Raw genomic sequence first — 144,179 nt, forward strand, 5'->3', positions numbered from 1 at the left:
TTGTATGTAAGTTTATTTATAGTCGCCATCGGTAATCCTTACGGGCGATCCCTCCAGAAGACTGTAAGTAATGTTAGTGGGAGGATAGTGCAAGATACAGAAGCTGCTCCGATTCCAGAAGCTTCCCTGGTTTTTTAGCGTGCCAGGTATGAAGCACTCATACACGGGACTCTTATCCCAATGTTAGTAATCTTAGTTGGAGGAACGGGGGCTAGAACTCACGACACCTGGTTTCGTAGTCAGACAGTGTTACCACTGGACCACTGCGCCCGCTCTCTGGTCTATATTGACAGTTTTTCCTATAGTTATATATGTATATCAATGTCAGGAAGTATTAAACTATTAAGTATGATCATAAATACAACTTAGTAAGGCCTAAACTATTTTTTTTTTTTGCAATACCTAAATTAGCCCTTCAGCATACCATTTTCTGTAGAACGGGCGAAGTTGCATTTGTCGCATTTTTTACTGCACTTTAGAATACATACATAACAAAAGTACATTTTTAAACATTATAACTAACATCTCTGGAAACGAGGATCTTGGTGTATTTTTTTAAAAAATATTAATATGTAGTTTTGATTTGTGTACATTTTAAAAGTCTTACATTAGCTGATCTATACGGAATGTTTATCTATAGTTAAATAGGTACATCAATATCTCTTGAATATACAGGGAGTATAAAGCTATAAAACATGATAATACATACAACAAACTACAGCCTAAAACATTCATATTTTCAGTATGTAAATCATAGCCCAATTACCTGATTAGTTAAAGCGTATGTATGCTACATATGTACCAATAAGACGGTATATATTTGCCAACTTTTGTCCTGTAACACGCCTTCTTGATTGCAGTTAGCGATTTCTTAAATAGAAGTGTATATTTATGATAACTACACAAATCTAAAAGAATTCCAACGTTAAAACATCCAATTAGGTACCCTTTTTAAAACTTTTCATGTCGTCGTTTGGAATACATTTGCATTTTACCTGATTTCCTCAACTAAACGTGAGGTTAGAACAATCACCATTACTGGACAATCTGGTCCTTATAGAGGTCTGTAACTTCTAAAATGTGCAACACAGGATAAGTTGGATCAAATAAATTCATGTAAATAAAAGGGAAACAAACCTGTAAATGTTCGATATGAATCGCATTTTGGGTAATGTTCATAAAGGAATGAAATATACGCGCCTCATGACACATTAAATAAACCTGTATGCGTTAGGCTATGAATCACGGTCTGAGTAATGTTTAAGGTATGAAATCTGTTGACTGTAAAATTTAAATACACGCCTCACGACACATTAAACAAAACTGTAAATACATGTTAGACTATGAATCACGTTCTGAGTAATGTTCATTAAGGTAAAAAATCTTTTGGTTGTAGTATTTAAATGAAAACAGTATTTTGAAATTGACATTGTCAAAGATAAATCCATTAAACAATGCAGATATATTACCCATGAAACGGATAGCAGCGCATTTAATTTCTTATACAATCATATCACAACCGTTGTAGATCGTTATATAAAGCTGTTGAAAATTAAATATTGTTAGTGGATATACTGTTAAATTACAAATAATTATCTTGAATAACAACCTACCACGAATTGTGGAAAAAAAATGATTCAAGTAGATATGTCCGTGGCTTTAGAACAACCACTACCTCATAAACAACAGTATTGTTCAACTCAATAGACTTTGAAATTTGACTAAAATCAGTAAGTGTAGAGAAAGCTACTTATTTCTACATGTACAATAATAAAAGCATTAACATTGGTATCTCTGTTCAACTGTTCATGCCATACACAGTAACAAGGAGTATTCTGAATTTGATATTCTTTAATCAAAGTTCCTCCGTACAAGAACTAAATCAAATCATTGTCGACTGACGTTCATTTACAACCCCAGCTTGTCTGTTACTGTATATGGCATGGCCTTGTCCAGCTTGGATATGAGCAGGTGGCGTGTATACCGTGTGTGCCATCGGATGGCCTTCTCTTCTTCTTCCTCGACCATAAGCATATTGCGATTCTAAACTTTGACCTGTTTGTCGTGTCTGTCGTGTATTACCCACGTTAAATGTCGCGACATGCCTCGCATTCGTACCGTAATTTCGGCTATATACGGGTGCTTGCTTCGGTTGCGCTTGGTGTCTTGTCAATTGTATCTTATTGTCTGCAATGCCTGTTGTAATCACTGTATTGTTCTCTGGTTGATTGTCACAACCTTGTGCAACACCTTTAGACAACAGAGGTCCGCCTTCATGTAGGTATAAAGCAGGCCAGACTACGAACTGAACGTAGCGACCACGGCTTGTGTAGTCTTTGAACAAAATAGTATCAAACTTACTTGACGAAGATACACTCAATACTAGTGGAGGATCCTGGACGGCACAATACCATCCGATCCATACACAGTGTGATATGTACGTTTGTACCGCATTTAAATGACTGTAAGGTATCTGAAGTTTTGGTGTAATTACCTGTATGTAAAAAGCTTGAATATATGCATAGTGTTAATTTTTAGCTTTACAGTTCAAATATTCATATCAAAGATTATTCCAGTTAATGAAAAGTTTAAACAGATCGGAATTTCATACATGCAAGAAACAACATTTATAGAAATAAAAAAATATGACCATAAATAATTTTCTAAGAAAGATCGATATTAATTCTTATTTTCTCCGGAATGCAAGAAAAATGTAACAAAATCCTTGTGATAGGAATTATAGTTTTCAAGTTACCCTTTCTATGTCTTTGATAACAATTGCAGCTCGGGTCTTGCGAAATTCTTTAATTTGTTGTTTCAGCTGTTCAGATAAGACCACTGTCGTAGGTCGTTTGCTCCTCGGCTAAAAATACATCACATTTGTATAACCATATGCACAAAGACAGCATTAAATCAAAATTATCAATGCTCACATGTGTTAATTGTATATAGAGTAAAGCAAAACGCTGGAGTGTTGCTTTATTATCAGGCGATTTTACTTTGAAAATGAATTAATCCCTTTTTTCTCATTGATCGCGGCCGATGATCATTTTGAATAGGACAAGTATATGTGTGCTGGGGAAAATATTTCATGATGGACCTGTGAATTCTTTACTTGTGGGTGAAACAGGTCTCATAAGCGTAAATACGACACGCTTCTACTGATTATAAAACATACCGTACGATTTGTTGTGAATTAACTGTTGTTGTACTTTTAGTAGTTCAACCGCCACCCTTGTTTAAGAGCAACATTTAAAAAACACATTTTTTTCATCCTCAAGTAATAAGTAAGTAGAATAGCACAGTTTAATCAATCCAGACGCATACATAGAGCACTTACTTCACCCGATTTACATTCGGAACATTTTCACGCGTTTCGGGCTTTATCGTATGTTTAACATGGGATTTTTGAACCGTCCAAAGATGTTGGCAATGTTTGTCTCATTGTTTATTTTTTTTAATGAAAATGTTACTGCTTTCATTTTCTACCACTTTTTTCCACCCTTGCCTGAAAAAACAGTAATGAGTTTGTACACTGTTCAGACAATTGTGCTCTGTTGAAGTTTAACCAAAGACAAGTTTATCTGCATAAACAGAAAGCATGATATGTCACCATGCGCGGATCCAGAGGGTGTGGGGTGGGGGGGGGGGACCGGGGGTCCGGACCCCTTCTGGAAAATCTTTAAAAAAGGAAAGAAGACAAGAAGGAAAGAAAATGTTTTTCGAAAAAGGCAACATTAGGACCGCATGTAAAGTATATGCGGCTGCTGCTACATACGACCCCGACATAATTCATATTATTTATCTAAAAGAAACTAAGAATTTTACCTTTAAGAAAGCTTGATTTTATCATTTTACCCAAATTTAACAGGTTAGTCCATAAAACTGCCCCAGAATGCAAAAAATGAAGTGCTAAATTTCATAATTTCCAGGGTGGGGGGGGGGTGGCAGGGGATCGGACCCCCTCTGAGAAAATTGGCTGTGTCTGTGCATGGTCACTATACCTGTCCAGTACTGGACATTATGGTAAACGCTTCTTTCCTGCACAAATGACAATTTCGCAACTTCTGTCCGGTTTGTACAAATTTCTGGCCGCGATAAACCATTTGACTTGTTCTCCCTATGTATTATGACCAAGCGTGAGGAGATAAATAGTGAATGCGGTCAAGTCTATTAATGTTGTCGCTAACAAAGAACCTGCCAATTTGTGAGAAAGTGTGCAAACATTAAGTCCGTTAAGTCCCTACTTAGCAACAGTCCAGATATCTAATGTAGAATATTAAATGATTACTTCATAATTATATTATGCAACTATAAATGGTGAGTAATGTACTGTAAATAATTCTAATCATTTTATTACTAATTGGCTGCTGCTTTTTTCTTGTCGTTTATCATACTGATTTCATTAACAAAAGGACGGACGGGCAGGCGAGGAGCTATGTATACACAATGACGTTTCAAATCTGTGATATTTGCAAGACTCACTTTTACAGTGACTGAACTCTTGACCTTGGATAAATAAAGATATTTCTTTAAACTTGAAGTTTGGTCATATATTATGAACTTTGGAATATGACGTTTTTAAACTATCTTGAAAAAAGCGAAATCAAGAAAAAAAGACATAGCCGAATTGAATCTGGGCCGCCTCAGTAATAAAAACTTTTCTTCCTTCTTGACCAGTACACCACGGAGGAAATCGTACTTAACAACCGTTAATTATAAAGGGCAGTTTACCTCCGGTACCCGGTTACAAACGCTTTTCTATTCTAAAAGGAAAAAATAGTAAAACAACTAATTCTCATGTGTTTCTAAAGCATATAATCTGTCTGTAACTACGATGCAAAGCCTTCTTAAGAAATACAGTAATAACTTCCTGATATCAAAATTTGTTGTTGTTTTTTTGTCATCGTACCATCTGGGGGTCAGTGTCTGAATCTAAATCTACGACGAATCATGCTTCTATGTTCATTACAAGGGTGGCCAACCCAAGTGACGTTTGGATACCGTACACACGGAAATAACGTGCTGATTTAGGTAATATTTGCCTATATTTTCCTTATTACTTGACTAATTTTCATTAGATAAAGTACGTCAAAGACGGCAAAATGTGTGCTTTCCTCCGCACAAAGCGCCTGCCATCAGATCTTAGTACTTTTCTCAAATACTTCACACAACTAATGTTTCGTGATTGATAACGTCCACACTTCCGCAGTTGGGCGAAGTATTGGAGTAAAATACTGAGAATTGATGGTAAACGTGTACCATCAATTCTCAGTATTTTACTCCAATATTTCCAATACTTCGCGTAAAAGTAGGGAATGGGTGGAAAGAAAAGTAAAACCACTATAACCCAGACATATAATACGAAACAAACAAAAAGCAAGTTGAAAATAAGGACACCGCCTTGAAACGGTCAGTAACCATTTAAAGCAAACTGGAGGTTTTAACGCGTTTAGGGCATTACCCTATTTTCAATAAGTTAGACGAAACGTCGCAAAATAAGAGAATTCCCTGCTGAGAAATGACAAAATTCCAGAATGTATAATTAAAAGTAAAACATAATATAGGGTAGATATGAGGTCAATCTGATTAAAATCATCTCCAATTAATGCTACGCACCTTGGATCTGAGGACAGGCTATTGAGACAGTCCTTCACTAATCAGAGCTTTGCTTTCAACATTTTGAAAGTGAAAGTAGAAGTATAGAAAAATCTATATTTAACCTGGGATTCCAGTCAGACTGAATATGAGGTGTAGGTACTGTAACACCAATATACCCAACAACTTGTCTGAAGTCAGACCTCCTAGAGACTAACTTTTAAGGGTACAACTATGCAAGTTGCAAGACAAAATTCCATCCCCTCCGTCCGTTTCTGTAGGATTTAGGAGAAAAGCATCACGGAGATTTACAATTCATAAGTCATCGTAGCATCCTCATATAGGAAAGCATATCGACTAACTGTAGAGGGGTCAATCACCCAACATACACTGTGCTTACGATTTTTGCATTGTATCCTTTTTGATAAATTTACTAATACATTTTACAATTATTTGATTAAAATAAGTATTATTTTTTATTTTTCCTTAGTTTATAAACTACATCCTCATAGTATACGGGTTATGGAAGATCAAACTTTAGAAAATTTAACGGTTTTTGTATATTTCTTAAAAAGTTTATACAATCTGTAATACAATTTAGTAAAAGCTTTCCCTAGTTTATAATATTTACTGGTAAAATGGAACCCGTTGTAATAACGTTTTGGTAATATGAAGATTTTAATCTTCAAACTTCGAGCAAGCTTTTGCAAAACGAAAGAGTTGTGATATACAGACAACGTATCGTATCGCTCGAGGGACATCCTCGTCCGGTTGGGGAATAATTTTAATCTTAACATACCTCAAGTGGAGATTCAATGCAGTTCTGGATCCTCTCGTAAAAATTTTCACTCGAAAGTTTGCAACATTCTTCATACACTTTCTGCAGAGAAATTATAAAAGTGAGAAGTAGTGTGAGCGTGAAACTGAATATTTTATCGCTGACAAAACCGTTTTACGAAAGCAAATTATATGATATTACATTGTATTAATGTGGCATTGATTTCACACGTCATTTATATACTTATATACTAAAAATTTAAGTATGGTGTTCATTTAAATCCTATTTTGTGGATACAAGTATAGGAATGAAATACTCTTAGACAGGGATCACGAATCCAAACTTTGGAAAGCAGTGACCCAATCTTTGGTGATTAAACCGTATACTTTTGGTGAGTTGACTATTGTCCTATCTTATAAAGTGACATCCTTAATGGAATACTGGTAGTACTGCGGGTATATTTATGCTATGATACCCCAGGCTGACTCAACATTTTTGTTTCATATCACTGTCACCAGCATTAAAATGTAGCTCATTTGGAAATAATTTTATTTATATTTTCCCTCCGTCAACTTGAAGTCAGGAGAAGTGTAAATTGAACAGTCGAAAACATTTTCATATATTTCCGTTTACTGGCCATTCTGTGTCAGTAATCTACTTTCATATTACACTATGTCTTTATATTTTGATGTGTTTGTAACATTGTGATATCTTCTTGTATATTACCCTTTAATATTATAATGCAATTTCTCAAACATGTATTTTGACGACGAACATATCAAATATTCTGTCTGCTAAAGTTTCTTATTATATCCCAAGTGTGGTTTACCGTTCATCTGTGCCACTTTTATTAAATACTTCCTGTGGTGTTTACTTTACTTTTCGTTAACCTATTTTGTAGATGAAAATTGCAATATTTTTTGTATTTCTGTTTTTTTTTCCACTTTACCAGTAATATGTCCAGCAGAGTCTGTATTATCTGTCTTTCTGGCATAGAACCCTCTAACGCATCAAATGCATCCGTCCACTGATTGTCGTACAACTCTGACAAACGCTCTGCTATTTTAGTAGGTCTGTTCTGGTCACTTAGGTCAGTGATGTTTGGATTGTTGTCACGCAGTTTGCTGGAAGCCATTGAACTTAACCTGAATTAAGTAAAATTACAGGCATACTGAATTAAAGGTCATCGGAAATACAGTACCGATTTAAGTATTTCAGTTTTCCGTTTAAGTTATTCTTATCGAAAGTACAAACAAAAACCAACTATAAAAACCTTTTTAGGGCTTCCTCCTTCGCTTCAACTTCTTTCTGCAGTTGACTATGAAGCCTTTCATTTTCGTATTGGATTCTTCTTCGGCTATAATAGAATTTTGTGTTTACAACCGCTCTGACACAAGTTTGGTCATATGGCGATTTTACTAGCTTTTGATGATAGGGAACGACCCTGGGTACCCATCTGGGCATTTTCCCGTATACATCAGTGATCTTACTGCATTAATTTCCGTTACAGGTTATCTTAGCGTTCTCTGTGAATCACTGAATAATCCAAGTATGGTCCATGAAACGTTCATAAAATTTGTTTCGCAATGGAAAAAGGTTTTGAAAAGTGCCTGCCAACAAAATAATTATAAGCATAATAAAATTAGCAGTATGAGACAATGTTATGTTTCAATCGTTCTTCTATTTTTTATACTTGCGACATGCTTTGACCTTCCGTTTTTCGAGATATTTAGATGATTCAAAGTAGGTCTGTTTGCCACTCAGCATTTACAGTTTGTAAAATTTAGTGGCAGTATGAACTTTGCTGGAACATTGAAGGTTTAAGACGTTTAGATTAAAGACTTAAGTTTTGAACACAAACCTTATTTCATCTGTATGAATGAAAAGTGACAGCGTGGCTTTAAACTTGAAGGATACGAATCTATTTCGGTTCCTAGGCCCAAATCTTTTCAACGTACTTGTAAACGAGCACTCGAGTGAGTTTGTCTGTTATTTAATAACATTACAGATTTTAGATACAAAAATGTATTGACAGTAATGGAGTTATCTTGAACTTTCTTTGGAAATAACGACGATATTTATCTTTGCTATATGTAAATTCTCAGTTTATTTTCATTCTCATGAAATAGGCCTTTTGTGAACTTCTTGAAACAAATCTCAGAACATGCCCTAGTAAAGATTTGTTTGAAATAATGGGATACTTGAACCACAGGCACGAGTATCGGACCTGGGACAAAAAAGTTATGACCAGACTGTTAAAAACCCCTGTTTTCATCCTAAAAGTGTCAAAATTTGTAGTCCTGTTTGGCGCCATATAACCTATACTGTATTGGTGCGTCGTAAAACCCAAATAAATAAATAAATACCAACTTGAAAAATATATAAAGAAATATGAGCCCCCTTCACGATATATTTATCATTATCACATTGAAAATTAGGTACTCATTATCACAGCTAAAATGGAAGTTAATCATTTATATGTGTGATAAATGTTGGACAATGTTTTCTTCATCGTGGTTAGTTATGACAACAAACTTATTGTAAAATAGCACTTTTAAAAGATGGCTTTTTAAGTTAGTATTATACTTGGACTATGAAACATCAATATAATATTATGAAAATGTGCTGTTTTTTAACAGTACTTAGTTGTGAAGATGGAAATATATGAACAACAGCGCTACCACCTTAATGAAACAAAACAAATTCAGGAAAGTTTTCACATTTAACAATGTATTTAGCATTTATCTCATATCAGGCTTTAACTGATTTTTTTCTGTATTTCTTATGTCGAAAATTTGACAGTAGCAATTTACCTTTCTTTATACTCAGCTTCTTTTCTTTTCATGTCGTCTTTCATTCTGTAATCAAAAATGGAATCGTCAAATTCTCGCATGCGCTTCCTTCTATCTATGATTGACAGTAATTTGTTACAGCCATCAGTCGAGTACACAAACGATAACCACAATCGCGGTTTTGACTTTGCAGTGTTTCAATATAGTAGTTTGACATTTTGGTTTCAGTTTTTTCATTGTCGTTTTGTTCGATTTCTACCATCAGAGTTTCGTTTTTTCAACCTGGTATTATTTACTCGAAATTACGAAAATATTATACTACCATGTTGCAGTCAAAACGTCGACATTACGTTGTATAAAAGACACAACTAGGATGAGAAAAAGCCAATACTACGATCGATAAAGAAGTCAAATCCATGATGAGTCAAATTACTAAGTTGAAACACTGAAAACTCGAAACCGCGATGTTAAAAAGCCGATACTACGATAGAAAAGTCAAATGATGAGAAAAAAGTCAAATTACTATGTTGAAACAATGAAAAGTCGAAACCGCGTTTTCGGCTGTCAAAACAACTTAGCTACGATGATGAAATTTTAAAGTGAAAAAAAAAACGGTGAATAAAATGCTACCTAATTTCGAGTTTTGGACCATCGTACATTTTCGGGACCATCGTGCATTTTCGGGACCATCGTACATTTTCGGGATATCATCATCATGGTTTCAACTGTTATTGTTCCGACTTATTAAAATAGTAATATCGGGCTCTCACTGTTTTCAGTTATAGATATGAGGCGAAGGCCTTCTCATACTCATATGCTTTACATTTGTTGTTTAAAAACGTCTCTCTTATTTTGGTTGTTGGCTATAAGCCTATCTGATAAAGACTAACCGGGGTATTTACCTTTCCAGATCTGCCTGAAGCTTCATGATTTCAGCTGTTTTTCTGTAACAAAGGTTGCATTCTGGCTGATCACCAAATGAAGATGTATTCCTGTTCTTGCCTCCTCTACCGTCATATGTTGAACGTCTGTCAATCAGAGGTACGTTAGGTGTTTTGTTATCCACAATCTACAGAAAAATGTTTTTTGAATAGCCAACAACTTAAGAAAAATTTTTCACGTCCCATGTAAAAGAAGTAAAATGCACAAAACGTAACAGAACTTTATATATTGATGGTGATATACTTAAAATCAGTCAGTGCAATAAACAATTATGTAATGAGATAGCAGGAATATACAAGCCAAAATGCTGCAGTTCTGTGATACTGAACAAAATTATGTAGCTAACCTTTTTTCATTATTCATTGTAAAATTGACAATTTTCCAAGGGCGGCAACATCCACAAGGATTTTTTTTGAAATTATCTTTGACATATTTTCGTGAAGAACAAAGTCAGCGCTTAAGGAATATTTAAAGAAAAGTGGTGATTTATCATCATACATAATGCAGGAAATATTTTCAAGATGTATTTCAAGAAGGGAAATATCTCTGCAGGTCGTACTGGTACATTATATCGTCTAGCTTGTCTTTATTTAAATGTTGTACTTTAATTTCTACGTAGTTCATACATTATTAAATAGTTAAATTGCCTTGACCACATACCCCAGATATCTTCTCACATGCTTTCTGCACGCTCGAAATACTATCTTGATACTTGTCAATACACCCATGAAGCTCTTTGCTTCTCCCTTTCTTAGATTTTCTTTCTATATTATCTTGTTCTTTCGACAATTTATCCACTTCCTTCAAAATGGTTTTTGCTTGCAGCTTCATAGTATCAATATCGTGTTTGAAAGATGTTATATGTTCTCTTGCCCATTGTGTTACCTCTCTGAAGTGAAAACAATGGATGACACCATATTATGATATATGAAATTATTATATCAGTCTGATTTTATTGAATATAAAATGTGTCGTGATTTTAATTTATATACTTATACGGGTTACATCAATTTCTCATAAACTTCAATGTATTTGAAGACATTTTAACTTTCAGTTACCTCCTCAGTTTTACAAAAGACAAATATCAGTTGATGTAGAGAGACATATCTTTATGATAAAGTGTCTTATAATTTAAAGATTAAAAGGTACTTTATGTGTAGCAGACTTTAAATACTTCAGCCCTGACCGGATATCGAACCCGGGACCTCTTACATATAAGACGGACACTTTATAAAAGTTAGCTCAATAGCAAGTAAGTATAAGTGCATCCTTATACTCTATCCCGCTACATACATACATACATACATACACCACCTTCGTTAAGAATTCGTCTCCGAATTTTTGGAGTTTGAACCTCTGTCGGGCGTATAGATGTGTCCATACATATCTACTCATGAGTTTTCTACGTTGGGCGTTAAATCGTAACAGACGGAAAAACTTCACCCCTGACCGGGAATCGAACCCGAGGCCTCTTACACCTAAGGCGGTCACTGTACTACGTCAGTATAAAAGCTAGCTCAACAGTAAAGAAACTATTGTATGTTTATTACACACAATAATGAGAAGTAAATAAATAATAAATTTGCATAAGTATTCTATGCCACAACATTTCTGATTTACATGTTACGATATTAAACGTGATCAATTTATCACGTATAAAACTTTATTACTATCAATTACCATCTACTTTCGGTTTTCATTATCACTGAATTGAATTTTTCTCAACTTTCGTTTTCAATCAAGGGTATTTTGCACAACAAAATTTTTTAATAATTCTTGTATCTATATACTTTCAGATTAAAGGTAGTACAGTTATGTGTCCCATATCCTACTATTAAAACACATTTTCTATTCAATATTTCTAAAACATATTCAGGATGAATAACTTCAACATTTCTGACTTAGTCTAACAATACAGAATAAAAGATAAATGTATAAATAAATAAACGAACAAACCTTTCCGAATCAGGAATCTGTTGACTTATTTCCTGAAACGGCGGCATTTCCTCCCAAAGTTCTTTAGAATAACAACTATTATGTTGTTATTTCTTTGTAGTGTAAACCAGGAAGGTATTCAGTTATATAAGGGAGGCAATCGTTTTACAAGATATACTCTGTTTGGTATACGGTGTCACCCCGGTATAGAAGTACTTCCGGGTCGTTGTACCTACCTAGAAAGTAGTTCTTTGAAATTTTGAAGTTCCCAATTTAACGCTATCCCTACTTTGACATGTTATATTTCAAATGTATTTATTGATACTGTGTACATTTTTTTGTCATTTCTGATGTCTTTAACAGTTGTTTTATGTGTGTTTTTCAGGATTACATTTCTGTGCGGAAGGATTAAAAAACTACACCAGACTGGTGGCCATGACAGATGTCAGTGGGAAATTTAAACATGGACTAGATACTTTTATGTGTAGCAAAAAAGTTCATCGTTGATGATGGTGTTTTTCTGTGATATATTGAATGGGATAGTATTACTTTTCAGAAATACAGAGCTGTCAATGGTGCAATTTTGTTGTGAAATTCACAATCCATGTCCAAAAGTGCTTGTTTTATTATACAGCAAAGAAGGAGAAATTGTTCTGGGCCGACACCTATATGGCAAATTCAGAAAGTGGAATATCTCAGCAACCATAGGGTTTACAGTCATGAAACTTCACACACCAGTAGCTGATAACAATACAAATCAGTAGCTAAAAGGATATTTCCAAGGTTTGTGAAATTTTAATTTTATTCAAATTTTAAAAATTCAGTAGTTGAATTTTCTTTGAAATTTGAGTAAAAGTTGTCTCCTCTTGATTTGTCAGTCTTCTACTATAGTGCAAAGACACTGAACAAGCAGGAAGCTTTAAAAAGGCTATATAAAAAGAAGACACATAGATTTTCACTTTGATTTTAAGAAAAAAAATTATAAATTTAAATTTCTTAAATTTTAAAAAAAAATTCTATTTCGCATAGGGTCTCTTTTCCGAAGAATTTATAAGTATATATATGTGAACATGTTACATAGTGCCGTAATAGACCGTGGATGAACAGTGTCGTATGTATGGAAGCTGTACATTTTGGACCGGATGCGTTAATTGAGGCTATAGTCGGTTTCGTAACAAGAGTCGGAGAGACTCAGAAATGCTTGTCGGGCCTGGATCTCGAACCAGTCATGGTGTTATTACACTGATGTTAAAGCCAGTCAGCAGGCGTCTCATATATGATATAAAGAAATTGCGTGAATGTTCGTTCCCTTGCGTATGAGACGCATAACTAATATTACACGAAATAATTATTTTTCTCATTTCAGTCAAATTCAATGTGCTACCGGCATTTTGGCATTGAAGGACATTGCTTACCGGTGTGCCGAGTGCATTTGTCGGCATTATTAATGTATAACAAGTTTTCTTTACACTGACAGGACATTGGTTGTAACACAAAGGAAATCCATGGAGGTTGCTTCAGTGTGATAAAATAGTTGTTGTTGTTGTTGTTGTTGTTTGTGTATTATTTTATTTATTCATTTCTTTTTTCAGTTTAGAACATATTCCGAGCTTTCAGCTTCAGCCCGCATCAGGTCGTCGTCAGATACATTCTGCCTTGAATGGGATGCTTCTATTCTGATTTGCTTTTCAGGTTTACAACGCAGGTCTGTGTTACTAAGAAACTATTTAACCGGGCTGATTTCCTGGGTCGGCCTCGTGCAGTTTCCTTAATATGTATTTGTCTTGGTACCGACTGGAAACATAACTTGACGGTATTTGTATTCCAGTTTTGCTCGATTCATTCTACTTCATTCTTTAGATAGGACTTTTCCTGTTGGGACTTTTATTCATGTTTTTCTGTATGTTGTTTTTTCATAGCATTTATGTGTTTCAATTCTTTAAATGTGCATTTCAGATACTTTGTTGTTTGTGCTGAAAGAGGTTGTCTGGTAATACTTATTTTAATATTCTTTTCACTATTTCAGCTAACATATATGTAGAAAATTATTCAGTTGCAGTGTTTTTATGACAGACTTCCTGTAAAGTTCCTGAACCAGTTTATATCAGAATGATAAAGACATGATAGATGGTACCAATCTGTGAATATTATGTCACTTTTTTTCTACAGGTGTTCCTGATCACACTTAGAACTATACACACACACTCAGTTGTTTCTCAAGAAAGGCCGACACCGCTTCACGATCTTTCTTTTGTCATTTGCAGGCGATGAATTCCATACGTCAGTAGGAATTTCGAATCATACACCCAGTCAGCAGCTACCCATAAACCAGACCAACCTATTAAGTCGAGCGGGCAGAAGCTGTGATTCCCAGTGTAACACCGCAGAATGAAGGCTAGTTTTCGGTAAGCGATTTACATTTTCCACCGGTGCATTTCCCTCTGGTCCTAATGTCTTTAGTTAGAACTGTAGCCTTGTCAGTAACTGCTTGACAGTTTAAGGGGTACCCTGAGCTGTGTCTGGCTCCAGTTGGAGTTCTTGAACTTCCGCACTTGCCTGCTTCCAAGATGGTGCGGATCGGCTTTGCATTTGACGTTTCAGCCATTGCCTGGCTTAGTCGAAGAAATAATTCACTTTAAGATAGTCTGTGATGTATTGATCTGTTTTTCTTCCAGTAATTGTCATAAATATAATCACATATTGGTGTTTGCTTGTGGGTTCTGGTCTTTCAATCATTAAAAGTTTCATTTTTCTGCAATTGTAGTGGGTAAATTATGCATTTTTTACTAAAAAATGCATATTTTTAAAGTAAATACTCATTTTGATACATCATATTTCAAAATAAATAAGCTTAAAGTTACATAAAACATACTATAAGCATTAACTAGTGATATCACAGTTGATTTCATGAAAATCTGATTGAAATTTTCAGAAGGAAGGCAAATTTTGTAATGTGCCTTTTTTCTTCAAAATTCCGGTTTCCGAGCCAATTTCTCCGCAAAGTAGGTCTAATGTTTCAAATGTTTCTGCGGTACAAAATTTTCTTTGCGATGACAATGTCTTGTGTAACTCTTCTCGCAAAACCCTAAGTTACAAGATTTTGTGGGAAAAATTTGGCTAAATTAAAAATTTGATAAGATTTAGGTGTCACCCCGGTATAGAAGTACTTCCGGGTCGTTGTATCCTAGAAAGTAGTTCGTTGAAATTTTGAAGTTCCCAATTTAACGCTATCCCTACTTTGACATGTTATATTCCAAATGTATTTATTGATACTGTGTTCATTTTTTTGTCATTTCTGATGTCTTTAACAGTTGTTTTATGTGTGTTTTTCAGGATTACATTTCTGTGCGGAAGGATTAAAAAACTACACCAGACTGGTGGCCATGTCAGATGTCAGTGGGAAATTTAAACATGGACTAGATACTTTTATGTGTAGCAAAAAAGTTCATCGTTGATGATGGTGTTTTTCTGTGATATATTGACTGGGATAGTATTACTCTTCAGAAATACAGAGCTGTCAATGGTGCAGTTTTGTTGTGAAATTCACAATCCATGTCCAAAAGTGCTTGTTTTACTATACAGCAAAGAAGGAGAAAATGTACTGGGCCGACACCATACGATCAATTAAATAAGTACATTCGATAAGCAAAGGCACGTTTTTTCTCAAATTGATGCGGGCATGTTCGTCCTCAATATGTAAGCTTTGTATGTTTTAGAAAGTCCTATGAAATGAAAGATCGGAGATATAATATCTTGTATCCAGCTAGTGTGAATTATATTTTGAGTATAGGTATATTTAAAACGACGATCGGAAGTACAGCTTACTCAAAAATGGAAGGCACCCTTTAAAACACCCTAGAAAGGCATTTATACATCCCTTGAATAAATGAGACGAAGAGGCGTTTTAGTTCACTTAATGTTGCAAAATCTTTAAAAAGCTGATTGTCTCATTTATAAAATACGCATTACAGGAGCGTGCCGAGATACCAAAAGTATTAGGTTAAAATCTTGCAGAGTTAAAATGAATGAGAGATAGAGATTTGTTCCGTAATGCCGAATAATAACTGGACAACAATCTAAAAGAAATAGTTACGCCCAAATAGTTTAGCCCACTCAAAATGAAACCCCATATCATTGTATGTAAGTAGTGTACATATGAGATGTGTGGACAAATAAAAAAATTGACAACGTGGATGAATGAAAAATAAGTAAACATTATGGGCACCGCCTTGGGACATAGCATAAATAATTATAACGTTAACATGGTCACTTTGGTCACTTTTACGCCAGAGAAAACTATGATACTCCAAGCGGACAAGTGTGCATTATTAATTTTATCTAATTAACTCAAGCTAAAGACCACGATTTAACTGTAATCTTACTAGATTGGTTTAAACATATTTTATTGCATATCAATATACATAATATCTACATCTCAAATACAAAACTTAACAATATTATATGCAAAAGGGTTGGGTAACAAGTTCTCACAACATTATTACATACCCTCCCCTTAATAAAATTCACTTACATGAGATTTGGCTACAAAATGTGTATTGAAAAGGCTATGCAAAATTTTATATAATTGAAGTTAAAAGAAGAGGGAAAGAGGGAAGAAAGAATAGTAAGAGAAAGTCAAGTTAGATCAAGTACAACATGATGTTTATATTTCGCTTAAAACTAATATTTTAGTTTTTGCTTTCTAGATTTTTATTGTTGATCTTGTTGTTGCAAAACTAAATCTAGATAAATTTGGACACAAAAGTCACTGTAGTATTTCAATTCTCAAATCGTTTTGTATCTTTAATAAATTTTTGAACACTTCTGAAAATAGTGATATTATCGTTTACTGATAAAGAAGGGTTTCCAAAAAGTAATGTATCTGTACTTAAAGGATGATAGTCCTTGGTTGACTGGAACATAACTATTCTTTGATTTATAAAGTTAGGACACTGAAGATAGTGCTCACAATCTTCAATATAATATCCACAACTACAACTAAATTCGGTTGCTAAATGATTATTAAAAAGATCAAAACACAAGTTGCTGCATTTGTTTCTTAGTCGAGAATGATAAATTGAATATTTTCGATCTCCAAAGGAATATATCTCCGGTACTTCTGGCGCTTTAAACCGTGTGGTCAATAATAACTTTTTGAAAGCTGATAGGCTTTCTAGGTGTCTTGTTTCAATGGGTAGTTCATTCCACAATGAGATAGAAGATGGAATAAATGAACTAGAAAATATTTCGGTACGTCTTCTTAAGATTTCATAATCTTCATTATTTCTTAAGTTATAGGGTTATTGTCATCGACTACATTAGGGAATAAATTACTTAAATATTCTGGGACCATATTATATTTTATTTTATACATTAATATTAATTTTTGATATACCCGTCTTTCGGACAGAGATATCCATCCTATTTCCTATAGAGATTTTCTAACGATACTGATCGCGTTGTACCAGTTACAATTCTTGCAGCTTCGTTCTGTAGTTTTTCAAGATTATCTTTTTCAAAATTTGTACAATTATCCCATACGACAGCTGCATATTCTAGCAATGGTCGGAGAAACGATATATAAATTTGATTCAAAGATTTCCTGCGCAATGAAAATTTCAGTTTGCGCATAATGCCTAAATTTTTGATGCGGACAGAATATATTTTCAATGTGTTTATGCCATTTACCATTGCTACTTAAAGTCACACCAAGATGTTTGTGATCACTAACAAATTTAACTGGAACATTATCAAAAGTAAGATTAACATTGTGTGGCATTACGTTTGAAAAAAGAATTGCCTCTGTTTTATTTGGATTAAAATCTACTAGCCACTGATGAGCCCATTGTATATAATTAACAGGTCATGGTTTAAAATACCTTCTAAATCTGCAATATTTGCTGCTGTACATGCCAAAGATGTATCATCGGCAAATAGACGGGAAATACTCAATAAATTGTCGACAATATCATTTACATAAATGAGAAATAACAAGGGACCTAACACTGACCCCTGTGGAACTCCAGCCATCACAGTCTTGAAATCTGATTGAGACGTCCCTACAAAGACATTCTGACAGCGATTTGATAAATAATTTTCAATCCAGTTAAGAACGTTTCCGATTATTCCATTTTCTTGTAATTTGAATAATAAACCTTTGTGCCAGACGCGGTCGAATGCCTTAGAAATATCACAAAATACTATGCAAGTATTCGTTTTCGAGTCTAGTGATTGAGTAATTTGGTGATATATGTCGATTAATTGATAAACTGTTGAATGACCTTTCAAAAAACCTGACTGATACGAATAAAGTAGCTTATTTTCGTGGAGATAATTGTATACGTATTTATACACCGTTCTTTCCATCAATTTACCTACACAACTTAAGAGAGAGATAGGTCTATAGTTGCTAACCGAATGAATATCGCCTTTCTTAAAGAGTGGCATTACCATGGCTTTTTTCCAAATGTTGGGAAAAATACCTTCGTTTAAAGACCTATTAAACAGTAAACATAAAGGTTTGGCTATCGAATATTTAGTATTTTTCAAAACTTTATGACTAATTAAATCTAAACCTACTGCTTTATTAACCTCAAGATTACATATTATATCTATAATATCATTTTCTGTAATAATTATATTGGATAACGAATTTTCTGTTCTTTTTCACATTTCTGGAAGGTTAACATTTCTATCATCAATACTCGAAATAGATACAAAGTAATCATTAAGACATGTCACTTTACCAACATCAGTAAAGTAAAATTGTTCCGAATTGTCATCATTAACCTTTTTCAGTGGGGGTATTATTTCCGATTTTTTAACTGTTTTTACTAAATAGCGTAAGTGTTTCCAGTATTCTTTTTGATTATTTATCCTGGCCTCAGCAATATTTTCTTCAATATTACTAAAAAACTTTTCCATTGCAGACTTTTTGAGATTATTAACTTTATTTCTAAGCGATTTGAATTTAGTCCAATCTGTATTTTTTTGACTTTTTATTGCTTTAGATATATGTCGATCTCTGAGTTTAGAGTACTTTCTTATTTCTGAGTCATACCACGGTTTATCACGTGGACGAATCACTATTTCTTTGGATGGAATACAACGTGACATTAGTGAAAGAAAAACCTCATTAAAACAAGAACATGCATCATGAACAGATACCGTATTTGACTGTATAAAATCCCAGTTTTCTAAATTTATCAAGTTGTTTAATAACTCGAAATTTGCTCTTTTATAATACCAGATTTTTCTACGAGTACATGTTATATTTTCATCGCATATTTTTATATATAAAAACGTTAGTTTATGATCACTTATCTCACTCTCTACGTCAATTACCCCGCTGTAAACATGTTCAATTCCATTAGATATTAATATGGGATCATTAAGAGTTGACGAACTGTCAGTAACCCTAGTCGGTTCTTGGATAACATTTTCAAGACTATTAACTATAGCCAGTTGTTTTAAATTGTTTAGATTAGCATTTAATAGGTCCTCATTCAAGTCCCCGACTATTGTTAAATTAGACATAACGTTGTATGCATTTTCTATACAAATATTAAAATCATTCCAGAAAATAACTGGAGTACCAGGCGGGCGGTATACACTACAAAGTATACCTTTAAAAGATTTATAGCGAATTTCTAGCCAAATCGCCTGAATTGATGGCTTTTCTAAATCATAACGACGTTTCGACCACAGATTAATTGAGACATATGTAAGAATTCCACCTGAGTGTGCAGACATATCGCATCTGTAACATGTGAAATGCTCCAAACTAATCACTTCATTTGGTACAATTTCATTTAAGTGTGTTTCTGTAAAACAGAGAATGTCAAAATCTAAAAGACTGTCATTTACATAATTCATTTTATTTCTAATACTCCTAATATTTAAATGGCAAATCGAAAGTGAATTTGACTGCTCCGGGATACTATTGGATTAAGAACTGTCTGGTCCTGGATTTGTTTCTACATCTCCGGCCATTATCACTAGCATTAATACAATCACACCAAAGTTGACAAAATTAAAATTAAGAAACTTAAATGCTAAGAGGCATATTTCAAATGACCTTAGTACACAGTAAACAAGAAAATGGCCAATGTTCATTCGGTAATATTTAAAATATTGCTTCACTTGTGTCCTGTGGGTTTTATTATAAAATAGTCCAATGGACACCCTGTGTGATACTATGTCATTACCCATTAGGTTAGAAAATTCATTAAATCAATACTATAGTTTTGGGTGCATTGGCTATGCAACAAATTTAAATCGCGGAATGCGCAAAAAGCTAACTCTGACGTATACTGTTGTACTATAATGCTAGAATAATTAATATGAGTGATAAGAGAAAGGATAGACAGAGAAAGAAATAACATCTTATTGAAGTAATAGTAGTAAATTGAGATATTATGGTTTGTAGACAATGAACTGCATTAATTAAAACAGAAATAGTGAAATCGCTGACTTAAAAATAACATTCTTAACACATGTGACAATAATATAAAACTTATCATGTCAATTTTGTATATTATGAACAAATGATATATGTTGATGTAATGCATATATTAGATATTACATAAGGAAAATCAGAAAAATTGAAATAACTGTAGCAGATATCACACAAGACGTTACTTGAAGAAATCCAAATAAAGTAAACTGCTTATAATAAATATTGCGATAAACGTTTCTTGAAGAAAATCCAAACAGAGTAAACTAACTGTAGTAGATATCACATTAGACGTTACCTGAAAAAAATCCAAACAGAGTAACACTAACTGTAGTAGATATCACATTAGACGTTACTTGAAAAAAAAGAAGTTTTAATTCAAACAAAATAAACTAACTGTAGTAGATGTTACATTAGACGTTACTTGAAGAAAATCCAAACAAAATAAACTAACTATAGGAGATATCACATTAGACATTACTTGAGAAAAAATCCAACCAAAGTAAACCACGAAGTTTTACTACTACTACGAAATCTAACACATATCAAAAACATGTGAAAAGATTAAATTAACGCATATAATAATAATAATAATAATACTTATACTAATAATAAAAAACCCTGATCTATGAAAACATGTGGAAGTATATAGATTTCACACAAAAATCTACATTATGAAGGTTATATGTTACCTTTCATGTCTACGTGTAGTTTTGCCGAATGTATCATACTAATTTTCATTTGTATTTTAAAAGAAAAAGCAAATTCTGTGACCTGTCACAGCATTAATACATAAATACGTTTTTGACTTAATATGATATCTAACCGACAAAATAAGAAACAGAAAAAGAAACGCCAAAAAAAAAAAAAAATAATAATTCGTATATATACACATATTTACACAACTTGTTTGATTACTACCAACTCAGAGATAAAACTCGTGAGTTTCTTTTTCTCTGAGTTTTTATCCAGTAGAACAAGTTAAACCGTATTACTCAATTACACTGATTTGTCTATAGCGTTATTCTATACTTAAATATTATTGAAAAATATGCTGAAGAAAGACATGTTACTAGTGAACTTTAATTAAAATTCACGACATAATGAAATAGGTTTCGTTTTGACTTTGAATCAAACAAAGCATACTTATAGAGCTTTTGGTCGCAATAGGTAACGACAGTGAAATACGTTTTAACTGACACTTGAAACTTATTAAATTAAAGAAACAAAATGAACAGTACTAGACACGATGTTAAAAAAGTACACATAAATAAATAATAAAAATAACAAGATATAGTGAGATGTCTTTTTTGTAATGGCCTTGTATCTACGACGCAGTTGCATAGAATTTCCGCATTTACAAATTTATGTAATAAACAATATAATAAAAAGTTTTCACATATGAGCTCATTTGCTGCGTATTTTATTCTTACAAGTAAATATACGAGCCATATGTAATCACGTGATTACTAACTCAGGTAAGACGATTTTGGAGCTTTCATTGGCTACCTGTAAGATATTATTGACGAGGTTTTACTACAACTACGTAAACACGCGCATATAAAAAATAATCAATGCAGTCGTGTGAAAATTATTATCTATATCTCCGTGTAGTGAATTATATAAAATGATCTATGAAATCTACGACGTATTTGCATAGAATTTCAAGCACAGTGTCATATTTACAAATTTATGTTAATACAAAATAATAATAAGTTTAAACATAATAACTTTAACCTCATTCGCCGCGTGTTTAATTCATACAGGTAAGTAATCGAGTCATGTGATCACGTGACGGCTAACTCAGGTAATACTATTTTCGAGATTTGATTGGCTACCTGAAATATATTTCCCACGAAGTTTTACTACTGTACTATTAAATCTAGCGCATATCAAAAATATGTGAAAAGATTATAGTACCGCATACATGATAATAATATAAAGGAAAAAAAAATAAAGATCTATGAAAACATGTGGAAGTATATAGATTTCACACAATAATCTACATGAAGGTAATATATATTACTTTTCATGTCTACATGTAGTTTTGTCGAATGCATCATACTAATTTTCTTTTGTATTTTAAAAGAAAAGCAAATACTACGGCCTGTCACAGCATTAAAATTAATGTTTGTTAAAACATGGTAATATGATCATTAATACAACCTGGAAATTACGTTGAGCATTCTAAACAACATCAATAGAAAAGTATTTCAAAACATGGAAATATGTTTTGAACCCTATGGAAACTATGTACGCATTAAATACGTCTTAACTGCGTTAAGGAAACAATTACATGAGTTTTATCGTCACGGTCTTTCACTAGCATCCTCCCATCATAAGTCCATGCTGATTTAAAGCAGTTTGTCTTCACCATCTGTCTGGCCTCCTTCATAATGTTTGCATGCCTCTTGGTCAGATCTTCGTTAATGTAGACATTTCTAAATGGATGACTATTTCTTAACTTTTTCCTACTTTGGAGAAATTTTCTGCGGTAACGGTAACTGGAAAATTTTACCAGAATATCCGTTCTCCCATCGCTTTTTTTTCCGACTCGATGTGATCTGTCAATGTCTTCAATGTCGAGCTCAACAGCCATTTCTTTTGCCATCTGCAATACTATATCATCAGTATTTTCACCTGGTACGACAGGAAAGCCAGAAATTCTGATGTTATTCCGTCTACTGTATTGTTCGGACTCATCCATTTGAGCCTCTAGCTCCCCAACTCGTTCCGTTACCTCGTCTAGCTCAGTTCTCAAAGTACGATTTTCAGCCTCTAGAGTTTTAACCCTGTCCTCGTACACTTTTGAAACAGATGCAACAACAGACTTTGTAGCTTCCGTTATAGATTCTTTGATAAAGTTCTTAAGATCATCTTTGAGCGCATCTTTTACAATATTTGCAATTACCATCATATCGTTTGTATTCAATTTCAATTCCAGTTCACTGTGTTTGGAAGGATCAACAATAATTGATGTACTCACAGCTTCATCGTCACATGTGCTTTTGTTTAAGTTCAGTTTCTTTTCTGGATTTCGAGAATCCTCCGGCGTTGTCGGTGAATTTGGGGAGGATCTGTTCCTGTCTTCTACTAATTGCGTTTTATGTTCACTCATTTTTATATTGTTTATATACAGCGATATACTGCGATAGATATAGATGTAAAATCTTTTGTTATGTGTATATAAGGCTGATATAAATACTACTGACCTGTGGTCACCTTATTGTTCAGTATACTCCATTGTCCGATATGGCGCGCTCGTGATTTATAATACACACGTGTACATAAAACTGATATAACACTGATATAGCACATCCAGTGAATTAATTTGATTAATTACTTGTCCAATATTGTTCCAAACTTGCGTGATTCCATTCAACTTATAAAATTTCACTTTTACTATTCCTGAATCATCGAAAACATAAAAAATAACCACAATTATCTCAGAGCTAAATTTTTACGTGGTAGCCGTTATTAGCCTCGTTTCAGTCGAATCTTACTAGATTGGTGCTACTCATTCAACTTGTTATATATATATATATATATATATATATATATATATATATATATATATATAGAGAGAGAGAGAGAGAGAGAGAGAGAGAGAGAGAGAGAGAGAGATATATATATATATATATATCCATATAGAAAATATATATATTTACAGTGTATTTAAGTGTCGTTCATTAAACATGTTACAATTTTCAAAATGCTCTTAATATAGACGCAATCACCGGGAAGATTATTATCTGTGTAATAAAAAAGATCTGATCACCGCTAGTCCCCTTAGGCTAATAAAAAGGTGTTGATACGCAATAAACTTGCAAAAAGCTGTTAACTGGTAATAAACAACTATCAAAAAGTGCTTTAATATGGCTGTTTCAGAGGCTCCGACCTTCCGTTAGCCAGCTAAAGACTGACTACATACATTACCGTGACGTTTCAATAGTATAAGAAAAGAACTATTTGTCTATAAAAGAAACACGGTGTCGGCGGCATTCTTGATAATGTTGACGTATATAAATCTTATACGTTTAATAGGGCGGAATGTAAACTTAAACAATGTAAACTATAGATTTTATCTATTTAATATATATTTCACTAGATGATAAATAACTATCGCAGAGTATGCAGTAAAAATAAGTCAAAACCATGTTATTACTTGCACTTTAGTTTAAAATGGAATTTATTGTGCTTTGATATGCTGTGATATCCTAACCAATATACATAAGCAATCAATATTATGCCACCAAAATTTAATCACTAAAACTACTGATGATATGATGCTAAAATTGTTACAAATGATCAAACCGGAAGTGTGACCCAGTTTGGTAAAATAAGAAATTCCTAATGATCATTTTATTATAAACATGTAACTTAATTAGCTAAGTTGTTTTTTTTCTATAAAATAAAACCTACCGCTGAAGACATTTCGTTCTTTTTGTGGGCGTTTGACGCATCGTTTTTGATCGAAAATGTAATGAAATGTTTAAAATGAATATGGAAAGATGTCATTGTTACGGTGGCACAGAGGTGACATAGATGTTTTTTTATTTTAATACGTACGTATAAAAAACATCTTCGTACGTATATAGTAATACGTGCGCACGTATTAGTTAAAAAAACATATCCGTACGTATTGATATAAAACATCTTCGTACGTATAAAGTAATACGTGCGCACGTATTACTATAAACGTACGAAGATGTTTTTATACTAGTACGTGCGCACGTACTAGTATGTGCGATGATGTTTTTGTACTAGTACGTGCGCACGTATTAGTTATTACGTGCGCCTTTATACGTACGACGATGTTTTTATAGTATGTGCGATGATGTTTTTTGTACTAGTACGTGCGCACGTATTAGTTATTACGTGCGCACATATTAAAATAAAAACATCTATGTCACTTCTGTGCCACCGTACATCGTAAGTTTTTTGCAATTTTATTTTAGAAAAGTGGTGATGGCTCGCCTTTGAAAAATCACGTGCAAATGTACGATGCATTAACAAAATGTCAGTTAAGTAATACTCTATTGAAGTTATATTGTGTTTAACAGGGCGTTCAGAACCTGATGGCACAATCCGCTGAGGATGACAAAAAGCTCTGGCACTAATACACTAAGCTATCCTAAAAGGTGACGAATATATTATGAGTAGACCCCACTTGTGAGTCAGCGAATAACTGAAGTAAGAATGTTTGGTACATAAATAGAGCTATCGAATTAACATGCATAAACTTTTGGTCTGTTTCTACATAAAAATATGATTTAAACATATTACAAAATGTATATCTTCTACAATCATGTTCAAGTTATGTTGTTGTAAGTAATAAAGTTGCACATAACACACATGATCCGCTGGCAGCCAACAAAAACAAAAAAGTAAATTTACATGTTTTACTTTACCCCTATGTATACTATAAGAAGCATGGTCATGAACGTCTTTTCTGAAAAATACCCATTTCAATCACGAAATTTCGCACCTTTAACGTTTGGTAATGAATTCTATGTATAAACAAGATTGTAATTTATCTTCCGTCGTGCATCGGTCACATTGCCTCAATATTGTTTATTGCAGAGACACTTTTTCATCAACAGTTCAGAAATAAACTTGGGATAACTTACCTTATGAAGTTCCTGTTTAGATAACAAATTTATTCTGATTGGCTGATGTGGAATATGCATGTCAATCGCCTTTTAGTTAGAAAGTGTATAAATGAATGTGCAATGGGAATTAAATGAGCAATACAAATGTGTACCATTGAATGATTTCAAATTCAAAATAATTTCTAAGATGACTTTCATTCATCAAATCGAATGTATTTGTACCATTGTGAATTGTAAATGTAATACATTCTGCTTTTGTTTGTTTACGTTCCACCTAACATGTGTACACGGCCGTTCCGTCTAGACCGGAAGTTCATTAGGGAAGTTCGTCCAAGTTTATTTTTTTTGTAACGTCGACGAAAGAGTGTTTCCGCGATATAAAAGACTGAGATAAAGTGACTGGTGCATGATGGAAGATAAATTAGCACATGTTCAATATGCATAGTATCTAGTTACCAAACTTTGGGATTGAAGAGAGAAATGTACGATTGAAATGGGTTAGTATAGTTTCCTGTTCATGACCACAGTTCTTATATTACACGTAGGTGTAGGGTACAGCAGCATTTTCTTTCTGCTCTGGTGCCAGTGGCCTGATCAGTGATTTGTCCAGAAACACATACAGACGAGAATGGTTAGGATCTAATCGGAATTTAAACATAAGACGGCACGTATGCCCATCTATTATATACCTATATAAATTCTGTCAAAGTTACAGTTTGCATTTAACAAGGAAATACGAGCAGGCTGAAAACTATCACGTATTGTACTTTCTAAAAATCCCGTATTGTACCTTCCTTATTGTATGTTGCCGGACTACTTCCATTAATATGCATGAGCTGACACAGTTATATAAATAGCGCACACAAAAAAAAATAACTCATTTGATTTAAACATCTACAAACATTTAAGATTTCGTTCGACTGTAGGGATAACGCATGTTTTTTCGTGTTATAACATCTGCAGAATCCCGATGGATTGGTTGGTACCCGAGCCCGTTAGGGCGAGGGTACCAAAGATTCCCGAGGGATTCTGAAAATGTTATAACACGAAAAGGACATGCGCTAACGCTATTCTAGCAGAAAACGCGTAAAAAACCAGGTGAATTAATATACTGTCCCTCAACGTCATTGGATTTCCAGGAAATGCGCAGTAAAGTGTACGTTGTTTTGTCACGTCGACGTCATTTCATTTTGAATTATCCGTTTTGGGGCCGTAATGCGTTTACGCTTTGCCACGGAACAGCCATATACAAAAAGGTGTTATAACAACACGTGAGCGCGAGAATCTCTCTGTTAACACACGTTTTCTCACCTGTTAAAACACCCCCGAAAAGTGACAATAACAGCAGTTTTATGATAGAATACAAATAAACAAACAAAAAGGTGGAGGTATATACTTAAAAGAGTCATTACAACAGTAGCTTGATCTGGAATTTTGTATTCGGCTCTCGTGGATTTTGCAAGGACGGACCACACTCAGCGCATGCGCGCTTCATGAGATCAGATCTGGCAAAATCCACACAAGCAGAATTCAGCATCCCAGAAGGAGCTAATAACAACCCTATTATATGTGCCTGTTAAATAATAACACATCTTAAAGTACGTAGTCTACGAGAAAACACTATTTTCATATAAAAAAAGACACAAACGTATATAACAATGCTTGATATTCTTCCGCTAGTTTTATGCATGGAAAATGAAAATAGTGAAGTTCAAAAAACGTTGCTCTTGACAGAATAGACAGTGTTTGTGAAAAAAATTAACAACACAAATCGATGTTGTTTTGATTACAATTCATGTTGTAGTAAAGTTCATTTTGCCGTAATGAAGATTGATTTGTATTGATTATTTAAGATTTCAATTCTATTTCCTAAACCTTTTCTCAAACGTGTGGATTTACAGTGGTCAAATTCGATAGATTGTGTTTATGAAATGGATTGGGTTTGCATGGTTCAGTCTCCGAAAAACTATTTTTCGTTGTTTAATGTTAAAGTTATTTTGCCGTAATGAAACCATGCAAAAGTACATAAAAAATTCTAGCCAGAGAAACCACTCGTAACTGTTGATTCGTGAAAAATATTGCACGAGATAATGTTTTATCCTTATCCTGAATGGAATAAGTATCACCAGACTGTACAGTCGGCGTTTAACATGTTAAGATTTACGTGCTATTGTTTCACTAAAATTCTTAAAAAAATGTTTCATCAAGACATTATTTCTTCTAAAATGATAAATATTTTGAATGCGTATTTGTATACGATATGTGAAGAGTTACGCATAAACTTTAATGCATTTGATTGTAACACCTACATTACAACATATAAATATACTAAACTCGGTCTGTGAATCCGTAATTGGATGTATAATTGTGGTTTTCTGTGATCCAAACTTGGACATTGTCAGTAAGACCATTATATTCCAGTGAGCGATATAGAGTTGTTATAAAATGCATTTACAAACCCAATCTTGTTAAAATGTGTCTTCTGTATTTCGCAACGCCATTCCACGGATAAACATCAAATCGGTATGCCTTGGCTACTTGGAAAATCTTATGAAACACAAGCTTTGATCTATATCGTATCTACTAAAATGTGCGGATATGTATAGGATGTCACTTCATTGCGTACAAAGCTTATACATTTGTTGATGATCGTGCATTTTCTTGAACAGGTGCTTGAAAGAACCGCTCGTCGACAACTGGTCTCTTGGGACTAGTCTGCAGAATGCATGACTCTAACATTCTGTTATTCTGACCTACTGTTTTCTTGCCCACTGCTCTTCCAAGGCTTCGTGTTTGATCTGGCTTAACGTCACAACCCTGGGCAACTCCCTTTCCTAAAAGGGGACCTTTCTCGTGCAGATAAAGAGCCGGCCAAACAACGTACTGTATATAGCGACCACGTTTCGTGTAGTCCTTGAATGTGTTTGTGTCAAAGCCGAAAGTGGATTTATCTACAAGTACTAATGGCGGGTCTTGAACAACCATAAGCCAACCAATCTCAACACACTTTGACAGATAGCTATTGACCTCTTGAGACCGATTGCTGGCGAGTGGGATTCTTGGCTTTACAATCTGTGAAAAGATATCGTTTAGACTGTTAATAACAAGAGGAAAGTTTCTATAATTAAGCCTCCCTCAAAGGTCATATTAAAGCAGAGCATGTATAAATAAAATTACAAAGACAAAGACAAAACAAGTGAATGGAGTATTCCAATGACATACAATATATACGACTGGATGGTGACTATATTTATCTCAACTGCAGTATAACCTAATGATCTGATATCTGTCAATGATGCAATATAATATTGTGCTATTTATACAATATATTGTAACACACAATGTTTGGATTAAAAAGTACACATATATAAATATACAGTAACTGTTATTGACTGCTTAAACATCTATAAATTAAAAAAAGAAGATATTTAAAAATATTTCATTTTTAAATTGAGGGGAACCTAAGAGAACAAATGTAATGAAATATTTCACCATATTAAAGGGAAGTAATTCTGAAGAACATACACCAAAAATTCTTTTTTGATTGGGTTCATATGACACATAAGCTTGATATGAGCCGCGCCATGAGAAAACCAACATAGTGCATTTACGACTAGCATGGATCCAGACCAGCCTGAGCATCCGCGCAGTCTGGTCAGGATCCATGCTGTTCGCTAACGGTTTCTCTAATTACAATAGGCTTTGAAAGCGACCAGACTGGTCTGGATCCATGCTGGTCGCATATTCACTATGTTGGTTTTCTAATGGTGCAGCTTAAAAATCCATGCATGGGTAAAAAACGGCAGACAGGACAAAAAAGACCAAGGTATATTACATACATAACAAGGAAAGGTAAATGTTGACTTTTGACCTGAGGCTCCAAATGTGACTTTAGCCTTTGAGCTAGGGATCTTGATACTGAACATGACACATCATCACATTATGGGAAACATTCGTACCAAGTAATAGACCAATCCCGTTGATGGATGACAAAGTTATAGATAGTGTGGGATGCAAAATGGCAAATTAACCACATCATTTTGTTAGACAGTAAAAATGCTAAAAATCTAAAACAACATTTTCTTAAAAACAAATTCTTTCTGGAAATACTATTTGTAAAATAAAATAAAATTGCGTTTGATAATTTCATTCCTTTAATTTATACTGTTTTTTTTTTCTCATGAAAAAAAATGGCGGATAAACAAAGACAATATATCCATGGCCTTTCATTGAAAGTAATTTTTCAAGTGAAAAACATGTTTACATGACAAAATATGAATGATGATATAACAAGAGGGTCATGTAGGCCCTGTTTCGCCCGCTAGACTGCTTATAGTTAAATTACTTGACTGTTTCAATATTTCTATTATTAAAAAGGTGTTGGTGGCCCCAGGTTTAGGCTGATGGAAATTGAAATGTTCATAGTTAAAGAAAATAATCTTGGAACTGAAAATATTAAGAATTACTCAAATGATATAAAAGAGGTTAAAACGGAATCAAATCCAACCTCTATCATCACTGTCAAGTGTGTATGCAATTTATCTTCATTTTGAGAAGTTTAACCGTTAATCGGCACTTTGGGTACAAATATTTTCTAAAATGTTGAATAATAAAGATCGAGTAAACACTTTTGCAGTAAGAGATTACAAGTTTATTTTGCATTTATCAGCAGTTGTTTGGCTTCAGTTATGTAAATACAGATATTTATCTTGGAAAGTAAATTATTTGGGAATAATGTGAAGACGAAACAGGTACTTGTTTATCATCGCATAGTTTTCATGGGAGATTAAAATTTGAAATTAAATTAAATCTCTTAATTAATCTTTTGATTAAATCTGTTATAAGATTACTTGCTACAGATTGCCGTGTTAGAAAGGCAATCATTAATATCATCGCTGCAGCTAGGTTTATATACGGTCCATTTTCACGAAACTAAAAATTGATAAAATTCAGTAGTTCTTTCTGGGACTGGCTCGGTCAAAGCGAACCTGTACCATTTTTACTTTTGCCATTTCGGGCGACCTGTGGGTGTCCAATTTTTCAACGTTATTAGGGGCAGTACTATAGTATGAACCGATGATAAAGAACAACCACAAGCTGAATATTATCGCTCCAGTTCAGGTGACATGAGGTCATCTTTTGTTTACGTGATATTGATAGTCATACATTTTGATATTTTAATTAAAACGTAGAATTCAGTTTATGTTGCTTTTAGTTGCCGAATTTACTCTAAAATAGTTTTATGGCATACCTGGTAGCATTGTACGTTGTGGAAATAATTATTCTCTGGAAAGCCTATAACTATTTTAGTGTTGTTGTTATTATGGTCTTAAGAATTTGCAGGTTTCTCAAAATTAGTATACATTTTGACTCTGGTAGCAGCAGCAACCAAACATGATAACTCAGCATATGACAACTGAGGTTAGAAATCGTATAAGAAATCAGTAACTATCAAAACTTTCAGTGTTTTTTTTATCTTTTAAATGGTAATTAAAATCCTGTATTGTTACAACAAGAGTGTCATAATGACCCTGGATCGCTCACCTGAGTAATATGAGCTACATGTATCAAATGTCAAACTGATGCTAAGATATTAAGAAAGTAGGTCAGCAGGTTACATTCATGGTCACTGAAAGTCAGTTTTTAGATCAGTGTGCAAATATGTACATGACACCCAAAGTTCAAGGCTGTATCTTAAAAAAAACAGAAACTAGATCGGGGCGAGGCCTCTTTTTACCCCAGGGGCATATTCGAAAAATCTTGTTAGAAATCAACTAATGATACATACCAAATAGCAAAAGCCTAGGTCTTAAACTTTCAGGCAAAATTTTTTTTTCTATGTACGTCTATGTAAAACTTGGGGCACCCTGGCCTCTTTTTAACAAAGGGGCATAATTTGAATAATCTTATTAGAGGACCATTAGGCAATGCAACCTACCAAATATCAAAGCCTATGATTTCCAATTTCAAACAAGATTTTTTTTTAATTTTCCTATATAAGTATATGTAAAACTATGGACCCAAGGGGAGGGCTTCTTTTCACTCCAGGGTAATACTTTGAACAATCTTGGTAGAGGACCATAAGGCTACATACAAAACATCAAAGGCCTAGGTCTTGTGGTTTTAGAATAGAGGATGTTTTAAGATTTTTCCTATACAAGCCTATATATACCATGTGACCCGGGCCTGGGCGCGGCAACATTAGGGGGACAAATTGAATAAACTTGGTAAAGGACCAATAGATGATGCTACATACCAAATATCAAAGCCCTATGCCCTCGGGTTTTGGACAAGAAGATTTTCAAAGGTTTTCCCTATATAAGTCTATATTCACCATGTGATCCCTGAGGCGGGACCATATTTGAACCTAGGGTGATACTTTGAACAAACTTGGTAGAGGACTATTTGATGATGCTACATACCAAATGTAAAAGCCCTAGGCCCTGTGGTTTTGGACAAGAAGATTTTCAAAGTTTTTCCCGATATAAGTCTATATATTTATTAAACCATGTGACCCCCACGGGCGGGAAATATTTAACCCTAGGGGGATAATTTGAACAATCTTAGTAAAGGACCACTAGATGCTGTTACATACAAAATATCAAAGCCCTAAGCCCTGTGGATTTGGACGAGAAGATTTTCAAAGTGTTTCCTAAATAAGTCTATGTAAATCATATGACCCCCAGGGCAGGGCCATAATTACCCTAGAAGGATAATTTGAACTAACTTGGTAGAGGACCATTAGATGATGCCACATAGCAAATATCAAAGCCCTAGCTACTGTGGTTTTGGACAAGAAGATTTTTAAAGTTTTTCCTTTCGGTTGCCACGGCAACCAGAGTTCTGCATGGATTTCAATTCTTGGGCAATTTTGATAGGGTGAACCCAAGAATCATTTCTGTGAATTTTAGTTTAAATCTGTTCAGTGGTTTTGAAGAAGATTTTTGAAATTTACAAAATAGCCATATAGGGAAAATAATCCCCGCCACCTGGCGGCCATTTTTTTAACGAAACATAATGGCATAGGCAATTTTGGTAGAGGGTCACCTACAGATCATTTCTAGAAAATATTTTTGAAATCCGGCTAACAGTTTCTGACAAGATTTTCAAAGATTTACTTTCGGTTGCCATGGCAACCAGAGTTCTGCATAGAATTAAATTCTTTGGGCAATTGTGAAAGGAGGCTACCCAAGGATCATTCCTGTGAAGATTGGTGTAAATCTGCTCAGTGGTTCTGAAGAAGAAGTTTTTTTTACAAATTGTTGACATGACGAACGACGCACGACGGACGACGGACATCGAGCGGTCTCAAAAGCTCACCTTGAGCATTTGGCTCAGATAAGCTAAAAATGATTGCATTACAGTTTGTATAAATATGAAGTATGAAAAGCCTATCAAAATTTTTCAAATTTAACTGCCTATCGGCAGCTTTGAAACTGCCATATGTGATAAAATCAGTAACAATCGGAGGGAGTGCAGGGATAAGGGTAATTCACAGATGTTTTGTATGAAAAAAAAAATTATTGATTTTCATAACGGTCACTACGTACAGAATCTATACATATATCCCGGGTGGTTTTAAAACTACAGTCACATCATGGACATATTTTTTTCTTTTATCACTGGATCTGCCCATGTATTAACGGGAGAAAAATTGTGCACGAACAAGGCAGTTGGCGTGCTGTTTACAAATACATGATACAGGAACGTATAAATGCCAGTTGTCAGTCTGCACAGAGACATATATATACGTATCACGTACTAACACTCTAATCAGTTTTGACTAGAATTTTTATTTCCACAGAGTAAACAATGATTTTTCATGATTTGAACTTTATGATCCGGCTCCAAACTAATCATGGATTTTATACAGCTAAACAATGTTACTATGTTGCTCTTAGAGTGTTAAATCTAATTTTAGTGATGTCGAGACCTTGTTGTACACAATGAATAATCCTGTTCCAAACGACTTAGAATTTATGAGAATCATTTCATTTTCATGTACAAATGCGAGACATAGAGTGCTAACAAGATTATATGACCAACTCACCAAGTTTAAATCAAAGATATCTCAATTTCGAACACAAACTAGAATTTTGGGAGAGAGTCGTTCTGGCTAAGTTTCATTCAGATAAAAAAATGAAACAGGAGGGTCATGATGACCCTGGATCGCTCACCTGAGTAATATGAGCTACATGTTTCAAAGATCAAACTGATGATAATATATTAAGAAAGTCAGTAGGTCACACTCATGGTCAATGATATTCAGTTTTACGATTGGTGTGCAAAACTGTGTATGTCATCAAAATTTTAAGGCTGTATCTTAAAAAACAAGAAAGTAGGTCAGTAGGTCAAGGTCACAGTTAAGTGACATCATATTATTTCGAGTTATCAGGTAATTATTATTAAACAGTCTTGGAAATAGGATCAATTGATTTTTTAAGCATTTTTTCCTATATAACTCACATAGTAACTAAGTGACCCCAGGGCGGGGCCTCTTTTAATCCCAGGGGCATAATTTGAACAATTTTGGTAGAGGACTACTAGACAATGCATCATACCAAATATCAAAAGCCTAGGTCGTATGGTTTCAGACAAGAAGATTTTTAAAGTTGTTTTCCTATATAAGTCTACATAAAAGTTTGGACCCCCAGGGCAGGGTCTCTTTTCACCCCAGGGGTACAATTTGAACAATTTTGGTTGAGGACCATAAGACAATGCTACAAACCAAATATCAAAGGTCTAAGTGTTGTGGTTTCAGACAAGAAGACTTTAAACTTTTTTTCATATTTAAGTCTATGTAAAACTTGGGACCCCCGGGGCGGGGCCATATTTGACCATAGAGGGATAATTTGAACAGTCTTGTAGAGGACCACTAGATGATGCTACATACCAAATATCAAATCCCTAGGCCGTGTGGTTTTGTACCAGAAGATTTTCAAAGTTTACCCTATATAAGTCTATATAAACCATGTGACCCCCGGGGTGGGACCATATTTGACCCTAGGGGGATAATTTGAATAATTTTGGTAGAGGACCACTAGATGATGCTACATACCAAATATCAAATCCCTAGACCATGTGGTTTTGTACAAGAAGATTTTCAAAGTTTTCCCTATATAAGTCTATATAGACCATGTGACACCCGGGGCGGGGCCATATTTGACCCTAGGGGGGTAATTTGAACAATTTTTGTAGAGGACCACTAGATGATGCTACATACCAGATATCAAAGCCCTAGGCCCTGTGGTTTTGGACAAGAAGATTTTTTGTTTTTCCTTTCGGTTACCATTGCAACCAGAGTTCTGCATGGAATTCAATTATTTGAACAATTTTGAAAGGGGGCCACCCAAGGATCATTCCTGTGAAGTTTTGTGTAATTCTGTCCAGTGGTTTTCAAGAAGAAGATTTTTTTAGAAAATGTTGACGGACACACGACGCACGACTCACGACGCACACCGCACGACGCACGACGGAGAACGGACATTGAGCGGTCACAATAGCTCACCATGAGCCTTTGGCTCAGGTGAGCTAAAAAAAAAACACTGTGCAAAATAAACATGCAAAACAACAAATGGAAGAAACTGACAATGTGACAAATATAGCTAAATATTTAAGTTCATTTGTTTAAAAGTTCTCCTTCTTTCCACTAATATACTGCCCGTCTTCACATTGGTCTATTGCATGTACATCTCAGACCTGTTAAGAACAAAAGCGGTCAACCACACCCTATGACTTTGGAAATTACTATTGTTTATCATGAATTGATATATGATTAATGCATATATGTTTATCGAAGACGATTCATTTGGAATCATATAACAATAACTAATCTAATCTGATAATCAAACTGACCTTTTCTATTTCTTCTATTACTTTTGGTGCCCGAATTTTTCTGAATTCCTTGATTTGCTGTTTCAGCTGATCCGTCATCACCACCTGATAGCGCGATGGCTGTAAACCCTATTATGTATATTGAACTTTGATAAAAGCAAAAAGTAAAAGAACTAAGAAATTCAATTTAGTAACAAGAGGGCCAAGATGGCCCTAGGTCGCTCACCTGAGAAACATACCATAAAAGTGTAAACATGTTTGACCTAGTAATTTCATGGAAACAAATATTCTGGCCAATTTTCATTAAGATTGGACCAAAAATGTGGTCTCTTGAGTTTAAACAAGTATTTTCTTAGATATGACCTAGTGACCTACTTTTTGACCCCTGATGACCCATATTCAAACTTGACCTAGATTTTATCAAGGCAATCATTCCGACCAAATTTCATGAAGATCAATTGAAAAAAAAAACAGTCTCTATCGCATACACAATGTTTTTCTTTGATTTGACCTAGTGACCTACTTTTTGACCCCAGATGACCCATATTCAAAGTCGACCTAGATTTCAACAAAGCAATCATTCTGACCTAAGTTTATGAATATCAATTGAAAAATACAGCCTCTATCGCATACACAAGGTTTATCTTTGATTTGACCTAGTGACCTAGTTTTTACGCCAGATGGCCCATATTTGAACCTGACCTAGATTTTATCAAGGCAATCATTCCAACCAAATTTTATGAAGATCCATGAAAAAAAAACTAGTGACCTAGTTTTTGATCCCAGATAACCCATATTCGATATTGTCCTAGAAATTTTATCAAGGCAATCATTCTGATCAAATTTTTTATGAAGATTAGTTGAAAAATACAGCCTCTATCGCATACACAAAGTTTTTCTTTGATTTGACCTAGTGACCTATTTTTTGACCCCAGATGACCCATATTCAAACTCGACCTAAATTTTATCAAGGCAATCATTCCGACTAATTTTTTTTGAAAATCAATTGAAAAATACAGTCTCCATCGCATACACATTATTTTTCTATAATTTGACCTAGTGACCTAGTTTTAACCTCAGATGACCCATACTAAACTCAACCTAGATTTTATCAAGGCAATCATTCCGACCAAATTTCATGAAGTTAAAATGAAAAATACAGGTTCTAACGCATACATAAGGTTTTCCTTTATTTTGACCTAGTGACCTAGTTTTTGACCCCAGATAACCCATTTTCAAACTTGGCCTAGATTTTATCTAGGTAATCATTCTGACGAAAATTCATGAAGATCAATTGAAAAATACAACCTCTATCGCATACATAAGGCTTTTCTTTGATTTGACCTAGTGACCCAGATAATCGATTTTCAAACTTGGCCTACATTTCATCAAGGCAATCATTCTGACAAAATTTCATGAACATCAGTTGAAAAAAACAACCTCTATCGCACAAGCACAGACAGACGACAGACAGACGACGGACGCCGGACATCGAGCGATCACAAAAACATGCAATGCTCAGGTGAGCTAAAAATAACCTAACGATTTTAAATAGTTAAGTTTGAAATATTTTAACAGCATATTACCGATTGCGCAGCGAAAAGTTAGCAAAGAATTGAACTTATTTTCAATTCTACTTTTATCATTATACACCGTTACTTGCTGCAGACATATTTTGTATACTAAGAACAGTGAATCAATAAGCCTACTATCTGTGCAAAAGAAATCAGTACAGATGTACTCGTCTCAAGTACAAACGGTCTTCAGTAACAAACTCGAACACCTGATGAGTAAATGGTCATCATGGTGATTTGTTGCACAAATGTTAGTAGAAATAACTGTCTTACCTGTCTTGGACATTCTATTGCAGCTTGAACCGTTTCAAAGAAATGTTCATTTGCCAGTCTGTGACATTCATGGTACGCAGTCTGTAAAGTTTTTATTTTATCTTGACAAAATATATTTATCTTTTCATGATCTATGCATATGGGAAAATTAGACCCATCGATTTTTCACACGAGTGAAAATATTTTATATAGCGCAAAGAAGGAGCCCTTTACTTTATTTAAGTTCATGGAAAAAGTATTACAGATATTTTAGCTTTGCAAAAGATGTGATAATATTCAATAGATTGTCTTTCTTATGAACATTTTATTTTAAAAATGAATTTAAAAGAAAATGGTCTTTTTTGCGTATACTTTATGTCTGTCTATCTACAATTAGAAATATAGTAAAATATGGATAATTTGCTGAAATTTCTTCTGTTTAACAAAGAATAAATAGATTCTTATGTGTGCTTAAAGACCTTTGCAAACGACTTAGTAATCTGTATTCATTTAGCTATTGTTTCATACTAATTTCAGTTTTCTAGGTGAAGAAGAAAATGGTCTTTTTTAAGCATTTTGCAGATGAGTATAGGTTTTTTTTATTCCTTATCGGAAAGACTCGAACATTCTCGTATGTTTCCATCAATTCTTACGGAATTTAAGCTCATAAACGGTAAAGGCTGATATCTTCTCACCCGCTTAACCAGCACACATGTACGGATTTATAAATTAGTGGACGCTCCATAATATGATTTGTTTACAGCTAATAGTCAATTTTAAACAGCTTGAGGATCGAAGTTCAAAATTTAAAAAAGAAACGTTTAAATTTAGGCGACATATTTTGGGCAAGTTAAAAGTAGAAAATCAAAATTCAAATTTTGAAAGGATGATGTTGAATTTCGCTTACATTGAATTTCGCACAGACTAGGAAATCGAAATTAAAATAAAAAGAATTCGTCGAATTTCGAGGCAGAATTGAAATTAGATCCAGCAGGATGACAGAAATTCAAATATTTTGAGGGGAGCGGTCGTCCAGTGAATAATGTGTCGGCCGCTCAACCCAGGGGTCGTGGGTTCGGGCATCCGTGAAAGGGGTCACGACCATGACTTCTCATATGACACCAGTACTGGGTTTTCCCGGAAGCTGGCTGTTTAAAAGATAGTTTCACATTCAATACCAGTTTTAAATTCGATTGCTTTGAAAATTCGAGCATGCTTGAAATATAATACCGAGAATAATCTATTTAGATCTTTAACAAGGAGCTGTGTTCAATAAACACTTGATGCCCCCGGTGGCATCCTTGCCGATACAAAGCAACCTAAGTCCAAAACGAGGTCAAGTTCAAGGTCAAGGTCAAACTGAGGTCAGGTGAAGTCTGAAGATGAGGAATGGTCACAGGTTACATCTGCATTAGTATCAAGTCATTCTAGTAAGGGGTATTGATGCTAGACGAAACGGTCCCATTTGGTTAACCTCGTACGGATGGACGGACGGACGGACGAACGAACGGACGGACAGGACAATCACTTTATGCCTCCCGCATCAGTTGATGCCGGGGGCATAAAAACTTGAATTTCGATATATCCGATCTTGCACGATTTTTGATCTTTGAATCTTGAGCAGATCGCAGTTTCAGTATTATACTGAGTATAAGTACGATTTTCGAGATGGCTCGACACTAATTGCTTGCTCGATATTTGACTTTTTCATTTCAATATCAATCTTGGAACAGGCTGTTCATTCAATACGAGATCGAAATTTGGCTTTTGGAATATTATAAATTTCGATCATTGAGCTGGCCCGAAATTAAAAGCTATTTTGCAATTTGACGTTTTTCAATCTTCAGTTGTACTTAGGATTAAAATTCGATAAGTTATGAAGTTGAATTTCGATCTTCGAGCTGGCATAAAATTCTAAGCTAGTTGGACACCGCTCACGACATAATAATAAATGTGCAGTTATTTGATTACATAAAAAAACTACTTAAAATCTTTATTTCATAATCATGAACATCAAAGAAGGTATTATAAAAGCGAGTTTCCGTCTGATTGTAAGAAAGTAGAAATTACTTTTGGGTTTTATAATAATGTGTTTGTTGAAAATACCGTTATAAATGGTATTCTGATTAAACCACCAACAGCCATTTAGGTTTCTATTTTCTAATCTATCTTTGCAATCACTGTAAATTAGACTTAACAATATCCCTAAATCCATATGATCAAAAGTATTAATGTAACGGTACATTGGCGAAGAAGGGTTAGACATCGGCCTAAAATACGGAGTAGGCCGAAAACTAGCGAACAGTCTCGACAGCCGATTTACCTGGCCAAACGTATTATCGGTTTTTGTGGTGATTTTCACGATGGGTCTAATTTTCCCATATGAATGGTAACTTGCTTCATCAATTAGGATAACAAACAAGTGTCGTTCACAGGCAAATGCATCACGCCATGTACCCGGATAATCTTAACTCTGTTCAGCGACCCTAACTCAGTGCCAACATGGCGGATGTAAAGCCGATACAACTTTGTTTTCTGTGTAATTACGATGTATAAAGGAATGTTTCTGTTGTTATATCTATCTCCATTGATCAAGTGTATGTTTATTTCAAAATGCATCATGTTAAATATATCAACTCTTGTGTTTTCAGGTGGAAAAATGACGAACAAGGAAACTTTTTCCATGAAAACTTTTACAAAAAATCTTTAAAAATACTTCTATGCTTTTGATGCCTCGACTATTTTGTTGTTTGAAAGCAAAGATATGCTGCTTTATAGGCCCGTTTACACTATGTTGTTAACCCACTACATGTTGACACAATACATGTTCAAATGTACTGACAGCGAGAAAAGGGATAAAAACCTAACTTTGAGTTGATAAAAACCGAACTCAGTTTACACGAGGAATGGATAAAAACCTAACTTACACGAAATTGCGTGACGGATAAACACCTAACTGACTAGTATTCTATAGAAATGAATGAGCTGACATGTACATGGTGTGATTATTGTAAACATTACTTTATAAGCGGTATTGTCTTCAAACTGTCATTAATTTTGCAAGATGTTATATGTATGCCCACTACAGTCAAATATTTTTTCATAATTTTAATATTATGCAAATAGCAATGTTTGGAAAAATCTGGATAAAACCTGAAAAAATAACTCAGTATAAAAGTCAAAATTATTATATTTATATAAGAAATTATTTAATACCACCGATGTTCGAAGTTCTGTAGTCCCCAACCCTCTCTCCCTCTCCCTCACACACACGCACGCACACACACACAGAAGAACTGTGTTTGTTTCAAATCTTGTATATCGTATAGTGTAAGAGATTTTTATAGAGGTGCTAATGGAATATTTTTGAAATTGTTTAAATGGGATTAGATTTATGATTAATTATTAAATATGATATTTTTTCAGACGGTAAATAGGGAAGAAAAGTGTGTGTGTGGGTGTGTGTGTGTGTGAGTGGTGTGGTGGGGTGGGGGAGTGATGCATGGACTGACGGGACAGGGGTGTGGGTATCCTTACTTTTTTCACTTGTCCACGGAACTTAAAAATCCACTTGTTCATAGTAAAATTTCACTTGCTCTGATTTGTAATATTAAACCTTCATGAAAGCGCAAATAGACTGGAGATCGAGTTCTGTATTTAGGACAATGAAAAGAAAAGCATATCACAGTAACTGTGGTAAAAAATAAGCAGTTGAAATATTTGCCTTTTAACGTTTATAAAAGTCTGAAATCGCGTAAGTAGTGTTCGGGGATCTTTTGAGATCATGCCCGAAACACTGCCTGCCCACGCAATGGTGCAAAGCCAGATGAATTCAAAGAAAGACTCTTAAAACGTTCCGACTTGTTTTAGTCATACTTGCGATCTCTGTGTGCTTTTGATTTTAATTTGGCTGACTACTGGCTCAAATATTTCCTTTGACAGTGACTTATTGTCTCAGCAGTTGGAATTCTACTTACAAACTTGTCATAATACTTTTTTAAAGTTGTTTACGTTTCTGATGTCTTTAAATGTCCTTTTAGTTCTCTGTGTGTAACCCTTGTTTTCCTTTTTTGAATTTTAGTTACAGAATGCTATATGCTGATGATGCAAATACAAATGTACTTTTCTTCAGCTACTTTAAGTAGTTCTTATGTTCCCTTTAGCATGTATATGATTTCTTCTTTTATGTTTTTTTTTTTAAATGCATGTTGTAAAATGTGACTCTTCTTATTTTTGTGTAGTGTCAGCTAATCTTTTTTTATGTTGCTTTAAATGTGCTAAATCTGTATGTGGTAAATTACTTTTCCCTTTTATTTGCTAGTACCTAAGTGCTATTTTGTTTTAATGCACTGTAACATGTATGTGATAATTTGTGATTTGTTTCTTATCTACTTAGCGCCAGGTGCTTTATTTGCTTTAATGTGCTTTAACATATTTGTATTTTATTACAGCTGATTTACTTATGTTGAGCTTATTTACATGTGTTTTCCGGAAAATAGCTTTTAGCTAGTGTTATATGTTTATACTTATCCGACGTTAGATAAATCTTCTTGTATCTAAATCTTCTCTGGTATTTTATCATAGTCACCGAGTTACAGTGTGCGCGAGACCTAGTCAAAGAACCCATTATCTGTATCACCTCCATACACTTGAAGCAACACACAATCTAAATGATATTTTATGTTTTCTCATTTTATACCTGAAAAAGTATGCTTGTCCGCGGACACACAGAATGAAAAATGCACTTGTCCGCCGGCAAAAAAATCACGAGTCAGATAAGTTGGACATAGGAATCCCACATCCCTGCAGGGGTGGGTAGATCAAAGAACTTCGAGCATCAACAGTCCATAAAAACGCACAGACGAACAGCCGTTTTCGTTTGGTTAGGTGTTTATCCATTCTAAGTTCGTATTTATCCAGGACTGTTTCCTAATCCAGTTAGGAATTATCCGCAAATTTAAACCCACCTCATAATCAATAAAAATTTTAAGCTATAAAAATCAATTTCAAACTTTGATACTGTTAAACATTGTCAAAGAGATATTTATGGAACTAATACATTTAATAAGTAAGGTCTTACTGCAATTTCTGGTACTTTAAAACAGTTAGAAACATAAAACATGTTCATTTTGAAGACTTTTTTGAGTACATTTTAATGAATTCCAGCCACATAATGTGACATTTCGATTGAAATATTTAGTACACAAAACATGTTATCAATACAGGATATTATGGCTATCAAAAGTTTTACGCTAACATTGCATACTCACATAAAAACATGAAAAAAGACAAGGAAATTAACTACATACATCGTCTTTCTGTCAGCCATGTTGGCACTGAGTTAGGATCGCTGAACAGAGTTAAGATTATCCGGGTACATGGCGTGTGCATGATAACTTAAAAATGTTTATATTTGATTTTAGTTCAAAAAGAGGAATTTTTATCTCTGTAGAAAAGTTTATGTAAGAGGTGTACAGTTTATATTTGAATACTTCACAAACATACCTAGATAAATTCAATGATCAGTATTTCGTTGCTACAAATGTTCGATTTAAGATTTTCTACAATAATAAACCATTCTGCAACGCTTAGACCTAGATGGAATATTTGTTTTTATAGTTTATTCGTCCAGTTCCTTTCATTTGTCCTAATATAAGATCAAATTTATTTATAAAGTACAACGTCCGCCATCATTCATGATTCTTGAACTACTTTATTTTGCACTGCATGCAGGTGAATAAAGAAATGATAATAATATTTTGTTTAACTGATTTTATTAAAGATAAGTTTACAATACTTAACTAAAATTTAAAGGAAGCTGCATTTAAATAATCACCTTTGGCTTGAAAATTCATTAGAGGACATTGTCCTGTATTGTACACTGAGCTAACTATTATAAATCAGCAATAGAAATTCATGTTGGAATTAGATTGAGGTTCGGGCATTTTGTCCAGTAATATAACCGGCCTAAAGATAAATATTAAAACTTATATTATGACAGACCTTCGATTGTTAAAATATCAAATAGTAGTTCATTGAAGAGAAACTTTCGCTGTTGCTGCTGTAAGTGTGTAAAAAAATCTGAAACATATGGCTCGGATTCTGATCACGGTACTGGCAAATTTCTGAAATGCTGTTGAGTGTTTCCCAACAAACATTTGGACCGGTAATGGTTCGTCCCAGAAAATGTTCTTTTTGCGTGCATCGGTGGTATAAACCGATCACCTTAAAGTACAAGCTGTATATTCGCAAAGAGCTGGATGCTTGTATCTAAAAGATTTCTCTTTCTCTAATCTTGGTACTATCTCTCGCTCTGTCCCTCTGGTCAGATCCCGTAACAATTCTCTCTCAATGTCTTGGTAAAAGCCAGCGCCGCTAGGAAGCTTTTTCTTTTTAGGTCAAAAACAGAATCGATCAATGTGCTTGGTTGCATTTAATGCTGTTAAAGGATCTTCTAAAAGATTTTATATGTATGTAAAACAGATATCTATCCGATTGCAGTTTTTTCTCATGCAGCACCTAGGAAATGGCCAGTTGTTTGTTGATTATTACAGTGTTTAACTGTTGAACCCCGCTTTTTCCGAAGCTTTGCTCTCCAATCATAGATAAAACTAATAAACTTTTCGACAGAAACCCCTTACTTGTCTGACATACGTCCATATGTCGGTTAATTAATTTTTGGGATCATACAAGCAATAGCATTAGGTTTGTTGTCGAAGATGTCGTAGTACTAAGTCGATGTTTGGTATGTTTCCGGAATTTATCCGAAACTTTGCCTATAGCACTGTAACCTAATAAAGGGTGTGTAAAAAGTTCGTTTTTATTATCACCATAGGCTTCATTTTCAAATGAGTAGGCAACTGCCGCTGTTATTTAAACATTCAAACAAGAACACGTATCAGTTTTAGAAAATTGAATGAAAAATATTATAATATCCAGAAAAACTGGATTCTTTGTCTATAAAACATATATATTTTAAAATCACTCAATTTCGAAAAGCCAAATATTTTCACTGCCCCCATTTTACTTGTTCTGGTCCCTTACATAAATTCATGATTCTGGCTAAAGTAGCTTATAGGTATGTTCATCAGAAAATGAAAATGTTCAATCAATATTAGCTACGAAACGTAAAAGCTAGCCTGTAAAATATTCAACAGCTTGATTTTATCCGAAATGGCATAATTCAAACTTGGCACACTTTTTCAATGTGTAATCTAGCTTATGGTCTACATGCCAAATTGCATTTGATGGCATTCTTGTATACCAAACAGGGTTTACAATAACAATGCAAGACGTGAAACAAAATCCATTCGACACTATTCAGTTAAATAGGGTAACAAAAACGAATAGGAACGAATTTACTACACACCCTTTAATATGACGAATATATGATTATCAGCCATAAAAATGTTATAAACAAATCCGTTTACCACATATTTCATTTTCTTACAGGAAAGCCAAAGCACAATGTTCACTTTTTTGGCACCAATTTCGCAATTTTCGCGTGTAAAAAAAAGAATCCAAGTTATGGTGTAATAAGATACTGTAATGCTAAAAGCAGTACAATGAACGGAAGTTCGAAGAGTTAAATTTGAAAGGTTTTAGTTTATTGTTGTACGCCTCAATGTAGTTGTTGCCATAGTTACAACTGTCTCTCTACAGTAACTTTTTAAATCAAACAGAACTACGTACATTTTATCTACATTTTTCTAATGTTTTAATGATAGCAATCGTGTTTAAATGATACGATAGTTGTGTTTAATGAAAAATTGTTCTGCCTATTGTTTTCTCGTTATGGACAAGCCCATTTTTAACTGGGGACCATACGCCACTTTTCATGGAATTACACACTAATGTAACATTGGGGTTCCATGTGTAGGCCTACCGCCGTATGAACACATCTGCGGATGTTTCTGGTATTTATAACATGTGTAAATATTGAGTTCTGCTTAACAAAGGGCTAGAGGGCGAACACGATAGCATATCAATGTATATCAATGGCACAGAACCTATCAAGCTAGTATCTAGCTAGTATCGACATTAATGTGGATGTAACTTCAATCTGATGCAACTCTTGCATTTGCAAGTTATACAGAAAAAGAAAAAGGTTACAAGGGTTACTTCTGTGGGTGTCGGTGTCAGTGCTTGTGACGTGATGTGTAGGTTCCGGTGACATTGCTGTCAGTTCTGGAGGCATTGGAGTTAGTTCTGAGGCTGTCAATGTTCATTTTGTGGGCGTCAGTGTTAGTTCTCTAGAGGTCGGGGTTAGTTCCAGAGGCGTTGGAGTTAGCTCTAGGTATGTTATTGTTTTCTTTTCATTTGACAGAATTCTAGGCTAATACACTGGTTTCTAAATATTTTGACATTCTCTTCTATATATATTCTTTAGTGTTTTCTATGTTTGAAATATTTACAAAAAACGAATACAACTATCGATATATAAGGTTTAGGAAACGCGTGCAATAATTGTCAGAAATATTTTATGTAACAATAATGTACTCACATGTAAAATATTGTTGCGTCACTTGGGTGGGGACAGGATGTTTAAAACGGGAAAAAAATATTATTGTTCACATTGCAATAGCAATCGTAATGTAAAATGTCAATAAAGTCATGTATTTTGTTCAAAAACTTGTACAAATTACTAGAATTTATCCAGTAATGATCTTTTACTATCTTTCTTACGCTCTTTCAGAAGTCTGGCCTTAGCTCAGCTTTCACTAATTTGATAGGCAATCTAAATATAACAATGTCCTTTACAATACTTAAATTAAAATCATACCTCTTGTCATAAATTTTGGTATGTATAAAATTGTCATAAATAGAGAGATATAAATCTAGAAATGAAGCAATAGTATCCGAGTTGTTAGTTTTATTTAACTGCAGCTCCCGGGGATAAATAGCATCCACCAGTTGAGCATAAAACGGATTATCCATCTAGATAGCGTGATGTATTATTAAGTACAGTAATAAGGCATGCCTTTGTAGCTGGAGAAAGGCCCAACATAAAATATCTTTCTTTACAATATAAAAACAAATCTACGACAAGGGGTGCACAATTTGTTCCCATGGAAAACCAATTAATTGTCAGAAAACCGCATTCCCAAACCTGATGTAAATATTGTTCAGTGAAAAGGAAAGGGCTAAACAAACTTCCTCATAGGTCCACATTGTATCTATTTTAACAAGGAAACAAGTAAATATGCCTTATCAAAATTGTAGGCGAGAAAAGTAGCATTTCCCCTTGCATAGATTTTTTGAATTAGGGCAGTTAGTTTTTCATTTATTAAAACGCACTTCCGCAGTAAGCATCTTTAAGAAAAACTGTTTTATGAAGTTATGATGAAATTTAATATTATAACTGTTGTATGTATTTTTCAGATATCTCAAATCTCTCTTTAACAGTCTAACAACTATGCTTGAAACTGCATCAAAAACAGTGTTAGTGATGTTTGTTTGTTTATTTTGGGTTTAACGCCGTTTTTCAACAGTATTTCAGTCATGTAACGGCGCGCAGTTAACCTAACAGGTGTTCCTGGATTCTGTACCAGTACAGACCTGTTCTCCGCAAGTAACTGCCAACTTCCTAACATGAATTATCAGAGGTGGAGACGAATGATTTCAGACACCATGTCTTTTATCAAATCGTCACGGAGAACATACGCCCCGTCCGGAGATCGAACTCGAGACCTCGCGATCCGTAGACCAACACTCTCCCTACTGAGCTAAGCTGGCGAGACAAATGTGTTAATTTTAGTCTTCGCGGAACGTCTGTAGACATATTTTATGGAAGATAATATCGCAGCCTTCTGAAAGGTACCTCGGAAGATCTATAATTACATGTATGTATAATAAAATATGAAATAATATCAAATAAATAAGCTAATTTGTTGTTGTCGTTTGGTAAAAAGATAATGCTGAACATTTGATATTAGTGTAGTTGGTTCATAAGCAATGTCAACAATTTATGTCAGCACGTCGTAGTGTCGTACTAGTTAGCAATCTAAAATAATACAGAATTCAGTTGGCATGTGTTGCGGCCTTGGTATCAGTAGATCCGCAAGAAACTGAATCAATGTGTCCTCGTTATAAATCGATTTTAGTAGGTCCACTGGTCCATAAAGGAGTTTTAAAATTCCTTACCATTAAAGATTGCAGCAACGCATAAATAATTTCTCTTTCTTGCATTTTTTGTTTCTCCAGGGCATCAAATGCATCAGTCCACTGATTGTCATATAGTTCTGACATTTTCTCGGAAATCTTTGTAGGTCTGTTCTGGTCACTAAGATCAGTTATATTTGGATTGTTATCTCGGAGTTTACTTGACGCCATTGTGCTCAGTCTGAAAAAAATGTGGTTAATTGAATCAGGACATTATTGAAGCTTTTTATTGAACCTTGAGGTACCTTAATGATATTTTAAACATGAACAACCTATATTTTTCAGAAATGACGACATCGTTTATCCAAAAGAAATAAAGCTTCGCAAGGCTTATTACCCAAATTAAGAAGCGTCATTTTTTTAACTAACATTGCACAGTTGTGTGAATAGTAATTTAGAAACAAAAATATACGATTACAGAGACAATTTAAATTTTGAAATTGTCAACTCCCCCCACTCTGATGGAGATGTCCCGCCAGAATCAACATAGTACGCTGTCCATTTTTCACACAACTTCGCAAGATCTTGCTCAAACTACGAGAATTGTTATAATAATTAAAAATTATAATCTGTCAAACATACATGAGTCAAGACACGAAGATTTTCCTTTATAAGCAGACAGCTTTGATATACCCGTGTAGTATAGGGGGTGTCGTTGAGTATGCTTGTTGTATGCTTGATATTGTCATACATTATTAAAGTTGGTTTAGAACATAGGCAATTACCGTTACGTTGGAGAGTTTAAGTTTCAGAAGATTATGTCAGGGAATCATAGAGATAAACATTGATAGTATATTATATGATAGAAATGTTCTTGTTTCACAACAGACTAGTGACATTTATGCAGATTGACGTCGGTCTTGAATTCACATTTGATCCGAAAAGATATCTCTTTATGCAAATTAGCGTGCTAGAATTTGGCGAACATTTTCATTTAAACCTCTGTAGCGCAAATGCTCTTGCAAAGATAACCCTAATTTTCTTTACATTTAAAGAACATTTTATATGTATATAACGAATGTTAAAGCCACTCAAGATACTAAATTTTACTTTAGGTTATTTATTTGGAAATCTGAAGAATCTTGCATTTTACTCGTATACCGCTATTTATCTATATTGGTTAGCACTAGACTAGTACTCTAACTCGGTCCGTACTTTTGCAAGGTATATGTGCAGTTGTGCATGGTATCGGCACACATTGTGTAGCGCATTCTATCAGAGTAGTTGTGCATGGTATCGTTACACACTGTGTTGCGCATGGTATCATTACAGATGTGTTGCGCATGGTATAAGAGCAGTTCTGTATTGCATGTTGTTGTGCATGGTATATATGCATAGTTGTGATTGGTATAAGCACAGTATTGCTCGTGCATGGAATAAACTATTTGTAAAGGATATTATTTAACTATCTTTTCTATATATTATGCTAAAGCATCTATAAGAAAAAAAAAATCTGAAAAGTAGATCCCTCGGAAGCACCGAGAACAGGGCAAACAGTGAAAATTGCAGACTCGGTTTGATTGAGTCTGTTCATGAGCAGTAATGGAAAATGCAACACTGCCCACGCCCCCTAGCACCGGCTTAAGCAGTATTCAATCTTCAAATCTAAATGAGTTGAAATCAATGATCCCGAAGGACCAGAAAATATAACAACAAACCTGCTTACACATTAAAAGAGAAAACGATTTCAGCATTACCAATTGTTTAAATAAAGTTTTTTTTTAGAGGTATGCCATACGCAATTTTGCACTCCGTCCATCAATACATGTATGTGTGTGCTATATAAATCTATTCGCAGTAAATTTCTCATAATAATGTGGATGCATATAATTAACACAAACATTCAATAACTTAAGATAGTCCTGAAGATAGTGGAAAGACATACGTATGGTATTACTAAAACTCATGATACAACCTTCTGAGGGCATCTTCCTTTGCCGCTTTTTCGGCTTGAATTTGTTGACGAACACTTTCTATTTCTCTGTCCAACCAGGCCTTCTGTTGCTTTAACTCTTCAAAATGCTGTAGGGGAACGTGTGTTTTCGACACTTCATTTAGTCTGAAAAAGAGGAAGTAGACTTTATAGACGTTTTCAGGAGACAGACGGTTTCATCAGGTAAACACATCTCACATTGCTTACGTGTGAAACCGAATAGAATATGGAAATGAAGAAAACGATATTTTAAGAGCTTAAATTCGTTAGGTTTTTTTACATTATATGTTTTATATTTTTTAGTTGTTTGTATTTGAGGAGTGTATAATTCGTACTTTTCCATTTATTACCATTCATATGTGTGTGCTCTCTAAATCTATCAAGTTTTATAAATTTATTTGCACTAAAAATCCTATTATAATGCAGATTCATATTAGTAAAGTAACATTCAATAACTTTATGACATTCCTGGAGATACACGTGAAAATCACAAACACGTTAGAGAACATGATACAAATGGATGAAGGGAAAATTCAGATGTTCGGTGGTGTTCAAGAGCTAGAAGTGACCACAGAACAGCAGGAAATCCAAGTGAATTTATGAAATGGTAAAACAAAAGTTATCTTGCGAGGACCGACATTAGTTGTTTGAAGTAACCAAAAGAAGTACAAAAATGTATGTTCAATTGAGTACTTTTTCAAAATTGTTAGCCTAACGTAATTCATTTTTATCACGTTAACTTATCTACCTCCTTTTACAAAATCACATTCAGAACCCCTAGCTGTTTATATGTTATATATCTCTTAATGCAAATTAGCGTGCTAGAATTTGGCGAACATTTTCATTTAAACCTCTGTGGCGCAAATGCTCTTGCAAAGATAACCATACTTTTCTTTACATTTAAAGAACATTTTATATGTATATAACGAATGTTAAAGCCACTCAAGACTCTAAATTTTACTTTAGGTTATTTATTTGGAAATCTGAAGAGTCTTGCATTTTACTCGTATACCGCTATATATCTATATTGGTTAGTACTAGACTAGTACTCTAACTCGGTCCGTACTTTTGCAAGGTATATGTGCAGTTGTGCATGGTATCGGCACACATTGTGTAGCGCATTCTATCAGAGTAGTTGTGCATGGTATCGTTACACACTGTGTTGCGCATGGTATCATTACAGATGTGTTGCGCATGGTATAAGAGCAGTTTTGTATTGCATGTTGTTGTGCATGGTATATATGCATAGTTGTGATTGGTATAAGCACAGTATTGCTCGTGCATGGAATAAACTATTTGTAAACGATGTTATTTAACTATCTTTTCTATATATTATGCTAAAGCATCAGATTCTATAAGAAAAGCTGCTCATACATTAAAAGAGACAACGATCTCAGCATTACCAATTGTTTAAATAAAGTTAATTTTTTCTGAGGGGTATGCCATACGCAATTTTGCACTCCGTCCATCAATACATGTATGTGTGTGCTATATAAATCTACTCGCAGTACATTTCTCATAATAATGTGGATGCATATAAGTAACACAAACATTCAATAGCTTAAGATATTCCTGAAGATACCTGTGGAAGTATTACCTACGTATGGTATTACTAAAACTAAGACAGACGGTTTCATCAAGTATACACATCTCACATTGCTTACGTGTGAAACCGAATTTTTCATAATTGTAAGTACGAATGAATCACACGATTAAGGCATGGAGAATATGGACATGAAAAAACTATATTTTAAAGAGCTTAAATTCGTTATGTGTTTTTACATTATATGTTTTATATTTTTTTAGTTATTTGATTTTGAGGAGTGTACAATTCGTACTTTTTCATTTATTACCATTCATATGTGTGTGCTGTCTTTATCTATAAATTTTCATTAATTTATTCGCAGTAAATGTCCCATAATAATGCGGATGGCTATTAAATACCTTTATGACATTCCTGGTGATACACGTGAAAAACACAAACACGTTAGAGAACATGATACAAATGGATGAAGGGAAAATTCAGAAGTTCGGTGGTGTTCAAGAGCGTGAAGTGACCACAGAACAGCAATAAATCCAAGTGAGTTTATGAAATGGTTAAACAAAAGTTGACTTGCGAGGACCGACATAAATTGTCTGAAGTAACCAAAAGAAGTATTTTCAATTTAGTACTTCTTCAAAATTGTTAGCATTATTTAATTCATTTTTGTCACGTAAACGAATTATCTACCTCCTTTTACAAAATCACATTCAGAACATCTAGCTGTTTATGTCTATAGATGTGGAACTACAACCTAGGTATGGTATTTCTTAACTCATGATACAACCTTCTGAGGGCTTCTTCCTTTGCCGCTTTTTCGGCTTGATTTTGTTGACGAAGATTTTCTATTTCTCTGTCCTGCCAGGCCTTCTGTTTCCTTAACTCGTCAAAATGCTGTAGGGGGGCGTGTGTTTTCGACACATTATTTAGTCTGAAAAGAGTTTATGAAGTTAATTCTTCGTAAAAAAGAAACCAGGAGACGTAGGAGAACATGAAATAAATGGAATGAAAAAAAAATCAGATATTTGTTGATGTTCAAGAATGAGAAGCGGCCGCAGAACAGCAAGAAATCCAAGTGATTTTAAGAAATGGTAAAACGAAAGTTAACATGCGAGGACCGACATTAGATGTTTGAAATTATCAAAAGAAATGTGTTCAATTTAGTACTTCTTCAAAACTGTTACCATTATTAATTTTTCGTCACGTTAATGAACTGTCTATTGCACGGGGACGTGTGTTTTCGACACATCATTTAATCTGCAGAACGGAATTTATTTGCGATAAATTTCCCAGAGTAATGCGGATGTATAGTGCTAAAATTTAATTAAAATTAGGTATTCCTGTGGATACATGTGAAAACTAATAACGTGTAAATGAACATGAAGCATTTAGTCTGCGCAGTAAATTTCCCTTATAATGTGGTTGTATAGTAGTAAAATGTCAGTAAAATAGATATTCCTGTGGACACATGTTACAATCACAAACACCTAAGAGAACATGAAACAAATGGAATGAAAAAAATATCAGATATTTGTTGATGTTCAAGAACGAGAAGTGGTCGCAGAACAGCAGTAAATCCAAGTGAGTTTAAGAAATGGTAAAACGAAAGTTGACTTGCGAGGACCGACATTAGATGTTTGAAATAATCAAAAGAAATATGTTCAATTTAGTACTTCTTCAAAATTGTTACCATTATTAAATTTATTTTGTCATGTAATGAACTGTCTATTACCCTTTAGAGGACAGTATTCCAAACACTTAACTGTTTAATGGTCTATACTCGTGTCACTACTACCTACGTACAGTATTTCTAAAACTCGTAATACAACCTTCTCAGTGCATCTTCCTTTTCCGCTTTGTCTGTTTGATTTTGCTGGCGAACACTATCTATTTCTCTGTCCAGCAAGGCCTTCTGTTGCTTTAACTCGTTAAAACTCTGTACGGGGACGTGTGTTTTAGGTACATCATTTAACCTGCAGAACGAAATTTATTCGAAATTAATTTCCCATAATAATGCGGATGTATAGTAGTAAAATTTAATTAAAGTTTGATATTCCTATGGATACATGTGAAAACCACAAACACGTAAATGAATATGAAACATTTAGTCTGCACAGTAAATTTCCCTTAATAATGCGGATTATATAGTAGTAAACTTTAATTAAAATTAGATATTCCTGTGGATACATGTGAGAACCACAAACGCGTAAGAGAGCATGAAAAAAATGGAACGAAAAGAAAATCAGATATTTGTTGGTGTTCAAGAACGAGAAGTGGTCGCAGAACAGCAGGAAATACAAGTAAGTTTAAGAAATGGTAAAATAAAAGTTGACTTGCGAGGGCCGACATTAGTTGTTTGAAATTATCAAAAGAAATGTGTTCAGTTCAGTACTTCTTCAAAATTGTTACCATTTTTAAATTCATTTTGTCACGTAAACGAGCTGTCTATTGCCCTTTAGAGATTCCAAACACTTAGCTGTTTAATGGGTTATACTACTATCTACGTATAGTATTTCTAAAACTCGTGATACAACCTTCTGAGGGCATCTTCCTTTGCCGCCTTTTCTGCTTGAATTTGTTGACGAACACTTTTTATTTCTCTGTCCAGCCAGGCATTGTGTTGCTTTAACTCGTCAAAATGCTGTAGGGGGACATGTGTTTTCGACACTTCATTTAGTCTGAAAAAAAAAATATATTTTAAAGAAGTTTACAGGAGAAAGACGGGTTTTATCAGATATACACATCTCACATTCCTTACATGTTCACGAATACAACACACGATTAAGGCATGGATGATAGAAAATGAGAAATACGATATTTTCAACTACTGTAATTCGTTATGTGTTTTTACATTAAATTCATAATATTAATCTCGTTAGATTGAATTTAAAGAGTATAGATAACACTTTTTTTTCATTTACTACCATCCATATGTGTATGCTCTCTAAATTCATAAAGATATCAAACTTAATACGCAGTAGAATTCTGTTGCCTTAACTCGTCCCTACGCTGTATCGGGATGTGTGTCTGCAACATTTCATTTTGTCTGGAAAAGAAAGCAGTTTTCAGAAGAGAGACGGTTTTCATTAGATAAACACATCTTACATTCCTGTCATGTGAAATCGTATTTTCCGTACTTGTAATTACGAATCTAGCACATGATTAAGCCATGAGGAATACGGAAATTAAGAACATATCCTTTAAGCCAGCTAAAATTCGTAATGTTATATATGCATAATATTTAAGCCACCCCGGTTTCATTTTCAGATATAGAAGGAGCTGTTCTTTACTGATTGTCGTTTGTGGAATTTTTCAGGAATGCCAGTAATAAATTTGTGCATGTCCCACTGGCAAAAAGGCAGCATATAGTGAAAAATGACCAGGCTAGTCAAGCTTGAATTATCGAAGTTAGAACATAATAATTTTGTGATTTTGTGTTTACTGTTTTGTTGGGTTTAACGTCGCACTGGTACAATTATAGGTCATATGGCGTCTTTCCAGCTTTGATCGTAGAGGAAGACCCTAGGTGCTCCTCCTTGCATCTTTTCATCACGAGCTGGCACCTGGGTAGAACCACCAACCTTAGTAAGCCAACTGGATGGCTTCCTCACATGCGGAATTCAACGCCCCGAGGGAGGCTCGACCCTACACGGTGAGATGCAAGTGATTTAAAGTCTGTGACCTTTACCGCTGGACATCGGACGCCCCTGATAATGAATGATAACTTTTCTTACAGAGCACTAGAGTTAACAGATGTTTAAGTTCGATGCTCGGGTTAAGATATAAAAAAACAGTTCTAACAGTTCTTGTCATAAGTAGATCTCTGTCATTTTAATTGGAACATTTTGACGCCAGAAACTTAAATTCCAAACTTGAGTTTCACTGATTATTCATCTTTCATCGTTCATGCTTTATGTACAAGAAACATGTCTCTCTAGATTTTAAGCTACCAATTTCTATTCTATCTTCTGAATCCCATCTTGATACCTTCCTACCAGTCAGTATAAATAAATACAGTGTGAATTAAACAACAAAATATATTTTAAAGTTTAAACACCCTTCCTGCGAAAAATCCGTGTAACAAAGGGACAAAACAAAAAAACTACTGAATTTATAAAAACAAACAATATTACAATAAGGAACGGCTAGGTTTAAAATAACAACATTGATTCAGCTTTGACATGGCATTTTCTTACATTTTCTAACTGATAGCGTTACAACTCATGAAATATTTACCTAAGTGTAAATAGCATACATTTCATACAAAGATATTATTCTCCAAATGAAAAGTACATAACTCTTGAGATGATTTTCCTAAAATACGTTTATTTTTCAATATATTTTCTTTCCGATCAGACAGCCAAAATTCTACATGAACAAAGATTAAGTTTGGTCTTACCTATTGCTTATATTCGTGTCGAAATGTACACTGACGAGATAAGGAAATGCTTCACTGAAAGTTGGCGTTATTTTTTACAATGTTAGAAATGTATATGTACTCTGACCGTCAATCACAGCCAGATGAAACTCGTACGATTTTATTCAGCTCACTGTTAGATTCATGGACCTGCTGATGATTTTGGTGCAGACCGTGAGTGTCAATCATGCGCTTTTACTGAGTGAATTTTACACAGATACATCTGTAAGTCGACATACGACCAAATGTTCAGAAATTTTCTAACAATTATTCAGTTTTTGATAATACCGACGCTAAATTTCGAAGCGAGGGTCCAAGTTTTGGCCATGCTCGAATGTGGGAGAACGCAAGAACAAGTCGCTAAACGTTTTAACGTCTCTCGTCCGACAATACTGCGTCTCGTTCGACGTGTCAGAGACGTCATTTAACAGCTGAATCCACGTCAGGTAAAGTGGTAGGTAACCGTGGACGGCCATCATACATAGGTTTTTGTCCAATTTCGTCGTTTGCCTGAATCTTACAGTCGGGCGTTACATTGACCAGATATTACGTCCTATAGTTGTCTTCATGTTTTGTTTTTCATGCAAGAATAGCGACAATACATGTTTTAGTGTATTAACGTCTGCAAATGCACTTCGGGTATGTTGAGGACCTTGATCTTTGGTCTCGGTCACCAACAAACCCTCTGGCTTTTGCAGACGGTCAAGGTCACGATCAATCTCACAGGCTTCCATAGATTTTCATACACAATAAATGTGTATTATCCATGTATATAAATACGCTTCTTGGTATATTCTTCTAAAGAAAGAAGCAGTGTAATTAATCTAACAATTAGATGAGAAACTAAAATTTATAAAAACAATACCTTTCAACAGCATCATCTCTTTCTTTTATTAACTGCTGTATCCTGTGTTGATCCTGGTTCGGAATATGTTGTTGACTGAAAACAGAAACAGTTTTTGTGAACGTGAAGAAGTTATTTAGAATGTAGTTATAACAAGTTTTGGGAGAAATCAACAAACATTTATAAAACGTAGTTAAATGGTCATGAAATGAACTTGTTTGTTTATACATCAGAAAAGTATAAAAAAAAATATAACAACTGCTTATTGTATGACAGAAAGGGGTTTCTGAATTTTTTACAAAGCAAAATAAATTTATAAAAGTAAATCAAGTACATAACATGTGGAGGTTTCTTTAGAAATGGTCTAAAAAATGGCATTGGCACTATGGAAACTATGGGATACCCCTTTAACTGCATTTGAACAAGTGCGAAGTTGGGGTAGGTGGTCGGTAAAGTCAGAACATTCCTTTATTTTTACAAACCACACTTCAGACCGGTTCCCGGCTTGTATAAATACCGTGATGCCGTTCCTCCCACTGCCCGTCATAAATTTCGCTATAGCTTATATCTGTATAATTATTTGATTACAGATCCAATCGATAAAACCGTCAAAACCAATCAGAAAGAGACAGAGTCAGAGTTGTTATACATACTTCTCAATATGTTGAGACGGTTCCTATCTAAAATGATTTATGATTTCAGCAGAACAGGCCAATTTTGGGACAACTGATCAGGCAGACAAAACACGACGTACACTTGTTTAAAACCCATTGTCTCTTTGGCATATTCTATTACTTTTATTTCATAAGTATGTCCGAGGCTCTGATAGAACGTTTAGGTGCATTAGAACTAGACATACATCAGTGTCATTAAAGGAATGAATGTCATATTGTTTTGTTATACACACTTGTAAAACCCGAAACCGAAATACACATATCCGATAACGGCCGTAGTGTATAAAACAGAAAAAAATATGACATTTATTACTTTTGTTTCTTTATATATAGTCATTGTTATCAAGTCAATCATTTTAAGTACTGGCAGTATAAATAAAAAGTGAAAAAAGTAGTCCAACATCGGGAGCAGCACAAAAGTGATCCGAATAAATTTGTTTTACACGCTTGTAAAAACATTCTGTTAGCCAATTAATTGAAGGAAACGGTCCAAAAAAGAAACAATCTTAGATAGAACTTTAATGCAAATTATCGTCCATGAACAGGCTCAATCAAACCGATCCTGCAATATTTTCGTTTATGTCATGTTGGGCGACCTGTGGATTGCCACATTTTTATTTTGTTAGTTAGCCCACATTTGGCTTTTAAGCTAAAGCTGCTTACCCCTGGTTTTATTTCTGAGAAGGAAAGTATAGTTCAATACAGGACATTTCAAGGAAAAGTGAACTACCCTGACACTATACCCTATATAATTCATTACCTTTAGCGACTCTTTATATAGGCAATAATTGGTGAAATCCTAAATCATTGAAAGGCTGACAAGTTAGGACTTATCCATTTTACTTCAACTATCTTCTGAGCACTGAAAACAGTCTATTATGGTGAATTATGTTTGATTTCTCTTTGTTCCGAGGCATATTATTTTTTATCATGTCAAATGTTGCAAAATAAATCAACTTAATTTGTGCAGAAACGGTTTTTATATTAATTAAACCGCCAGAATACATATAACGCTCTTTAAACTTGTCATACGAATTACGCAAAGTTGCAGTTTTATAATAACACGTTGAATAATTTTAAACATTATTTAACGATATTTGTCTCAAATGAGCATATTAAGTGTAGATGTATCAAGATTAGATCGCAAGTATATACGCTAAGTTAAGTTACAGGTTTGAATAATTTAAATGTCGAATATTGGCCTTCAGTATTTCTCGCTTATATGTCACCTTGAAGAAATTACTTGTGAAAAGGAAAAACATTTTCTCAGCTCATTACATGAATGTCTGGTGAGCTTCTGTGAACAATTGTAATGATCCTTTAGTTTAGAAAAAAAAATTCAAAGAACTTGCAGCATTGCAGCACTTATAATGTATTTTCACACATAACGACAAATTTCAATCCTACTGAAGTATATTTATTGCAAACAGCTAACTTGATTTTCATGTTTAGTAGAAACTGCCAGCCCTAGACACTTTATCATTTTAGACGGTAGAAGCTAGCCAACTTTTTGTACGACTTTTCTCTGAAGTCTTTGTGGGAGTACGTACAGTACACGTTACTTTACAACGCATGGTTTCCTCTTGATGCTAGATTTTATATCAAGACTGAAATAAGTTGTCTCTGGTTGTAGATGCACATTGGAATATCCGGTTCGACGGTGTCTAGTTTTGGTGGTAACCGGGTTCTGTCGAGTTACCGCAAAAACAGTTACCCAAGGCCGGATATTCTCATCTGCATCTATAGCCGTAGATAGATCATTTTTCTTACATACCGGTTGTTTTGTTGTTGTTGTTTTTTATTTTATTTTATTAATTAATTAATTTATTTATTTATTTATTTATTGCCTCAAACTAACTTATTTTGAATCCAGAAATATACTTTATGGAACGGAGAGCAATTATGAACGTTTTTTTAAATTTTTTATCGTAGTTTATTTAAACAAGTTACAATCAATGCACGAATCGGTTGTTAGTAACAACACGAGAGTCATCTAGCATGTGCTGGATGCAGATCGATTTTGCCGGTGTAATGAAGTATTTCGACCCCCATAGAATAAAGACCCCCCGGTCATTATTCTATAGAAAATGTGACTCCTTTCCTGTAAAATATTGACTCCCCTTATAATAAACTGACTCCCTTTGAAAACTCTATAGAATAACGACCCCCCGGTCATTATTCTATAGAAAAATTGACCCCTCCAAGTAAAATACTGACTCCCTAAAGATGACTCCCTTCGAATCTCATAGAATAACGACCCCCGGTTATTATTCTATAGAAAAAGTGACTCCTTCCATGTAAAATACTCACTGCCGAAATTACTACATTCCAACTCTCATACAATATCGATTCCCGGACATTATTCTATTTAAAAAAGTTACTCTTTCCGTGTAAAACACCGGCTCCTAAAAAGACTTTCGACGATAATATCTATTAAAAAGTGATCCCCATCAAACCTAACGGACAATTTTACTAGATCTACTACTCTAATACGCTCAATTGCCAATAGTTAACATTTTGATTGTACTACTACTACTGGTGCCGCTACTTCTATTGCTATTACTACATGTACTTCTTCTTCTTCTACTACTACTACTACTACTACTACTTCTACTACTACTACTACAACTGCTACTACTGATACTACCTGCTATACCTGCTTCCACTAATACGTCGTGTACATCTACCTCTTCTTCTCCTGCTGCTGTTGTTGTTGCTGTCACTTATTCCTCTGCTGCTGCTGCTGCTGCAACTGCTACTACCACTGCCACTACTACTACTACTACTACTACTACTTTCTATTGTTGCCGCTACCGTACTTTACTGCCACTGCTAAGTATTGCAAATTCTATTAATACTAATTTCTATGCTAGCAGTTTCTTGTGCAGTTTTCTTCTGAAGAATTACTTCATACCGAAGTTTGCAGGGATTTTTGACACTGGTGTGTTTTGTGAACGTATTGTGAAATGTTATTTTCCTGAAAAAAAAAATGTATACACCAAGATACAGCGTCTAGAAATAGTATCCCCTTTCCCGTTGCGGAATGCTCTGCTTTCTGTGTCAAGTGATGGTATCTGGGGCTAATGGTCAAACGGAAGGACGGACGGACGGACAAGGGCAAATCTATATGCTGCCCTCCCCCGAGTGGGGGCATAAAATGCAGCAATTAGACCTTAGATACATGAGTTATCACTAAATTTGACCAAATGACCGGGGGTCGTTTTTTTATGGGAGTCAATATTCTTCGTGAGGTTCAGTTTACTTCACGTGGGGGAGTCATAGTACTATGATCTGGAGGTCATAATACTATGACCGGGGGTCATTATTCTATGGGGGTCGAAATACTTCATTACACCGGCATCAGTAAAATCACCAGAATCTCTAGACCAGTGTGCTATAATCGTTTACTCAACTGTGACAATTCGATAGAATTCATTTCCAGACATACACGTTATATCGTAAAAAACACTTAGAATCTAATTCTTTATTATTTTAAATTATTTACGAATGTACACGTCTGTACATAGACACATCATAGTTAAAAAAAATCAGATGTTCTTTTTTCTTTCAAAGACGAGAGATGAAACTGACTAGTGTATATGTTTCTAATTAACAGAATAAATGGTGAAGGATAAGAATTGAATTTCTAGATTCCCATCTAAATATGTCATAAAGTTAGGAAGAAATGCACAAAATATACAGTAAAATCTATAGATTAAACAAATGGATAATAAATCAACAAACTAAAGAGAGAAAGCCTAACCGGCGGGAAGGGGATTAGTAAACAAACAATGAACTATGTTTTCCTCCAGTAATATTAGTGGAAAAGTGGTCAGTTGTTTCTCCGTGTTTTGTGTACAAAACTATGGGAGAAAATACAACATGTAGTTTGGGCAAAAATTTCTCTGCTTTCTTGTGCACTGAAGCTAAAGAGAAAACTAACCAGAGGGTAAAAATAACCAAGGATAATGTACAAAAACTCATTGAAGGAAGGAATCTAACAACTAGGTTTGTGTGTGGGGGAGCGGGGAGGTAAACGGCTGATTTTGGAGATCGGTGTTTTAATTAAAAACATCTATGTGCCTACCTCAGTTGGTTTTCAAGTGTGCTTATTCGTGATTCTTTCCATTTACAATCTATACATTTTTCTGGTCTCGCTTCTTTCTTCTGTGGCCTCTGTGACTGTGTTCTTTCGAGTTTTCGGTCTCGCTTGTAAAGGATCTGAAATGATTCCCATTAAACTGTAATAAAATTTCTCTTTATTCTACATCTTATTTAACCTCAGTTTTTACATGATGTTTAACATAATATACGAGAGATGTTCGGAAAGTTTCGGGACAAGTGCCGTAACATATTATTTCTTAATATTTTTACACAATTCTTTAAACATACATAGCTCCATATACCTTTTACTCATTCTCAGAAGCAAATTTACAAAACTAGAAATAACACGTTACCATAGCAACGTTAGGTAAACGTGAGCGGGGAAACTAAATGTATAAATAATTGCAGAAAGTTTATGTCGTAAAGTCGGACACAATACAAATGTCAAATTTCTCAAAATATATTCCCCAGAGTACTTCACACACTTCTCGTGTATGCGAACCCAAGATATAAAGTAGCTGTCGAAGTTTTCTGTTAGTATTCCCCTGATACACTCCGGGGAAACGTGGGCCTCTCAATTCGTTCTTGATTGTGGGGAACAGTCGAAAGTCATGTGGTGCTAGGTGTGGTGTGGTATAGTTTTAATATTAAGCCTAGCTAGCGTTGTCTTGATAACGACACACGTATAGGGTGCTGCGTTGTCATGGTGAAGATAGAATTTGCCGACAAGCTCCACCATCAGGAACGAATTGAGAGGCTAAAGTAATAATAATAATAATTAACGTGTTATTATTTTTTTTAAAATTTGCTTCTGAAAATGAATCAAGAGTATATCGAGCTATGTATGTTTAAACAATCGTGTAAAAAATTAAAAAAATAAGAATGTTAAGGCCCTTGTCCCGAAACTTTTCGAACACCCCTCGTAATACAATTCACCACTACAAAATAAATGTTACGGTGTCCCGTTAGTGCCAAAGATGGTGAGAATGTTAAGTCATCATCGTTCTTTCGACTTTTCAAATCGTAGTTTCGATTTGTCACCATCATGATTGCTTTCGACTTTTCACCATCGTAGTTTCAACTTTTTCAATCTTAGAATCACCTTCCTGTCTCCCATGCACACAATGCAGTTTACCACTATACGAGATAGAAAGTAATTATGTGGTCTAAAGTTACACGCACTTTGTTACCCTTGTATTCGTCCATTGTTTTGAATCGTTACACGCACTTTGTTACCCTTGTATTCGTTCATTGTTTTGAATCCTTTGAGCAGAGTAACAGGATGGTGAAAAGTCGAAACAAGGAAACCACGATGCTGAAAAGTCGAAACAAAGAAAATACGACGATGAAAAGTCGAAAGTAACAATTTATAATCGTAGTTCGTTGTTTTGATTTTCATCATCGTATTATCGACAATCGTAGTTTCGTTAATTTTCGACTTTTAAACTATGTGTGCGATGGCCCTTATGGGACACCGTTAAATGTACAGTACAGAGATTAAAGTTTCCGCATGAAACACATGTATTGAAGCTAATCGGTCCATCTCTTCTAAAACAAGGATTTTTTTCTTGATCCCCCTTTATAGTACAGGACAATATTTTATCATAAGCAGTAAACCCTACATTGTAAGTCTTAAATACATTGGGATTAAACTTACATCTGTTAATTCTGTAATCTCTTCCTTTAAAGACTCTAGAGTGTCTTTATATGTCAGCTTGCAAGTTTCCAAATTTTTACTTTTTGATTGCTTTTTCTTTTTTCTGATTTTTTCTCTGAACTTATGTAATTTTTTTGAGTCTTCTGAAATCGTAGTGGCATGTATTTTCAGCTTGTCTGTAGAGTGATCGAAGTCTGCAGATCCATCTGTACGCTCATTTTGCCTGATAATATATTTCAAATTAAGCATGCAGTCAACTTTAATCAGGATGTATCTTACCTGTTATCTACTTTCGTGTTGACAAAACAACATTTATAAATCAAATAAACACATAAATTGTACATTTGATTTGTATGTGCATTTACATGTAAATCGAACTTAGCTAACATTACATGTACAACTAAACAAAAAAATAACAAGTGTAATATTGTAAAGAAGAAATTTTAACCTTCCTTGTATCAAAATGTCAAAAAAGAAAAAAACAACTTTAAAAACGAAAGTATTAAAAATATCAGGAGCTAAAAATAACACTGAGAAAGAAATAAAGGTTTAACAAACATTTTATCTTCTGCTAAAACATCATTTCCACTATTGTAGCGTCTCCCTCTTTCCCTTGACAAAGACATTTTCCGATTTTTCGAATATTATTTTCTCTTTGCAGACAAACAGACCAGGAAGATTAAATATGTGTTATTACCTGGTGATCAATAACGTTAGAAGAATTTACTTCCCCTGAGTTCACGGGGCGGATCAAGAAGGCGGGTTTCGAGAGAGGATCAAATGTGTGAAGATATAATTAAAATGATAAATCTAAGTTCTCTTGATATAGGGTGATAATTATTTGCTATATACATAACACCAGCAGCTCCAAGGTTCGAGGCTTTATGCTATAACTATGATAGAAATATAATGCAATTCAAAAGTTGTCATATTTTAGGAATCTGACATAGCAAAAATTTTCAAAACGGAATGCTTTTAACATTTCAGTGACACCACTGATGGGGTCAGACAACCTCGACTTTTAACTTCCACCAAGCTCGTAAATCTAAAGACAATGTAAACTTTATGTAAGAGCTAGTCTGATATGATAAGTACCATCAAGAAATTATACAAGAAGGAAAGAACTTTCATTAAGAAAATTGCAACATTTATAGTGTATGAAATTGTTTGCAATATTGCTTACATAGAAAACAAGATAAAAAGTCCTCCGTGGGATACTTAGGCTTCGGTCTTTTTCGTTGCTTTTAGACAAAATTCCTATCGTAATACCGAGCTTTTAGATTGTGAAAACACAAATATGCTTACGTAACTAAATAAAAAGCAAATCACCAAGAAACGTTAACGTACATACCCATTTAATGTCTTTACAGATGTCAACAAAGCAGCACAGGAGACAGTTATCAAACCAATCCGTTTCTTTAGCAGATTCAGAACCTAATTTTCATGGAGTCTTGACCTGCCTCGTCCTCGCACAATCAAAGAGAAATACAGCCAAGTTTATAATAGTTTCCGTCATCGAAGTGATGTATATATTAGCTTCATTGGTGCAATAGTTTGGAATATGGCGCAATCAGAATTGTTAAGACAATTGTTAAGATGATTGTAGCCCGCCCGCTTAGCTCAGTAGGGAGAGCGTTGGCCTACGGATCACGGGGTCGCGAGTTCGATCCCTCCCCGGGCGAGGCGTATGTTGTCCGTGACGATATGATGAAAGACATTGTGTCTGATATCATTCGTCCTTCACCTCTGATAATTCATGTGGGAAAGTTGGCAGTTACTTGCGGAGAACAGGTTTGTACTGGTACATAATCCAGGAACACTGGTTAGGTTAACTGCCCGCCGTTACATGACTGAAATACTGTTGAAAAACGGCGTTAACAAACAAAACAAAATACGATGATTGTTGATTTAAATTGTATTATAGAGAACGTTCTTGTCCCTTATGGCAACTACGATCTTTGCCTTCTTGCCTTCTAAACAGTACTCGCGCTTTTATTCAGGCTTTCATCGAATAAGAATCCCCGGGTTAGGAGTCATATTAATATGTGAGGTATTGGCTCGAGGACTTTAGCCCGAGGGTAAATACCTATCTAGTATGCCAATATCGCCTTTAGGCACACCAGTCCTGTTTTATAACCTTTTTATTGCATATGTTCCATTATACGCTAAATTGGAAAAAAAACATTAAAAACTCATGTTGCACAGTTGAATGGTTATGTAATACACGGGGACGTCAAAGTTTTCTTATGACGCTGACTCAATCTGACTAAAGTACATCTCCTATATTACGCTACGCATAGGATCTGAAAACGACCTATTCATTGCCTCGTTCTGACGGCTCTTTCGCTAGCCATTCAGAGCCTAGCTTACAACATCTTGCAAATCTACATGTAGCATTGACTTTTGATATTTACAATTCTTATGTCGTAGTGTATCAGATAGCCGGTTAGCTCAGTCGGTAGGCCACTTGCTTTGTAAACGAGGGGTCCCGGGTTCGAGTCCTGGAATGACCGCATATTTTTCTTATCCTTTGACAATCGAACAAGTCGTCTGATTGGATAACATAAAAATAGCAATAATGGAAATCCAAAATATACAGAAGACGAATGTGAATGGGTCGTTCTCAGATCTTCGTTTAGAAGATCAAGTACTTTAGTCAGATTGACGCTGACTTCATTTTCTTTCAAACATTTGTTTTAAATTCATGCATTTTAGTGCCGTAGATTCTTGTGTCAGCCTTATTCAACCTAGCGAAATTATGTATTCATACCATCTATGTTTTTGTAAAATAAAAATTAGGAAAACAAATCGGGTCGTGTTGGAATATGAGATATAAAACGGTGAGTAAACACAGGTGTGCCTAACAAAATTTAAAAATTCAATACGTGCAATTTTACAAATTCCTACATCCCAAGATAGCTCAGTTATACACCCATATATCGCTAATCTCACGGGTCATCGCATAACTTGATAAACATTCTAAATATCAAGTCAGAAATTTGAAAAAAAAGATCAGTTAAAATAGCATTAAAATGATTCAAAGCAATGGCTGTTTTCTGCCTTTTCATTATTGCGTATTGACACATTTGAAGAGGTTACACGCCAGTATGAAAATAAAGGCATCAATATAACAGATAAGCTAAACTTTTGTTTACACTTTATTGCTCATGGATTTCTATTACGTTTAAATGTATATACGAGTATGCTATAGAATGGTGTCTACACACATAGGCTGGCAGACGAACGAAGGAATAGATATACACTCAAGGAGTTTAAACGATTCATTAAAACACTTAAAAAACACTAACAAAGATTTTTGAAGTACATGTGTTTATGAAATATGCAAAATAGATGGTAATTTTTGCTACAAGAAGCTTGACTACCTCCCAAGAAGCTTATATTCGCATAAGTTGTATTCGGATATACAGAGATGTAGTCGCCGGAAAAATATTATAGAATGCCTATTTAAGTAATTGCAGCCTCACTGGGAATACGCTAAAATGGGTCACGCGACATCCGGTGCTGGTGTTGCGCATCAATATATACACAGTCGAGTTAGATGGGTTTTTGTTTTTGTAAATAATGACACATTTACGAGTGTTTCCGAAAAAGAAATGCTATTCGAAATATAGAAAGATCATATGTGTAAAATACCAACTTTTTAATTTAAGAATCAGCTCTGTTATCACGAAAACTCTGCTGGCTAGAACTATCAAAAAAGCATGGAATCATAACAAATGCACATTTTCTAACTCTTGTGCCATATTTCTGGAAATGTGACGTTTCTAATGATCAAAAATGTGTAAAACTGTCATGAATATTACATACACTTGAATGAAATGTTGCTTTGGGGGAAAGAACGGCAAAAAATAATCGGGAATTGGATTGCGCCCCGGGAATGGAGTTGCGCGTATACATTATATACATTATGATGTATACGAGCAACTCCATTCCCGATGCCCAATCCCATTCCTGATGATTTTTGTCAATTTTGTCCCCATAAGCAGGATTTGAAATAAATAATTTTGATAGTCGTTACTTTATAGTAGTTGAGCTATCGTAAAAAGCATCAGATATCCTCAGATAAGGCATTTGAGGTCAGAAACCTCCATTTTTGTTGATTTCATACTTTTTTCAAGCTTCGTGTCGCCTGAGTTTTTGTGATAATAGAGCCGAATCATAAATTACAAACCAGATATTTTACACATATGATGTATTATCATATTTGTGTCGAATAGCATTTTGCATTTTTCGAGAAAGTTTATTCTTGTCTCATACTAAGCAAAATCATAACTTCACATACCTCAATTTCGTCTTTTTTTCCGCGCAACACCAGCACCGGACGTTAAGCGTATTCCCAGCGGGAACTGGATTGCACGTTTACCACCCGTGAACCTGTCTAATACATGTATAATTTTGATGACACTCTATTATTTTAAAAACCTACTATATAAGAAAAAGAATATAACACTATTGAAATAACATACCTGCTTCTCTGCTAACTCATTGATTGAGTATAGTAGAACCGTAGCTCGTGTTGTCATGCCTTAGTTCGGATATCAATCTCGCAATCCAGCAAAAGGAAGTAGAGGCATACTAGTTGTTCTTGTTGTTTTATTTAATATGATTTAATTTTATCTTATTTTATTTTATTTTATATCCAATTGGGTTAAGAGTCTAGTCTGTTTGGTGACTTGTCTAGCTTTCGATGTTGGAGATCTTTTGCGCATTGTTTCAGATATGGGCGGGCACCTGATTAGAATCAGCCCGCTGAACAGCTTCCCCACATAAAGAAATTTCTATCCAAAGCGAGGTTCGGATCCGCATGATGGCTACATGAGAAATATACCTGCTCAAGTACTGAGGCCTGTGTGATTCGGAGGAACAGCTATGTATATGGCTCTCAGTATGTATGTTTTCGTGTTAAAAACTTGAAAATTACATTAGTAGTTTTATGCTAAAATAAATTGTGTACAAACACTGCACGTGACATGTAACTGAATAGAATTATATATACAGTAATATCGATATACATCAATGGTAGATAATCCAATAGCATAGGATCAAACACTTATCTACAACCGATTGACAAAACTACATGTACATCGAATTACCTTGCTTACCCAGCAGGGAAAGACAATGCTTTCCTGGTAGGAGCTCGCCCTATCTTTTCCATAGGGATAAAACAAGTTACACGCCCGGATAGAGACCTCATTGCTCATTTGACGTCATATTATGGCGTCATTGTGTATGGAAGATATACAATTTACAATATCTCTGAAACTATTGCAATAATACTGATTGTAGGCAAGAAATATTATCTTGCACGTCCGCCTGAGTAAGACAGGTGTTGGCCCAACCCTCGGGACAACGTGCATAAAAAAACCTTCCTGTCCCCAAGGTATGGGAAAACAGGGATCTTATCTGACTGCCTGTGTAAGACAGGTTTTACCCAAACCGGAGGGGGTGTCCTGAACGTTTGGAAAACACCTGCCTTACTCAGGCAGTGATGTTAAATCATGTCTTGTCTGCCGTTTATTATTATTGTTTTATTTTCAAAGAAATCATAAGTTAAAAAAGCTCATACACTATATGACATCTTTTTAACATTGGTAGGCAAGAAAGCCCTGTCTTACAAAGGCATTCATATAACACCCTGATATAGTCTTGTATTATCTATAAGATTTTTCTCTGGTGTCATTGTTCCTTCTATTGTCATGACATTTCACACCTGACTGTGTAGGTAAAGGTACTGACAAGGGAAACCGTCTCTGTTCTGTTACTTGAGAAGCACTTGACCTAGAATGATGATCTGACATACAGAGTGATTGACCCGTTTTGCTTTTGGGTTCAGTCGATCAAAAGTGAAGGTCACAGGGCCGGAACATGGAAAACCGTTTCTAAACCATTTAATACAGAACCTCCAAACTTCATAGGCTGATACGACTTACAAAGTAAATGATCTGTATGATTTTAGGATTACTCGATCAAAGCACAGGGACCAGATCTTGGAAAACCGTTTCCAATTCATAGCTTGAGAACCTCTTAAACTTCATGGCATGATTGGACATGCCGAGTAAATGATCCCCATTGCATTTCAGCCATTAAGCAAACCATTAGTGTCTCTTTGACTTTTGCTCGACTCCTTGTCTATTACTACTACGCTTTGGGGGAGACATGTGCCTTTCTTCAAAAGCATCTTCTAGTTGACTTTTCCCATTTGATTATGCTATCACACTCTGTAAATCAGATGTATGTATCACCAATTGTCAGTAGCAAAAGAAACTTTTATTATATTGCTAGAGAACACACAATAAAAGAATCATATACATTTACCAACATAAGACACGCAATATGACTCAAGAACACGGTCTTACTTAACTAAGATCCTACATGCAGCATTTTAGGAGATTTTAATCAGAGTGCCAAGACATGTTTTACGCCTTGATTAAACGATTTTGTCTGTAAAGACATAGCCATGTAAATTAAAAATCAAATAAATAGCTATATATCTCATCAATGCTTACCCTTACCTACCATAATATGCAAAAACAGTTTTGCCTACCCAGTGGGAAAATACAAGGGTTTCTTGCCTACCAAATGTATACTGGTAGGCTAGTGAAAGGGTCGTACTCGGCTGCCTGCCTCTGTCAGACAGTCCTTGGGACGGCGTGCTGTCAGACAGTCCTAATGACGACGCGGATAAGAAATTAGTTCTCGGGTTTCATTTCTCGATGTCCCTCGGGTAAGGAATGTAAAATCCTTATACTCTTATACCATAACTTACAGACAACATTGGTCTACTTAAACATTAGATGTGTACATTTTTGTCCAATGTCTCTGCCAGTTAAACTCATTTTCAAGCAATATAAAACTTAAATGTTAAGGACTGCAACATTATAAAATCAAATGCAATCTGTTGTGAATATTATAAACATAATTATAGGAATAGCTTTATCTCTAAAGGAGAAAGGACCACTGTTATAGGTACAAAAATGGTAGAAATAATAGTTGGTACGTAATAGAGTTTTATATATATATATATATATATATATATATATATATATATATATATATATATATATATATATATATATATATATATTGTCTTAAGTTGTGGAATAGAAATATCCAGAGAAAGGTAATGTTCTAAATGCTGTATAACAGTTTTTTGTCTCATGCGAAAATTATCCAGAAAGTGTCGCCTATATTTTGAAGATCCTTTTAAATATGGAGATGTTTGTTTAGCCTTTATTGGGTCCAGTAGCATACATCTACATAGAAATAAAATGTTGTTCTGGCACATGCATACTGACTATATTTTACTTAACACAACTATAAGCTGTTTTATATAATATTGAAGTCTATCTGATGTGTTTAAATAGTTCAAATAAATTATAATACTACTAATCTAGTCTATATGTACATCAATAAATGTTAATTGAAATAATATATTAATCTATTTGACATACTTTATATAATAACATGAAAAATATGTTTACACAAGCTCTGTAAATCACGTATTCTAAACATTTGATCCTGCAAACATTTTAACAAAATGAAATAAATTGTTAATCGCAAAAGCCGTGTAAACAGTGACCTATACATTGCGTCTACTTCTTTGGTTGTCAAAGGTCCCTGCAACGATTTCCTTATCTTCTACACAACTATGCCTATAGCAGACTGGTTGGCTTGAATTCAACTCGTTCCTTTCTTTGCACTGAATACATGGCCTTACTGGACTTGGTACATTGAATGGTCATGAGTGTTGTTTGTGGATAATATCATTGCTGAGTGCATGTAATCTACATTCGTCATAATCTTTTGTTGAAGTTTATTTACATTCGGTGCCCTCTGCAATACCTTTCGCAAGAAGAGCGCCTCCTTCATGAAGAAACATTGCCGGTGTAATGAAGTATTTCGACCCCCATAGAATAACGACCTCCCGGTCATTATTCTATAGAAAATGTGACTCCTTTCCTGTAAAATATTGACTCCCCTTATAAAACACTGACTCTCTTTGAAAACTCTATAGAATAACGACCCCCCGATCATTATTATATAGAAAAACTGACCCCTCCAAGTAAAATACTGACTCCCTAAAGATGACTCCCTTCGAATCTCATAGAATAACGACCCCGGTTGTTATTCTATAGAAAAAGTGACTCCTTTCATGTAAAATACTCACTGCTGAAATTACTACATTCGAACTCTCATACAATATCGATTCCCGGACATTATTCTGTTTAAAAAAGTTACTCTTTCCGTGTAAAACACCGGCTCCTAAAAAGACTTTCGACGATAATATCTATTAAAAAGTGATCCCCACCAAACCTAACGGACAATTTTACTAGATCTACAACTCTAATACCCTCCATTGCCAATAGTTAACATTTTGATTGTACTTCTACTACTGATGCCGCTACTTCTATTGCTATTACTACCTGTACTTCTTCTTCTTCTACTACTACTACTACTACTACTACTTCTATTACTACTACTACAACTGCTACTACTGATACTACTATACCTGCTTCCACTAATACGTCTTTTACATCTATCTCTCCTTCTCCTGCTGCTGTTGTTGCTGTCACTTATTCCTCTGCTGCTGCTGCTGCTGCTGCTGCTGCTGCCGCTGCCACTGCCACTGCCACTGCCACTACTACTACTACTACTACTACTACTACTACTACTACTTTTTATTGTTGCCGCTACCGTACTTTACTGCCACTGCTAAGTACTGCAACTTCTATTAATACTAAGTTCTATGCTAGCAGTTTCTAATTCAGTTTTCTTCTGAAGAATTATTTCATACCGAAGTTTGCAGGGATTATTGACACTGGTGTGTTTTGTGAACGTATTGTGAATTGTTATTTTCCTGAAAAAAAATGTATACACCAAGATACAGCGTCTAGAAATAGAATCCCTTTTCCCGTTGCGGAATGCTCTGATTTCTGTGTCAAGTGATGGTATCTAGGGCTAATGGTCAAACGGACGGACGGACGGACGGACGGACAAGGGCAAATCTATATGCCCCCCTCCCCCGAGTGGGAGCATAACATGCAGCAATTAGGCCTTAGATACATGAGTTATCACTAAATTTGACCAAATGACCGGAGGACGTTTTTTTTATGGGAGTCAATATTCTTCGTGAGGTTCAGTTTACTTCACGTGGGGGAGTCATAGTACTATGATCTGGAGTCATAATACTACGACCGGGGGGTCACTTTTTCTATAGAATAATGACCGGGGGTCATTATTCTATGGGGGTCGAAATACTTCATTACACCGGCCAAACAATATAATCGACATACTTTCCACTTTTTGTATAATTTTTGAACATACTGGTGTCAAACTTTGATGGAGGTTGCGACTCGAGAACCAGTGGAGCACTTTGCACAGCACAAAGCCAACCAATCTCGACACAGCGTACTCCTGCATTTCTTTTCTCTGATATTTAGCTAACTGGAGTTTTGGCTTCACCACCTGCAGGTACATACTGAGTTGTTAATCCCCGTGCCCTTAGCAATATTCTCGTCGATTGTAAGTACAAAATGAATTAAAATACAACATTTATAAAGTTAAAACGTTGTATATAATATGTTTATTATCACTTTGTTTGTGTGGTGTTGAGGGGGTTATTTTCAGTTAAGCTAAGTGTGGCTACATAATTCATAATTTGTGACACTAACATTTCGTGTAAAATTTTCATGAAGGTTTCGGAAGATAAAAGATAGAAGCAGAATACTAAAATATATTTGTAAAATTAAGAACGTGGTCTTTGTAAATGATTCTTCTGCTGTTCATGAAGCCATTAACAGCCATTTAACTGATATACAAGGGAAAAATCACGGAAACACAACCATAGACTCGCGTGTTATTGATACTGACATTGATTTGATACGATAAGAATACATGTAATACCTTCTCAATATCCTGACAACAAAGACTGCACGGCTTTTTCGAAGTTCTTTGATCCGTTGTTTCAACTCTTCTGACATTATAAGCTTAGTTTTTGATCTTCCCATTACCTTAAACAAAGTAATTGAGAGTATTGGAAACACAGCTAAATATGTATACAAATTCTTCACTGGATTCTTTCGCTAACAATAAAACACTGAGTATAAGTTACATTCTCATCTATAGTTTTCATGGCGAGACATGAACCATGGAAAATATGAGAGATCGTTACCTACTTGTTGAGATATTACTTAAGTAGCAGCTTATCAAATCTTTTTTATCTATACAAGCAAGACATATATTTAAAGGTTACACAAACTATAAAATCAACAAAACTTCCACTTCTATAAGATTTAAATTCTTTACTTTGTAAACCTTATTACTGCATTATATACGGTATTGTTATATAGTATACAATGTGGAACTGAAATCTTCTTATCTTTTACAATAATGCCATATTGAGTGAAAAAAACCACACGTTAGTTATGATACCGTTTACCTAAATAAAATGGAAAAGGTGAGACATTTTATACCTCTTCCGGCACTTCAACACTTCGTTGAACTCTTTCAAAGAAATTGTCAGTCGACATTCATGATAGACAGCCTGAAAAATGTTAAAGAATGGTATAGATGAATTGTACAGAATTTAGTTTCTAAAGACCACAAGCGGGAGTATTTAAACATTTAATTGTTCTATTTCCGTTGCACGTTTCGAAATGCCTGTTTATTTAACTCCAGAATGGGGGATGCTTAATCAATGGTTGTGTATATAAGGATTGTTATTTGTTTTAATTAAATTTTACACTCGTATCATGGTCATATACTACGAGTAATTCTATTTTCCATTTAAGTTACAACTATGAAACAAATTAACTCACTGTAGTAGTGTATATGTATTGTATATTTACATTCGCTGTGGAATTTCTGTAAATGCCATGAGCTGAATAATATTGGAGGCACTTTCCGCGAAATTGCATATGCAATCTTGCATCATTCACAAAAATAGCATGATGAAAATTGAGGTGCCATCGTAGCCGAATGGTTTAGATCGCTGACTTCAAATCACTTGCCCCTCATCGATGTGGGTTCGAGCCTCACTCGGGGCGTTGGGCTCGTTATGTGAGGAAGCCATCCAGCTGGCTTATGGAAGGTCGGTGGTTCTACCCAGTTGCCCGCTCGTGATGAAATAATGCACGGAGAGGCACCTGGGGTCTTCCTCCACCATCAAAAGCTGGAAGTCACCATATGACCTAAAACTGTGTCGGCGCGACGTTAAACCCAACAAAATAAAATAAATGCTCCAAAGAAGTCACTTAAATCTAAGAAGAAAAGCAACCGTTACATTGAAGTATTGGTAAAACTTATTTTCCGAATGAATGTAAATATGAAAATTAAATCGACCCGATTATAATATTATTTTACCAGATTTAAGGATAATTGAAATGAAACTCAGGAACTGTATTTTTATCAGACCAGACTGCGAATTACAAAATGTGGACAGGTCTTCATGGCTGTTGTACTTAACTATTGAAAAGTAAGAATTTTTCTGATACTCGTGGAGAGAGAACAGCTTTTTGTAACAAGCTGCCTTAAAAATAAAACATATTTTTATGTTAACGCGATCCATTGATTTGCAGTGAAATTTATACTCGTTACAAAGCACAAAACGTAACATTGAATCCTTAATTGAGCACACTGACATAGGTTTGCATAAAGAATACGTCATAAAGAATCAGACAAAATTAAACGGATTTTCTATCCTTTCCTAATTCGTAATTGTCCTTATAAATTCGTATTCATGTAAAAAAGCTTGCTACGTATAGAATGTACCTATAATTCGGCATGGTTGTCATCGCGTAAGATGTAAAAAGGGAAATTATATTGTTTACCATCATAGTGTCCAACAGTATCCGAATAACTTGTCGCTCGTCCATCTCTTCTGGAAGCGCTTCGAATGCATCAGTCCATTGATTGTCATACAATTCTGACATCTTCTCAGCTATTTTAGTAGGTCTGTTTTGGTCCCAGAGGTAAGTTATATTTGGGTTTATATCGCGTAATGCGTTGGATGCCACGAAACTCGATCTTTTCAGTAAAATACATTAAAAATATTATTATACCAGATTTATATAGCGTCGTTTTTCATGATAAACACGTTCAAAGGCGCTTTACAAAAGCAGCCACACGAGGCGCGAAATTCATCCTCTACTAGTACAGACACAGAACGATCTGATTAGAGGGACGGAGTGAGATAAAAAAAAACCAGAACAGATAGAGAGAAATCCTTTTTAGATACAGACTAGTCCGGCTAACTTAGCCTGGCTCTTTGCGAGTAGACAGTCTAGTTCTTTAACGTGCCCGGTATATAGCACCGATACACGCAAAGCCATACTACAGGCCTCTAAATTAGGTGGGAGACACTCAAGAGAATCTCAGAAATTTCCAGTACCTGGATGGGGATTCGAACCCCGGACCTCTGGATTGACAGTCAAGCGTGTTACAATATCAAACTTAGAGGACTCTCGTTGAGTCTAATTTTTAAGCCAAACTGGATATTGTGTATACAAACGTAATGAAAATTCATAATATGTTTTATCTGATTTATCTCCTACAAAAACCATTAACCTCTGTATTTTGTAATCATTTATAACTACAAATGTCATTATGTAAGATACAGAGGTTATATCACTTCACTATACTTCTGTAATTACATTGCCCTTTTAGACATGACCTCATGACAGATGTACTATCTAGAAGGCATTTAAGTACATGAAGAACCCTTAGTTATACATCACACTGAATAACTGGCTATCCTGCCGCCCGCTGGACAAAAAAAAAAACGCTGAACAATAACCCTGCTCTAAATAGATAGGCATAGTTTTTTCGTTTATTATTTTGATACGAAGCCAATCCTTGTAGTTCAACTTGGCAGTTTCCCTTCACTTCTCATTGCTATCCCTACCCCTACCTCCCCCTTTCTATCTTTTGAATAAAATTAATTTTACTTGCTGGATATTTGAGCAACCCTTATAATGTTTTTCCGTTACGATTCTTTTATCTTACCTGTTATCTTTGTAACGGAATGGATATGGCTAGGTGCTAATGATTTGTTTGGTTGCATTCTAAACTTCTAATGGACTTCTTAAAAATTCTGTTTGAATCTGAATCCTCTTGCTATAGATGACATACCGAACTTTCAGCTTAGAAAAACATGACTATCCGCCGTTCTTAAATTTAATAATAGGTTTAAGATTTGAAATACTGATTGATATGGGCTCAGGTGCTTGAAGTCTATATCTACTTTATACAGATAATGATTTATTATTTATTTAATAAAAGACGGCATAATACTATGAAATACAATTTGAAAACAAATCACGTTCGAACATGTATCACTGATCATTAAAATTATTTTAATCGCCGAATCTTGATTTCAGTTTATTTCATCTACAAACCGTAAGTCAATAGTGGCACAAATTAAAGTGTTATTCCACGTTTATATTTAGTAAATGACACCAATTATCACAAACAATAAGAATGAGTGGCGTATCAAACAAAGTAACTGTCAGGTAATTTGATCTTTTAAGACACTTGTTTATGTCTTTTATGAAAAAGACGGTCCAAACCTTCATTTTATTCATACTCTCTTTTTGAAAAGAAACATCATAATTTCATTGCCCACATTCTATTGTATAAAAATGAGTCCAGGGTTAGACAAAGCATACATAGTTATGCGTAACATCAGCCTAATACATATACTAAACCTGACTAACATGCTGTTATCGAAAATAGTATTCAGCGTTATGTTTAAAAATATGAACACAGTGCTAGTGTTCAATACACCACAAAGTATGATAATACCAACCTATTCTTTTTGTGAATTTCTAGTTCCTGCAGTGCATCTGTAAGGTCTTTAGTTATGCTTTCAGACTTCCGTCTTTCTGCCACAAGATCCGTTTCAATTTGTTTCCTACAAAAATCATCAACATCTGTATCTTTTAGATAAGTTATAGCTATAAATGACAAGAGAATAGAAGACGGAAAATAGTAACAAACTTGTTTTACTTCAATGGCTTGAAATGTTTTAAAATATCAAAATATTGAAAGATATTATTTATAAAACAATTATTTTGGCAGTCGGTTTTACTTTAAGAAGTTGTACAGCTGAAATTGATATTTTAATGATCTAATTTATATTATCAGCTGCATAAAATGTGGCTAATTTAATAATCATATTTTTTTATTTTTGAATTGAACGTCGCACCGGCTTATGACAGGTCATATGGCGACTTTCCAGCTTTAATGGTGGAGGAAGACCCCAGGTGCCCCTCCGTGCATTCTTTTATCACGAGCGGGCAGCTGGGTAGAACCATCTACCTTCCGTAAGACAGCTGGATGGCTTCCTCACATGAAGAATTCAATGCCCCGAATGAGGCTCGGACCCACATCGATGAGGGGCAAGTGATTTGAAGTCAGCGAACTTAACCACTCGGCCACGGATCAGGGATAGTGACTCAAGTTAATCGCGATTTAAAAGTGGTGTTGGACCGAATTAAACAATCATCTGTGACCATTTGCAAGATATAAGTGAAACGAAGACATATACTGCAAATTCAGACATACAGGAACTGAAACAATATTCTGACTGTCGTTTTCATCTTTTTAATATTATTTAAAATCATTTATAGAGCCCCCAAATTTACATTGTATGGCATTTGCAATGGCCTAAAATGTATCATATATACATACATTATAGAGCTTAGCTGACTTGCAATAATTCCCACCTTGTGGTTAGAAACGAACATATTATGATTTTGCAAACATTCACTACAGATATATCTCCCATGCATGCCGCAATCGAAGCAGAAATGCGTGGCTGGTTGAAGTTTTCCTTTGGTTGCGCAGTATGAGCAGGGGTCAACAATACCGTCCCTCACTTCATCACTTCCCTTTTCTGCCATTTCCTTTAAATCAGACAATTGTTATTGTATGTTACACTATTTGCTTTTTGTACACGTTGTTCTACGTATTGCAAATGTTCTATAGGCGAGGGTAAAGAAATTAGTTATAACAATTCTATATTTGTTTTTCTGAATTCCAAACATCGTACAAATCACATTGTGGAACATGCTGAAGGGTGTCATTCATTGGGTCAATTGAGACTAACCAAGATTCGCTACTTAAAAGCCACTTAAGCGTTATATGTAACCATCATATAATAATAAAGCACTATATACGCGGGATCTCTCGAGTATGTTCATTTTTGTACGGATATGCTGTACCTAGTACAGATGATGGTCAGTGATGACCACGCCATGTCACCTTATCAATGTCACATCTATGTACCTCGCAGAGAAAGTCTCAGAAGTACCAATGAGTAGTTATCTACGATATTTTATTGTAAGGTACACACTTGACTCCCTTCTCACATGCTGCTTCAATGTATTAATAGATTATATAAACTTAAACTTTCACAGGTGAAAGGACCGCCACCGCCTTGCACGTATCATCTTTGATAAATCGTCTGTGCAAAAGTAAAACATTATTCAGAATTAAACTTTATTATTAGAGCAGCTTTGTTGCCACTTTAATACACAAACAGCTTTTCATTATCCAGCTTTAACGATGGTGGATGGTTTTAGATACTTATTTATTTTGGTACCCTTTTACAAAATGGATATTACCATGCCCAATCGTTATATACTATGAGAAATCTGACCATTAGCGGATCAAAATAGCAAATTTAACGGTTTCTGGTAAGAACATTCCTCCTTTGTATTTTTCGTATTGTGAAGTACACGTTATATAATTTCTTGTAAATCTGAGCCATGTTCTCAATTACTTCGGAAAATCATACGGAAATAGAGGGGAAAATGGAATGTTTGCGTAGAAAACGACAGAACTTTCCTACGAAATATAATATCACTACTTCAAAAATATTACCTATATATTCGTGTAACATGTTAATTCCATACTTAATAAATTCAGGTCACTGGAAGATCAATAAAAATGATTTTTTGATGACCACGCCATGTCACCTTATCAATGTCACATCTATGTACCTTGTATAAGCTCGGCCGAAATAAAAATTGATCTTTTCTATCTCGTTTAAATTGCCGAAATAATTGCCCGTTATTATAAAGGTATCAAGAACTTGGTTATATGTAGTGATGTTCCGATTGTCGCCGATGTTCGATTAATCATCGCCGAAGTTTCAAAGTCGGCGACATCGATTCTGACCAAAAGGAATCGATTCTAGTCGCTGATTTTGTTAAAAAATTAAAATCCCGCTTTCATGACTTTTTCAGATACTTCTCGCTGTTTAGCTTAAATACTTTTGCTCTTTTATAATCTTTGGGTTAGTATTTCAAAATATCTGCTCTTTAAATTTGAGAACGCTGTCAGGCCAGCTGTCATGATCGTAACAATAAAACTTTTGTTGCCCTGGCAGTACAAAATCAGACGCCTTGAAATATTTCGAGTTCTGCATGAAGCCTGAATGCCGGGTGTTGGCTCCTTTTAAGGAAAACCTTGATACTACTAGAGCTATTTGCAAAATATGCTTTAAAGCATACATTAACGAAGGTACCCCACCCACTTTTTTCTAATTGGAAATAATTTTCAGATTTTATTTGACAAGCTTTTATTATTCCTTCAATACAAAATAGCGGATTTACTTAAAAAAAAAAAGATGATAAACTAATTCCAGACCTGCCAGCAATGTTCCCAGCATATATTCCATGTCAAATTTGGCAGTGCATCTAGCATGAATTAAATCCCAGGCCTTGAGTCATAGAGAAAAGATGAAATCTAGTTACTTTTGCATTTGGTCCAATAGTTCCTCCAGATTGCAGTTTGGACTTATTTGTTCGGACCTTTGAACAGCCGGTTAAGCTATCGGTTGGTTAATATTTAAGGCTATATGTCGAGATTTTAGAAGAATTTGAAAAACAAATCTTTGAGTTAAGGACTGCCTTTATAGTGAAATAAAAAAAAATCCCATCAAGACAAATATTTTGAATCAAGATATAACATGCAGATAGGTTAACAGCCGGTGAAAGATTCGAACAACTGGGCCATGATTGCCCAACAGATGCTAAAGGCTGTACAGTACAGCAGCTGTGTCATAGAATTCTTCATAAAAAGTAATAAAAGTAGTCATACAATAATCTGGAAGTCTTGAGAAAGGTTTACTGTTACTACCATATTGCCACATTACAAAAGTCTGTATTGATCTTTCGGTTTCGATTCTTTCGATTAATCGAATCGGAGAGAGATCAGAATCGGACCGATTAATCGATTCTGCTTCAGCTGTCCGATTCTCATCACTAGTTATATGTATCTACAGTTCTAGCATCTAAGGACAATCTACAAAACGAATTGAAGCTCAATCCAAATTCTATAATTGTTCCAACGATTCAAAATGTGTGTTAACTATCTTCTCTGGCAAGTGAAAAAGGCAGATATGAACACAAATGCCCGTCCAGTCTTAGTGCCAATATGGGTACCGCCCATTATACAAAAGTTCCAAGCCACTGTTTTAATCCTAAAACGAAAAAGAAAATGAAAAAGAATTATCTATACATATACTCTTATATGGAAAGGTGCTTATGTTGTCGTAACGCTATGGAGGTTTACTAGGACCCGCTGTGGAACAACCAAAATGTCCAGTTCAAGCTACCCTGCTGCCGTTTACACATCGGACATTTAGAAAACAGTAAACAATTCTATTCTGCCTAGTTTACAACCTTTAATTACTTACATGTAAATTTAAAGACGCCAAGAATGGCATAGGTTTTCTACTTTCGTTTTGCAACAAATGGCCGATCGTCACTGTTATTTTGCATGTGTCCAGGCAAGGCGGATTGTTCGAATTTAAATGTAAGTTATTTAAGGCTCTTGACTAGGCAGAATAAGACTATTTTATAAATGCATGATGTGTAAATGGCAGCAAGATTAGAGCTACTGTTACTGAACTTGACATTTGGTTGTTCCACAGCGTGTCCTAGTAAACCTCCATGACAGTATTACGGCAACACAAGTACCTTTTCCATGTAAGCGTAAATAGGGAAAAAAATCATTTTTGTTGTTGTTTTAGGATTAAAAGTGGTTTTTAACTCTTATATTTTTCTCTTTTTCTAAGTGGGCGGCATCCATGTGGGCACCAAGACTGGACGGGCACCTGTGCATATGAAGTCATGATATATATGTTGCAAGTAAATTTGAAAATAGATATGGGTGGAGGATGATATTTATTATCATGTCGACTTCAATTTATTCAAGAATTGATGTTTATTACCAGCTATTTTCTGCTTTTGTTAACTCTTATATCTTATATCGGCACAAAATATACAATAGATACTATAAAATGTTTATTCTTTCTCTCTGAAACAACTGCTGAACAACAAATCAGATGCAATAACCAAACAAAACAATTTTGGAAGGCCTGGTATTGACACTTCCATTCAAGTTTTTAAACAACAGGAGAATCTACATTTAAAGAACGTAGTCACACATTCAAATCATTCTGCATGTTGCCTTTGTTGTTGTCTCAATATGTCTGTTATACAAAAAAATATATGAAACAAAATTTTCTACCACACTGCTTTGATCCACATAATAAAATTTTCAAATATTTAACTCTATAACAGTAACGTTTTAATTAGTATTTAATACCACAGTCACACATACGGCGCAAATAGCTACGTCTAGCTACGGATAGAAACGTAGTTACCCGTATCAATCCGTATCTGAGCCGTACGGATTGGTACGAATTGATACGGATTACTACGTTAAGGTACGTCTCAGGTACGTATCAATACGGATAGATACGAATTACTACTTTTTTATCCGTGGCTAAACGTAGCTTTCGCGCCGTATGTGTGACTGGGGTATAAACAAAAACTAGATTGTTGCGCTGACCGGTGAAGGAACACCATGTACAAATTGCCACAGGAAAACTCAGCTGTTGAACGTTAAGTATAATTGATCGCGGTCGATATTGCATAGGACAAGTATATGCGCGCTGGGGAAAATATTTCATGATGGACCTGTGAATTCTTTACTTGTGGGTGAAACAGGTCTCATAAGCGTAAATACGACTAGCTTCTACTGATTATAAAACATACCGTACGATTTGTTGTGAATTAACTGTTGTTGTACTTTTAGTAGTTCAACCGCCACCCTTGTTTAAGAGCAACATTTAAAAAAACACGTTTTTTCAACCTCAAGTAATAAGTAAGTAGACTCGCCCAGTTTAATCAATCTAGACGCATAATCTAACTATACATAGAGCGCTTACTTCACCCGATTTACATTCGGAACATTTTCACGCGTTTCGGGTTTTATCGTATGTTTAACATGGGATTTTTGAACCGTCCAAAGATGTTGGAAATGTTTGTCTCATTGTTAATTTTTTTTTAATAAAAATGTTACTGCTTTCATTGTCTACCACTTTTTTTCCACCCTTGCCTGAAAAAAACAGTAATGAGTTTGTACACTGTTCAGACAATTGTGCTCTGTTGAAATTTAACCAGACACAAGTTTACCTGCATAAACAGAAAGCATGATATGTCACCATGCGCGGATCCAGAGGCGGGGGTAGGGGGGGGGGGGGGGGGGCTGGGAGACCGGGGTTCCGGACCCCTTCTGGAAAATCTTTAAAAAATGAAAGAAAATGTTTTTCGAAAAAGGCAACATTAGGACTGCATGTAAAGTATATACGGCTGCTGCTACATACGACCCCGACATAATTCATATTATTTATCTAAAAGAAACTAAGAATTTTACCTTCAAGAAAGCTGATTTTATCATTTTCCCCAATTTAACAGGTTAGTCCATAAAACTGTCCCAGAATCAAAAAATGAAGTGCTAAAATTCAAAATTTCCAGGTGGGGTAGGGGGGGGGGGCAGGGGATCGGATCCCCTCTGAGAAAATTGGCTGTGTCAGTGCATGGTCACTATACCTGTCCAGTACTGGACATTATGGTAAACGCTTCTTTCCTGCACAAATGACAATTTCGCAACTTCTGTCCGGTTTGTACAAATTTCTGGCCGCGATAAACCATTTGACTTGTATAATATTATGATATCATACTGAGCAGAAACAAAGTTTCCATGTGCTTAGGAGTCGGATGTATCACGGTACTTGAATATTTGAAACAACTCCCACCATAAACCACGTGAAAACCTTGTTTATTTTAAAAGTATATATAAACACTAGAGGTTGCCGTGATGTGACGTTCGATATTAAAAACACAGGCATTCGACACATTAATTTGTCAATAATGATGCAATAAATGATAAAAAACATTTATATACAGCACGCCCTAAGACAGTGTTGTATTTCACGAGTACCTTCGTTTCACGCTCTATCTTTTTTCAACAAAAATAGATATGCCCATATTTTTACACGTTAACAACGCTCATGGCATATATCTTAGTTTCCGGGTAGATTATTTATATCACAATGTTTATTTGTGATAAATTACTTTTTAAAAATTGTTCAAATTAGAAAAATGCGTTTCTTCTAAGAAACAATGGTGTTGATGTGAATGTAACAAACAAACAACCATTCTGCAGCTTGTCCACATAGAAGCAGATCAAATGTTCAGCAGTGGAACTACAAATACAAACTTTAAGTAGGCACAACCTATTTTAGATACATGTGTCGCTAACTACACCAAAGCACAAAGACTGCAAAATAAGTAACATTTCATTTAATAAAAATGATTTATTCCAGCTGAAAAAAAGTCCTGTGTTAATTATTTTGGAAAAATGGAGACACCTCCACTAAGCCTTTAACGCAGGCTTATGTTGCTGTTGACCTAATACGTCATGCAAACCATGCAAATTTTAACTCTAGCCATGGAAAAATATACATAGGTACTACAAGGATAAGTAAAATATGCTGAAAAAGCTACTGCTGAAAGGCCGATCTTTGCTACCCATATATATATGTCAAAGTATGGAAAATGTGTAGAAATATGAAAAAATCAAAGAAAACAATTTCAAGACTGTTTGATGCATGATTGTATAATCCTGCACAGCATTTAACATTGATAGCTTACTTTTTAATTCCAGTGATATAACATGGACAGGATTATGGTTGACAAACGAGGTTCACTCAACAATGCCAATCTTCCCTTGTGTAAAAAAAAGGATTAGAGTAAATGTATTTATCTTCGTCCGTATTAGCTTCTTCTAGCCCGTGTACATTTCTAGTAACGAAGTTATTTTAAGGTCATTCGAGGCTTTTGTGAACTACGTACAAGACATATTTTATCTGTGCTGGCGATATTTTATTGCCAGTTTCATGTTTAAAAGCGAGACAGATGTGTGTTGTGCGCAGGATATTTTCATAATGATTGTATAACATACAACATTGACAGGAGAGCGGGTTATGTTCCAGACGCTTTAATTAATTAGAATAGCATTGATTCCAACCAAGTGTTTCTCGTGTTTAATTTTAGTAACTGTGAATGTTCAAAGTTTTAAAGGGGCTTTTTGTATGATAATTTTTTACTGAAATGATGTTGTATCATTAAATGCTCATACCATTCCTATTTTGTGTTCAGTTGGCTATGGTTATTTTCAGCCTGGTTGAATTGGGTAGTAAAGGTTTTGAATTATTTATGTTTGGCTGAACGCAGTGAAAGAAAACATACCCCTCTACAGATGTAGGTAAGTATTCTTACTGGTATATTGTTCATTCAAACAGCTTCGTTTTACTTAAAGCATATCTAGTTTATGCAATTCCCTTCGTCACAAAATAATTGTTTTTCTCTTCGCCACCATCTAAATTGTCAAAGTCGAAACGTGATTGCTATCAGATCTGATCAGTAAGAAGCAATGGCTAATGACTACACGTGTTCTTCCTTTGTTATCTAGACAGTAGTTCCCCACATTGTCCTGTACTTTGTAGTTAAAATTGGAATCAACCCCGTGAAATGTAAACAAATATTGTATCGACCGCCAAATTTAAAAATGTTCAGGAAATAATTTTCAGATATATATTGATATACGTTGCAAAAGTAATAGTACGCAACAGATCAAACATGATTATTACTTGTTAGGTTTATTATGTGTACAATAATACATTTTATTTTTTTTTTAAAAAGTAGAAAAAAAGGTAGTTTTCAAGAAAGGCGGAAATTGCTTTAACGTAAAACAAATGCATCTCAACCGTCTAAATAATAATGCAGATTTAATAACATAATTTTAACTGATAATTTAAAATGACAGCTATTTGTCCCAAGTGCAATTGAAAAAGCGTAACATTTTAACTTCAATTTTAAATTCTCTTTTATTTATCACATAAAAAGTATGTTGAAACACACCAGATTTATTTCTTTTACAAGACGGTCATAATGTATTGTCTATAGTTGTTATATTACAAGCATGGAATACGCTTAACGAGAATTTATACCAAAGACAAAAAAGTTCAAGATTAAGAACTAAATTGATTTTCTATATAACTATCATGGATAAACATATATTAAAGGCATAAACAATATTTTTTTTGTTGATGACTGCAGAATAAAATGCCATATGATGTTGTGTTGCCCTTGTGACAAAGTGTACTATAATTTCACAAGTGAGGTGCAGATCATTAGATTAATATTTGCAAGACGGGGTCAGTATTCAAACAGTCGCCTTGTTCACTTCTGGTAGTTATATATCGCCGGTTTAGTAAAGGAAATGCATTCAAACAACACCTCAAACACGAGTATTGGTATAGATATACGATTTTATGCATAAAATTCCTTGTGTAATAGGCAAGTGTTGAAATAAACGGAACACGTTGAGAAAAGTACAGCGTTTTATCGGCAATTATAGGACGAAAGCTGGTAAAGAATGTATTTATACGGAAAGATAAAGTATTTCTTGATATGATACAATCTTTGATATACCGCATCAGTATCATTGCAACAAGAGAGTAATATTTGTAAAATGAATAAGTGCTAGATCTCCCAACTAACATATACTTTTTAAAGGACTAAACGCAGACAATGTATGCCGTTAGAACAAATAAATTGTTTTCCTGTAAACTTATTATACATATACATTTGTAAGTAAAAATATAAGCTATAAATTCTTAAACTGGGTAAGGAATAAGTGATGGAAATTATCAAAGTTTAGTAACAGATTTTGGCTGCAGTTCGGCTGATCTTAATAAAATATAGAAAAAACAACTTAGCTAGAGCTAATCATATAAGAACCGTTAATATCACCCATTTTCCTCATTTTCTTGAAAAGCTGCCTTTAAGCTAATGATTTGATGATTTCTTCTTTTTGCCTTTGAACTGAATCTTCTTTCGTTTAATTTTTTGTTAGTTAAGGCTGAATTTGTCGAAATCTGGACTGAACTAGAAATCTTCAGCCGGATTCTGACTTATCCCAACACATATCCTATAATAAATATTGTTGATGAGAAATGATTAATATTTATTACCATGAATAAGGGACAAACCGCATTCATGGCCGGGCTTTATTTGGACACAGACAAGGACATGTGTAAGCAATGTGAGAGTAGATTTTGGGAAATACTTAAATTGCACAAATTAAAGACCAATAACTTTTGAAAGGAATGCAAATATAAGAACACTTTTCTAATTCATCTGAATGCTTTAGCTGATGTATCAGTATATTTGGACAAATTTAAAGTAATCTTACTATTATTTTTAACGTCCAAAGTACCGATGTTCGTGTTTACAATGTATATGTACAAAAGACACATACTGAAATACTGACATAGTGAAGTTTCATATATCTATAAAAACGATATTTATGTTCTAAACCTGAACAGAGGCCACCTGACTATATATACTCGTAGTTGTGTTCCTGATTTTAACATTGTATGTTAAGCTATGCCTCTTAGACCATCTAACTGTCAAGCCTCTTTCCTTTCTCTGAGATTTTGTCTGTATAAACTGGTTTGACTGTACCCATAAATCTATATACTTTTATATTATTATTATACCAGATTTATATATCGCCTTCTTCAGGACAAACACGTTCAAAGGCAAAGGCCTCTTAGTTAGGTGGGAAACGCTCATTGACAAGAGCATCTCAGAAATATCCAGTGCCTGGACCGGGATTCGAACCCCGGACCTCTGGATTGACAGTCGAGTATGTTACCACTTGTCCATCGGCCCACCATAGATATATATATAATACATATAAGGGCTCCAGACAATTTTCTGAGTTAATATGTATTTTTCTTCTTAAATATCTTTTAAAAAGTTTTAAGCTTTTTATCAAAGATGATGAGATTTTATTAGAATCCTAAATTTGTTTTTGTAAATAAATGTTGAAAGCAAGTGTCTTTAAAGTTTAGCAGTATATCTCAAAACAACATAGTTTTAAGTACATAAACAGCATATTGACGCACAACTAATCTGTCCAATACATGTTTTACTGCTCTGTCCAACAGAGTTGGATACTTAGAATATTCAAATGAGTTATCCCCCTTTAAATAAGAATGTCATTTGTAAAGAAATAAATGTAAACAATTGTCAAAAACGATGTTTTACCTGGTTATGTAACGTTTAAACACTCGCACGATGTTGCAACTTGCAGATGCATCAAAACGAAGACATACAACAGCTTTTATTCCAAAATGGTGAGTTTTCAAAACGCTGAACTGTCCAGAAGTGTGGTCCATTCATGCAGTCCTTTTACGGAACGCAATATATACATGATTAAATTGACCATGGTTTTGTAGAATAATATAAATGTTTTATATACTGTTAAATTTTCATATAAAACAATGCTTTCTTTCTATGATTTTATGACGAGCGAACTTTTTTCTCCGAAACACGGACCTATATCTTAATGTAATATTTATAAATTAGTTCATTGTTTACGTTATATTCATGTCTAAGAAGCAGATAATGGAAGACATTCTGAGTGGATGCTTTTTATTCTCTAAAATCAAGCAAATGTGATTGAAATCTCTTGAAGGTAAATGATAATTTTGCTTGAAATTTGACGAGCAAATTACTCAAAATCCATTAGGCCTTCTTTTAAGCATTCCACAAGGTACAAATGAAAGTTTTATTTCAAATTAGTTTAGGTAGTTCTGCACGTTTGATAAACAAGAAGTAATTGCCTAACGTGATTTAACCGGAAAAACGTAGAATACAGCTTGGATTCCGCGTGAGAATCAAAAATCATTTTATGAATTATGATTGTTCATACATTTCCATTGTGAAAACTTGTGTAAGGTCCATTTTATTCTAATAGGTATAGCAAAAATCAAGCACTCTCATATTTTTATAGTCAGTTTCTCTAAGTATAGTTAGACGCCTTGAAAGATCAGGGTTTCATAGCACAATCTTGTTGTAAAGCATTTCACTATATAGAAATTTTATAAAAAATTGACGGAATTCAACAATACTGTTTTGTATCATATCTGGGGTTTTTGGTAACAATGGTTTAACATTTTTGAGATCTTATATCAATTATTTTGTCTCATTTTTTTTTTTTTTGAAATTCTTTATTGATCTGGATGCATGTCCTTTTCTAGTATACATTTTTATCCCAGTGCATATAGGAGGCAAACAGATTGAACAATCTGAACTATTTGAATTATTTTTTTTATAAGCCCATAGCTACTTTATAGCATTGCGTAAGTGTTTCATCAATTTTAAGAAAGAAGTCACCAACGGAACGTTTGTATGAAATTATCTAAGAAAGGGTCTAAAAGTGGTTCATGAGATTGTCTTTGATGATTTTTATATTGCACCTCTAGCTACAATGTTATTTAAAGAAACAATGATAATAAAGGATCATCAGGATTACCGCCCGAGCGTATAAATAGTATTCATACACGGTTTTGCTATAAGTTATTTCGTTTCTAATATGTCTTAGATCAAAGGTAATTAGTGTAAAATTAATTCGAAATCGGGCTTGCAGTTTCTGGCAAGAAGATATACATGTAGGGGAAAATGATCACATTCCTGACAGCCATGTTTTATGACAAATTCTAATAAACTTTTTGTACAGTCACAGAAGGATCATTCTTTCAAAATCTGGCCAGCAGTTTCTGACAGGAATATTTTCAACGGTTTCACTATATACATGTATGAAAAAGTGATCAGTCCAACTTGTGACAACATTCTTTTAAAGAATCCGAAGAATTTGAAGAAAAACTCGGCATCGGGTCAACCATTAAATATTTGTGGGAAAGTTCCAAATCTGGGCATTGCCTAATGGTTTCTAAGAAACAAAAATAAAGACGTTTTGTTTCTTTTTCGGTTGCATATGGCAACAATATTTCTGCATGATCTTGATTTCTTTGAACAAGCTACACAGTTAGAAGACCAAGTAAGGAACACCCAAGCAAAGTTTAATCAACTTCCATCCTATGGTTTCAGAGATGTCTTTAGAAGGAAAGTGTTGACGACTGATGGACCGTTAATGGACAGACTCAGGTGAGCTAAATATTGCATAGTCTGAAGGAGATGGAAAGTACCTATTCACCTAAGCATTTTAATAAATTTCAGTAGAGTTGCATATATTTGTTCAAACTATTTTGACAAGAAAAACTAATTTCGCCTCAAAAACTTCTTTTTCTGGAAATGTTCCTGTCATTATTTTTGCAGATTTTGAACTTTGGTGCAGATAACTACACATACATCCAAAGCACTTAGTGTCTACTAGAAGTTCGTATTCTTTTGGTTCAAATGCCTTAATAATACCTACATCATCTCAAGACAAAAAACTGCTGTATCTTCCCTAGATCATTATTGATATTTTTATTGGCTATCAGACTAAATAAACACTGTGAACACAAACAATAGTAAAGGAAAGATTACAGCATACTGAAAAACTCAAAACAGTAAAACAATATATTTCCCTTCATCTTCCTATTTCAAAAGAACTGTAATCGATACAAGTGCCTATTGGGAAAATAGAGATTCAAGGTGTAAATTTAAGTCTTTCAAAATTATTTTTTGCATAATAATAAGTTCTAAAGATCCTTCAGAAAAGTAAACGTTTGTAAAGTTTTAAAAGCAGCCCCAGCCCCACGCCATTGGAGGCTATAATATTCACATATTCACATGTTATTATACTTTTTTATCCTTACAACAGTTCTTTTTCCTCCTTAGCGTCAAGAGGGTCTTTTTCTGTGAAATTTGTAACATTTTCTTCACCTTAGATATCGTGGGTGAATGGTTGCCACTCTAAGTCCATTACCAGTCATTGTTCTGGACTTGGCAACTCCAAGTAGTCCAGCTTGAAAATTTTTGAAAACATCTAACTCCACTCTGAAAAATCATTTACACCAATTTTAGAAACATTAACATGAAAACGGACATGTTTTATACTGAAAGCTTGTGTCTTCAATGTTTAAATGATAATAAAAAGTACTATTCAGGTGAAGCTTAATTCCATACATAAATGAATAAATTATGCAATATTTAAACGTGGATATCTTGGCACTTTAGAAATAAAAAGACAGTTAAGACCCAATAACTTCATTTCAAAATTCAATGATGTACAAATCAGTTTAGTCTGTGGAAAACTTTCTGTTTGAATATTGAAACATTATTACATGTTAATTTGTATCCGAAATACAAACGGGAAACAGAATATGTCATGGTTGAATAGAAACTAGAATGTAGCGGTGTCAATCCAGCAGAAGTTAATCTAATGGAAGAATAAAAATTTCCGTCACAAATTTTTGTATTTTAATGGATTTTATGGACGCTTAGTGTAATCTTATGAAATCAGTTACTTTGACTGACACTGTGATTTTTTTTTCTGCCGAAGAGGATAAATGATATTATGTTAAAGGTATACTAGACTCAAATTCTATAATTAAAAAAAATCATTTAGGACGTTACAGTTTATACTAGCACGAAATTGATAAGTGCATTTGTATTAACAGTATAGAATAATACACAATCAATACATGTATAGCTAAAGCTAAACACAGTATAAATATATTTGACGATGATTCCACACTCAAAACATGTATAGCTGAACACAGTATAAATACATTAGGTGAGGAACAATGAATTGACTCATGCCATTCTTAATTTAATCATATGCAGTTACAAAAATAAATAGAAAGGCATCTATAGTGAATTTTTAAACGTTTTCGTAAATTGATATTGTTGTTAAAAAGCCAACTATCATCAGATAAAGAAAATTATGAAACAGTTAGGTTTCAAAAACTCATGCGCATATGTCATCCTTTAAGAGATCACATACTTTTGGGTTTCAATTAAACTGCTTAAATGTGTCATTTGTAATACTTTACTATAGATTTGTGCGATTATTTTTTCTTTACTTGCCAATAATACCATGTCTCTTTCTCTCAATACATTGCAATGTAAATACTTTACTATTATGTTAATTGTTGAGGTATTAATTCCTACACACATTGTTAAACAATGCTAATGCATGAAATTTGTATAATCTGTTGATAATCTTCGTAATATATATGTAAGTTATTTGCAAAATGAATTGTACACAAACATTCATAAAAAAGAGAGTATCTGGTAGGTCTCTGTAAAATAGTTCGTGAGCTAATTTAGTGTACTTGTCTTGTGGCGGATCTAGGGTGATTGTTCATATGGAACAGCATTGCCAAAATATAATTATATATTGTTTCTTCTTTGGAAGTGTTCACATTTGAATGCACTACAAAGGCGTTATCTGAACCATAGGCCTTATATATATATTACTAGACTAAAGTATGCACTTTACCAGCAGCATTGTGTCCTATGTATTAAAAACATTCCTTAGCCATTTTTATTCCGAGAAAATATGAAAAAAATATGTCGCGTCCATAGTGAATGTGACGATGATCCGCGATATGTCAACATGTGTTAATCGACCAATTACGTCCTTTAAAACCAACAAGACATGTGCCACAACTTCTCAGACAGCAGCTTCGTTTCGACTTAGACAATATGGATTGTGGCGAAAGGGAAAAACATAAATTTTTAACAAAGGAAAATTGCATTAACTAGAGATTCTTAAAGTAAGACTAGGCTGTGTGAAGTAATAATATATAAGATAACTTACCTTTATATGGTCTTCTGGACAAGCTATAGAATGGCTGTTTGCATGTAATATTCGCATCCCCACCATTGTTTCTTGGAGATGAAAATTTCTAACTTAGGAATTTGTCGATTTTTAAAACCTGATTTATCACAAGTGATTTTGATATAAATGATATACCTATGTACCCGGGAACTAAAAGATACGCAGGCATGCGGACAATTGGTCATATGTTTTTGGTTGAAACATGACAGAGCGTGAAACTAAGGTTGCGGTGAAATGCAACACTACCAAATTAAATAATTTGATTTGATTAATATATATTAAGTATGTGCTGGGTTTATTTTTGTGTCCTCAACTGTCTATGAGTGTATTTTAACACATTTAGCATCATTAATGACCAAACAAATGTACCGTAAGCTAATCCATTTTATGTCCCTTAACTTGGATATTAGTTATAAGAACTTTATATGAAGACTGCAATCTAGGTAGCATTTACAAGGGATTGGATTTCGATAGTTTAAAAATCTGTAAATAGACCCTACTTGCAAAGAACGTCTGCATTTACATCTATTTATCCACGAGTTAGCAATATCCCGCTGTTCCGGCTGACAGTTAAGTGCAACAAATACTTATCAATGTTTATGATTCATTTAATGAAGGAAGTTATGTTTCCTTGAAAATTGATAAAAACGGTCAAAGAAAAACATTCACCGCACCTACGTTTCTTAATTTTATTATTCAGTGACTGATTCTGTAAAACCTACGCTACTAATCAGTTTGGTCAGGAATGGCCTTTTATCAATCGTTCAAGACATTGAATTTATCGAGTGTGACAAAAACATGTTATGAAGTCTATAACGTAAATTCCGAAAGTACGTGTGTTGTGTCTTACCGCGGAAAGGTCACTGGAAATAGTGTTTTTTTTTTTTTTTACTTTTGAGCATTCGCCTCATATTTCGCATGATTTTTCATTGTTGCATGGTTTTCAAAAGTGACGGAGAAAAGTACTTAGACTGAGTTTATTGAGACAGCAAAGAGTATTCAACAATAAGTGAAATATATCTTGCAAATGTATGTCATCTTTTACAATTTCTAAATATCGGGAAAATCAGCGTTAAGGTATCTTATTTTGTATCATTTGAAAGACTTGTGTCTGCTGAACAAGAATTAGCAAATAATATGATCTTAAAATATGCGCGAATCACTACAGTCAATTTTTGAGTAGTAAATCTCACACTGTAATAAACTGAATTTCTGTTGAAGTATCATTGCAATCTACAAAGTAAAAAATAAGAAGAATTCTACATGTAATTTAAGTCATATTTTTCAGTAGAAAATACATTTTCAAATGATACAAAATTTATATGAGCTTACCAGGCATCAAGATTTGATGTATTTTTAAATTGATAGCACTGTTATATAGAAATTGCTTATTTGTTATTTGTGGATCGAATACCTTAAATGTCAAAATCCTTACAAATATACCATATCATTCAACATCTGAACGCCGTTCATAAACTCTGATGGTTATGCATAAAAGCAATCAGGTCGGAAGTCATTTTTTTCTGAGTAAAAATTACCGGATACCTTAAAACCGCTTGATTGATCTTAACAATTACATACGGTAGATATTTTTATATCTAAAAATTAACCCAGGTAGTGAGTGTCAAGTTACATGTCTTAATTTACACTTGAGAAAATAACATAAATATGACATTAAGATAATGGATTTTTAACTTACCTTCTTCTGTTAGAATATCCCAGTTAAACCATTGTCAAAATTACCTATCAAATATCTTAAATATCAGTGGTTTTTCTTCACAACAGAAAATCAATCAGAAAGTCAATGTAGCTATGATTCTACGCATGTTAAAACTAGGCTCGTATAGTACTATAATAATATATGACGGTAATATTATAATTGTAATATTTTGTTACGGTTTCTTAAAAACTAATGATTGTATGATTTCATCTTTGAAAGTCCAATTTTAAATCTAACTAGATTTCTGTTGTGAAGAATATTCCACTGACCTTATTTTCTCAATAGAATGCTTAGTGTTAACAAAACCTGAATGACTTGTCATAGATTGACAAGAGTAATGTTATAGTTAAGAGGTTTTGTATTTTGATATTCATTCTGTTCAACATATAAACCTTTAGATTGCCGCATTCCAAAATCACATAATGCGGCGGTCGTCACGCAAGAGACTTAATTCAAAAGTCTTTTAATTCGTCATAGTAAACACTCGGAAGGTACATGGCAATGATTCATTTTAAAGATTGCTTACTATAAAATTATATTTACAAATCAAAAGTAGAATTTCAATTGTCAATTGTTCCTTGGTGTAGGAAAAGATATTCTAATCTGACTGGAAGCAGTATATTTCATTATTAGTCCTAGATAATCTTATAGTTTTAGCTCTTCAACGCATAATGTACAATGAAATTCTAAAACACAACGGAGGTTGTTGAAACGCTAACGTTGTATTATCGTCTGCCATACAGTTGTCGCTCTTCCCTTTTCCACCCTAGAAGTGTACACCTTGAACAAAAAATATTAGCACGCGGCGGTCTTAGATGGTGGTATACGATGGTCATCTTTGAACCGCGGTGATATGTGTTAAAACAAGAGAGCATACATTTCACGACAATATTTTGACGGGTTAAATGAATTGCAATATTTTGAAAGTACTAAGGACTTAAAATGTCACTTCAAGTACCATGACTGTCCGTTAAAACTACTCGCCCACAGTTTGAGTGAATTTTTTACCATGTTCATGCCCAATAATTGTGCTATAGAATGTACATATGCCAGTAAAATGATCAAGTGAGTGAAACTAAGTGTTCGATCTTGGTAAAAGACATTGCCAAATTGTTTTTAATTCAGAAACGTATTTCTTCAAAATATAATAATAAGCCCTTCTCTAACGCTTTGAGTGATTTTGTTTTCATTTAAGACTTGCTTATGCGCTTCCGTTAAATTATGTTTATGTGCTGATACACTGGTGTAGCTTTCTATATGCACTGTAGGCACATGCCTGCACTTTATTAAAAATATTTATATGAACGCAATATAATTGAAGAGTGACAAGTGGAATGGGGTAGAGAGTGTATGCTACCGATATATCCAACAAAATAAAAACATGGATTAAATGACTTCATTTAACTTGCTTCTTGCAAAACATTTTCGGTAATAAAAGACTATTCTTATAAACTGACCGTCCTTTACTGCAACCGCCTCCCCGCTGTTTTGTACGGCGACACATCACATAATGCACATTGTAATTATCTCTGGATTATTATGGGCACGCCACTTCAAACATGACACTACGACATAGATTAAGAGCATTCGCAGACTACTTCTAATAATTCAAGTAGCGTAAATGCAAGGGAAAGGAGCAGGCAATAAGGGTGAGGCAGAGGAAAAACGCTTACAAAAACAAGAAAACATACGCAACAGACAATATAAGACAGACAAAACAACCAGTTGAAAATAGGTGCACCGCCTTGGAACAGTCTGTAACCTATATAAAGGAAACTGGAGGTTTGAACGCGTTTAGGGCATGCCACCCTCGCTCTTACCCTATTTTCATCAAGTTAAACAACACAATGTATATAAAATCCCCGCAGAGAAAGGCATTAGTGCAAAAGTAACAGATAAATTAAACAAAACATAAAATTAAGGTAAATGTAAGGTAAATTTACACCAATGTACTCAACAACTTGTCTGAAGTCAGAGCAACAAGAGCCTAACGTTTTTAAAAGGGCACGACTAAGACAACTGTAAGACAAAATTCAACTCACTCCGTCCGTTGTATGTAGGACTTAGGAGAAAAGCACCACGGAGTCTTACACTATTAGTCATCGCACCATAAAAGCGTAGCAATTAACTGTAGGAGGAGTCAATCACTAAACATGCACTGTGCTTCACGATTTTCGCATCGTATCCTCTTTTGATACACTTTTTAACCAATCTTACAAATATTTTCCGAGTTTTATAAACTACATCTCCATAGTATCCCGGGTGTGCAAGTCCAAGTTTTAAAAGTTTTTTAAGGGGCGTATTGTATTTTTCTAACAGTTCCGACGATCTGTAGAAAATTTACTAAAGGCTTTCCGTAGCTTATGATAACGGTGACCCTATTGTAACAATTTCGTGGTGATATGAAGATTTCTGTCATTAAAATCATCTATCTTTGAGCAAGCTCTTGCAAAACGAATAAGCTGTGAAATATAGACACCATATGATGTTGCTCGAGGGACATCTCCATCAAGATGGAGAAAGTTCACAATTTCAAAATTAAAATCGTCCCTTTTATCATATATTTTCGTTTCTCTATTATTATTCACAATTCTTAAATTTAAATCCAGAAATGACGCTTCTAAATCTATAGTATTATAACCTTGTTAAGCTGTTCCTCTTTGGGGTAAATATATTTCACCATTTCTGAAAAATATTGGTTGTCCATATTTAAAATATCTTCAAGATACTTTGAGGTTCCATTAAAAGCTTCAATAATTTCAAATTGTGTCTCAGTAGATAAACTGAGCATGAAACCCCGTTCACAACAGTGTAAAAACAAAAAAAAAATGTCTCTGCTTAAAGTAACATTCATTAACTGTGAATGGAAGATACATTACACATAGTAATATTTGAAGAGTACCGCGCGTTTTAGATGATAAATGCTCATTTTAAATGAAATAATGTTGAAAATTCATAAACCAACACAGTTTTGTCAAAACATGTTTCGCTTTAATAAGCTTCTTCAGTTGACAATAACATACACAATGATACGTGAAATACGGAAATGACGTTGACGCGCCAAATGGACGTCGACGTTTAGACGCCATAAATGGCTGATAAAAGTGCATCATGAAATAATACGTCTATGAATGTTAAATAATATACATTATTATTCTAGTTTTCAATGTAATAGTTGTAGTCGTTATAATTTTAGATAATACACATAAACTCATCATTAATTAACTGGATCAAATGATACATGAATTTCCACAGAGACTCGGCCCGTAAAATATTCAAAAAAGTGGAAATAACAGTTAATTATTGAAGATTCAAATACAAAAGTTTTAAAGGTAGCATCTAACAGAGATTCATTTCAAAATTCATAAAGCCACGATAAAGGCACACTTTGTTATATATATATGAAGGAAAGACATTAAATTATTAACAAGATAATTGAACATTTAAAAAATTAATCTAATTGTTTATAATATTATTCGCTAATTTATTTAGCAAATACAATATATATGCCAGAATTAATCAAATTACGTTCCAAGCAAAACTTGCAGACGGTACGTACTGTCTTTATCAAAATTTTATATATAATAAAGGGAGGTAATAATTAAGATGCATTTTGTTGTTTTCGTAAAACGTTGTCATAAAAATATTTATATTTACAATAAATTAGAATACAAACATGTTTAAAATTAAAACTGAACAATTTTGATAGTATTAAGATTATACAGAAAGGTTACGTAACTATATAAAACAGGTAGTATATAATAGTGCAAAACTTAACTTCAACATCATACTCATAATACGAGACACTTCAGTTCTCGTAAAAGTTACTGTGAGAACTTATACAATGACTTTGCATTCATACCATTTAAATGAACTAATATATGTTCTCATTGGGTGGTGTCGTATACAGCTGACAGTGTAAATTACCTGTAGAAAATGACCAGAAGAACGGTTGTTACTTACAGTTGTAAACCACGCAGTTCTAAAAAATACAGGTGTTTAAAATATATAGTTAAATGTTTAAGCTGTAACATGGTCATGTCTCAAAATTACAGTCATTTTAATGTATTTTGTGGGATATAATTGAAATTCACAGAGACACAACATCATTCTATCAGTTAGGGAGTAAATGTACATGTTTAATTATCTAATATAGTTGTAAAAGTACATGTGTCAGCGAAAGCATTAAAGATTTACACATATCTGAAGCAATGACTAGGTTTTCATATATATTCGTGACAATGGATGCTTTATAAACAAGATCTGATACATAGATTCTACTTTGTATCCAACTCTTGGATTATGCAATTGCTATACTGTAAACATATTTCATATTGTTCTTTACTTACTAGATCATTAACTTTACCTGTGTAGTAATTGCTATCCTTACTAGCAAAATTACAATTCATCCAAAAATTTGTTGTACCTCTGCTCTCGTCTCTTAAAAGAACGCTCTCCTTTCCGACACATGTATGTTTCTACAATTTAGGCATACTTACAGCTGTAACTTTTTCAATTTACAACTGTATGTCACTTGCATAATACGACATGTCTTAGAGTCGTTTTAAGGTATTAGGCCCCTAATAGTAATGTTTTAGAAATGGCATTTACTTGGTATATTTTTAAAGTTGACCGTGATTCGCACTATGTTGCAAATTTTTAAACACTTTTACCATGCCGTTTTTTTTTTTAAATTTTGTGTAATTCATGGTATTTCCTCGAGCTCAAGTAGAGACAAATTTCAAAGTGGCGACCTTTATCCAAATTGTTTGCAGAGAATTCATTATACCATTATTTTTTATGAAAGAATCATCAAACTATTGGTAAACAATTATAAAACTAAAAAATAAAAGTGTCAGTATCATTTTTTCTAGGGTACCTAAAGTAAATGGATTTAATGACACAGAATTCTATCTCCAACATTGAAAAATTAAGGTCGAATCCTGCGGGTCTGTTTTGAATTTTGCTCACTTCATTCAAAAATAACTGTGGGGCAGAAGTAAAACATACCTACATTTCTTTCACAATATGTACTCTTAAGAATGAAGGCAAAATCGAGAACTTTTACCGCACGTAACTCAGTATTTTTAAAGATGTCTAACTCTACCCCTTCTACTTCAGAGGAAAATTCACTTTGAATAGCAAGAAATCGCTTATCAAATGAGTATTTTCCACTTTTTGTACAATAAATCAATAACAAGTCCTAAAAGAAGTAAAAACTTACTAGAAAAAAAGAAAAATAAAGAAAAAAAAATTTGGTCCCAGTAGGGCTTGAACCTACGCCCCCCTGAAAATTGTAGTCAAAGTAGGTTTATGGTAGAAATTGAATACTCTTCTAAAAGGAGATACACTATTATGGGCCTAATACCTTAAAGCCGTGAATTTAAATCTACAGCTTTAAAACCAATCTTGTTATGTAAATTCTACAGGTGAAAATTTGAAATAATCAAATTTGTAATGTTGAACAAAAACAAATGTCTTTTACAGCTGTAGATCTTTATATAGGTAAGCGTATACCAGATAACGTATAATTCAAAACGTGATCAATCAATCAATGATCTTGTTGGGCAATATGTTCAGATTTTAGTTTGCTAGAATAGGTTATGCGCTTTTTAAAGCAAAAAAAAAATCTAGATATCTAAACACTTAATTAGCAATCAATTACAGTTTAAGGATACTTTTACATTTACATTTCGTAAAAACTGTAAGATATTAAATGATAAATATTTTTTCATGATAGTAAGTGAAATGCTATTCTCAAACACGCCTACAGCTGATGTATCTGATAATACGTTAAATAATAATGTAGGGACAACGCATGCTTTTTTCGTGTTATAATATCTGCAGAATCCCGAGGGATTGGTTGGTGCCCGAACCCGATTGAAGGTGGGTACCAACGTTTCACGAGGGGTTCTAAAGGTGCTGTTGCACAAAATCAATGCGCTAACCGTTATTCTAGTATAAAACACGTCAAAACTTGTAGTGCGGGGGAATGTCCGTGTTACTTTTTCACTTTGACGTCATTTCTTTTTGAATTATTTGTTATCGGACCGTAATAAATTCTTTTTTCTCACTTATCGGACAGAAGAATCTCTATTTTTAGAAGTGCTGGAAAATCTTTTCTCACTTATCGGACAGAAAAATCTCTATTTTTAGAAATGCTGCAAAATCTTATCTCACATGGGTTATCCCACACCCCTGTGACGGACTTCTTCATGCACTGAATAAACATATTATTTATGTAAAATAATTAAAAATCAGGTACCTTTATCTTTTCTCTCCGTTCCTTATAGTGTATTTCTCGATTCAAAATTCATTACTTTATGATAAGAACGTACCGTTACGCTACAAACGATAAAACTAAAGCGGAACTTTGTTATTGTGCGTCACTGAAATGTCACGACGTCACTTCTGCTTACGGACGTCCATTTCCCGCGTTTTAAATAGTTTCATTTTTTTCATGCTTGTTTTTGTTGTTTCTGTTGCGGTTTACAAGTGAGAAATAGAATCCATCATTGGTGTTCGGTGAAGATCGGAAATCCTAACCCTTGGGCGCACCGCTCGTCTTAAACTCGGCACAGCCTCGTTTAAGACTTGAACGGTGCGCCCTCGGGTTGGGATTTTCTGATCTTAACCGAAGACCAATGATAGATTCTCTATATCTCACATGGGTTATCCCACACTCCTGTGACGGACTCCTTCATGCGCTGAATATACATATTATTTATGTAAAATAATTAAAAATCAGGTACCTTTATCTTTTCTCTCCGTTCCTTATAGTGTATTTCTCGATTCAAAATTCATTACTTTATGATAAGAATATTGTTACGTTACAAACGATAAAACTAAAGCGGAACTTTGTTATTGTACGTCACTGAAATATCACGACGTCACTTCTGCTTACGGACGCCAATTTCCCGCGTTTTAAGTAGTTTCATATTTTTATGCTTGTTTTTATTGTTTCTGTTGTGGTAAGTGAGAAATAGAATCCATCATTGGTGTTCGGTGAAGATCGGAAATCCCAACCCTCGGGCGCACCGCTGAAGTCTTAAACTCGGCTCAGCCTCGTTTAAGACTTGAGCGGTGCGCCCTCGGGTTGGGATTTTCTGATCTTAACCGAAGACCAATGATGGATTCTCTATATCTATTATGCCTGCTTATTGTATAAATGATTTAATACCTACAAATGACGAACCAACTCATACGATTTTTTCATCTGATTTTCGCAGTTCATTTAGGAGAAGCAAAATGTGAACAGAAATGATCGTGTGTAGAAAAGTTCATCCATGAAATAAAATTTAAATAAAATGTGTACGTATCACAGGTTCTGCATATGATATCTAAGAATTCACTAAACGTTTCCTACACAAGAACAAACATGCTGTAAATCACAATGTGTGTTGTAGATCTGCTGTAGATATATATTTCTTTTTATGTGCCATTTGGACTGAAATAAGTATACATTCATTCTCTTTTGTTATCGTATCTGTTATAAGTTGAATTATACGTTATAAGTCTAGAATAACTGTCAACCCTTAACCCATTTCCACGTCTTACATCCACAGTTCGACTTACATTCGTTACGTTTGGTATTTGTGTTTGATACATCGTCTATGTTATGTGGAATCTGGTGCCCTAACCTTACTAGTAGCGACGTATTTACTTTGGATATGACTACTTTGTCTTCGCTGGCCCGGAAGTGTTGTTGCTGGGTGCCAACGTTGCCCGCCCTGGTTGCGCGGCATTGTTTTCGGGTGAAGCTGCTTGCATTTTAGAATATGGCAAAGCAGGTGGAGGTTGTCTGCCTTCGACATAATTTCTTACGGGTGTTGGCTTATGATCAGTACCCTGTGCAACACCTTTTGCGAGTAGAACACCTCCCTCATGAAGGTACAGCGCTGGCCATACAACGTACTCCACATACTTCCCACGTTTTGTGTAATCTTTGAACGCATTCGTATCAAACTCGAGAGGTGACTGTGCTTTAAGAAAGAGTGGAGGATCTTGCACTGCGCAAAGCCAGCCAATCTCAACACAGCGGGATAGGTAATCCTGAACCTCTGGATGGTTGACTAACTTGATCCTTGGCTTTATGATCTGTTAAAATACACAAGGTTGCTATTAAGACTTTTTCTTCTCCATTTTATAGTAACTTTGTTACTGAAACAATATATATTATAACATATATCATTCCTATAGTGACGAAGTTAAAATATACTGAACGGAAGCTCTTATATCTTTTAATCTTCTAGTTATTTTGAACCTTTCTATGTACTATTATTTCATTTTTATTTTTCTTAGGCCTAAAGTAATTCCGTCATATTTCTGTCCAGTAATACATCTGACTTAGGTTTAGTTTTTTTCTCAGTTTCCTTTTCTTTATTACTTGAAACAAATAATGAGGAACATTATGGAGAGGTTTGTTCAAGATTATATTGCGAAATGTGTTCACTAGGTTCATTATACACAATACACAATGTCTTTACTCCATGGTCCTTGGCCATTTTATAGGGCTCCGTGGCCGAGTGGGTGGCCGAGTGGTTAAGGTCGCTGACTTCAAATCCCTCACCAATGCGGGTTCGAACCACATACGGGGCGTTGAATTCTTTATGGGAAGAAGCCATTCAGTTGGCTTTAGGAAGGTCGGTGGTTCTACCCAGGTGCCCGCCCGTGATGAAATAATGGTGGAGGGGTACCTGATGTTTTCCTCCACCATTAAAGCTGGAAAGTCGCCATGCGACCTATAATTATGTAGGTCGATGCGACGTTAAACCGAACAAAATAGATAAATAAATAGGCCATTCTATTTCAAAATAATCAAAAATAGCTGTCATCAGAACCATACTAGATAGCGTATTTTTCATTTTTACTTCAACTGAATGTTTAACAACTGCAAATGCTGTTGTATTATTTGCAATATCATTTTTAATAAAAGAAATAACCATATAAATGAAAATATTTAAAAAATGTACGAAAAGTCAGTTACAACATCAACAATAATCATACTTCGTCTAAGTTGAAATTTAAATGTCAAATGGTTATAACGTATTGGCAAGGTAGTCACATGAATGGGAAAAAATGTTAAAGTAGTTTTAACTAAGAAACATGAATACAATCCGATCAGTTTAAGATTCTTTCACAGGTGAAATGTAATCAGAATGAAAATTATCATGAAACTTCCATGTTCTATAGTCTACAGGAACGAAAATAAGAAAGGACATTTAGCATAAAATAAAGTGTTTTTAAAAAATACAGCCACACATTTAGATCCTTATATTGAAATTGTAGAACAGTCTAATTCTATTTAAACGCTTTTTAGAGCATCAGATAAAGAAGTTTTTTTATAGTAGAGTTAACTTAATGAAAATTAGACCGTTTACATTTGCAGATTTAAAACAAATCACTAATGATGACAAAGAGTAGCACAGCAGTTTTCTGGTTCAAAATAAAATAAATTACAGAAAATTGCAATAACGGCTTATATACCCTACTGTAGTCTCTATTCTATGTTACTCTACTGGACAATATTGCGAATTTATACTTTCAAACGGAGGATAAAGACCTAGGATGCCACTCTGGACATTATTTCAGGAACGATAAAAGTACCGTCTTACAAATGTGAGGAACAAAGCAAAGAGGATTCGAATCCACAGTGGGCGGAGGGTAAGCAATTTTAAGTCAGCGACCTTTACAACTCAGCTACGGATGCCCATTTATTCTGGCACTTAGAAACACAGAAAGAAAGAAAATTGTATCAAACTGAAATTAAAATGTTATTCAAGAATACCTTTTCAATATCCTTTAAAACAGCTGCTGCACGAATTTTCCTAAATTCTTTGATCTGTTGTTTCAATTGGTCCGATAACAGAATTCTGTTTTTTGGTATTTCCGTTGCCTAAAACGAAGTAAATATTCATGACATATTAAAAGACAAAAAGACAAAGGGACATTGAATTTCGAACTTTTTACAACATTTATTTACATATACATATATTTAGGATCATACATGTACTTCAGTTTATATGTTTACATAAAAGACGCATCGTACAATGTACATGTTGAAATGCTTGGACACTGGCATACCTCTATTGGTGATTCAATGCTTTGCTGAACTCTTTCAAAGAAATTTTCGTCCGACAGCCTGCGACATTCATCGGAAACCCTCTGAAAAGTTAAATGAACGTTTTGTTTTTGTATTGTTAAGACAGAAATTATCCGTAATGCTTTGTTTTTTTTTTATTTTTGGACTTCTCTAATTGTTATTAGTTTGACAGTTCATATTATATTGTAAAAACAAAAAATCACTGCTTACCAGTAGTATTGAAGTTACATGTATATGTACTTGTTAATGCTACGCTCGAAGGAACTGTATATAGAATAACCGCTTCCGTAGCTATTCTTTAAAATCACTTATTTTGAATCGAGGAATTTACTAAAGAGATGTGGCATATGAGTGCCATATAGATTTTATCGAAAGAGATAAAATCACCAGAAACACAAGTTCGTTGTGCATCTTATATTCAGTTAGTATTCACCCTTGTTACCCGGATAATACAAAATGATATGATAATTCCAAAATAGTACAAAATGGATTAACTGTCAAACTTGGTAAGGACATTGTTTATTTCAATATTTTCTAATTACTCATTATGATCGTTTAAAGTGTTATAACTGATTCAAAATAGTTTACAAGCTGTACCATTTGCACTAAACAATTTGCATATGGGACATATTATTCACTTTGGAAACCTTTTAACAATGTTTACATTTTGCTTTTCAGAACGAGTTTGGCGATTCAAACCGTTGTCAACCTCATTTAATGGACTTTTGGTAATAAATGTTATTTTGTAATTTTCAGTTATTATATAAACAATGATATGAACATGTTAGGAAGTTTTTATCTTAGATCAAATAACCCAAATTTACAAATATATAAGCATATGTATTAGTCGATGGCTACAGACCAATGTGTTCACAGAAATTTCGAAGATAAAGCCCAAAATGTTATATGGATAATAGTCAACATTGTAAACTGACACGAAAAAGAAACGCAACAAGTATTGTAATAGTCAATATTTATAACCTACTGATGTTTAGCCATACAAATTTATATGTGTAATCAAAGTAAACATAACAGAAAAAAAAATTTATCATCAAAAAATGAATATCGCCTGAGATCATATTTCTTTCCATGCTTCAACGTCAGTGCAGTCAATAACGCGTATAGCCATGATTGCTCTGTATGACAGCCTATACAAGGGTGGACTTGAAGGTGGAATGTATTGTTGCCCATACTATGACTCTGCCACCATTGTACGGATAAACCTCACGCACACAGTTATTTGCGAATCGTTCGTTGCGGCGTCTGTATATTCTGACCTATCCGTCAGCGTGATGGAGATTAAATCTTGATTCGTCGCTAAATACAACAGTTCCCCACTGACGTCGTCGGTTATTCAGAGCCCAGCGTTGCTTTTCTTGACGATGACAAGAGCCTGACATCGAGCTGGACGACGGAAATGAATCCCGCGTTTATGCAAACAATTTATGACTGTGTCACGGTGAATTGGTCGTCCGAGATTTCCAGTTACAACATGTGACGTGGATTGCGTGTGCGTGTGCGTGTAAGAGAGATCTTGGTGTACCAATATGTACACCTTGGTATTCAGAATGTGAACAGGGTTTGTGCTATTAGTGATTATAAAAGGTAGTTGACAATCAAATACATGTACGTATGTTATATGGAATATGGAGACCGTGGGGTAAAAAGGGACAGCGTGGAGGGGGGGGGGTGGGAATAATACTTATGCACATGTGTCTTGTCAGAGGTGCAAGTTACACGGCCTTACAAGCTAAATGTTACAGGTCATTCATATGTTGTTACAAAGTAATTTATCAAAACATGTCCACGCACACAAAACTGGTCAATCTGTAATGAGATGTCAATGAAAAAAATCAATTTTGGCTATTATCCACTTTCAAAGACAACGCATGTAGGGCATTATCCATGGTCATTTTTGGCTATTACCCATTTTTCATACACAGATCAATATAAATTGTTTTGACATTAAAACGGCAAAACTAAACAACTTACTGTAAACTATGTCAGATAGTGAAATGGTAGAGTCGTATATACAGTGCATTACAAGCATGAAATACAATTCTAAATATTTTTTGTATGATTTTTCAACCTAAACTTACATGGTTTTTGTAAACTTTTTAACATATTGTGTATTGTATTCACAAAATACAGTAAAATAGTTTGAGTTCCATGGAAACAAATCGCCATTCGTTCTTTTTGCAACACCTGGGGGTTAAAATCCCTTATCAAGCCACAGCAACTTACCGAAAAACGTGAAATTTTCAAAATTGTTGATCGGCCATTTTATAGCATGTTGGAGTTATAACATCATTTTGTATTATCCGGGTAACAAGGGTGTATTTACATGTTAGACATCACGAAACACGCTTTGCAATAATATTTTCCTTCATGCAAACACTTCGTTCTCTTTTACGGACATTTATTAGTAAATGAAGTGGCATGCATGTTTCTATGTCCTACATGAAAACGTTTCTATTTACCATCAATGTATCTAACAATGTCTCAATAATTTGCCTGTCGTCCATCTCTCTTTCAAGGACATCAAATGCATCAGTCCATTGATTGTCAAACAGTTCTGACATTTTTTCGGCTATCTTAGTAGGTCTATTCGGATCACTAAGGTCAGTTATATTTGGGTTTCTATCTCGCATTTGTCTGGATGCAACAGAACTGAGCCTAATAAAGAAAATATATGCATTTTTATAAAACAAAAACGAAACAACAACTGACTTCCGATATTGTCCTTTCTTTTAGCACTTCTAGGAAGTAAACAAACAGGAAGTATAGTGATTCTAGAGTTATTATAAACTGAATCGAAATTATTTGGGGTTTTATCTTTTAATTTTTCAACTGATCTGAAGTTAAATTGAAAAAAAAGGTCCAAGGGCTCGTTTCACAAGCAAACTTATGACACAGTCTGAACTTATACCTTAGGAGTAAACTGGAAAAGCTACCTTAAGTTTAGTTAAAGGTAACTAAAAACAAATCCTAACCTAACGGGAAGTTCGGCCACGACTTAGTAGATCAAATATAGCGATCATCTATGTTTTAACAGAGCGGTGTACTCGTACATTTGGAGACTATCTATTAATAATAAAAAAAAGTATAGGTCTGCTAAAACTTAACCGAGTTGCCCCATATGTTTACGAATTCATGTGTATATATCAAATGTGTGCCCCTCAGTGGTATGGAAAGTGTTTTGAATGTTGACACCTTAGACGCGTAATGCGAAAAATCCTATATGAAAAGGCATGTTCATTTTCAATAAAACACGGAAATGTTACTGGCATATCCACATATTATTTTGCATCATTCAGAACAGAACTACTCCAGTCCCTGGGGACCTTCCGTGTGCAAAAAAGTCTACCGGCTAATTTTTATATCAATGTTTAGATAAATGTCTGAAGTGTCAGAAAATTTTGGGTGGAGTTGCCGCATCATGGTCCGTTTTTAGGACGGATTATACCAAAACCGGAAGTGACTACTCAGTGTTACATGTGAAGTAGTCCAAAATGTAGTTCCATGCTATGGATGAAACCTGGTATAATGAGTGACATGAGTAGGTGACAATTAAATTTTTGGCTTATGTTTATTGCTTATAGTATTGAGAATAGATCTAGACCATTTTCATTGTAAATTTCTTGGAATAAGTTTTATTCTTTGCGAAAAATGTCTACCTACGCGTAACTGCTAAACGGCTATTTTCATGGGGGCATTTTTAGAGGGTGATGTTTCTCAGAACAGATTATTTTTCTTATATACAACATAACATGTCAATATTTTTCTATTTTTGATAAGAAGACATGTTATACTAAATGACCATATATGGTTTTCATATCATTGACATGCTCAAATGCTCTAAAGTGCTGAAAATGAGGTCTGAATGTTTTGTTATTAATATGAAATAAATAAGGAATTGAATTGTAAGAAAGACAAAGTTAAAAAACTAAATTTTGCTCTAATATATGATAGTTGTTTCATATCATTGCCACCAATCAATTTCTCAAATATTTGTCATTATAAATGATGTTCTTAATATGAAAAGCATGAGTGTAATCTGTATTATAGTTTTGTTATATTAAATATGAAATATCATAGTTGACATGATATCATTTTGAATGATTTAGAAAGGTATTAATAATTTGCTTTAATTACTGATAGTTTTATGATATTATCCCAAATATTCTTGAAAATATGTGGTATTTATATGATGTTTGCCTTGATCTGATGCAGGTGTAATCTTAACATATATATCTATGATTTGAAATTCGACCATGTATCATCGTTGCCATGGTAACATCTTGAAGAAAATTAGAGAAAATGTTTCAATATTTGTTGTTTTGGTGTTGTTGTTTTTTTTTTTCACAAAATAACCAACCAGTAATCTATATTTTTTCCAATGCCAGTACCTAAAAATTCAAGCTAAGAGAAGTAGAAATTTATATTTAAAAAAAGTGTATTAGTACTCGGGTATTTGAAATTTTAGATAATAGGCCGGGGTTATTGTTATTGTTGTTATTCTGATGAGCTTTGTATTATGAAAAAAGTTATGTTAAGTAAGTTCTTTATCTTATCAAATTATATTTCACAACAAAATCTTATAAAATTAGTAAAAACAAAATCTTCCTCTTCAAAAGTTAATAAGTACTCGGATGATCAAAAAGTTTAGATAACATTTAAACATTACCTCATATTTAGTGACTCGAAGTTGATATAAAAACACTTAAATAACAAGTACATTATTTAGATTTGGGATACCATAGATTAAAGCGTAAGATGTATTGATAGCTCATGCCAAAAAAGGGAAGGAGTATAATTTGATTGTAAAATATTAATTGTATTTAAAATTCCATTTCTTGAAAATTCCGCTTCACAATAACATAGAATCCAGAATTGCCACAAACTATCATGCTAAAATATAGAAAATCCTTTTTATAGTACTTGAGAGAAATTGACTTACGTGGGTGGCAAAATGTGTTTGCTATATATTGTGAACATCAAAATTAAAAACTTTGGATTTTCATAAAATTATGACTAAAAAATAATAGATAGTGCTTTTTCATAATTTTGGCGGCCATCCTGGACGCCATCTTGGATTCCTAAAAACGTACCATGATGCGGCAACTCCACCCAAAATGTTCTGACACTTCAGACATTTATCTAAACATTGATATAAAAATTAGCCGGTAGACTTTTTTGCACACGGGAGGTCCCCAGGGACTGGAGTAAACGGGGTTACTTTAAATTCATACACTCTGAATCGATTAATAACTCATTAGGCGCACAGAACAGCTTATTGGTTGACCACACACACCAAAATTATGACAAAATTGATACCTCTTATATTTTGATACCGTTAAATGAAAAACACGAATATGCATTAAAACTTTACTTCACGCCCACCTACTATATTTAGGATCATACATGTACTTCAGTTTATATGTTTACATAAAAGATGCATTGTAATACTGGACAATACCATATTGTAATGTATCTTAATACTCAGAGGGGCCTCCGTGACCGAGTAGTTAAGGTCACTGACTTCTAATCACTTGCCCCTCACCGATGTGGGTTCGCGCCTCACTCGGGGAGTTGAATTTTTCATGTGAAGAAGCCATATAACTGGCATACGGACGGTCGGTTGTTCTACCCGCTCGTGAGGAAATATAGCTCCGAGGGGCACCTGGGGTCTTCCTTCACCATTAAAGTTTGGAAAGTCGCCATATGTTAAACCCAACCCAACAAATGAAATAAATAAGAAACATATCATAAGATGTTGGCTGTATTGTCGCATTCATATAAGTATATGTGCAAAGAAACCCATGAGTTTTGTTCAATAATAGTATCTTTGTAACAGTAAATTTTTTCCTGTTTTTTCTGCGGGGGGTGGGGGGGGGCAAATTACATTCCGTGGTCATTGGTCAGTAATCTATTGATTTTATCTATTGATTTTATCAACGCTATCAACCTACTGCATAAGGCTAAGACCGGCAGACGTCTGGTTAAAGGAGCGATTCAAGATATCAATATTCCCAACCAGTTTCGAACAGCAACAGAAACGACGAAAACTTATTTTCTTTTTTTTTTCTAATATGTTACTTATTATTGATTTATTGTACAAAAGTGGAAAAAAATCATTTGAAAAGTGATTTTTTGCTGTTCAAAATGAATTTACCTCTGACACAGAAGGGTCTATAAAAATACCGAGTTACATGCGGTAAAAGTTTAACTATTTTGCTTTTACGCTTTAGATTACATAACGGTATTGTGGAAGAAAAGAAATGTCCTTAGGTTCTACTTCTGCCCCAAGTTTATTAGCCCACCCTCATCAGATGGTGGGCTATTCAAATCACTCTGCGTCCGTGGTCCGGCGTCCGTCTTTCCGTTAACAATTTCTCGTTATCGCATCTCCTCAGAAACTACAAAGGGGATTTTGACCAAACTTTGTCAGAATGATGTATTAGTACCATAGTTGTGTCCCCCTGAAAATCAGACTGGTTCAACAATTTTTGAGTGAGTTATGGCTCTTTGTTTATTTTTATAATTTACATAGATTTATATAGAGAAAAAAATTGAAAATCGTCTTGTCCAAAACCACAGGGCCTAGGACTTTGATATTTGGTATGAAGCATAATCTAGTGGTCTTCTACCAATAAGATTCAAATTATATCCCTTGGGTCAAATATGGTCCCGCTTCGGGGGTCACATGGTTTAAACTTTGAAAAACCTCTTGTCCAAAACCATACGGCCTAGGGCTTTGATATTTTGCATGTGACATCATCTAGTGGTCTTCTATTAAGATTGTTCAAATTATCCCCCTAAGGTCAAATATGGCCCCGCCCTGGGGGTCACATGGTTTATATAGACTTATATAGGGAAAAAACTTTTGAAAAACCTCTTGTCAAAAACCACAGGACCTAGGGCTTTGATATTTTGTATGTGACATCATCTAGTAGTCTTCTACTAATTGTTCAAATTATCCCCTAGGATCAAATATGGCCCCGCCCTGGGGGTCACATGGTTTATATAGACTTATATTGAAAAACCTCTTGTCCAAAACCATAGGGCCTAGGGCTTTGATATTTTGCATGTGACATCATCTAGTGGTCTTCTACTAAGATTGTCCAAATTATCCCCCTAGGGTCAAATATGGCCCCACCCTGGGGGTCACATGGTATATATAGACTTATATAGGGAAAAAACTTTGAAAAACCTCTTGTCAAAAACCACAGGACCTAGGGCTTTGATATTTTGTACGTGACATTATCTTGTAGTCTTCTACTAAGGGTGTTCAAATTATCCCCCTAGGGTCAAATATGGCCCCGCCCTGGGGGTTCACGTTGTTTAAATAGACTTATATAGGGGAAAACTTTGAAAATCTTCTTGTCCAAACCACAAAGCCTAGGGCTTTGATATTTGTTATGTAGCATCACCTCATGGTTCTCAACCAAGTTTGTTCAAATTATCACCCTAGGGTCAAATATGGCTCCGCCCCGGGGGTCACAAGTTCATATAGACTTATATAGGGAAAAGCTTTTAAAATCTTCTTGTCAATAACCTACAACATTCAAATTTGGACCACTCGTATAGTTTTGAGTGGCAAGATGAACATTGACATGAGTTGACCTTGATTTTCACCTAGTGACCTACTTTCACATTTCTGTAGCTACAACCTTCAAATTTGGACCACATGCATAGTTTTGTGCACCGGAAAAAACTTTGACCTTGATACTGACCTAGTGACCTACATTCACATTTTTGAAGGCACAGGCTTCAAATTTGGACCACATGCGTAGTTTCGTGTTCCGAAATGAAATTTGACCTTGATTTTGACCTAGTGACCTACTTTCACATTTCTCAAGCTACAGCCTTGACTTTGACCTAGTGACCTACTTTTACATTTCTCAAGCTACAGTCTTAAAATTTGGACCACATGCATAGTTTTGTGTTCCGAAATGAAATCTGACCTTGTTTTGACCTTCAGCTAGTCTTGAAATTTGGAACAATCAAAAATGGCTCAATAGTGGGCGCCAAAATCACTCTGTGATCTCTTGGTTTTGGATGAAGTGTGTAAAAGTTAACAAAAGTCCCACAGGATTCAACCTAAATTATCAATGTTGGAGTTAGAATTCTGTCTCATTAAATCCTTTTACTTGAGGCACCCTAGAAAAGTGATATTGACAGTTTTATTTTGTGTTTTATAATTATTTGACATTTCTTTTATCAAAAAAAAATGGTACAATGAATTCCACGCACTAAATTACCCTGCGTTCATATCTTCAGAGAATATTGCGGGTATTCTTGTTTTTGATTATTCATGTCTGCCTTAACAAGAACATCCCGTCGGCAGCTATGAGTTACTTTGCAGGGATGTAAGGCTACACTTTCGTCAGTATGGCGTCATTCAAATGAAATTAAGAAAAGTTTTAAAGATATAAAACAATGAAAAAGACGATACAATGTTACATGTTTAAGCAAATCAGAAGATATGTTGAAATGAGTATATTTATACAGCATCGATGAAATGAAGCATTTTGAGAAAAAAGCATATTCTGGCGTTAAATCAGATATTGAAATAAACAAGCTCTACCTTCTCAATGCTTCTTCTTTTGCCTGCATTTCCACGTCGTGCTTTCGATAAAGCTCATCGTTTGATTGAATAACTTCATTTAAACTAAAAGAAATCACATGGTTATAATCGTATAAAAGGTAATGAGCAATTGTCAATTTCTATTCGATACAGTTTTTACGTTTGATTATTCTGCATACTTCGTTCATAAGTTATCAGGGAATGCAAAATCGCATACTGAGAACATGTTAACAAACAAACAATGGCGAGTATCAATCGCTGTCCACTACCTTAAACGTTTGAAACAAAAAAAGGATGTTTTGTCCCTTATAAAGTTATAATAAATCGCATGCTTCGCAGTAAGACGGGTTAGCGATGTTACAAGTAGCACGTCAAAATCATACAGAACTTATGGAAAATCAAACTAAAGTCTTCCGACCCTATGGCATAAACACCAAGAGTAATGCGCCACTGTTACAGACATGGAATCGTGTGCTGTGATAGGGCATATTTCATGGAATAAATATAAATGAATTTCAGGCCGAATATAAATGAGATTCAAGCCTGTGTTTAATCATATTCTGGTTACCATTTTGGCAATAGTGTAAATTTCCTTCACTGGGGTAATCGTGCAAAAGTATTTTCAGTACTAGACTAAACATTTCTTTTGCTTTCTGTACAGAATCACCCCACCCGCTCACTGCTTTCCGTGCAAAATCATCTGAACCGCTCACTGGTTGATCATATTCAATAGTGGAATTAATTTACTTATAGACACATTACTTTCATTTTCCGGACCAAGGTCTTTACCGTGTAATAATTTCATAAATATTTATCCACTTTCAATTAGTCAAGTACCAAAAGCACAACATTTAATTGGCTTAAAATTATGCATTGCAATGTATTTCTTTCTTGTAAAGCCAAATTTAGAGTGAAGCTTTTAGACTTTTAGACTTTATTTGATTACTTATTCATTTTAGTATGTGGACCTTAGTTGTTTTTTTAATTACACTATGGGTGAAGGTGATGTCTTCAAAGAATATTGCGGGTATTTGTGTTCTGTATTATCTGTAATTGTGACCAGTCATCATCTCTGCTTGACTGGAACATGGATATACTGTTGGCAGTTATGACTTACTTTGCACGAAATAAACTTTAGTCTCACGTCCGTATTCTGTAATTACGTAAGGTCATCACGACATGACCTGTTTTAAGCAAATCAGAAAGAACGTCAAAATGAATTGGTATAATAGAAAGTTGAATACCATCAATAGAAAGAAGCATTTCGGAAGATGTTACTAGTATATTCTGGAATAATATCATAAACTGATATAAGCATAACTACTTTCTAAAAGCTTCTTCTTTTACATGTATTTCCTCTTCGTATTTTCGTTGCAGATGTTGTTTTTCAGCATGATGTTGCTTTTCAAGCTCATCTTTAGACCGAATAATTTGGTTTAAACTGAAACAAATAGACATTTTCTTATTTAATGTAATGGACCCATGATGACACTCGTTTTTAATGAAAGTGAATTATCTGGTGGACAACGTACATTCAAATTAGGAGACACCATACTATGCGAAACGACGAGTTATGTCCATCACGGTATTAAAACCGATTCATTTTTTACAACCAAATACGTAGTTGATGATGCTTGCAACAAACTGAGGGGAACTTATCTGAGTATCCTTAACAGCGGGATCAGTCCAGTGGGGTTAAACCCGATTACATCAAGGACAATATACACGACTAACGTCATACCCAAGGCCCTTTACGGATGTGAACTATGGACCTCGCTCTCAGCTCCCGACATTAGCCGTTTGGAAAGGTCTCATCGATTTTGTCTAAAAAACATGCAATCTTTTCCTGCTGGTACTTCAACCATTTTTGCAATGTCAGCCATAAATAAGTTACCAATAGAGACTATTATTGAAATCCGAAAATTGCAGTTTCTTGGACAGCTGTGTAGGCTGTCGAATGCCTACCTTGCTAAACATATCTTTAACAACAGACTGACTCATTTTATGAACTATGATTGTCAATCGCACGGATTCATTCCAGATATCTATAGAATTCTTCAAAAATACAACTTGTGCAATATATTAGATGGTTATCTTGCTGAAGGTATCTTTCCATCAAAAGGGGCATGAAAACGTAAATTATTTAACTGTGTTTCAAAAACCAAAAATTTAGAAATCCTGGAATGTGCTTCTGTCAAAAGTCCCTTCATCATGAACGCTCTCTTGCAGGGAGATAAGTCCTGCAAGTTATGGATTGTTGCCAAAAATAACCCTAGATTACTCCCCCTTTGCAAAAAACTTCTTAATTTAATATCTCGCCATGTGTCAAGAAAATACATCACAAAATGCCTCAAATGCGACTGTGCTACAAATGATTGAGTGCTTCATAAACTCTGCTTTTGCAGTAAAAACCACGAGTATCATAAAATGTTATGGTGTTTTATTATGCAAAGTAAGGGATTTGATGCCTACCTGACATTTATACAATTGACACCGATGGAGCAATGTGACTTTTTATTACAAACGGCTGTTGAAGTAGAAGAAAATAAACTCAAGTTTTCGACATGTGCTATAAAAATTTGTAAAATGTGCTAATTCGAACGCTAACAGTGATTTGGTGAATACCTATAATATCAGTACCTTATATCAGTTATAGATATGTACACGCGGTATATAATCCATGCACATCTACGATAGCTTTAGAGCTTAAGGCTTCTAGTATTTCGATTTTCGCCTACTAGGTGACAAAAAAAAAGTTCTGAACTATCAATGTTGGGTTTTCTAGTAACTTGAGATTCACGTAATGTGTGATAAAAGTTGTTATAATTTGACAATAGACTTAATGGTTTCGCTTTAAGTTTAATTTCGTGATTTAAGTCTATTGTTGGAACATAACATGCAAATTCGTGTAATACGTGATGTCTTATTAATTTAAAGGATGATGCTGCACTACAATGTTTCATTTTCAATGCTATATCTATATTACATTTGACTTTGTTATGCTTGCGCATATTGTTTTGTATGTAAATATTTTGTATGTAAATATCTTTGTATGGATGTAAATATGTTATACTCGCCGATATTGGAGGAAGTAAAAGTTAATAATAGTATTCTGCAATTACGTTAAGTCATCACGACATGACCTGTTTTAAGCAAATCAGAAAGAACGTCAAAATGAATTGGTATAATAGAAAGTTGAATACCATCAATAGAAAGAAGCATTTCGGAAGATGTTACTAGTATATTCTGGAATAATATCATAAACTGATATAAGCATAACTACTTTCTCAAAGCTTCTTCTTTTACATGTATTTCCTCTTCGTATTTTCGTTGCAAATGTTGTTTTTCAGCATGATGTTGCTTTTCAAGCTCATCTTTAGACCGAATAATTTGGTTTAAACTGAAACAAATAGACATTTTCTTATTTAATGTAATGGACCCATGATGACACTCGTTTGTAATGAAAGTGAATTATCTGGTGGACAACGTACATTCAAATAAGGAGACACCATACTATGCGAAACGACGAGTTATGTCCATCACGGTATTAAAACCGATTCATTTTTTACAACCAAATACGTAGTTGATGATGCTTGCAACAAACTGAGGGGAACTTATCTGAGTATCCTTAACAGCGGGATCAGTCCAGTGGGGTTAACCCCGATTACATCAAGGACAGTATACACGACTAACGTCATACCCAAGGCCCTTTACGGATGTGAACTATGGACCTCGCTCTCAGCTCCCGACATTAGCCGTTTGGAAAGGTCTCATCGATTTTGTCTAAAAAACATGCAATCTTTTCCTGCTGGTACTTCAACCATTTTTTCAATGTCAGCCATAAATAAGTTACCAATAGAGACTATTATTGAAATCCGAAAATTGCAGTTTCTTGGACAGCTGTGTAGGCTGTCGGATGCCTACCTTGCTAAACATATCTTTAACAACAGACTGACTCATTTTATGAACTATGATTGTCAATCGCACGGATTCATTCCAGATATCTATAGAATTCTTCAAAAATACAACTTGTGCAATATATTAGATGGTTATCTTGCTGAAGGTATCTTTCCATCAAAAGGGGCATGGAAACGTAAATTATTTAACTGTGTTTCAAAAACCAAAAATTTAGAAATCCTGGAATGTGCTTCTGTCAAAAGTCCCTTCATCAGGAACGCTTTGTTGCAGGGAGATAAGTCCTGCAAGTTATGGATTGTTGCCAAAAATAACCCTAGATTACTCCCCCTTTGCAAAAAACTTCTTAATTTAATATCTCGCCATGTGTCAAGAAAATACATCACAAAATGCCTCAAATGCGACTGTGCTACAAATGATTGAGTGCTTCATAAACTCTGCTTTTGCAGTAAAAACCACGAGTATCATAAAATGTTATGGTGTTTTATTATGCAAAGTAAGGGATTTGATGCCTACCTGACATTTATACAATTGACACCGATGGAGCAATGTGACTTTTTATTACAAACGGCTGTTGAAGTAGAAGAAAATAAACTCAAGTTTCCGACATGTGCTATAAAAATTTGTAAAATGTGCTAATTTGAACGCTAACAGTGATTTGGTGAATACCTATAATATCAGTACCTTATATCAGTTATAGATATGTACACACGGTATATAATCCATGCACATCTACGATAGCTTTAGAGCTTAAGGCTTCTAGTATTTCGATTTTCGCCATTCTCATCCATCAGATGTTCTTCAAAATCCCGAGACGAACCTCTGATTTATTTCTGTCGTTTATTTGGTGAGCATTCGCACTCGTAATTACTACCGGGAGAAGTTTCAGCCAATCAATGTTCGCCACTATTTGGCACGCCGAATTGAAATTTCAAACAATATGTAAGCAAGGTAGTTGCTGACGATGGATAAAGGCGATATTCCATGATTGCGATTAATAAAGATTTATTTCTGTTATTCGATGTTAAGAAATTTACCTGAAGATATAATAATATTCCTCGTAAGTCGGCATCGATATGAAAGGACGCGGTCGCGCTTTTCACGGACGATTTTGATTGGTTCGCTACATTTTGTCGCGAAACGACGCTGATTGGCTGGAACGTTTTACCTGTAATGTAACCAAACCACAAATATCGGCGAAATATGCCAGAGGTTCATCCGGGGAACCACGGTAGACCTCTGGTATGCGAGAATGGATTTTCGCCTACTAGGTGACAAAAAAGAAGTTCTGAACTATCAATGTTGGGTTTTCTAGTAACTTGAGATTCACGTAATGTGTGATAAAAGTTGTTATAATTTGACAATAGACTTAATGGTTTCGCTTTAAGTTTAATTTCGTGATTTAAGTCTATTGTTGGAACATAACATGCAAATTCGTGTAATACGTGATGTCTTATTAATTTAAAGGATGATGCTGCACTACAATGTTTCATTTTCAATGCTATATCTATATTACATTTGACTTTGTTATGCTTGCGCATATTGTTTTGTATGTAAATATTTTGTATGTAAATATCTTTGTATGGATGTAAATATGTTATACTCGCCGATATTGGAGGAAGTAAAAGTTAATAATAGTATTCTGCAATTACGTTAAGTCATCACGACATGACCTGTTTTAAGCAAATCAGAAAGAACGTCAAAATGAGTTGGTATAATAGAAATATGAATACCATCAATAGAAAGAAGCATTTCGGAAGATGTTACTAGTATATTCTGGAATAATATCATAAACTGATATAAGCATAACTACTTTCTCAAAGCTTCTTCTTTTACATGTATTTCCTCTTCGTATTTTCGTTGCAAATGTTGTTTTTCAGCATGATGTTGCTTTTCAAGCCCATCTTTAGACCGAATAATTTGGTTTAAACTGAAACAAATAGACATTTTCTTATTTAATGTAATGGACCCATGATGACACTCGGCAATGTCTGCTTAATAACGTATTATCGAATGCCAATTCGGCATATGGCCGTGACAGAAAATTGCTTTTTCATAACTAAGGAAGCCGAGATCGCACGCAAAGAACATTTTAACAAACGGAAAATTCGATTGTCATTACGGGTCTACTACCTTAAATTTACAGAAACAAAACTATAAAATAATAGAATGTTTTGTCCTTTATTCAGTTAAATTCTAACACGACCAGCAAATAACCTACGTACATGTAGAGCAGAATCTATCTCGGGTTATTCTGCAATAAACCAAATGCGTGCAATGACGTCATCCGATCCAGGTGCGTAACACGGTCATAAAAAGTAGTTACCATTTTTTTCTAAAACTGTTGATACTGGTGTGTCGTTTTAGAATCGAAATAACAAGTTCCCAAGTGTAATTTATCGTAGAATAACTCGAGTTTTTCGTTCTTATGTGGAAGAATATATCACTTAGGCATACAGCCCATGTGATATATTCTTACGCATAAGAACTCAAAACAAGGGTTATTCTACGACAAACCATGTTTGGGAACTTATTATTTCTTAAATAAATCATATGATTCGTATTCTTAATCAAAAGACGATAGAGATACTTTTTAAAGTAGCAGGGCAAGTAAAAATTGCAAGTCTGTGTTTTCTGACGAATAAAAGGATATAAACATATTGATTTGCAAATATCATACCAAGGAAATATTAGAAACATATCATTAGATGTTGGTTCTATTGACATGTGCAGATCATTCTTGCAATATTTATATAAATATATTTCTACTGTGATCTTTTTCATCTCTCAAATCAAATAAGACAAAATATAATAATAAAAAAATCTGGCGTTGCGCTTCTTAAGCTATGTCTATCAGTATTAGTGTAGGAAACGAAGACCAGTTAGTTGGATCCAACCAGTCTACGTCAGTAAACAGTGACTTTTATACAACAACATATCCGTCAAGGACTGTGGTATATTAATCTGAAATTCATTTTGGCCAAAATGGTCGGAGTCTCCAGAAATCCAAGATGGCGTCCAAGATGGCCGCCAGTTTTGAGACAATGCTTTAATATATATCTTTCATTGATATCTCTCACAGATTAAAAGATAGAAGTACCAATCTTCTTTTCTGTATATTGTTACTATATGCCCTTTATTTTGATGTATAAAGATATTAGTTATAGTTCCAAGGTCAAGGTCAAATTCAAGGTCAAACTTAATTTTTGAGAAAACATGTGACTGTGATCTGGCTATTTTCTTTTTTATGCGGAAGCTTCCATGCTAAATTGGAGAAAATTTACACTAAAATGTAGACCGAAGTATGCTGTTTACAAAACATGTATTAGTAATGTACAAATTTTAGTTTCTATGGAGATATCCTAGATGGCGGACTGCATGTCTGTAGCAAAAAAATAACCACATTTATACCAATTGTTTAGTAAGAAGCTCTTGAGTAACACCATCTTAGTATTTATTATAAATTTTATGTTTTCATTTTGTAAGACAGCAAATGATTGTTCTACAGTAACTAATTGGAAAGTGCGTTTGTTAAGAAAGAAACGCTTTGAATGCTTTTAGTTAAATTTGAGGACCTAAGCTCAGATGAAGACTAGGTATACAAGGTCAGAACGAAAAAATCAATGTATAATCAGAGACCTAATTAGGTAATTCAGTATCTTATAAAGTGTGTTTGGACATGTATTACAATAAAGTCTAATATTTAATGTGTTGGTAAATATATACTTGTTCACAGTTTCATGATAATTTTATGTAATCAGCTACAGTTCATTAAGGATAATGCGGCAGTCACGTAACACAATATTTACTTATTTACTTGTTTTATAGTTAAATTTAGGTAATAAAACATTCTGCATATCCATTGTATAATATATTTATGTCGTACAATACATATCCAGCTACAACCTAACTCAAGCATTAAATTTTGTCAAAACGAGAATATAATGAATGACGTGGCTGTCACATTATCCTTAATGATATGTACATAAAGCATCGTTTAACACTTCTGAAATGTTGAAATGTTGTAAAGCTGCAAAACATTAAAAATGAGAATAAGTTAGTGATTTTAAATTTCTTTCTATCGTTTAGTTCAAATTTACTAACACAATACAGATTTGGGAATTTAGTATGTGATGTTTTGTTTCTATTTTATGTACATGAATTGTAATACACATATATGTTGTACTCGCCAATAGATACCGGGTAAATTTTTCGAAATGCAATAAGCTATTTTCGGGCTGATAATCAACATTTCATTGATTCTCAACTAAATTTGAAAATTAAAATGTTGGGTAACTAACAAAATTAACTCTGAACTTGGAAGAACATTATTTTGCGGTTTAATGCTTTTATAACAGGGAATGAATACTAGAGTTTCTTTGCTTTTGTAGATGAAGTCGGTATTTAGATTGATATTAAGTCATCCTGAATTCAAATTTTCTTTTTAAATAGACACGTTACTTATTTTTTGTTTATTCCCCAGTCACACATACTTCGCGGATAGTTACGTCTAGCCACAGATAGAAACGTAGTAATCCCTATCGATCCGTACCTGAGCCCTACAGATTGGTACGGATTGATTACTACTTTGAGGTACGACTTAGGTACTATGATTACTACGTTTCTATCCGTGGCTAGACGTAGCTATCCGCGTCGTATGTGTGACTGGGATATCAAGTTAAATCACATGTTTATTAACGTGAGCATATAATTATATACATCTTGTCTAGTTTGTGACTGACATTCACTCAACTATTCTGCATTAAGGAATTGCAAAATTGATTCACTAATTAAAATAAATGCACATTTTCGAAGAAATATTTCAATTTCTGTCAGTATACATAATAATGTTTAAGTTTCTACTTTCAAATTGATCAGTAACGTTTTTGTTGGTTTGATATGTACGAGTCACAGCGGCATCATTCAATCATACAACTGACATGTCATACCAAGATGCTGACATAATTTAGGCTTATAAAACGTAAAGTCTTCAAATCACTATTTGTAATCAAAAGTCATAACATAGTTACTTATTTAATCAAAAAATAATATTAATTTAGAAAGGTATGAAATATTAAAAACATAAACAATGAAAACAAATTAAGTGGCTAACACTTTGAAAATATTCAAGTACATTGTATTTAAAAGTAGTTTTAGATTGAAAAACGGACACATGCTGTCATTTGTAATGTTTCAAGTGGCGGTAACGTATCTATTGTCTATTTTTGTACAAACGTTAACTTAGCTTCAATTAATTCAAGTGCATGGTCCTTTGTGGTATGCCAATAAATGCGAAGATGCTATATCACAAATAATATTATTTAGTGAAACCCAAAAGTCATCAGCAAGGTTTAGCTACTTTTACATCACACCATGCTCGGTGACCACATCAGCGAAGGAAATGATGAAAATTTCACAAACTTTAACATCTATTCATGACTTCTTCTATAAACCATTTGTTGTTGAAGACTTTTGACGTTTAATTGTTTCTTTTTCTAACGGGACTGTCAATGTATTTGACCCTCGAGTTTGCCATCTTTTTATGAAAATTTAGAAATTATACTTGGTTTATTTTTTATTGTATATACATAACAATACATGACGCAAAGAATGGTTATGTATATTTCAATTACAGCCCCTAATATGGCCCTGCTTCTGAATCAAAAATATAACTGATATCAGAAAATGAACTACTGTTACGGTTTTATAATCTAGACAGAGATATAAAAGAATATATTGCCGTATCCTGCAGTAAAACACATTATTTATTTTTCTAAAATTGCAATGTCTGCTCCGCCCGTCCGTTGTCCGAATTCTTTTCCGGGCTGTAACGCTGCTATCTTTAAAGAGATTTTAAAAATGACTTTACATAAATGTTCAACATAATAAGACGCCATGCCATGCAGAAGTACCAGACTCCTAGCTCCAATGTCAAGGCCATACACACAGGTTAAAGGTTAACATGGTTTGTTCGTGTCCGGTCCACAGGCATTTGTCCCTAATAATGAAAGCTCTTGTTTCATTATTGTATAAGAAGCTTTAGAAAAAATACGCCTACCACGTCATCCCAATTCATATCAGTTTAATCTAACAATTTTAATAAAACAATCATAAAAATGCCTCTCATAGTGTGATAGAACAGTAATCACACAACTTCATTAAGGCATGGGGAAAAGTCAACCAAAGGCTTGATCAATTAAAATTGGTAAAGAATATGTCTATATAGCGCATCTATTGTGGAAAAGACAAACATAAATCTGATAATCCGTATTTTATCGTTACGTTCATAAAACAATACATTTAGTGATATAAAAAACGTGTGACTGTTTAATGTGTGTGAGTTTTTCTAAAAAACTTGTATGGTAATATTAATGATACTCGGTTGGAAAAGGTAGTAAGTATCTATTTTGATTTAGAGTACTATACATATAATGTCGCCTATGAGACAATATCGTTGCTTTTTCAATTGCATGGTAAAAATATTGATCGCTGCATGGTGAAATATAACAACTTATGGATTTTAAAACATAATATTAAAGCATATTATGTTCATGTATGTGGTTCTCTGGCTTCCTCTGAGTTTGATAACTTATAATCTGTCTGATGTTCAAGGGACAAACAATTTACAGTCGCATTTTATGCAAAAGTCTTTTTATCCAGGAAAATTCGTTTCTACTTAATTTTTGAAAGTAATAGGTAATAGGAAAACTAAGTTAATTGTTTGTCATACATACGTCCAAATCGTCCATATGAAGATCATTATGAAGATGTAGTTTGCTCAGTTGTGTCAAACACATATTTAATCCGATTTTTTCTTCCTGTACGATAGTGAGACACATATAAATGGCTCAACATATTTTTAAGTTGTATTAGCAAATACACACGTGGGGCCACTGGCACCAGATCAGAAAGAAAATGTCTCCGTACGTGTTATACCCTACCCCTAGGTATTCTATAAGAACCATGGTCGTGAACGGGAAAATATACTAACCCGTTTCAATCGCGCATTTCATACCTAAAACACGCAGTGGGGTAATTGTGTACTATGGATATCAAACAAGAGGTAATTTATCTTCCATTGTGTACCGGTCACATTTTTTCAATACATCTTATCTTAGAAAAACAGCGCGTAATTTATAGTAATTTCAACATTACACAAAAAACTTGCTTGAACTTCCCTGGTGAAGTTCCGTTCTAGATTACAAAACCATTCTGATTGGCTGTTGTAAAAATGTATGTCAATCGTCATTTTACTACACGTGTTCGCTAAAATGTGAAAATGCAGCAAAATGTGCAAAATGAATAAAAAAAACACAACAGATGCAGGCCAATGTACGATTTCAAATTAAAGATCATATACAAGATAAATTTCATCATTTCGAGTTTTAGTGTAAAATTGTGATTTTTTTAAAATCTGTTTTTGTTTGTTTACGTTTCGCCAAACATGTGCGCACTGCCGTGACCTCTAGACCGGATGTTCATTAGGGAAGTTCAAGCAAGTTTTTTCTGTAACGTTGACGAAAGTATGAAATATGTTGATAATCTTAGCAATATGAAATATTGAGACAATGTGACTGGTGCACGATGGAAGATAAATTATCGCTTGTTCAATATACTAGGTAACCATTCACCGAACTGCACGTTTAAGTTGAGCAATGTACGATTGAAACGGGTTAGTGCACTTTCCCGTTCATGACCATGGTTCTTATAGAATACCTAGGGGTAGAGTATAACACGTACGGAGGCATTTTCTTTCTGATCTGGTGCCAGAGCGTGGGGCAGGCGTTTCACCAATTCGGATGTTTAGTGGAGAATCAATGTTTTTATATCACCTAAAAGTATGTTCATTATGGCGGGTGCAAGTTGTCTTATTCAGAAAATGCTGTTAATCTAATTACGACGTGTAAGCACCGTCATATATTGGTAGATAACAAAATCAAAGTACAGTACAGATGGAAGATGATTTCTGCAAAGAATCTATTCCAAAAATGGCCGAGCGCTTTAACAATTAGAAAACTAAATATATTCAGGATTTGATTCGGCTAACCAAATTGTCAATAAGATAAGTACTCTACTTTGGTGATATATACAGTTATTCAAACCTCACATAAAGTAAAAAGTTGTGCATTTAACACATGCAGCCGATAATTATTCATTAGTTAATCAATGCACTATTCGTATATATTCAAAGTATGATGGACTGTTTTTACTTGGCATAAGAACCAAGTTCACGGCTGCCTCAAATAAGGTGTTAGAGTAGGCCAAATGTTCCGGTCTGTAACGATAATGACTTTAGAGGTGGTAAATCATTACTCACTGGACTACATTGACAGTTGGTAGATATGAAATAGTTGTGAGACAATCCATTCCTGATTAAATTCTGCGCGGTTACATAGAGAATGTGATTTTAATAAATCACCTTCCAAAACAATTGAACTGTAGTTGCATTTTATATCCATGTGTTTAATGTATGACTTCTACAGCGGAATGAGAGTAACTGTGCAAGCGAAAATACACGCAAAAAATGCTTTTAACTTTATTCTGCTGGCTATTATCACATGTTATGAGCCACAAACCACTACAGAAAGTTTGTATCAATATGTAAATTGTTTATCTAAAAATATAATCATTTAATGTTTCCATGTTTTTGAGGGGAGTGGTTAAGGTGCCGGCCGCTCAACCCGGGGGTCGTGGGTTCGAGCCCCACTGGGGTTACGACCATGACTTCTCATATGACACCAGTACTGGGTTTTCCAGGAAGCGGACTCGAGAGGGGTTCAAATAAGCTTAAAGCTTTCATCACAATCGAGCCAAAATAAATTAGTATAAACTAAATGTTTTCATATCAGTTACAATTACTCATTTTCAGTACTGTATGTTCTCACCAAATACTGTCGCTGATGTTCAGTCTTACGTCTTATGTTTTAAATATGTATACATGAAAGTATGTAACAAATGATATGTACAAAATTTTGTGAGTAACATGAAAAGAATAATGGTAATAAGATGGGTTCTTTAGTTATTTTATGTCGATTTGCTAACTAAAATAGTCACGTGTAAAATTTATCATCATGCACCCCTAATACAAGTTTAGTGGCGTGTAACCTTCTAGCTAATAATTAAAATCCTAAATGTATGTTTTATGACCAGTATTTCGAAATATTCTAGGTATAAAACCTCGACATATTTCAGTTTAATTTGTAAATGCACTGTAGTAACTGTTATCTGTGGCTGTGACGTAAAGTAAACATATCTAATTAAGGGGACGCATATTGCTACATTCACAGTTCATACAGCAATGCGGAAGGGGTGCATATTCAAGAAATCGATGGTGGGAAAATAAAAAACATATTCCTAAACTGATATAATACTGATGGACACCTGTAATATTCAGTATTTTGTGCATAAGGATGTGGTACTATGAATGTAATAGGAAAACAGAGGTGTTTGTGAAAGTACATTCAACACAAAATATTAAGCTTTTGTATAAGGAAAAAACAGGTTTTTTACAATAACAGTGTTCCAAATAATGTTGAAGGGATGAGATTTTCTTTCTAACACACCAGGTTTGCTTAAACATGTAAAAATTTAACGCCACGTCAGTTCATCTCGGGATGGACGCCATATTTCTCATTGATAAAAAATGTAAACAAAAAAAACAGAGTGGGATTAGCATTGCAAGGGCATAGCATGACATTCTACACAATGAATACCTTAGAACAGATATCTAAAATGCTACACAGGTCAGGCGGGTTAAATGCATAATGCCGATCACTTGAAATTCATCTTGAAAAGGTGGTTAATTTTAGTTTGTTTACATGGTTTTTAATTTTCCCACGACTTCTCGGCGATTCACTGCAAATGTATTACTGCGCCGGACGAAAGGTTACTCTAATAAACAACGGGAGACAACTTAGGTGTCAGCACGTGTACGCTTTTTAAAAAAAACATGTCGATGATTATAATTTCTTATCAAATAATGAATCCTATTCAGATATTCGTCTTTAATATTAGAAAATTATTAATTTCTGTGGACATTTGTCAAAAAATATTACCTACAGTGGACTACTTTGCGCATCAAACTGGTTTCCGCTTCAGTTGTGAGGCACTTCCGTTATACTTTTGACAACAATAACAAAACACAAAATGAATCGATAAAGTCACTTATAAACCGACTGCTACTTAAATTAGTGTAAGTAAAGTTGTTGTTACAACATTATACATGTTCGTTACGTTATGAGATAAAGTTTATCTTGAACTGCATAATCCATTAACTACGTTTACATGATATTGCATTTACAACTTATTTGACCCCATTTTTTTACGTGAATGACAGCATTCTCGTGCAACTCGTGCAAACAGAGTTATGAAAAGTATGGTGGAGAATTCAAGGACAAATTATAAATGACATTAAAATGAGGATAACTGTATATTCGTCCAGTTTTGATCATTGACATTCCTGCTGTGTATTAGTAACTTTTGTGAACAAGATTAGAATGTTGCTTTTGCACATATACACATTGATCGGACCTCTCAACAAAATTTCATACCTTATTTTAGGGATTTTTAAGACAGTACATTTCCAAAAGTTTGTTGAATGTGTTTTGATATTTAAGTGCATTGCAATTCATGAATACCAAGTTAAAACTTAATAATGGCAACATTTCTAGGCCTTTATTGTAAGCCACTAGACTTCTGTAATGATAAATGTTTAATGTATTAAGGGGAATATACTCTTTTAGTTTTGTAATGTGGCATTCCTTGACCACCGTATCTTTTCTTATGCACTACTTTGTAAACAAACTAAATAATGTGTTTTAGCTCACATATGCCAAATGAAAAGCAAGACAGTGAACTTATTTCACATTCTTTCTTTAAATTAGAATCTGTAGGACATTGATAAATGTTTGGACAAAGTGAAGCACTATTATTTTCGCACCAAAAAGTCTTAATTGTTGACTTTGAATGTACACAAGAAGTCTTATGTAATTCAACAATAACTTTCTTGTTTCAGTTTTTCTCATTTTTATTTTAGTGAGCAATCCTTTGTGTACTTATAACAGTTGAAACAGTATTCATTTCATTTACCAAAACCTTGTACTTTTTTGCAGGTAAATTTTATAATACCCCACCCACTTTTTTCTAATTTCAAAGTATGCGTCCCCTTAACGTACATGTTGATTTTCGTGACCTCGCAGGTTGGTGAATACCACTTCGAATTTACCATATCTGTATCCCCCTACCAGCAGTGGACAACCTTATTGATGTTTAATAGTGATATGATTGTTTTCTTTCAATCAAAAGTTTTTATAGGGTGAAAATCGAAAAAAAAGAGGATTAAATTGCAGATATTACACGCTTTTAATAATATTTTTGACATAAAGGTGACCTTTGACCTTGCCATCCTGGACGCCATCTTGAATTTCTGGAGTATCCGACCATTTTGATTAAAATGAAATTTTGTTTCGTATTCTGCAGACCCTGACAATCATTTTGGTATATAAAAGTTACTGTTTACAGACGTAGACCAGTTGACCCCCAAAATAAGCATGATATGCTGGTTAATTTCCTACACTATATGTATCTCTGTACTGTAGTTCTTAGATAAACATATTCGAAAGTTTGAATACAACAAAAGCTGTTTGTAGGACACGTATGGCCCTTTGAGGGTATGTCCCATTTTCAGCTCCTTGATCACTACGACCTTGACATTTGACCTGCTAAGCCCCAAAATACTAGGTGTCATCTACCTCCTCCATAAGCGCAGTCATGCTATAAAGTTTAAAGAAACTGGATAAAAGGTTCTCAAGTTACTGACCGGAAACCGTTTTCAAGGTTCAGGTATCTGTGCCCTTTCCTTTGACTTATTGACCCCAGCAACAATAAAGGTTGTTTACTTATTAAGCCCAATCAAACTATCAAGATTGAAGATAATGGGCCGGGTGGTTCTCAAATTATCGAGCAGAAACCATTTTTAAGGTTCAGTGTGACCTCCAAAACAATAGGGGTAATCAAATTTATCAGCCCAATTATGCTTTTAAGTTTTAAGTCTTGGGTCAAGTGGGTCTGAATAAACCGTGCTGGAATAGTATTCAATGGTCAGGTCCCTGTGACACTGACCTATCGACACTAAAAAACAAAATGGCTAATTTACTTTACATGTCCAATCATATTGTCAATTTTGAAGGTTTGTGGTCAAGCGGCTGGGATAGTATATAATTAATTGGTAACATAAAAGAGATTCAGGCGTGTGTTTAATCACATTTTTATAAACAACTTGGCAAAAGTGTCATTTTCCTTCAATGAAAGAATCATGCAATAATGTCTTCATTACTTGGCGAATTTGAAATATTTTGATATATCATCAACTTATTGAATGCACATTTAAAATGGTGAAAAACACTTTAAATATTTCTTTTGGTTTCAGCTCCAAATCACCCGACCCGCTCACCGGTTTAACATATTCGACATAGAAACGAATTTACCATTTGGCTCATTATTTTCATTTTCTGGAGCAAGGCTTTTACCAGACTATGATACCTTCATTATTCTTTCAATTTTGAAAAAAGGTTAGTACCAAAAGCACTACATTTGATTGACCTTTACCATAATGTATTACAATGCAAGCAGTGAATTTGCTTTTTTTTGGCAAAAAAACAACTTACTCCACTGTTGCGTTTTCGAAGTCCGTGACTATATTTGGGCATTTTAGATAATATTTGAGTACTTATCTATTTTTATATTTGGACCTAAGGCATTTATTTTGGTAAAAACATTTATTAAATAGCAATGTGATATATTCAGAGAATATTGCGGGTATCTGTGCTGGATCATGTGTCTTGTTTCAGCTTAATATAAGCATGGATAGGGGGCCTCCGTGGCCGAGTGGTTAAGGTCGCTGACTTAAAATCACTTGCCCTTCATCGATGTGAGTTCGAGCCTCACTCGAGGCGTTGAATTCTTCATGTGAGGAAGCCATACAGCTGACTTACGGAAGGTCAGTGGTTCTACCCAGGTGCCCGCTCGTTATGAAATAATGCACGTAGGGGCACCTTGGGTCTTCCACCACCATTAAAGCTGGAAAGTCGCCATATGACCTATCATATGTCGGTGCGACGCTAAATCAAAAAAAAAAATAAGCATGGATAGCCCGTTGCCAGCTATGAATTACTTTGCAAAGATGTAAGCCTAGTTTTACGACCTTATTCTATCATTCGAAGGAAACTAAGCAGTAGTTTCCATGATATAAAACATTGAAAAGTGGCTTAAAGACGTGACCTGTTTCAGCAAATCAGAAGCAATGCTAAAATGAATTGGATATGCAAATCATCAATAGAAAGATGTATTTAGAGAAAATGGCATATTCTGACGTTATATCAAAATTTATATAAGCATTTACTATCTTCTCAAAGCGTGCAATTCCTTTTCGTACTACCGCTGAATATGTTGTTTTTCAGACTGATACTGCTTTTCAAGCTCATCCTTTGATCGAATGACTTGATTTAAACTGAAACAAAAAACTTGATTATAATCCTACTTAATGCAATGGACTAATGTGGACAAATTGTACTTGATTACATATTCCCGAACGATATTCATCAGACGACAGTATAAGAAGATTGCTTTTTCATAGTTCTGAAAATCCGAAATTTCACCCAGATAACATATTAACAAACAGATACCCTCCACTACCCTACACCTACAGAAACAAACCTATGAAACCATAGAATGTTTTGTCCTTGATAAAGTTGAAATAAATCAAATGATTCGCATTCTTAGACAATAGACGATGTAGATACTGTTTACAGTAGTAGGACAAGTAAAAAATGCAAGAATTTAATTAGCACATGACGAATGAACGGATGCGAACATTTTAATTGCAAATATCATACCAAGGAAATATTAAAACATATCATAAGATGTTGGTTCTATTGTGCAGATTATACTTGCAATATTTATATTAGTATGATTATTAAATGATAAATTCTGATATTTATATTGTCATTTCTGAAAGCTCACAACTGATAATGTTGTAATACTTTTTATGTCTTAAAATTACTTACTCATATTCATAATCCTTTTTGTTTCTAAAAACAAAAAGAAGAAATGAAAAGGAATTCTCGCTATTGCAGTAACTATTAATATTCAGAGTATGTATTTTCGTGTTTCATTTCTAACACTACCAATTCCATTGCTCTGACACCTATCCCAAATAAATCTAGTATACTGATTAGGGCAGTTTTGCGATATGTGAGAGTATGAGATACATATGAATGTCTCAACCTAACATAAAATTGTTTAGAAATTAATCAATATTGAATACATATCAAACGGAATCATTTTTTGTCATTTCCCTTTTTTCAAATTATGCTTGCTTGACAGTCATCGTACCCAGATGTTTCAAATGAAGCGCTTCTTAATGTATTTCTATCACTAGTTTCTCTTTACGGAAGTCCGTAGATGTACGTATTCGAATGTTTGAATAAAAAATGGAACTATTTTGTTCGCAATCATTTGGTTTTTTTTTCAATCTACTTTTACCTAATGATCAAAATAACATACTTTTCCAAACTGTCTTGAAGTTCATTAATTTTGTCCTGAAGTTGTTTGATTTCTCCATCCTTATTTAAACAAAGAAAAGATTCCGATTGGTGGCCTGTAAATGTTTCTTCTACCCTTGATCTTTCATGCTCCTTTTTCTTTTTCCAAAAAACTGGTCTTCGTCTGTCCACGCCTCTAATCTGATCCGCAAATCTGTAGTCTTCTTTATCGCTGTTTACGATCTGTAATAAACGGAGTAGTGTTTAAATGTAAATCTTTCTTTCGTCGAGTGAACACCTCAAACAGTATTTTCACGAGTCGTGTAGCCTCGGGTTTAGGTGTAAAATCTGATGTTTCATAAGTGTTCTGTATTTTTATATGATGTCTTTTTAACATAATTGACCCATCTCGCCAGCGTAGTGATACATCATAACGGCAGCTGCAACATCATAACGTCACAGCAAAGGTGAATAAAATGCGTTTCACTTTATGATATGTTTGCATGTTATTTTGCAAATAGTTAATCGTGTATCAAACTAAGAAAATAATGAAATTAACAGTCTGTATTCCGATTAAACTATTTTTTTGTTCTGACTCTCATCCCAAGGTGTTTCGAAAACAGTTTTTTTTCAAGAACTTCTGGACAAGACAATGACCGCATTTTTTTTTATAAATGATCTAACTAAGGAAATAAATGCACACACAAAAAGTTGTGATATATTAAGTGCAAGACAGTTATTGCCGTTTTTCAATGAATTGCTATCTGTTCTATAAAATCCATGGTATTTGCATAAAAATATTTGAAAATCGGCACAGGACTTACCCATAGGAAGATTTGGTTGAAGTTTTCACAAAATACATAAAGGGAAAAGTGACCACAACCCCTGGCGGCCGTCATTTTTTTTTTTTATTTTTTTTTTCAGGAATTAGAAAAATCTGAACACACTTGATATTGTCAGACAATGAAATTTTTTCTATCAAATTATTATAAGCAAACAGTTTCTGAAGATTTTTTTTTTCAAATTTCCTGCTATATACTGACCAAGTACTTAATTTGGCGGATTTTATGTCATTTGGCAATTTTTGTCAATGTCTGTTTTATTGGCGTTGACAGATTTTGGCGCTCAAGACCATAATCTGCCAAAATTTAAATCCATTACATGTTCAAATACCAAGGAATAATAGCTTAATTTAAATTAGAGAACGCCATTAAAGGGGAACATCCACATTACTAGTATAAGTTAGATATGTTTATGCAAGAGCTGTTATCCTAAACTTTAGTAATTTTCTTTCAAAAAGTTTTCCATCCGTATTTATGTGCACGTAGTTAAAAAGTTCGTTTGATTATTCAGTTCTTTTATTCATAACTTTTGTACATGATTTTGACAATGGAATTACTTTGGCGCTCTCAAACAGTACAGCCGAAACAACCAAAATAAACTACCGCCAAACTTAGTGCAGTCAAAATGGGGAAAAGGAACCACGCCCTCTAGCGACAATGCTTTTTCGATAGTCATACAAGGAACATTCTATCAAATTAGTTTGAAAATTCTGAGAAGACAGTTTTTAACTCCTTTTTCCTTTGCCATGGCAACCAAAATTCTTTGAACAACTTTGGTAAAAAAAACTGAAGGACATAACGGCAACGTTTCATTATCTTCCTGAGAAAAAGGTATTGGCGGGCAGGCGGAGGTGATCACAATAGCACTAAATTTAGCTCTAGCAAATCCTAACGGAAGCCAAGCGCCCCCATTCGAATCAAAATGGATGAGGACCTTATAAACCTATGAGAAGAAAGGTTTGAAGGTATTTCTAATTTAAAAATAAATAAGAAACACCTGTACTAATTTGTACTATCAAAGGTATCAGTACCTTTATGACATTCTTCTTACGGATAAATAAAGATAGACGATCTAAATGGTTATTCAAGCCTTTCCCTGTTTCATCGTACATAAACAACATCTGTAGTGGGCGCTTAAAGTCGCTGACTTTGGATCATTTGCCTACCACCCAACCCCCAACCCTCATCCCCTTCACCACCGACGAGGCTTAGAAACCTTGTATGGGTATAGAATTTATCATTAATTTTCATGTGAGAAAACCATCCAGCTGGAAGCCATCCAGTAGGCTTACGGAAAGTCAATGGTTCTACCTAGATTTCCGATAGATCTAAGTGGAACCTCGGGCCTTTCTTCAACATCAAAAACTGGACAAATCATCAGACACATGGAACCGGGAACTGTCACCTGTCTCTTGGCCCATGCCAGCTGTTAGCCAACATATTTCAGCATCTCAAAAGCATCAATGATTTGTTAAAATTTCAACATGTTTTAGAATTATTTTATGTATTTCGCCCTTTGAAAGGTTTTCCCTTGTATATGTAGCATGACAGGGAAAACTGTTTCACCGTTTCAACAGACCTAATCGTACCTTATTGTACAGGAATAGACTGTGAGAGTAGGAAACTTATTTTCCTACTGATATAACAAGCATGTCAAAAAATGATTGTACTACAATGTCAGTGACGGAAAGTACAACATAAAATGATGACGAACACAACAAACCAAGCATGCCGTGGTGAGACAAGAACGTATTCCTGTCAGATATAGATCGATGGTTTCTACAAGACTTGGGAAATAACACCAAAACCTTGAAAGTTATATAAAGCTACTATTTACAGAGAAATACGATTAAATGTTTTTACGATACTGAACAACACTGATTAATACAAATCCGGAAGGGGTATAACTTCCATATCACCCAGTCCTCAGACAAGGTAAAAGAAGGGTTTGACTCCGAGGTATTTCATTAAATGAAAACACTTTACAAGGACTTGATTTCATGAATAACTTTGTTGGTGTACCGCTGCATTTTTGGGAGAAACCTGTGGCATTAGAAATCGATACTGAGGCAATGTCCTTTTACGTATGGGTATGTGAAAATGATAGGGATACATTTCCATTTCTACTGTGGCCAGATAACAGTTTAGAATAACCATTCACTTCTTCAGAACTACGTCATCGCATAGCTGCGCGGCATACTGTCTAAAGTGTGGTGTACAAGGGAGCTCTCAGAGACATTTAGTAAAGATATCGTGACAACGACAGAAAGAAACGTCTATGATTATGACCTTCTGCTCAGAAACTGACACAAGGTATACAAGATTTTCTTCTGACCTCTAGGATATCATTTCACGAGGTGATTTCAAGCTAGCTAAATGGATTCCCAATAATCAAAATGCCTGTTTCGATTTCAATCACGAAAAGGGCAGAATAGTCTACAAAGATTGGTTTTAAGAATAACCCACAGTTTGAGCGCCCTAATTAATGAACATGATGCGTAGAAAGGGATAAACTGGTGTTAGATGAAAAGCTTCGGTTGAAGAACTGTACGAGTAAGTGTATACTGTCAGTCGTAGTTCGTTGTATGATCCGCTTGGATTATTTGCACTTGTGACTCTTATTGCCAAGTTGGTTTAGCAGAATATATGCAGATAAATGTTACAGTAGAATGAGAAAATATCACACGCCGACGTTGAAAAATTTCCATTTTGTTACATTGCCGTCCTGAATTGTGCTAAAATTAGTGCTGATATGAGTTTCTGGCCGACTAAGTCAGACCACACTTTGTCAATGTTAAACTTACGCACGTTCGGTGATGCATGTTACCTAAATTATGGGTCTGCAGTACATGTGAAGATATACGACGCCTAATGCAGTCTCGCCTGGGAAAGTTTATGTTAGCACCAATAAAGGCTTTGTCAATGCCTTGGCTTGAAGCAGCAATAGTGACTGTAAAACTGCATCAGTTAGTGACACAAGAATTTGATTTGAAAATAAGTGAAAAATTCTTCTTGACTGATTCTTCTATTGTGCTAGTTTAATCCAAGAATGAGAAAATGTATTTCAGGACATTTGTCGCTATCAAGCTGGCAATTATACATGACGTCACAACGACGGACGACTGGAAGTACATGCATACCAAGATAAATACTTACGACTTCTCGTCTGGAGGCTTACGCCCTTACAACACAGATAAACTTGCAACATGGACCAGAATTATTTAAGGAAGGAGGCTCGAACTGGCCGAAAATTTAAGTACTGCGACTACCAATTCATCATAGAGAACGAACACTGAAATAAAGTCCGTGCTTAGTACGCACGCGACACAATATAAGCATGATACGGGACTGGATAGTCTATCTATAAAGTAAATTTATTTGCTAACTGGCATAAATTACAACGTACCTTAGGTTACCTGCTTTGGTTAATTAGTATGCTGACTAGCATACATTACAACGTGCCGTTGGTTGGCTGTTTACGTTCAATGATTAAGACAATGATATAAAACATGTTGGCACTGATGACTCGAACACTTTCGGTCGTCAAATTAAGGTTCGTTTATACGTAAGGTCTACTGAATGTAGCTAGACGTTATACAATGATGTCAAGTATCCCATTATTTTCCAAGCGATCACTCTATTACTAGGATTTTTATTACAAAACTTAACACATTTGCGCACATCATACTTGCTCTCTTATCATACGAGAGATTAGATAGTTCAAAGTTTACGAACATCCAAGTCTTCATTGAGCAGATGAGTTGTTTGAAAGTTACGATAACAACAACCCGGAAATCAACAGGCGGGACAATTTTAGGCAGATATTTATGCCAGACAAAACGCCGTTTACATACGTTGAAAACAAACGATCAGGTTCTATGTACGGAAAGAGTAGTAGGATATTTCAAAAGGTACCATTACCTGACTTGTCTGACTACCAGGGTAACACTGAAATTAAAATCATCAAACTCATTCATATGTGCATTACAGCGGTTTGCAATCCGTTTCGGTCGACCTGGAGGTCGGCATTAAATCCCCTGCATTGAGTGTACGCAAGCATTGAATGTTCAGTATATAGTACACTCAAATACGTGCGTACATGAAATAGGGTCGTCGACTTGGACAACGGAACTAAAATCTGACAGCAGGAGAAAGGAAGCTGAGGGAAATAAAGGACGAGATGGGCTTGTGCGACTTTGTACAAGTTGTAGGGAAAGGGTAAATGGTTCATAAAAGGTTAGACCAATAACCAAGATGTGTTTGTTAACACAAAGTGTTTCATATGCAATTAAAATGATGTACGACCGTACCGGTTTTAAATGATCTCCGACGAACGGTTCCTTCAGCGGTGGGAAGTCCATTTAAGTCCATCTTATACATATTACACCTGACTGGCCATTTTGCTACATCTGCGCTCTATTGTTTGGAAGCCGACTTTTAAATGAGAAACATTCCATAAAATGTATATGTTACGGGACAATAGTCAAGAAACGTCACGCATGCATATTCAGGAAGCCCGCTAACTTCAGTAATAAGGAGATTTATACTAGGAGGATATTTCTATGTCACTGTTATAGCTACGTTTTCGGGGATAGACAGATGATATCTTTATTGTTATGTACATATTTCTCCGACTCTAAGGTATATTGATATATTGGTGTTGATTTTTTTATTTATTTATTGCTGAAGTATTGGTACATGGACATGATAAATATCTATATAATTGCTTTCAAAGCCTATTGCAATTAGAAAAACTGTTAGCGAACAGAATGGATCCTGCCCAGACTGCGCGCATGCACAGGCTGGTCTGGATCGATGCTGGTCGCAAATGCACTATGTTGGTTTTCTCATGGCGCGGCTCATTTAATTGCAGTAAATTGTTATATTTCATGTTAAATTTTCTACATAACTGCATTGTAGCATTTGATATTTTCAGATAACCGTTATAATTGTTATTGTCATTACTGCCATTGACTTATTGTGTACCGTAATTAAAGATAGATCTATACTAGTTTATACAACACGTATATTGACCGTGTGTCGTTGTCTGTCAACCTTCAAAAATTTAGTTCAGGCTTATACCCGCGCCCAGAGATAACCACTTTGAGGTTTTAATGAATAGTGTAACAGTTCATTTCCTACAAACAGTATGAATTAGGCACATATCTTTATAAAGTCATATTGCAATTTTCTAAATGCATCTAAGTACTTTGATATGGTACTTACATCTCCGATCCGGGCAAATGCATCTTTAATTTCTTTTATGCCGTTATTATACTTGTTGATACACCCAGGAAGCTCTTTACTGAGTTCCTTCTTCATTTTCCTTTCAATGTTCTTCTGTTCTTTGCCGACAACCTTTGCAGCTTCGTAGGCAAGTTTTGTTTGAACAAGTAATGTCTCTGCCTCATGGTTGTACGGTTCTTTATAGGCGTTACTGAAAATTAGTATGTGTATATTGTGTTAGTTTTCATTGACCATTCTTATCTTTTAATCAGGTACAAGCATGCAAACAAAACACAGATAGGCCTATAGACAGATTCCAGTTTATAACAGATAGTGTATTTAGAACGTCAATAGTTCTTAAAATATATTGCTTAGCTGTATTTTAATACGAAACGCTTTATCAGTATAAGATCTATCTCTGGTGGAAGTGTTTATGTGTACGTGCGTGCGTGCGTGCGGCGTGCGTGCGTGCGTGTGTGTGTTCGGGTTTAACGTCTTTTTCAACAATTTTTCAGTCATATTAACGACGGTGTCTACTTGTAGCAGTGAGCACAATGCCCAACTTTATAGTTCTGCCTCACTGGAATATCACGCCGTAGACACGTGGCATGACACCCCTTCCAGTCACATTATTCTGACACCGGGCTGACCAGTCATAGCAATATCCCCTTAATGCTGAGCGCCAAGCGAGGAAGCTGCTAATACCATTTTTTACGTCTTTGGTAACACGCAGCCGGGGATTGAATCCACGACCTCCCGCCCGCGGACGCTCTACCACTAGGCTACCGAGGCGGTCTCTGGCAGAGATAGAAAACCTGTACAAAAAGAAGAGTTCATGCATGGCGCTTTGTTTTGTGAATTTGATTTAGTCCGCTGTACATCTATATCGGGGTAAATGTGTCCATGCGTTATTACTCAATTTGTTTTGAATGCTCGAGCGATTCGAGATATGTTACAAAATAAAAAAAAATGCAGTATTTTATCCTAGAGTCACTAAAATACTTTTGAATATGTCTGTTTGTTTGTCTTGTTTTATCTACATGTTTTACATTCATGGTTTTTGTTAATGCGGAATGCATTTTTGTTTGTGTTGAATGCATATTTGTTTGTATTGTTTGCAATTAATTCTGTACAACACTTTTGAACGTGTACATGTTCATGAAAAGGTGCTATATAAATGTGGTATAAGAATAATAATAATAATGATAATAATGATAATGTATTTTTGACGACAAGAAATAAGTTCTAGAGATTCACGCTGAGCGGCGACATAGTTCCAGGCCGGTTCAACGGACACCACGGGCGAAACCTAATTTGGTGATCGGTAAAATTCAAAACAGTTAAAAAAACGGAGCATAGTATGATAGTATAAACCTTTTAGCAAAGTAAAAAAAACTTCTATGCTCACAGACAGGTTAACATGCTACCGTGATGTAGAAATGTTAAGTCGAAATTCCATTTTCGAACAAATGAATTAAGTTTTAAGCATGTTAACTGGTAACGAGCAATTCATATACGACTCTAAGATAAGCACCGCATAAGATGAGGCAGATCATTTTATACAATCAATTCTAATATGCTTTTCTGCGTTAAAACATTCTTACGCTAGAATGATGTTATGTTAACGTGCGGTGACGTCCATGTTTTAGTTGCAACCAAGAAAGAGCGCTACTATATTTTATCTACTGTTTCAGATTAAGTGCTGCGCCCTCGTGAAATTATTACGCCCGACGTATAACCGCCCATCGTGCATAAATAGTGTTAAAACACTCTTTTGCTATAAATTATTTCTTAAACATTCTGCAGGAATCTAGGCAGAAGATTGATGAAACGGACGAAATGATAACATACATAGTTTAAAACAATATGTCTGTTATTATGTTTGTGTCATTTCCCTAAGAGGGAATACAATAACGGTTATAACACATCTTTTTTTAAACTGTACTTTTTATTCAAAAATGTTGTTTCAAGGTACAACCCTGTGTTGCTACGTGCCTAAATACCCAGTAGATGCAGAATTCATTCAGGAATATTTATCTGTAGCATACAAGTATCTATGTATAAAATCATACCCTAAAATTAAAGATATAATTTGAAATCCTTTGATATTATCTTGTTTGAAGGTGCACCTATATGTTGCTATGCGCCTGAATACTATGGCGTAAAAAATTGTTTGTTTCCGGTATCCCGACCTACCCTAAATGTTTGGCCCGACCCGAAATGTTTTTATGGCCTTGAAGAATAATTATTTCAACTTTTCGACAAAAAGTTGCAAAATTGCACTTATTATGCTTTAAACATTGTCAGTGATGTTAAAAACCAACTTACTGATGCTCTAAATGCATAAACCCGTTATTTGTATTCATTTTTTGACAAAAAATAATTTCCGAAAAGTCTCCCTTAATAAAAAGAAATTAAAAAAAAAAATCCGACCTACCTACCCTAATTTTTTTGAGCATGTTACCGGGAACAAAGAATATTTTTTAGGTCTTAAGTACACACATATTTGTAATATGTAGAAATCTATTGTACCATGCACGTATAGTAATCGCAACTTGACCGCGATGGTTGACCTTAGCCTGATTATTCATATCGATTATTTCATTGTAGAAATAAGGGGACATTAGGGTAGCCGTGTATATTTATATAGAATAAGTTTGTACACAGTGCAGTATCAAAGTATGTATACTTACATTTCATCAGTTAAAAATTTCCAATACACTAATTTATATTCACACAAATTTATATTTCCATTTTTGCGTGCAGCTCGTGTTTTACGTACACTCCTTTTCAATAATAAGTTGTGCCTCATTATGTATTATAATACAAAGGTCAACCATCGGGGTCAAGTTGCGTCCACTATACCACGACTTTTTGTACTATAATTTGATTTTATTTCAAGGTAATACCATGTGTTGACACGCCTCTAAATACATAAGTATTTTATGTCATTAAATGCAGAATGTAGTTGTAAACATCTAGATGCGCTACACCCGTGTGATTATAACGGTTATACTATAACCTGTTTATTGCAATTTGATTTTATTCAAAATATGTTGTTTAAATGCTCTGTGTTGCTATGTGTCTAAATACCCGAATATTGATTTCTAGCGGATGCAGAAATCATTTCTATATAAAAAGATATATCATTTACTTAAATAAGTCTTAAAACTCATTTTTCTAAACCTTTAGGCAACAACGGATTCATAGATTTTGTAACACTTCTTCAAAAAGCATTTGAAATTTACTTGGGTGCTGTAAACGCCCCTAAATACTCAAAGAACTTATATAGAATAATTATATATTTTTAGAATAAAAATCACAATTTTATCAATATATATTTGTTTGTTTGTTTGTTTTGGGTTTAACACCGTTTTCCAACAGTATTTCAGTTATGTAACGGCGGGCAGTGAACCCAACCAGTGTTTAGTATAAACCTGTTCATCGCAAGTAACTGCAAACCAGAGGCGGAGGACACAATGTCTTTTATCAAATCGTCACGGAGAACATATAGCGCCCCGCCCGGGGATCGCCTCAAGACCCTGCGATCCGTATGTCTGCGCTCTCCCTATTGAGCTAAGCGAGCGGGCTGAAATATATTATAATCCCTGAGATGGTATGCCCCTGAACAATCTTTTTAACAGTATATATTCATTTATTTTACCAGATTTATAGATGCAGAAGCCATTCTGAATTATTAGATATATACATAATCAAACCGCGTTTTTATAAAATCCATACCATAAACCGTGTGATTCTAATTTGTTTTCATCCCATCATTATTCGGCCCTGAGTGTGCAACATAATAACATTCTATTTAAATAAGATGTACTAAAACATTTTATACGCCCGTTTGAAAACGGACGTATATGGAAGCCCTGGCGGCGATGGCTGGCGGGCGGCGGGTGGCGGCGTCCAGAGACCATTGTCCGGAGCATATCTTCTACATGCCATGGAGGGATTTTGATGAAACTTGCACAGTTGTTCACCATCATGAACGGAGTGTCATGCCAAGAACCAGGTCCCTAGGTCTAAGTCAAGGTCACACTTAGAGTCAAAGTCAAAATCCCAAGATTGACTTTGTCAGAGCATATCTTCTTCATGTATGGAGGGATTTTGATGAAAGTTGGCACAATTGTTCATCATCATGAGACGGATGATCATGCGCAAAAACCAGGTCCTAGTCTAGGTCAAGGTCACACTTAAGGTCAAAGATACAAGAATGAAAAATTCAAGAATGACTTTGTCCGAGCATATCTTCTTCATGCATGGAAGATTTGATGTAGCTTGGACAGTTTGTTCACCATAATGAGAGGGAGTGTCATGCGCAAACCAGGTTCCTAGGTCTAAGGGTAAAGGGTCACACTTAGAGTCAAAGGATACAAGAATGAAACTTGTCCGAGCATATCTTCTTCATGCATGAAAGGACTTTGATGTAGCTTGGCAAATTGTTCACCATCATGAGACGGATGTCATCCCGCAAGAACCAGGTCCCAGGTAAGGTCAAGGTCACACTTAGAGGTCAAAGGATACAAAATGAAAACTTTGTCCGAGCATTCTTCTTCATGCATTGAGGATTTTGATACAACTTGGCACCAATGTTCACAAGCATGAGACGAGTGTCATGCGCAAGAACCAGTCCCTCGTCTAAGGTCAAGGTCACACTAAAGGTCAAAGGTCAGATACAAGAATGACTTTGTCTGGAGCATTTCTTCTTCATGCATGGAGGATTTTGATGTAACTTGGCACATTGTACACATCATGAGAACGGAGTGTCATGCACTGGTCCCTTCTATTTAATACATCCCTTGCTGTTACTATAAATAGCTTATAATGTAACTTTTTCATACAAGTCCGTAGGGAAAAACGAGACCTACTTTTCTGTAGTACAACATGCATGTTACATCCAATTTCTAGGTGTATTTGAGCTATCTCACCTGTAAGATTTTTGTGTGGACTTGTTAATATTTATTTTTTCGATTTTTTTTTTTTTTTTTTTTTTTTCACTTTAAAGATTAACTCCCTTAGTTGTTACTATAAATAACTTACATGTAACTTTTTTATAATTGACCGTAGGGAAAAACCAAGACCACTTTCTGTGGTACACATTGATGTTAACTTTCAAATTTTGGGTGTATTTAAGGTATCTCTACCTGGTAAGGATTTTTTTGTGGACTTAGAAAAATAAAGATTACAATAATTCTAAAAAAAAACAACATTGTAAACAACTAGAAAATTAAAATTCCATTTGCAAATACAGGTGCTAGTGTAAACAAATTTGCTGTGACGGGCGTATATTGTGACATTCTGCACCCTTGTTAAAGTATCATAAAAGGAAAGACATGATTATTTTTCATTAAGATTCTCATGTTTTTCAAAATAGGATGCTTTAAAGGTGGTCAATCACATTTTAACAACATTTAATGACATTTTTTACTGTTTGTATATTCTGGTAGAGAATTATTTAAGGAACAAAAAGACCGATTACATAAGGTTAGATTCCTATTTGAAATGTATATTTTATTATTTTTATAAAATTTTGTAATTACTCCCCTTTAATATGAAAGTATATAAAAAGCTGGGTATTTCTTTTTATTTCGATACAATGTCTAGTTTTACATTTGCATTTGATAGACATATCAACTATTGAACAATCTGAACCAAAATGCAAGTTTAAAAGCTGTGTGTAGCTTCTGAATTCATTTATTTCCAATCTATCTTGGTTGCGCAACCAAGATAGGCAAAGGGAGGTAATAATAATTTTTCAAACTTGCGTTTCTAATGAATTCCATCTAAATACATAATTTTTAATGCAAATATTTTACAAATATATTACAATATGTCTAATATTTACACATTTCCTTAGGCAAAGTATGTTTATCAAATTTATACTTATGATAAAATAACTATCTTGGTCGGGCAACCAGGATAGGAAAATGAAATTTTAAAAATACCTCCAGTGAAAATCTAATTTGTATTAAGTGTTAAGTGAACATAAATGAGTGTAAATGATCAGATGCTAAAGTTTCGAACAAGTCCGTTAAATTGCCAAAATCTGATTATCCACCTTTAATGCACGCCCTTAAGTTGTTATGCACCTGAATATTCAAACATTTTATGCAAGTAAATACAGGAATTTTATGTGTCGTATTGGTATTTATGTCTTTAAACTTACATCGCCCGTGTGATTATAGCGACCACACGCTGAAGTGTATATTTCTCACTCAAAACCTCCAACCATTATCAGCCCAGGGTTATTATCATATTTCTATAATTTACACAAAATTCATACATAATTTACTGGTTTACTTTCGTTTTCGATTTACGTCAATAAGGTGGCAGGGGAGTGCAAATTTGCGAATTCCACATTGCCGTGTGGGTACCAGTGTTGAAATATCCATAGACATCTCGTTTTGGCTTATTTTTCTTTGAAACTACTATGGACCATTGCAGATACTATAGACTACATAAGGACGCCTCTCCGGTCCTATGCACCTGTCGCTTTCCACGCCAGATGTAGTGAAAATCGGCCACAGCACCCAAATTTTATAGACCAAAAATAGCTTAACCGGGCCTCACTTTGAACTCTGCCATTCATCCATTTCTATTTTTAAATCCAGTTTCGTAGCATATTATGTATAGTACGAACATAGATGCATACCCAGGTGGTGTGGAATGTGTCTGCCAACCACCACTTTATTTCCCGAATTTTCACTTGAAAAAAAGTGGATGGATGACAGCCGCGCATCTAGCCAACTTTTTGTTCTGATATTTATGTTTAAGCCTCAACCGGAAGTACGGAGCTAGGAATTTTAAAACACCCGTCATGTAGAATCATTAATCGTTTCACATTTCCCAGATATATTAAAGAATTAATAATGATAAATAACCAGTAAGATAGATATGCCTTTATATCTACCCTGTCCTGTTTATACCGAAAATCGAAAGGGGCCAAACTACGAAACCGCTCCCCTGCCACCTAACAAAAAGCAAAATACATTGGATACAAGATCAAAACATCATTTATTACAAAGATAGTAAAACAAACCTTTTTAAATCACTGCTTCTTGAAGGGGTCGATCCCTGACCATAATACGCCGTAGCCATTTTCTTGTATTTC

General features: G+C 34.5%; 3 protein-coding genes across 6 annotated transcripts in view; all 3 read right to left on the bottom strand.

Moving 5' to 3' along the window:
• Positions 1–200: 200 nt before the first annotated feature.
• LOC123556779 (uncharacterized) lies at positions 201–12,208 on the bottom strand. 2 transcript variants are annotated; one of them, XM_045347753.2, is made up of 9 exons: positions 12,067–12,208; positions 10,771–10,999; positions 10,071–10,237; positions 9,190–9,234; positions 7,650–7,733; positions 7,326–7,521; positions 6,398–6,478; positions 2,756–2,863; positions 201–2,494 (listed from the first exon to the last, which is right to left on the bottom strand). In XM_045347753.2, the coding sequence occupies exons 1-9, from the start codon at positions 12,111–12,113 to the stop codon at positions 1,883–1,885; spliced, it is 1,569 nt and encodes a 522-aa protein (XP_045203688.2). In that variant the 5' UTR covers positions 12,114–12,208; the 3' UTR covers positions 201–1,882. The 2 variants fall into 2 exon arrangements, with proteins under 2 accessions (XP_045203688.2, XP_053399154.1); XM_053543179.1 differs by lacking the exon at positions 7,650–7,733.
• A 12,362-nt stretch (positions 12,209–24,570) lies between these two features.
• On the bottom strand, positions 24,571–63,796 carry LOC123556778 (uncharacterized). Its single transcript, XM_053543180.1, has 12 exons — positions 63,661–63,796; positions 63,103–63,325; positions 61,429–61,562; positions 56,689–56,763; positions 53,941–54,084; positions 53,236–53,379; positions 52,194–52,337; positions 49,849–49,992; positions 47,916–48,114; positions 37,794–37,874; positions 35,968–36,075; positions 24,571–29,184 (listed from the first exon to the last, which is right to left on the bottom strand). The coding sequence occupies exons 1-12, from the start codon at positions 63,726–63,728 to the stop codon at positions 28,744–28,746; spliced, it is 1,905 nt and encodes a 634-aa protein (XP_053399155.1). The 5' UTR covers positions 63,729–63,796; the 3' UTR covers positions 24,571–28,743.
• Positions 63,797–100,964: 37,168 nt separating this feature from the next.
• The window catches only part of LOC123558263 (meiosis-specific nuclear structural protein 1-like), a 43,263-nt gene continuing 48 nt past the window's right edge, over positions 100,965–144,179 (bottom strand). Inside the window, exons 1-12 of one of the 3 annotated variants that reach the window (XM_053543181.1) lie at positions 144,108–144,179; positions 137,060–137,270; positions 131,014–131,234; positions 130,515–130,538; positions 118,265–118,381; positions 115,820–115,936; positions 113,861–113,977; positions 112,537–112,620; positions 106,427–106,622; positions 103,928–104,008; positions 103,632–103,739; positions 100,965–101,941 (exon numbers count right to left, since the gene is read on the bottom strand). The exon at positions 144,108–144,179 is cut by the window's right edge and continues 48 nt beyond it. In XM_053543181.1, the coding sequence (XP_053399156.1) occupies positions 101,519–101,941; positions 103,632–103,739; positions 103,928–104,008; positions 106,427–106,622; positions 112,537–112,620; positions 113,861–113,977; positions 115,820–115,936; positions 118,265–118,381; positions 130,515–130,538; positions 131,014–131,234; positions 137,060–137,270; positions 144,108–144,166 (1,758 nt within the window). In that variant the 5' untranslated portion in view covers positions 144,167–144,179 and the 3' untranslated portion in view covers positions 100,965–101,518. The remainder of the gene's footprint in view (positions 101,942–103,631; positions 103,740–103,927; positions 104,009–106,426; positions 106,623–112,536; positions 112,621–113,860; positions 113,978–115,819; positions 115,937–118,264; positions 118,382–130,514; positions 130,539–131,013; positions 131,235–137,059; positions 137,271–144,107) is intronic. The other 2 variants (XM_053543182.1, XM_053543183.1) reach the window with 2 other exon arrangements.

The sequence above is a fragment of the Mercenaria mercenaria genome, chromosome 5 (assembly GCF_021730395.1).
Source record: "Mercenaria mercenaria strain notata chromosome 5, MADL_Memer_1, whole genome shotgun sequence".
Taxonomy (NCBI): Eukaryota; Metazoa; Mollusca; class Bivalvia; order Venerida; family Veneridae; genus Mercenaria; species Mercenaria mercenaria.

Bases quoted from the DNA above. Each gene is read 5' to 3' on its own strand.
- LOC123556779 (XM_045347753.2), bottom strand. From the start codon at position 12,113: ATGCCGCCGTTTCAGGAAATAAGTCAACAGATTCCTGATTCGGAAAG. The intron at 9,235-10,070 runs GTAAATACCCCG...TTTTGATTACAG, and splicing joins CTTCAGGCAGATCTGGAAAG to AATGAAAGACGACATGAAAA. The intron at 6,479-7,325 runs GTAAAGTGGAAA...ATTTCTCTGCAG, and splicing joins CTCTGCTGGACATATTACTG to AAAGTGTATGAAGAATGTTG.
- LOC123556778 (XM_053543180.1), bottom strand. From the start codon at position 63,728: ATGTCTTTGTCAAGGGAAAGAGGGAGACGCTACAATAGTGGAAATGAT. The intron at 53,380-53,940 runs GTTGTATCACGA...TTCGTTCTGCAG, and splicing joins AAGGAAGATGCCCTCAGAAG to GTTAAATGATGTACCTAAAA. The intron at 36,076-37,793 runs GTAAGACAGTTA...TATACATAATAG, and splicing joins CAATAGAATGTCCAAGACAG to GGTTTACAGCCATCGCGCTA.